General features: G+C 40.7%; 16 protein-coding genes across 17 annotated transcripts; 8 read left to right on the top strand and 8 right to left on the bottom strand.

Annotated features, from left to right (window-relative positions):
• The first annotated feature begins 12,111 nt into the window (after positions 1 to 12,111).
• Positions 12,112 to 14,997, top strand: LOC130135409 (probable trehalose-phosphate phosphatase F). Its single transcript, XM_056304566.1, has 12 exons — positions 12,112 to 12,270; positions 12,356 to 12,823; positions 12,929 to 13,069; positions 13,160 to 13,231; positions 13,363 to 13,488; positions 13,594 to 13,650; positions 13,748 to 13,849; positions 13,950 to 14,027; positions 14,134 to 14,203; positions 14,300 to 14,370; positions 14,463 to 14,555; positions 14,661 to 14,997. The coding sequence occupies exons 2-12, from the start codon at positions 12,560 to 12,562 to the stop codon at positions 14,712 to 14,714; spliced, it is 1,128 nt and encodes a 375-aa protein (XP_056160541.1). The 5' UTR covers positions 12,112 to 12,270; positions 12,356 to 12,559; the 3' UTR covers positions 14,715 to 14,997.
• A 7,101-nt stretch (positions 14,998 to 22,098) lies between these two features.
• Positions 22,099 to 26,764, top strand: LOC115686549 (monocopper oxidase-like protein SKU5). Its single transcript, XM_030611887.2, has 9 exons — positions 22,099 to 22,457; positions 22,721 to 22,830; positions 22,935 to 23,205; positions 23,288 to 23,426; positions 24,204 to 24,570; positions 24,945 to 25,310; positions 25,459 to 25,537; positions 25,918 to 26,117; positions 26,389 to 26,764. Exons 1-9 carry the CDS (start codon positions 22,308 to 22,310, stop codon positions 26,489 to 26,491), a joined length of 1,785 nt encoding a protein of 594 aa, XP_030467747.1. The 5' UTR covers positions 22,099 to 22,307; the 3' UTR covers positions 26,492 to 26,764.
• Positions 26,765 to 28,215: 1,451 nt separating this feature from the next.
• Positions 28,216 to 30,620, bottom strand: LOC130134370 (uncharacterized). 2 transcript variants are annotated; one of them, XM_056304547.1, is made up of 3 exons: positions 30,300 to 30,620; positions 29,444 to 29,527; positions 28,216 to 29,227 (listed from the first exon to the last, which is right to left on the bottom strand). In XM_056304547.1, exons 2-3 carry the CDS (start codon positions 29,501 to 29,503, stop codon positions 28,592 to 28,594), a joined length of 696 nt encoding a protein of 231 aa, XP_056160522.1. In that variant the 5' UTR covers positions 29,504 to 29,527; positions 30,300 to 30,620; the 3' UTR covers positions 28,216 to 28,591. The 2 variants fall into 2 exon arrangements, with proteins under 2 accessions (XP_056160522.1, XP_056160521.1); XM_056304546.1 differs by having other exon boundaries at positions 28,216 to 29,527.
• A 5,137-nt stretch (positions 30,621 to 35,757) lies between these two features.
• Positions 35,758 to 36,562, bottom strand: LOC115667426 (21 kDa protein-like). Its single transcript, XM_030589010.2, has one exon. The coding sequence runs from the start codon at positions 36,560 to 36,562 to the stop codon at positions 35,930 to 35,932; it is 633 nt and encodes a 210-aa protein (XP_030444870.1). The 3' UTR covers positions 35,758 to 35,929.
• Positions 36,563 to 43,796: 7,234 nt separating this feature from the next.
• Positions 43,797 to 44,527, bottom strand: LOC115667377 (21 kDa protein-like). The gene has a single exon (XM_030588965.2). The coding sequence runs from the start codon at positions 44,508 to 44,510 to the stop codon at positions 43,878 to 43,880; it is 633 nt and encodes a 210-aa protein (XP_030444825.1). The 5' UTR covers positions 44,511 to 44,527; the 3' UTR covers positions 43,797 to 43,877.
• A 3,876-nt stretch (positions 44,528 to 48,403) lies between these two features.
• Positions 48,404 to 49,274, bottom strand: LOC115686543 (21 kDa protein-like). Its single transcript, XM_030611879.2, has one exon. The coding sequence runs from the start codon at positions 49,241 to 49,243 to the stop codon at positions 48,608 to 48,610; it is 636 nt and encodes a 211-aa protein (XP_030467739.2). The 5' UTR covers positions 49,244 to 49,274; the 3' UTR covers positions 48,404 to 48,607.
• Positions 49,275 to 58,605: 9,331 nt separating this feature from the next.
• On the top strand, positions 58,606 to 60,634 carry LOC130135424 (non-specific lipid transfer protein GPI-anchored 7-like). The gene is made up of 3 exons (XM_056304637.1): positions 58,606 to 58,993; positions 59,283 to 59,321; positions 60,249 to 60,634. The coding sequence occupies exons 1-3, from the start codon at positions 58,657 to 58,659 to the stop codon at positions 60,338 to 60,340; spliced, it is 468 nt and encodes a 155-aa protein (XP_056160612.1). The 5' UTR covers positions 58,606 to 58,656; the 3' UTR covers positions 60,341 to 60,634.
• A 14,360-nt stretch (positions 60,635 to 74,994) lies between these two features.
• Positions 74,995 to 76,586, top strand: LOC115686476 (cytochrome P450 71AU50-like). The gene is made up of 2 exons (XM_056304635.1): positions 74,995 to 75,867; positions 75,954 to 76,586. The coding sequence occupies exons 1-2, from the start codon at positions 74,998 to 75,000 to the stop codon at positions 76,584 to 76,586; spliced, it is 1,503 nt and encodes a 500-aa protein (XP_056160610.1). The 5' UTR covers positions 74,995 to 74,997.
• Positions 76,587 to 80,422: 3,836 nt separating this feature from the next.
• LOC115668787 (labd-13Z-ene-9,15,16-triol synthase, chloroplastic-like) lies at positions 80,423 to 82,653 on the top strand. The gene is made up of 2 exons (XM_056304365.1): positions 80,423 to 81,472; positions 81,933 to 82,653. Exons 1-2 carry the CDS (start codon positions 80,423 to 80,425, stop codon positions 82,569 to 82,571), a joined length of 1,689 nt encoding a protein of 562 aa, XP_056160340.1. The 3' UTR covers positions 82,572 to 82,653.
• Positions 82,654 to 90,250: 7,597 nt separating this feature from the next.
• On the top strand, positions 90,251 to 92,317 carry LOC115686511 (UDP-glucuronate 4-epimerase 3-like). The gene has a single exon (XM_030611840.2). The coding sequence runs from the start codon at positions 90,637 to 90,639 to the stop codon at positions 91,945 to 91,947; it is 1,311 nt and encodes a 436-aa protein (XP_030467700.2). The 5' UTR covers positions 90,251 to 90,636; the 3' UTR covers positions 91,948 to 92,317.
• A 3,147-nt stretch (positions 92,318 to 95,464) lies between these two features.
• Positions 95,465 to 97,735, bottom strand: LOC115686542 (uncharacterized). Its single transcript, XM_056304408.1, has one exon. The coding sequence runs from the start codon at positions 97,008 to 97,010 to the stop codon at positions 95,862 to 95,864; it is 1,149 nt and encodes a 382-aa protein (XP_056160383.1). The 5' UTR covers positions 97,011 to 97,735; the 3' UTR covers positions 95,465 to 95,861.
• A 7,130-nt stretch (positions 97,736 to 104,865) lies between these two features.
• LOC130135426 (protein NSP-INTERACTING KINASE 2-like) lies at positions 104,866 to 108,070 on the top strand. Its single transcript, XM_056304643.1, has 4 exons — positions 104,866 to 105,371; positions 105,508 to 105,768; positions 105,909 to 106,766; positions 107,375 to 108,070. The coding sequence occupies exons 1-4, from the start codon at positions 104,942 to 104,944 to the stop codon at positions 107,854 to 107,856; spliced, it is 2,031 nt and encodes a 676-aa protein (XP_056160618.1). The 5' UTR covers positions 104,866 to 104,941; the 3' UTR covers positions 107,857 to 108,070.
• Positions 108,071 to 113,182: 5,112 nt separating this feature from the next.
• Positions 113,183 to 114,062, top strand: LOC130135385 (uncharacterized). The gene is made up of 2 exons (XM_056304383.1): positions 113,183 to 113,283; positions 113,369 to 114,062. The coding sequence occupies exons 1-2, from the start codon at positions 113,224 to 113,226 to the stop codon at positions 113,960 to 113,962; spliced, it is 654 nt and encodes a 217-aa protein (XP_056160358.1). The 5' UTR covers positions 113,183 to 113,223; the 3' UTR covers positions 113,963 to 114,062.
• Positions 114,063 to 114,150: 88 nt separating this feature from the next.
• LOC130135384 (uncharacterized) lies at positions 114,151 to 117,682 on the bottom strand. Its single transcript, XM_056304382.1, has 7 exons — positions 117,243 to 117,682; positions 115,798 to 115,857; positions 115,601 to 115,683; positions 115,168 to 115,232; positions 115,050 to 115,083; positions 114,753 to 114,823; positions 114,151 to 114,637 (listed from the first exon to the last, which is right to left on the bottom strand). The coding sequence occupies exons 1-7, from the start codon at positions 117,517 to 117,519 to the stop codon at positions 114,547 to 114,549; spliced, it is 681 nt and encodes a 226-aa protein (XP_056160357.1). The 5' UTR covers positions 117,520 to 117,682; the 3' UTR covers positions 114,151 to 114,546.
• A 1,840-nt stretch (positions 117,683 to 119,522) lies between these two features.
• On the bottom strand, positions 119,523 to 121,536 carry LOC115686523 (uncharacterized). Its single transcript, XM_030611855.2, has 6 exons — positions 121,107 to 121,536; positions 120,862 to 121,034; positions 120,702 to 120,782; positions 120,518 to 120,593; positions 120,334 to 120,426; positions 119,523 to 119,831 (listed from the first exon to the last, which is right to left on the bottom strand). The coding sequence occupies exons 1-6, from the start codon at positions 121,495 to 121,497 to the stop codon at positions 119,638 to 119,640; spliced, it is 1,008 nt and encodes a 335-aa protein (XP_030467715.2). The 5' UTR covers positions 121,498 to 121,536; the 3' UTR covers positions 119,523 to 119,637.
• A 4,989-nt stretch (positions 121,537 to 126,525) lies between these two features.
• On the bottom strand, positions 126,526 to 130,511 carry LOC115686452 (methylsterol monooxygenase 1-1-like). The gene is made up of 5 exons (XM_030611750.2): positions 130,112 to 130,511; positions 129,229 to 129,551; positions 127,378 to 127,525; positions 127,260 to 127,292; positions 126,526 to 126,984 (listed from the first exon to the last, which is right to left on the bottom strand). The coding sequence occupies exons 1-5, from the start codon at positions 130,439 to 130,441 to the stop codon at positions 126,901 to 126,903; spliced, it is 918 nt and encodes a 305-aa protein (XP_030467610.2). The 5' UTR covers positions 130,442 to 130,511; the 3' UTR covers positions 126,526 to 126,900.
• Positions 130,512 to 140,246: the final 9,735 nt, after the last annotated feature.

Here is a 140,246-nt window from a genome sequence, read left to right as displayed (position 1 = left end):
CGTACTTTATTGTTAGTTTGGGCTTGGGCTCATGAATAGCTACTGAGTAGCCTACGGCTTTAACGGCTTTAACGGCTCTTAGGATTTTCTGTGCCGCCTATATAAAAGCAATTTATCTAGTAATTTAAATTTGCAACAGAGAGGTGGGAAGTATTAATTATAGTGAAATCATCTATTAGATGTAGCCTTCGTTTAAAGATGAACCAAAATAAACCTTGTATCTCAATGTTTCTTTCTCGCATTTACTCTGTATTTCGTTATGTTTGTGCTCCTAATCCTAACATCTGGAAAAAGAGCCGGTGGTAAATTGGTGTGCCTTCAATCTGTTCTAGTGTTTGGTGATTATCTCAAAGAATGAATCCGATGACCAACGCGATTTTTCGGGTGGTGGACATTGTGGTGTAGCAATGCGGGTCCGATGGCAGACTTCATAGTTTAATATGGAGAAAGAGACCATGGATATAGGCATTGATGGAGATTCAAGTTGAGATATCTTTATGCCGAAGGATGCCTGGATTAAGGAAGAACAGACCTAACACTAAGCTCACGCGTAAAAATGAGATTATCAAGATGCATGTGTGATTTGTGTTGAAAACTCCCACATTGGAGAATTGGTATGGTGTGAAGCAATTAATATATCAATTGGCCCATAACTTATTAGCTTAAACTTTTGAATGAAGATGAGTCCAACTAAATATGTTGATAGACTCGGACTTGGGCTCTCTTGGTGATCTCCTGAGTGAAGGTTTCGAGCTTTTCCTTCACAATCCCAACAATTATAGAGGTCCAAAATGTTTGAGCTCATTGCGAAGGGCCACTAAAGATTCGGGCTCATTCTAATTCAATTCAGGCAGAAGGGCCACTGAGGATTTGGGCTCATTCTAATCCAATTCAAGCCCTCTCACTAGAATGCAGTCTTGTTAGCAGGGGAGGGAAAGGCACCCCCAAGCCCAATCTTCACGCAAATGGTGCTTATTATCAGATCAAACTTACTTCACATGATTCGTGTTCATATTATACAAAACCAAGGAGAGCAGTAAAGACCCATTATTCTACTGATCTGCTGGCTCGGTTTCAGGATTTCGACGACTGATCGATCGCTCTAGGGTTATAAACAATGTGAGATCAGGTGGAATCTTGATTATAATTAGCTCTCCAGGCTCTCATAGACCCCGACAACAACAAAATTAGGTCCGCTGGTCATATGTTCGGCCATGTGCTTTCTGAACTTTCTTACTAAACATGGGCAGTTCCCACCTGAACCAGTTACAAGACACACTTAAGGCATCGTTTGCTATCTTTATCTGCGTGGAACTCGTGCAAGATTTTGTAATCTAGTCACCTTGACATGTGTGGGAGAGAGTGTAACTAAAGCGGAAGCTCAATAAACAAGTTCCACCTGACATCGCAGATCTTCTTCTTTCGGTTCTTCTTATCCACAAAGGGATGTTTTTTTAAGAATAGAATGGCAGCTTTATCAAAAAGAATTTTTATTCCTCCCACTGGCAAATAATAATTTCATTTCCACGAGTTAATGTCACGCGATAAATTTTCCCCTGAGCAACAATTTGAAGTTTCGTCATAAGAAATTTAGGGTTTGTTGAGAGCGTCAGGCACGATAATTTCGAGTTGAGGAAAAACTCAACAGACCCATATCGGAAATCCGCTGAAAACCCTTTAGAACTTCCCCACCTCTGTCCCCAATCCACGCCAATCTGATGCCTTAACAAGAGCAAAAGCACACCGTATTATACCCATAGATTCAGACATGCAATGACAAATCGGGCACCGTGAATCCCAAGTCCACTGACCTATCCTCTCATTTCCAAGTCTATATTAGCTACATGACAGATATCTTTGTTGACTGAAACGAGGGAACTGCTGTTTTTTGTGTGTCATTATTATCTAATATCCCAATTGCAGGCTGTCTCATTTGATATTTAGCATGTATAATGCCAATGAGGAGACTGATTGACCACGTATTAGACCAGTGATGATTCCCTAACTATGCTAATTTTTTTTTGGGGGGGTCGAATAACTATGCTCCTTTAATAATGCACCAATGTGGTAGTTGATGGAATCACAACTTTTATTAAGCTCAATCCCACGTGAGCTTCTGGACAAAAGGAGAAATCATGAGTTCTTTCCATGACTGAAAGTCTATGATGAAACCCCTGACAGTTTCCTTGTCCGGCAAACATGTAAGCCAAAAGAAGGTGGAGACCAACAGGAAAATGTTCACATAATTGAATCGAGTTTGTCCTGCCTTAGTTTTGTTAGCTTGTTAGTAGAACTATCAAAATGGGTCTACGATGCATTTCTTAACTCATATTTGATGGGTTAAGTTTTATATTGATTAGTTGTATTCGGTAAATGGATTTAGAATGGTAAAGCTCTAAATAATATGGGTGTTAAGTGGGTTTACAACTTAGACTCAACTCACCTTTATGACTCTCTTGCTTTCACTTGATCTTGCACTCTCGCACTGCACGCTCTTACCTCGGTTTGGGTATGACTTTCTTAGATTTGGTTAAATATGTAAATGTTTTAGCAATATGGGTTGGGTTGGTATGTATTGGGTATGGATTTGATCGAGTATTAGACATTAAATTTGTATTGTATGGAAATAGGTTAAAACGAGTTAAATGCGTAAATTTGGATCAGACCATTTTCGACTCGACCCCACCCCCATCCACCGATTTGACCGGTATACTTATCATACTATCCCGAATGGGTATGCATGCATGGGCCCTACGACTGAGAATTGATGAGATTCTTGCTCATGTAGGCCAAACGGGACTCTTGGACTATAATGTTTGTGGCAAGTTGTACAATATTGTACATGCCTGTGGCTTTGGACGTTTGGGCAAATGCAAGACAACGAACATTAATAGATTTTCGCTATTCACAAGAGGGACAACAAACATTAATTGGCTCCATTATTCACTTTGGATGCATATATATGTAGCACTTGCAGATAAAATATCCACACATGCTCAAAAACGTCTCTTTTGGGAGAGAATTACTTAACCATTTTTTGCCATCAGTTGGCTGATCGTTTGGGAGAGCTGTATTTACCTAATCTTTTCCCCAATATGTATTCTTCCCTTGACCAAGGAGTGTCAAATGTGAGGTACAAGAAAAATCGAAATGTATAAGGGAAGATTGAGCATTTTGACTTGGTGCATGATTTCGCCATTTGCACTTTGATTTCAACACTTACTGTTGCTCCCCAATGTCAAACAATTTGGTTGTTTTGACGAAAAAACAAAGCGTTCACGGTAGCGAGATTTGACAATACTCATCGTGCCAAGAAACTTGGAGACGTTGCGTGCTTTCTTGAGCATCGTATGACAGACATTAGGAGGCAGCAACATAGGTGAGCCCTAGTTCTACCTCTGCATAGGAAAATACTAGAATAATTTTTAAGCTTACTTGTTGCAGAAAACGAAGTTATTCCATTTGATGTCACTGATGATGCTCTGCAAGAATTGATGGTCTTCCCCAGAGTTCGGAACTTAAAACCCTAATTTGTTACTTGTTCTATCTTTTGTCTGCACGCATCGAGATCAGAAGATTGACCCGAGAAAGCAAACATGCGCGTTTTGAGAGTTTAAGACGACCTCATGTTAATCCCAAATATATATGATCTTGTCTTAATGGGAGATGTCTGATTCTTCTTAGTAAGAGATTACATCGAGATTCGCATTTGAATATCGTAGATGGTAATCGAATGACGACTTATTCAATCGCATCTCCTGACCATTTTTTCGGTCATATGTTAATAAGAAACTTTACTTCTTATCCTGGACATGGATTTGGGGTAATTTTCATTTGAGCGAAATGCAGATCGAGCATAAATTAACGCTGGATTTCATAAATTGTAATGTTAGGTGATGTCTATTTTGTCTTTTTTTCCCCGGTGAATGTAGTTATTTGATATTCATTTCAACTACGAAGTTAGGGTTTTAGGAGTACAAGAATGCGTCTACCAAGCTAGTGAAATTCGACGGATGATATCATTGGCCACAGCGTCATTATCATCTGAAATTCTAAAATGGGGAAAGTCTTAGATTTATTCTTGAAGTAAGGCACAAATGTTTGACCATGGGGCGTAGAGTACCGGGTATAATACGCTTTTATCATGAACAATGACCCGGCGGTGACAGGTATCAACTTGCAAACGTACGCTTGAAAGATACATGCGCAAAGCGCATCGAGAGAAATTTCCCACAAAATTTCACAGCATGCGAATTTTCTACAATGGTATATGATTTGGCTGTACGCATGAATCAAATGCATATAAATCTAGATCATTTAAGGACCATCACAAATAAAAGTGAATCTTAACCGTTGATCGTGTGGAGATCGCACGTCGATGTCACGTCATTGATCGACATTGAGATCGCTCGATTCTAATTGACGGTGGATCGAATGGCGTGTTGCCTAGTCATGGGGGGGAGGGACGGTGATTAGGAGGTGGGTCCATCTGAATATTTTCTCTTGTCATAGACACCGAAGACAACATGTTACCCCCGTGGATCCGAGGTAGCTTCAACCAACCTTTTCTGTATTTTTAAAAGGTCAATTTCGACGGACCAAAATAATATTAGAAAATAACATAAAAAAATAAAAAATAAAAGGTCAATTTCTCTTGCAGTTTCATTTTGTGGTGAGGTGAGGGGTGAGGGCGATGTTTTAGGTCAGCTCATTCGAAGCTCGACTAATTCACCTCTCTAAAGATTAAACGGTCCACATTCAGCCATGACGTCTTGATCGCTGCACTTTTTCGAACCGGTAAAAAACTCGATAAGCCACGTTTAACGGGGATCGGATTAAGATAAGACAATTCGCCTTACATCGTACCCGGATCAGGGGATGACAAGCAATTCATGAGTCCTATGAGGATAAGAGAAATCTCGCGATTATTGTCCGATCCTAAATTTAAACTCACGTATGTACCGGTACCCATTTCGCAATTTACGTGCTGTTTTGAGAGGGAATTCACTTATTAGAGTGAGATTTTGACCTAAGAGAATTTACATGCTTTTACACATGTGTTTCCCCAAATGCTTTAAGCTTCTCCATTTAATCGTGTGTTGACTTTGCAAGGTGGGATAGTGGGAATGAGTCATAGGCTTGAAGGGAAAGAATATATGTAACTTTTACTTATTCATTGTACATTTAGGGTCCGTTTGTTTAAAAGAAAACTATTTTTCGATTTTCCGGTATTTTGGATGACAGAAAATATTAATCTATCTACGGAAAATATTTTCCATATGGACTGAAAACGACAAGTTTTGATTGAGGGAAAACGACTCCTCCTTCTAGTAAGAAGGAAAACAATTTTCTCTAAATCACCAAATAAGTGAAATTAAAATATTTCCTTGAAAATGATTCCTAAAAAAATATTTTTTTATCATGAAATATTCGGTGAAATAAACGCTAGGCTTTATTTGTTTCGCAGAAAATCTTTTTCTCGTTTTCCAGCGTTTGGTTAGCTTAGGAAAATAAGTCAATAGAAAATATATATTTAAATTCAGGAAAATGATTTCCTCTTTGAAAAATCAGACAATATTTTACAAAACATGACTAGATATTAGTCCTTGGACCTGAAACTCCATGCTTGGCCACGAAAATCCTAATATTGATTTCCGAGTCCTTGGCGTCCAGGCCCAGGTCTCCGGCATCCTCATACAAAAAACCAGTTGACATGAACAAACGAAAAGATGAAAACCAAATATGAGTTCACATGATAACGACGAGGGGTTGGCATGCAATGCAAGAAGTGAGTTGCAAAGAAGTTTGGTGTGCAGTCGAAGCAAACCTCGGAGGGCATCGTGGCAAACTGTCATGGATCAAAGCGGTTGCCCCCGACATTGGAGAGTTCCAAGCAAAGTGGACAGGACAGGGTGCAACTTCTCTTGAAGAACATGAGAGAGGCCGAGGCATCAGGCAGCGCTGTGTTGATGTAATTCCCATTTCAGTATAATTCATTTTATCTTGAACTTAGATTCGTAGAATTCGCGCTCTATTCGAATCCCTTTCGTGCGCTTTGTGCTCGAGTGAGAAATCATGGAACGATCCCAACTGCTCTCCAATTGTCTCTGAAGTTCGGATACTCTCGACACGATCACTGCTCGATATCGATCGCTCCCGACACTGATTTAATGGGGAATTGGCCAGCATATTCGGATGCTTCTTTTTGGCCAATTTTGTCAAATATAGTTCGCAGAAATTTCTTTTTTCCTCTACGTTAGCCAACATGCATTAGATGTATAAAGAAAGTCCAATGATCTTATTGTTGTAAAACTCATACATCATTTGTCTAAAGAGTAGCAAATTCCATCTAATAGTTTTTTGCTATTTTGATCAAAAGGGAGTGTACATAAGTCAATAAGCGGTGGAATGAAAACTTTAGGTTAGAAATGATAAGAGTATAAACACATTAATTAAAGAGTATGATAAAACAAAGTAATCAATACATGAAATTCTGATAAAGAGGGAAGATAATCTTTGTACTATCCAAATTCATCTTCCATAAAAATTCTCTTTTAATAAATAATAATCTGCTTGAAATATTATCTCACATCGCTTGACAATGGATCACATATGCTAACAGTTTAAGCTTTTGAGTTGATTTTTCTAACACAGTATGAGAGCCAGTGCTATCCATTTCATGTATGTGCATTCACCCTCGTAGGACAACTAATTGACAATGGGTTTTTAACAATCATCTCGGTATTATATTTTTGTTTTCTCTATTTGGAACAATAAACTGCAAATGGTCTTATGTTAATGTACTACAATATAGAAAATATGGCCACGAGTATATTCAGATCCCGTTTGTTTCGGAGAATTTGAATAATCTGGAAAACATTTTCCTTAAAAACAATCGTTCGTATCGCTTATAAAAACGAATGAACGACCACCAGTTTAGACATAAATTATCATCGGTTAATAAAAAAAAATCTCATTAATTAATCGCTTCAAACGAGCCAATTGATTATACTTTGGAAAATATTTTTAATCATTCACGTTCGAGCTTGACATCGATAGATCTCGGACTCTTGCTTAGTTTATAACCTTCGACATTTATGATGGTTGCTTCCAATGTGCCTGCATCATGCACCACCACCACACGAAAATCGAATCCCACCACCCGGATCATAGCATTTTGCACTTGTCGTGCGATCCCCATCTAACAAGTCCACATCAAAGAAAATCGAAGTTGTAGCTTTGGGCCAATTCGATTGGACCTAACATTTTTGCAATGTGTACAGGAGGAATTGGGCATGTTGGGTGCCGTCAACCGAATGTATTTTGGTTGGCCAGAAATGCCGACCTTTACCTAACTTATAATGCGTTAATATATTAGTGTGAAGCGAAACTTTTGAGAATGGCTTGTGAAAAGGAAGCAAAATGAAACTCTTTTGGGAAAACAAACCAGTTTTTTTCTCTTTTTTTTTAGTTTGGTGGGAGCCAATTGCCTTAACTTAAGGGGATGCATTAGAGAAGAGAAGGGCAGATCTTATGCTGTACCCTATGGTCCAAAAATAGAGATTTGTGTACCTAAGTTTGGGGAAGTGAAATTTTCCTTCCAAAAATATGAAAAAAAATTTGTGTACGGAATGAAGAGACGTGTTTACTTAATTGATTGTGAAGGATTTCGATCCAGAGATGCATTTTTAAATTGGGCCTTTTTTTTTCGGTCGAAAGAAAGATGCTATTTATATATCATAATAATACTGGAGAGGCACATGGAAGGATTTCAAACCTAACAAATCCTAAATAATTGTAGAACAAAGCAAAAGCTAGAAAGCAAATAACAAAACATAGTCTGTAGCTGGAAGCACACTCTCGTCTCTCAAGAAAATATTTGTCATCCTAAACATTTGGCTGCTGATAACCATATTCAGTGATGTCTTCCACTCCATATGCAACAACTTATGGTGTGAGTCTAATTCAACGTTCTTATCAATATCGCCGTATAGAGATACCAACATTAAAAAGTTGAAAGAACACAGATCAAATATCTGTAAGAAGCTCCCGTATCTATATATAGATCTAGTTCGAGAGAGTAAAACCCCCAAAACTTGACCTAAATCTAAATCGGGAGAGGAAAGCGATATAATTTTGGAGATGTTGTGGAGCCATGTTATGGATATCCTCCTCAATAATTGTCGACTGGATGAATGACCGAATTGGTCTCCACGTTCACTCAAGATCAGCTGTAGAAATTTATTCATACACATATACTCCCAAAATAAATCGGGAGAAAAAAAGATAGAGAGCTTTAAAAGAGGGAAGAGGGAGGGAGGGAGGGAGGGAGGGAGGGAGGGAGAGAGGTTGCTTAGGTACATTTCAGGTGCCACATTGGCATGACTTTGCTTAAGTACTAAGAAAAATGTGTACGTGTAAATCGAGTGACAGTTATTTTCTTAGATGAATGCTCAAGGTAAGGTCTTACCACAATCTTTCACGTTGATGGTGTCTTCATTTATAATCTAGTTAGTCGCTTGGTAGTGCTTTGTGTGCTTTCGATTTATTTTATTATATGAAGACACGAGATGGTTGATTATTCCTTATGATGTGTTTCGACATGGGATTTTTTATAGTTCTTGTGTGCATGGACTCGCAGCCCCAAATTTTTTTTTATTATTAGAATTTCTTATGGACGGAGTCAATGAGTATCTTTAGAGACTTAATTCAGCAATAACTTAAGGTTACAAGAACTCGGCCAAACTTATTAACGCGTTACAGCGAAACTGATTGGAACGAAGTTAGAAATTATAATACACATATAAGGAAACCCTAACAGGCGTCGGAACGCATGTTTCGACCATATTCGTCGGTAAATTAATCATGCATCGCATATTAATAAAAGTCCTAAAACGCTAATACAATAAATTGTTCACGTGTCCTGAAAACGAAACGGTGACGTCGTGCCAACACTATATCGAGAGACATCGTTGCCAATTAGGATCGTGGGAGGCCACGTGAAGAGAAAATATTAGGTGATCCAGCCCCTCCAAGTCACCATGAGGTTCAACTAATCAATGAACGACATGTGACGCCACTTGTCATTCTTTCTTCGTAAAATAGTTTGCATCCCATCTCTATTCATTGAAGACACATTCTCTCTCTACCATTTTTTTCAAAATTCACTCCCTCTCTTTGCGTCCTCCAAAGAACGAGGACTCAACTCTCTTTTTTTTTTTCATCCCGCACGTCGCCTTCACCTCCACCTCCGGAGCCATGGCGACGTGAAGGGGCCGAACCACCTAATATTTTCTCCCACACAAAGGTTCGTGTGATCAACAGCCGTGAAATCAAGAAAAAGCAACACGGTCTCGAACCAAACTCGATGGCCGCACGTGGACCTTCACAACCTTCCTTCTCACATAACGTCACGGCGCGTTGGCCACTTCAAAGTCGTCATTTATGTTTGGCCAAAGTATATAAATTTAATGTCTCTTTCACTTCGCCGACTCCCACTTAGAAATAACCCTCTCCAGCGGTCGAGCGGTATCCCGACCCGGTCCAGAAGCTCGCACGGGGCTCGGTCGAGCAGTATCCCGAGCCGGTCCAGAAGCTCGCCCGGGGCTGGAGACCCGGCACAACGAGCCGACGCCATCTCCTCATCAGTATGCATCAACGATAGACAGCCCATCTCCGCATGAATCGGGACCTCGTAACCAAGCTAAACCCCCCGCCGATTCAACGCTTCTCGAATCACGCCGTCCAACACTTCTTTTCCAAAAAAACAGTACAAGAAGCACAGTGATTCCTAGCTGCTGACCTTGGTGGTGGCTTGTCGCCCCGAAACGTGCTCAGCCCTTACAGTAGTCGATTACGTAAAGCTTTAATCCCGTTTGAATTAGCGACGCGATTGCATCATGGTTGACATTAGCGGTTCAGCCATCCTCTGCATCTTTGCCCAAAAGGGGAGAGTACGCGTACTCTGTTTTGATACTAAATAATGACTGCAGATTAATGTGTTTACACTTATAATAAGGTAAATTAATTTCGCTATATCATATAAAAATCACACACATATTATTTTTCCGGGATTATATGGGTCCTGTGTTGTGATGGGAAGGAGAAATCAAGAAAAGAGAAAAGAAAAGAAGGGAAAGAAAAGGCAAAAGAAATGGAGGATGGAAAGGCAAGAAAAGAGAGAACTTGTCTTCGAAATCCCACTCCTATAAAATGCCCAGAGTCCCAGACCACCTCGCCGTCTCTTCTCTTCTGCCTGTGTTTCGTTTCTCTCTGTCCTCTCTCTCTCTCTCTCTCTCTCTCTCTCCGTGTCTTTCTCTCTGTCTCTGTCTCTGTCTCTGTAAAGGGTCGAAAGCTTCGACCTTTTTGGCATTTTGGTGACAGAGACAGTCTTCTTCTTCTTCGAAGCTCCTTCGCCCATCAATTCCATTCACGACCGACCTCCTTCCTCCCGCAACTGCATTTTTTTCCCCAGGGTCGCTCGAGGGGTAAAAAAAAAGGTAAGGGCTGCGTTTTGACCGCTCGCGATTTGTTGCTGCATCATGCACGTCTCTTGACGACCGTATCGACTGAAAAAAGATTATTTCTTTACACTCGCGTTCCAGTGCGGAACGGAGTTCGTGGCTGGGATTTCGTTTGATGAACGTTCTTGATACGGCAAAATCGAATCTTTTGGTGGCCATCACGGTTTGTGGTGACGATACATGCATGGGAGTCTTTCTATCTCAACTCCCTGTGAGTTCCGGCGACAGTTTCTTCGACTTTCGATTTCAAGGTTTTTTTATTTTTTTCTACCTGCTCGGTTCGTCTAGGACCATATGATCTCGGGCCCATGTTTTTTAACGCCGTATAGTTTTTGACGACACGATTTTCTTGAATATTTTGGAGGACTAAACAGCTCGTCTGCTTGTTTCGGCTTTGAAAGAGCTGTACTTGCTGAGAAGATGGTGACTTTGAGGACCCCATTTGTTTATTTCGCTCATAAATCATAGGCTAATAATAAAGTTAATTGTTTGTCGGTTGCTGTAATCCTGGTGGATGATGTTGATGCCTGGAAACGTGTATCAATCACTTTCTTTCGAATGCCGAACCGTGAAACGTGTCTTAATCACTTTCTTTCGATGTGAACTGTTAAATGAAAGCTTTGATGTACTCTGGCTTACCTTATTTTTTGTTTCTTGATTGGCCCAGAAACTTCTGTAAGTAGTAGTTTACAATCTCGAGTTGTTTCAGCCTATATAGTTTGAACTGAAAGTGGGCAAGATTACATGTTTCAGGTGTGAACTATGAAGGTTGATGTTGTGTTCATTTTCTTGTTTATTTTCCCCCATTGTTATGCCTGGTGGCATCTCATGGTCGTTTTTTGTAGTTGCAGTGTCCTTTTCGCGGTAGCGAAATAAACCGTGTCAATTTCCTGATGGGTCATACTATTATGCATCTGTGAAAGTGATATATGAGATCTATACATGGGTATTGCATGCCTTTTTTATTTTTCGATCTAGGCCCCCACAGGACTATGTAGTACTACATGATGCTTGCATAGGAGACGATGTGAAAATGATTCCTTTATTTTTTTTTTTGTGGGATGTCTTTTTTCTTTGCATGTTATTTAAGAAGTTTGGCCTATGTTCCATGTGCATTGTCTCTGCAGGAATTGGTGACTGCACCATAATTGTCCCTTGTAGTCTTCTCAATAACAATTGTCACAAACTGAGTCCTTGAGATGACGCGAAGAAAAAGTTCTTTGAGAATTATAAAATCTCGGATTGTCTTGCTGATGATTACACGTATCGTCGATTACTCTCTGGAGAGCGCGAAGCCTGTATAAAGTAAATTTGGGATAGAATCATGGAGATTTTGTCTGTGTTTGTTTTTCACTTAATGCCACATGGTGCAAATACTGCATGCCATGTATTCTCTTTCTGCATTTTTGTCTTTTCAATTTGTCATATGAAAGTGTCATGTAAAAATTTCGGACTGATTGTTACATATGAGTATAGATATCCAGTACCAAAGTCATCGCTGTTTGCATATTCGGTTGCCTTTTTCCATGTCTACATTTGCAAAATGGGTTCTTTACCTCCTGCTTCTGAACAAGTTTTCAGGGCTAAAATATACCAGCAGGCTCAAACTTCAGATGCTAAATTAGTGGATTTTGTTTGCAGTGACCATCAGGGAGGTATTGAGCGCACAAGATCTGCAAGATTGTTGCTTTTCTCAAACATTCCGATGAATAATCCGCTATAAATGCAGCGCTTTGGAAATGAGAAGGTATTTTTGTCATAAAGGCGATCTGTCTCGTTTTGTGTTAATTATAGTTATCTTGCTGAACGTTTGTGTTTTATATCATGACCAGATCTCAGGAACTCAGCACTTAATGGACTGCACCCCCAATAGCAGTGATAAGAAAACTCTGAAGAGGTGGTTTTTCATCGACAAGAGGGTCGGATAAAGCATATTTGGTTATAGCTTATAAATCACTCTTAAAAGCGCCATTTCTGGAAACTAGCAGCACAATCAATACGATCTGTTGTCCTATAGTGCTTGTATTCTTGATTCAATGGAACTTAAGCCTACTCATTCATCTCCTGTTCTTGCCGACCCTGCACCCATTAACAAGACGAGACTAGGCATTCATTCCACCTTGTCCTCTAGCAAATGCATACCGATACTGAGGAGAAAGCCGGGAAAGCTCGATGAGGCTCTCTCTAATGGTTGGCTAGATGCAATGAAAGCCTCGTCTCCTCCTCGTAAAAAGCTTATAAAAGGTTATTGTGTTGAAGTTGCTTTAGATGATGCCGAGATTGCCTATTGCTCTTGGAAGGTATTCTATTCTATAATTTCTAGATTTAAATGATGTGCTAAGCACTATACTATGCCATTTGCTCTTATTCATTTTGTTTAATTGCAATTTCTCCGGATTGCACAGGTTAAGCATCCATCAGCCCTCAATTCATTTGAGCATTTCACGAAGCAGGCTAATAAGAAGAAGATAGCCATTTTTTTGGATTATGACGGGACTCTTTCGCCAATTGTAGACAACCCTGATGATGCACTGATGTCTAGTGAGGTAAGAATATTATTTTGTAAGCATGGAAGCACTTCGTTTCTCTGTATTCCATAGTTATTTATTTTATGACATTGTTCGACATATTTTCAGATGCGTTTGGCTGTGAAAAACGTTGCAGAGTTCTTCCCAACTACCATTATTAGCGGGAGGAGTCGCAACAAGGTATTTGGAGGACTCCACTTTAGGGGGTGTTCAGAACATTTCAAGCCTTTAATCCACCTTTCGACTTTCACTTCTCAATTGATACTCTGAAGATGCTATGCCTGATTTACATCGATTTAATTTCTTTTTAGGTACATGAGTTGGTGGGACTGACTGAACTGTATTACGCTGGAAGCCACGGGATGGATATTATGGGTCCTGTGGGCGTTACCGCGTCCATTGACCATCATGGCTGTGTCAAATTAACTGACAGACAGGTATTCAAAGATCTACTCGAGAATGTTTGTATTGATTCTCCGGGGGGGAATAAATTTCATGTTGATGGTTTAACTTTTTAGTGATGTCTGTTCTTATTATTATAGGGTGAAAAATTAGAACAGTTCCAGCCCGCTGGAGAATTTTTACCAATGATTGACGAGGTGTGCGACTGCTCTGCCTTCATTTTCTTTTTTATTTTATTGTATCTATATATGATAAGTGGCAATTAGAAGATTGATTCTTGACCCTGGCATGCAGGTTTTTAGAACCCTTGTCGAGAAGATGAAGGGAATTAAAGGCACAATAGTCGAGAACAACAAGTTCTGTGCCTCAGTACATTATCGAAATGTAGATGAAAAGGTCAGGACTGGTTGCAGTTTGTAGCTTACCAAGGGTTGCAGTGATGTTCAATCAGCTTAACTTCCAAGCCTCGTTTTAATTGCTTGTTCTCTGATTTCAGAATTGGCGCAGTATTGCTCAATTAGTCCACAATCTACTAAAAGCCTACCCGCGTTTGCAAATAACTCACGGACGGAAGGTACAACTCTTGTCTGGATTCCAGCATGTTCATCTATGCATCGTGACTTTCTATTGTTAAGTGGGTCTCGGTGATTTGTTGCACATACTTCTTTTTGGTTATCCAGGTTTTAGAAATCCGTCCTGTGGTGGACTGGAATAAGGGCAAAGCGGTGGAGTTTCTGCTCGATTCTCTCGGTATCTTTTCTTTCCACCGTTAACTCTCTCTTTTCTGGCACATAAGCGGACATGCACTGTGCTACAACAAATTAACTTGCTTTCATGTCGACACAGGTTTCACTAATCAAGCCGATGTGCTCCCAATCTATATTGGTGATGACAGAACTGATGAAGATGCATTTAAGGTACTACGCACATGCAATTTCAATTTTTTTCTTCTTTTTCTACCTTGAAGCAAGCACGCAAATGAGTTGGCCATTTCAATGATTTATATCAGATGCTGGGCGAAAAGAAATGTGGCATTGGGATTTTGGTATCTTCAGTCCCCAAAGAAACAAAGGCAATTTACTCTCTAAGGGACCCATCGGAGGTGCGAATCCTTGTTCATCTTTTCATACTTTTCGCCTCAAAACTTTTGCTCGCCTTTTCAGAAGCATATACTGATATATGACGGATGTGTTGGAATTGCATGTAGGTGATGGAATTTCTGAAATCTCTTGTCGCGTGGAAGAAGATGGAAGATGCATGAAGGATGTGAAATTGCAGTACTAGTACTAGTGTCATAAGGCTAGGGATTCAATGGGATTCTGTCTATGCTTCTAATAGATCACGGTCGGGCGGTCGAAATCTGAGTGAAATCTTTTTTGCTTTTGCATCTCGGCCACCGGTCCGTGTAGTTTCTAATGTTTATATGCTATGTGAAGGGTAAATGTGGTGTGTTCAGCTAGCTGATGAGATCCTGTAATTATGTTGGACTCTTCTGCGAAGTGATAATGAATAGCCACACTAAGTAATGACTATCAGTTCAAGAACTTCAAGGGATGGTTCTGGGTCATTAGCATTTCACATGTTGTGATCTTGTAAATACTCTTGGGAATCTGGGAATCATTATCTCTCTGCCTAACAAGAAAGTATTCTACTCACATTGCCTGTGCGGTATGCATATCGACTGACTTCCACGTTCGAATTTCGGAACTTTCTCCAATTCGACCGTTTTCTGTGCTTGTCATTATCACACGATATAACTCTTATCCTCGCTTGTCCGTGGATTATTTCGAGGATTTTTCTTTTTTGGGTGTAAGCTGAGGGTTCATTCTTCTCTTCCGAATGTCACGAAGTTTGTTTTTCATCCACAGGTTTATCCTTACGTTCTGCACAAACCAGGTCCTGGGCCTGGGCTCAGCATGCATGGGGCAAGTCCCGAGTCTTACGAATCTCTCTTATTTTCCTCGAAACAGGAATATGTTGTTGCTTCATGCTCCCATAATGATTGAAGAGGAATGGTGACATTCATAGTTGGGCAGCGGCTTTTGAATTTTTCTTCACGCGCCGACTATTCCGCCGTCGTGGTAATGTCGGCCGAGTTCTAGGACCATGAAGGCGAAAACGTTAGGGATGGTAATATGCTGCAAGGAGTCCTGAGCCTAATGAATTTTTTTCTTAGTTTCTACTCCATTCCTAGCCCTACATACAAAACACAGGGGAAGTGTCGTTTGTTACATATCACTTTGACATTATATGTGATGAACCTTTTCTTTTTTATGAAATTCCTATTCGGTCATTTGGAAAAACTTATGTCCAAAGCAAAAAAAGGAAAATATAAGGCCAAGAGATCATCATTTCAAGCGACACTATCGTTGGTTTTCACATATCGCATTAATTGATACACGGCGAGTCCTGCTCGTCCGATGATTTTATTAGTTTGGCATTTAATGATTTTATTAGTTTGGCATTTAGAAACATTCCACGTCGAGTTCGACCCAGACCCAGATGCCATAGAAAAGGATCTCTTTTTTGATATTTGAAAATCCTTCGCCAAAGATGACCTCTTTTTAGTGGTTCTAGAACTCGTATTCAAAGGGGTAATAGTGTCCCTAGCTATTTCATCTTTTTCTCTTTGGGCCAAATAATTTTGAATCCCCTAATTACCCCAAAGATGAAGTAGGAAATCCCACTTTATACAAGGCCGGCCCTAATGTTGCTGTCACGGTCCAACTTGACCAAAGCTCATGAGAAATTATTTAAATTAATTTGTGCAGATGACATTCAGCTACCCATTGTCCTTGGAAAAACGTACATGAATGTCTTTTTCAAATTTCAAATCGTTCCGACCTGCTCTAGCTAGCATGTCAATTAGGTGCAATTTTATAGGATGCCCACAAAAAATATCAATTACAAGGAGCGTGACTAAACCCCGTAGAGCTCGGGACCTAAGATTCCAAATTCGCATTATGATACCCTTAATCCGCAAACGATCGTGTAATCCAATGTTCATTAGTCGTGACCATCGCTACTATAGGAGATACGAAACAAACCAGAATAATCTTTTACCCCTTTATATATCAACACATAGTCAAGTTGTAAGCTCAAGTGTGGTATGGCACTCAAAAATACAATGAACTTAAGAATTTTTTAACCCCAATTTTTTTTTCGTTTGAAAAAAGTTTTCTAGCACTTAAATATTGGGATGTAACTTCAACGATTTAAATCGAGGGTTAGCAAACCCTTTACCCTAAGCTCTCTCTTTTTTAATTTTTCTTTGTTTTAGTTAACCCAACTTTTTGTAGTTAGGGTTTCTTGTGGAGGAGGAAAGGGAACCAAACTTATTGATTATAGCTCATGCAAGTTATGAACGTGGTGCAGACATAATTCAATAAAAGTCATATCTAACCACATTATTTATATTCCTGGCTTTTCCTTGTACGCAAGATCATCTCATCACATATACACACACTAAGAATAAAGTGAAATAATATATATATATATATATATATATATATATATATATATATATATGTCAAGAACTTGAAATGGACAATCTTTAATTGCATGGAAAGCAAAGCCGACACCACGAGGTTAGGACATTGATGAAAGGATGTCTAGGGTTTGATCATTTTCCACGCAAAGCACACCTTTTTCCTTTGTTCTTCTTTATTCGTTATCATCGAGAGTTTTTCGAAGGTGCGATCAATGTTAGGATCAATTTGGGGGTGGTTTCTTTATGGATGCAATTATGTAAGTTGGAGATTCCACATGATTCTAATCCATTCGCGGCTTTTTTTTCTTTTTCCTTTTCCTTTGCTCGCTCCTTAATTTTAGGAACGACCATGGTAATAATTTCTTTTTTTTCCACCTACCCTCGAAATTTAATTGGATTGGCTCTGACGGATCTAACGGGAGGTAATTACCGAAAAAGTCTTAGACCTATTATACGGATGTTTATTCAATCTTAAACCTTTTGATTTGGTTAATATAGTCTTAAACTTTTTAATTTGATTAATTCAATCTTAAACATTTTGTCGATTCACCAATATGGTCATTCCGACCAATGTTTGGTAGGAAATCATTGACGGGAACACCAACTGCCGTATGTGGCACAGCTGGCGTTGACGTGACAATTTTTGCAATTTTTTACAAAAAATTGTTGTTTTTTAGTTTTTCTTTATTTTTTTCATTGGGGCCGACAAAGAGCTTGCAACCATCGTTGGCCACAATAAAAAAAAAGAAAAATATATTAAAAAAATTAGAAAAACATTTAAAATTTTGTAAAAATTATCCACATTTGCATCGACCGTGTCACATAGGACGACTGACGTCCATGCTAGCGATTTCTAGCCAAAATTAGATGGAATGATTACATTGATAAATTATCAAAAGTTTTAATATTAAATTAGTCAAATCGAAAGGTTTATGACTGAATTGATATCCGTACAATAAGTTTATGATTGTTTTGGTAATTTTTTCAAATCCTATAGAATCAGTGATTGTGTACTCCACCCATTGAATTCGACTTGTGAACGATACTTGGATCTCTCTCGAGTGTCGTCATGATACTTTCGGATTCAAACTTATAAGGTTTGATTTATGTTTGTGTAATACTATTTTCATTTTTTTTTGGGTCAAAGCTGTAATAGTAGTAGTAGTAGGCTCGGCTACGTTGTAATAGACAGCTAAAATCTCACATTTTGGCGGCTTGAATCGTATGATAAAAGCCAAGATCGTCGCACCAGCTTCACAAACATATCCGCATATACCTATTATTCAGACAACATTATTAAATGGAATAATTAAATTCATCTTAATTCATTATTTATTTGTTGCTTGTTGTGGTTACTATTATTGATATTTGGCCCACTCTTGGGAAACCCATAATTATTAATTTTTGGGCTACAATGTTTGCCCCCAAGCAAAAGCAAAAAGCTAGTAAAGTCAATGTTTTCACGAATTCTTCAACCAAAAAAAAAAAAAAATTTGTTGTCACGAATTGATTAACAAAGCCGGTTTCTAGGCGTGAGATATGGAGGTTGATTGAGCCTATTGCTCTATTCTGTTTCAGTACATTAGTAGTTCCAAATGTATAATTTAGCTTTATCTCCATTTTATCAAGTATTTTCCGAGGAAAAAATAGTAGGAAGTATCGCCACATATAACTTAGTAGACCGTTATTTTGTGATTGTTCCGTAACTATCGTATGATGTTGTGGCGGCCGAACACCTCAGAGAATGAGCCGTCCGACTTGTTTGTCCTTTTTTTTTTACCCTAAAAGTTGTACTTCTCGATATTTTTGTTTAACTCTCCTTTTCACGCAATTAGTATTGATGTGTTAACCATGTTATTATATTCCAAATTTCGAGCGAAAGGGATGGTCAGTGACCTGAGCGGCGCTCCGTGAGCATGTATGGGTAGAGCTTGAGACTTGGAACCGGACCCGTGAACCTGAGAACCGAACCCACGGGAACCTGTTCGGTTCCAAGTTCCAAGGTATGCAGGATATGTTCCAAGTTCCAAAAATTGGGGAACTTATTTCAACAAGTAGGTTCCAAGTAGGTGGAACCTGGAACCTGTAACGGGTTTTTGTGTTTTTCTTGGTCTATATTTTCACGAAATCCTGTGGTATTTCATGGCATCCGAAGATGAGTATATAATCTGGAACCACTAATCTGAGCTTCTATTTTATGATTGAGACTTTTACTTTGTTAATTTTTTATATTTTTCGTATGTCTAAATATAAGTTGTGGTTAGTGGATTGTAGAAGCAAGTGGTGATCATTAAAAGCGATAATTCACTGTAATCATTCAATTAATAATACAAGTGGAACCTGAATAGATCCTGAAATCGACCTTGAAACCTGTAAATGGTCCATGCATGGCATGTTTGCTTTCCATCTCCGACAGGAGGTAGAGAGAGAGAGAGAGAGCGAGAGTAGGCGAGCTCGGGGCCGAGGTTCGAGGGAGACTAAGGGGGTTGGTTCACGAAAATACACAATTCTTCCTTTTCGATATTCAGTGCGAGCATGGTATCCTAAATTTTAGATGCGAAAGCTAAGTAATAATTGAGAAAAGGAGAATGCAAGATAATGCATATGGATGTGTTTTTCTCGTAATTCAATCTCCGAGTTTTATAAAAAAAATTGAAAAAAATTCTATTTCGATGAAAATTTTATGTGTCACAATCGGTACACCAAAAAATGGAGGAAAAGAAAAGGAAAAACAACACAGACCGTAAAAATGTTATCTTGGAAAATGGCAATTCTTTTTTCTATTTTGATTATGAAAAATTCTGGTGGAACAATTTCCGCTTTCGGCTTGCCATTTTCTTTGCCTCCGACCCCACGCCCCCACAAAAATTGGTCATCATGTTGTCACTTCCAATTTTCATTTTCTTTCCTTAGTAAAACCTCAGGACAAGTCTAACCATTCAAATTCAGACAAAAAAAAATGACATAATGATTCGTTAAATTTATTTAATGTCGTCCTAAACTTTGACCCAAAGTGTTGATGTAAATCAAGTCGGATCGCAATCGTTGGCAACGGAATTGTAACTGTCAGAATCGCGCAAGATGTCGCCAAATATTCCATTTGCTGAAAAACGTAAATAGCATTGTAAAATAAAAACGAAAGTTTTTAGTGGAAAACCCAATATGGGAAACATCACGAGACGTTGATCTAGGAACTGCTCCACTATAATTAAAGGATTACAACTAACATTCGAACAATGTTTATCTCACAATAAATCTTCACAATTGTCACAAAACATGTCCTCACTTGATTTCTCGTGTTTACACACATTATTGAAAACTCTTGTGATTTCTATGGAGTATTTTTTGGTGCACACGGAAACCTCCACCCAAGCCTTTCTGTTTATAGCAATATATTTCCACTCAAGTTAGGAATCCTCCCTAATTGATTGACAATCATCTCCCAATTAGAAATCTCCCCGATTGGAATTCCTTTAATTGGATGATATTATTTCTAAATAAAACTTCTTATTTGGATTTCTTCCTTTTCAACGTCCTACCATAATATGACTCCTTCCTATTAGGTATTCTTGACAAGCAATTTTAAGGATGTTTCAAATCGACTCCCAAATATGCTGGGTTGCTCTCAACAAATGCAATGTTATCCTCGAATTAATAAAATTTTGATACATGTTCAATTTAATCTTCGAATCATTCGTAGAATCATCCCTCTAAACTTCGACGGGTCCTTCTTTGTTAGGGTCAAAATTAAAACAATGAAGAGTAGGTAAACCTAACGATTTTACCAGTTGAAAAAAGGGTTAAAAAGCGAAGAGGGTATCTCGGTCACTCCTGACAGTCAAAAAAACACTGAAAAGCTGAGGACCGGAATCAAACGGTTCGGTTAGTGGGCGTTGTTACCTTAACCAACGCTGCTAATTGCCAATTTATTATTTGAATTCCTTTTATTTTTCCCAAAAAAAAACAAAACAAAACACAAAGAAAAGGACAAAAAAGGAAGGAAAAAAAAAGCGACAGAATCTATTAATTAATGGCCGCGGGGAGGGGGGGCCACGCGTGGGAATGGCGATGGGCTGGCAATCATGTGGCGCTTTCAGAGGAAGATCTGGGAGGCCGAAAAAAACTGTTCCTTTTCTATTGATTTCTCTCTGTTTTTGGTTCTTGCTTCTTGGGTTTTCTTCCCTTTCTTGTGTTGTTTAACCTTTGGAGACGAGACGACAGCGGTCAAACGTTAATCCCCTTCACGCGCTCTTCCGTCGTTGCTGCCGGGGGAGAGCTGTCTCTTCTGCAGCTGCTCCTGCTGCTTTTCATACGCACTCGTATAATGATGGTGTCTGGCTTGATGATGCCTGCCCCTGCCCTCCTCGGGCAAGCGTTAATTTAAGAAGGTAATCAAGAAAAATCGAGGCTTGAGATTTAGGATCCGAAGTTGCCATTCGTACCCGCGTCTCAAAGGAGGGGGCCAGTGTGGTCTCCGTGGCTGGATTTGTCATCCGTGAATAGGGAATGAAAACCACCCGGATGTCGCTTTTTAAATGGCGAGCTGGTGCGACCGATTTGCCTTGATTTCGTCTCTTTCTGAACTGGCGATAAGCTGTCACACATCACACCTCCTCTGTTTCTCTCTCTGTCTCTGGAAAGTTCACACCTTGCTCTGTTTCTCTCTCTCTCTCTCTCTTCGGCACCATGCACGGTCATGCTCAGCAACGCATGACCGACGAGTGGTGACCGACAAGACAGAAGCTTGGGATCGGAATCCGATCCTCGACCCCTCTTTCTCTCTCCCCCATTTGACGAATTTCCTCGATTGTTTTTTTACGACTACCCGTTAAAGTAAGAACATACATCTAAAAAGTTTCGAACAACAACAGATCGCGATGATTCTCGCTCCCAATCCGAACTGTCTTTGACCCACCACCGCGCAAAAGACTGAAAAGTGGGGTCATCTACATATTCTTGCAAAAAGGAAAACGTTAGCATAGACTTGCAAATTTCGCGGTGTTTTCTTTTTTCTTGGACAAATAGACGAAAAACATTCAAGGGTGTTGGTCCCCGTAATTGTTTCTTTCTTTTTGCGTATTTATTTTTTTTGGTTGCAGACTGTCCCCCGGAGCTAATGTGCTTATAAGAGCCCACGAGAGCAGATAAAGTAAAAAAGAGCCGTTCCCTCAGACACGCAGACTCTCTCTCTCTCTCTCTCTCTCTCTCTCTCTCTCACACACACGCAGAGAGGCTACTCTGTCTTCCCCATTTTTGCCTTTTCCCTACCAGATCATGCAAAGCCCATAAAAGCTTGGGAAAAATCGCCCCTGATTTTCGACACGAACAAGCTGAGAGAGGATAGAAAAGAAGGAGCTTTCTAGAATGGCTTTGAATGGCCTCGCCACCGCGGTGTTGCTGTTGCTCGTCCACATTGGCCTGCTCTTGGGCTCCTGTTATGCTGATGATCCATTCGTCTCCTACGATTTCAAAGTCTCCTACATCACTGCCTCTCCGCTCGGTGTTCCTCAACAGGTCCGTGCTCAGATCTCCTGCTCTGTTTTTCCTGTATCTATCTCCTTCGTGCTCCTTCTTTCAGTGTTGAGCTTAGCGTTTTGCCTGCTTATAGATGATGGGTTTGTGCTAAGTCCTCAAAAGTTTCCATTTTAGGTACGGATCTGTGCGAAATGAGGTTTCAGTAGTTGCTTCGAGCAGATACGTTTTGGTTAGACAATGTAGTGTCGACAGAGTGAATGTTCCACAGGGCTTATCGTTTGGGTTTCGATTTTGCTTTGCAGGTTATTGCAATTAATGATAAGTTTCCAGGGCCTACTATCAATGTCACTACTAACAACAATGTCGTCGTCAATGTTCGCAACAAGCTGGACGAGAGTCTTCTTATGCATTGGTATGATTTGCTTGACATTGTGAGACAAGAGGGGGAAAAAAAAGAGATTTGATTTTGCCGCTCTTTTGATCATGTGGAGTGTGTGATATGTTGCTTATGAGTAGGTCCGGGATACAGCAGCGGCGCAGTTCGTGGCAAGATGGTGTTCTGGGGACCAATTGCCCCATTCCTTCAAAGTGGAACTGGACTTACCAGTTTCAGGTCAAAGATCAAATTGGGAGCTTCTTCTACTTCCCCTCCACTAATTTCCAGAAAGCATCGGGCGGATTCGGTGGCTTTATTATCAATAACCGGCCTATAATCCCCATTCCCTTTGCGACTCCTGATGGCGATATTATTATTCTGATCGGTGATTGGTATACCAGGAATCATACGGTTGGTGATTGTTAGATGATTTGGGATTGTGGCATATGGTCGAAAGCTTATTTTTTAAGATAGATTATGCTTTTTGTTTTAGGCCTTGAGGAAGTCCCTCAACGGTGGAAAAGCTCTCGGGATGCCCGATGGTGTTCTTATTAATGGGAAAGGACCTTACCAATATAATACAACGCTGGTCCCGGATGGTATTGATTATGAAACCATTACAGTCCACCCAGGTAATATTAATTAAGGTTATATTATTAAACAAATTATCTGCAATTATTTAAATAGGCCAGATAAGCTCTGCTTCCAATTGATAATATTTTGCTGGAGTTTCCCCAAGACTCTCAGTTGTGTGCTAGAAAAAGAATTTGGCTGGCTATGGTAGGTGACAAAATTATCTGGTAGCTTTTAAACTATGAGTATGATTTACGCATTGCAGCCATGTAGTAAGAATTTCTGCATCACCGTGGCAACGTTAAGGGTGTATCTTATGTTTTCATGCTCTTTTCTGGTATTCTCTTCTTGTGTAAGCAGCATTATGGTTCTTGATTTTTGCTTCATCATCTCCAACATTTTGCCTTATCAGGAAACATATATATGGTCAATGTCATTAACAATCTCATAAATTGTAGTTATTTGATCATTTCATAATGCTGCTTGGTCTAATTAAAGTGAGCAAATACAATAATTTATCCTGTAACTAGTTCATGGGTTGTGGTGGATGCGGCTGGAACCGCACTACAAGTTCAAAAAATTGTCTGCGTCATTTGCATGAATGATTTGAAAGCTGTTCTTTTTTCCTAAAGTTGAATCGTTCTGTTTTCTTTCTTTCTTTTTTGTTTGGGGGTGCGGGGAGGTTTAGTAAGTCCTGCTCAAAAGAGTAGAAGTTAACAATACTAGAATTACTTCCTGTTTCAAAGAATTGATTTGTTTGAAGGGGAGGGTAAATCATCAATTTAGCTTGTAGGATTATAAACAACATGAGACTTACTGATGCCAATGATCAACAGGGAAAACATATCGCATCCGTGTGCACAATGTGGGAATATCAACAAGCTTGAATTTCAGGATTCAAAACCATAACCTCCTTTTAGCTGAGACTGAGGGATCATACACAGTGCAACAGAATTATACTAGTTTGGACATCCATGTTGGTCAATCATATTCATTCTTGGTGACAATGGATCAGAATGCTAGCTCTGATTATTACATTGTAGCAAGTGCCCGGTTCGTGAATGAATCTCTTTGGAAAAGAGTAACTGGCGTTGCCATATTGCATTACACAAATTCAAAAGGGAAGGCTGCTGGCCCTCTTCCGGATGCACCCAACGATGAATTTGACAAAACCTATTCTATGAACCAAGCTAGATCGATCAGGTATGCTTCCTGGAATTTTATGCGGAGAAACTTACATTTCTTTTACTGATTATGGCAAGAGTATGTTGAGTCTGCATCGCCTTGGATTCAACATCTGGACATCTTTTTTATCTGGAAAAACCGTCACTGCAATGAAAAGATAGAATGTCTTATATTAACATTCTGGGAGTGTGTCTGGTCCATGTTAGTTTCAAAAGTTGGTGAGAAGATCACTGCAGCAAATGTTTGAAAATAAATCACATGTGGCGTCAAAAGTGCCTTCCGTATTTGTTGCAACTTGATCTTTTAATCGCTGACACGGCATTTATGATTACTTTGTTAACTGAAACAATAGATAATTGAATCTCAATCTCTGATCTGACACTGGGATGCAGATGGAATGTGACTGCCAGTGGGGCTCGTCCCAATCCACAGGGGTCTTTCCGCTATGGCTCAATCAACGTGACTGATGTGTATGTATTGAGAAATGCTCCTCCAGTGACGATTGATGGAAAACGGCGCACAGCGCTAAGTGGAGTCTCGTTTGTGAATCCTGCCACCCCAATCAGGCTTGCTGACCAGTACAAAGTGAAAGGAGTATATAAGCTTGACTTCCCCAATAAACCACTGACTGGACCGCCAAAGATGGAAACATCTGTGATTAATGGAACTTATAGGGGATTTATGGAAGTAATATTGCAAAACAACGACACTAAGGTGCAGTCGTATCACATGAGTGGATATGCATTCTTTGTAGTGGGGTAACTTCTTCTGCATTGCCATGCCTACTTGCAACGTTGCATTTGCTTTCCATGGTTATACTAGTGCTATTTACTTTGTTAGTTGGAGTCGTAGGAATTCCCTTTTCTTTTTAATCAAGAAGTGGTGACAAATATCTTCTACGTACAGGATGGATTATGGCGAGTGGACAGAAAACAGCAGAGGTACATATAATAAGTGGGATGGCATTGCCCGCTCCACAATCCAGGTGCGTTTTCACGTGTCAAAAACTTTTATCAGATAAAATTTCAAATACCCTTATCTTCACCCTCAACTTTCTCACAGTGGTTGGGCTCATTTTCTGCATTCATCGAGGAAGACTGAGCATTTCATTGGTTGTAGTGTGCCTTCGCAGTGCTTTATAATTGAGTGTGAAAGATGCTTGTCGCAACTCGCAAATGATCCTGTAGTGGTGATGCTCTAAGGCATCTCCTGTTATACAAAAAGACAAACGCTTGAAAAACTTATTTTAGTTCCGAAGAAGCTGAAGTCCCTCATGTTTCTTGTTTCTTTAGTCAACGCTTGATTTTCTTCGAAGTAGATGGGAGACAGATGAAAGATTGCTTATACTGATTACTCTTTCTCTAGGTCTATCCTGGAGCATGGACAGCGATCCTCATATCCCTTGACAATGTTGGAGTTTGGAACTTGAGAACAGAAAACCTGGACTCATGGTACCTTGGCCAAGAGACTTACGTGAGGATCATCAATCCAGAAGAGAATAATAAGACTGAGATGCCGATACCTGATAATGCTCTGTACTGCGGTGCACTTAGCCATCTGCAGAAGTATGTAATCCAACTCTGCCTCTTAATTCTTTGTTTCGGTAGATAGAACTATCATCTGCCAATTAGGCAGGCTATTCCTTTTCAAATTTACACCTTTGACCCTGACAAAACGCATCTACTGCTCATTTTTTCTTTTAGTATGTTCATGGAAATGTGTTTAATCTAAAAACTGAAGCATAATAAAGAAACAAGGATTGTGAACCATCTTATTTTTTTGGTGTTTTGGTGAAAGCTTTCATGTCATACTAAAATTCTATGCCTTCAATTGCAGGCCTGAAGATATCTCTTCGGCAGTCACAATCACTGCCAGTATATCAACCGCGGCTGTCGCTCTGCTAACGATACTCTGTGCTCTCATATCCGTCTCCCGCTAGGCGCATCGTCGCCATCTCCTTCTAGTGTTTCCTACATGTTGCTTTGCCGGATTGTAGCTTTAGTGAGGTTGGTTTGTGAGTGTTTTAGGGTGTGCCATTCTAACCTGTCCATAATTCAGTGATTTTGACATGTATTCTTTTGATCCACAGTAGTCTAAGTATTCCGCTCGGGGTCCTTTCGTCTAATTTATCGCGATCTTACATTCTTTTACGTACCCTACAATTGTATGAATGACTTGTGAACAGTTTTCAGAAGCAGATCCATTTTTCCGCTCTCTGGTTTGGCTCTCTTAATTACTCATTAGTCTTGCCCGGTCTTTAGGAGGGACTAAGCACAGATTACATATAGGCTTTAAAGGTTGAATCTTTGTTGCCTAGCTTGTGTCATTTGCTATGGAACTGTAAAAAGAGTAGGTTTTCGTATGTGTATTTTCATCGTTTTTCATTGTCCACTGAAAATGTAAGTTTACTTTATATAAGACACTTAAAATGTCGAGACATCTGACAACAAGACCTAGTTCACGTAATCATTTCGATGCCAAAAATGATCATCGTATTCCTTTTCCAGGTTTCTTAAAGGCCATCTCTATTTGCAAACAAGAATCAAAATCCAATGTTAGAGTTTTGGCATACTCTAAGCAATGCCTTGGATAGTGACGCGACTCGGGCATCAAAAACTTGAAATCATTGACTGTTGTTGCACATCCAAAACTAGTTGAAAAAAGGATTTGTCAATGGTAACAATTATAACTTGTGTGCTTCCGACAAAAAATAACAGCCAAAGAATCGTCACGACATAGATCCCTTGCTCTCATGTCTTGTGCTTCATAAGCCCTTATTATCTCTGAGGAATTCTCAGTTTTCAGTAACTAAAGAATGAGAAGAGCCTCTGGCTTCAGGCTAGGAAGAAAGGTGGTGAAGATCTTCAAATTGATTACCCGGGCACGGAGCAGAACTTAACTGGACCCCGAAGTGAGGTCTTCTTGCTAAGAAAGATGCTCGTAACCCCATGAACAAAACCTACGATTGGCTCAGTACGATATATGCAGAGCGAGAAGGCACTCCCCTTTCACTTCAGCTGAAAGTTGCATTTTGTTGGGTCAAGAGATGGACGGAACCAAAGGAAAGGGAGTTACAAAGGGACAATTGGCGGTTTAGTGGGCGAGCCGGGAGCTGCCATGAGGAGAGTCATGGTGCCTGTGATGTACTTCAATCACCCGCTGTTCGGCAAGATGCTTGTGGGTATGATCATCCGGGAGGGATTGACACACCTTGCAGGATTTAGAAATTTGAGAAGGTGAACAAAGGTCAGGCTGGTGGTGGCATTGCTAATCCCACTGAGATTCAAAACGATTAACCTATAAATTTACAGATGATAGAATGAGCGACTGAAGGCAATGGTGATTTTAAGTCTGGTGGTTGTCAAGATTCATGACTGGTGTTCCACAAGTTGCAGATCCTCTCTGTTCTTCAGTTTCTTAATTCTCATCGATTTGGTTGTTTGATGCAAACCTCAAATTAATTTCAAAAGTTCTGCAAATTACGGAACTCATCCCTGATTTTCCCTGTCATGGGTGACACCGATCTTCTGCAGAGTATGCAAATAATGAACCACGCACAATTGTGCATTATAAAAGCAATTAAAATCACAGCATCAAAGCTTTCCCGGCCTAAAATCAAGGTGATTCTCCTTCAAAGGATGAGGATTGCAGAGAGAAAAAATATATGGTAAGAAGCTGCACTACTTTCAGTCTCAGATTGTTATAAGCCCAACAAAAGTACATGAGGAAGACATGCAATAAGGAAGTCTCTTAACTGTCCACAGCGGAGCCATTTATGAATTCTGCTCAACCCCAAGCTCGCTCAATAACCAATGCTGCTTGAGGATCAAGAAATTCACCACTGCCCCTCCTTAAAATGCAAAAAAGCACAACAGTCGTAGTCCAGCTCATTCGAGCATGGTGAAAATTAAAGTGAGAAGATGCTATTCACGGGAAAAAAAAAACACCTCTCACATGACCAGAAATTCAAACTTTTATCTGCTGCTGGTTGTGTAATCAGTTTCCTTGTATTATTCAACTCACAATGAATGACTATTCTCTAGTATCTACCCCTCCAGGAACTCCATTTGAGTTTCAGTTGGTACCACAAAGGCGAGATTCCTAGAACTCCTCGTGCTAGCCTTGAATCAAACACATCGAACTGCACCCGACTGAGGGTATCTAGCAGTACTTGCGCAGGCACAGCCGGAAGCAGCACTGGGATCGCCTCTGCAGGCACTGTTCCGGCTAACTCACGAGCCTTCTGCAAATGGATGTTAGCCACAGATGCCATCTCAAATACTGCATCACAAAGCTTCTCGCGGGAATCTAATCGAACTTCCGATTGACCTCCCAATTCAACCAGCAATCCATGCTTGGCCGCCACTTTTCTAGGTATATATAAAGAGTGGCGGCTCTTGCTAGCATGATATGGCAGCGACTTGAGCAGCAAAAGAAGGCCACTGGCCTTTCCAATATGAGATGCCGCGTGATCAGCGGCAGTGGACCTGATTCCACCAGATTGAAGTGTCGTGTACAGAATGGTCGATGCAGTGTCCTCGGCATATTTTTCCAATTCATCGGTGGTTTCCGGCATTTGAGTCACCTCTCTGCTAGCGTCATTAATACGAGCTTCAACAGATCGTTTCAACCATGCCTTGCTAAATTTGAACTCAGATACAACTGCAGATAAGGCCTGCGCAGTTGGGTGTTCGATTAGTTTATTGGAAAATATTTTGTCTATGGTTTCCTGCCACCAGACAAGTCGCATGAGGCCAATTCTTGGATCAGAAGCGACGTCCATGGCTCTGGATGTTTCAACATTGAAAGCGCGGAGGGCAAATGCAGCCTTACGCATGTTGGGTGGAAGTTCAAGAAGACAAAGGTAGTGATGGTAATCATAACTCCGAACCTGCTGCACACAATGGGAGAAAGCAGCGCGTAAGTTAGTAGATGCACCGGAGCCGCTCATCAGTTCAACGTCGGAAAAACCACCCTGCAGATACACAGAACTCGAATGAGAACGGGAAATCTCTAGAAAAGAAAGGAAGAAACTTCAGCATCGTTCAAGTCTCCGGGTAGTCTCTCAACTGAAAATGTTTAGCTTTCACATATGCATTTATGCTTCATCTTCTCTTTGTCAACGCAAACCTCTATCTATGCAAATTGATAGCCCCAACATCTTGCTATAAACGTAAGGCCAGGTCATTGAGTGAGATGGATAAGGAAATTCATACCAACCTTTGCGCATCACTGAAACTTCTTTGATAGTCCCTAATCAAAATTAAGCTAGATATATCGCTCTTTTCTGGTAGAGTTGCAGTTTTTCCTGCCCCACCTCGGGTCATATGGCCCCGGAGATACAGGGGCACAGGCGCATACATGAATTTGCCCAATTGTTACAGACCTTTTAACACCCAAGTATCGATCACCCAACGCTGCTATGTGTTCTACCAAATTATTTTCGCCAATGCCAGTCCATTTTAGTACGTGTACATTCACAACAGGACACAACACCAACTGTTCGGACAAATGCAGCAGCCAAAAAACCAAAAACCATCTGGCAAAGTTTACGAGGGTTAACAAGGTCCCAACTTTAGTAGATGGAAACGCGCACTGGCATGAAAAGCATGAATCGGACGACAGACACGATCGCGCTGAAGCACGCGCTCACGGAGGCATTTCATCAAACAGGTGACCCCCCAATGCAATTCCCAACGGTCGAATCCAAAAATAAACCGATGCAAACATGACTTTCGGGATCTTACCGGATCGTCACAAGCGAAGCGATGGTCGGCTTCGAACGGTGGCTCCAGGTGAATACCAAGAGGAGCGAATCGGGTCAAGAGCCCGAGGGAATGCGGGTTCGGAAGAGCGAGCTTGAAATGGGTAAGGTGTCGCGGGAGAGCGGCCGAGCTCTTCTGCACGTGGACACACGCGCGGTGGGGGATCTCCGGCGAGAGAGGTGTGGTGGGAGCGAGGGGGGTGGTGGTGGAGGGAGGAGAAACGCTGCGGTCGCGGGAGGTTCCCTCTGACGTTGGGCGGAGCTACATAAGCGCCAAAGATCTTCTGGATTTCGTTTGCTCCGAACTCGAAACGCTGACACGAACAGCTCCTGAACTTTAATTTATTATGCAATTTGATCTTTAAATTTTTAATTATTTAATATAATCCTAAAATTTTAGCTTAATATTTAATTTGATTCACGAACTTTTAATTTGTTCAATATAATTCCTGAAGTTTTTGCTGCATGTTCAATTTAACTCCATGAACATGTTCAAAATTGCCGTTCAGACTCCATAGAAACAATAATCAATTTTAGCTCGAATGAGTTTATAGAGGAACCCTACATTCTCTAATTCATTCGACACATGCAATTTCATTACCTTTATAAAAAGGGTAATATCTTTCTTTTGAGGAATAAGACTATTCCAATACTCATGGAGAAAGAAACGTGATAAATGCAAAGAAGGGGCATCTTTCGACTCTAGGGAAAGGGTAGAAGAATGAGACCTATTTTGGAACATATAATGCACTACGGATGTATGATCATTACACTTCAATTGGGTTATTCTGTCATTGAAATATGTACCAAAAAGTTCAAGGACCATGTTTAACAAATTAAAAGTTCTGGAACCAAATTGAAAATTTGGCTAAAATTGAGGGACTAAATTGAATAAATTAAAAGTTCAGGGACCAAATTGCACAATAAGCCAAAGTTTAGGGACCTTTTGTGTCATTTTTCTTTTAAAATAAAATTCATTTCAGGTCCTTATTTAAGAAAATAAGAATAATTTAGGCCTTTTATTTAAAATGTGATTAATTTCAGGCCCTTATTTGAGAAAATGAAGGCACTTTGTATCCTCATTTGAAATTTTTTAACCAGAAACTATAATTAAGCGTGGTAATTTGCATTAGCACGTCATAATGTCTTTATAATTCCTTAAATTATGTTTCCGCATGACCATCGTATTTTCTTTTCTCTATTATGTAAAGCGTAATAATTGAATTGCCACGAAATCCTGTTTATCGTTGTAGGAATCGCGCAACTTCTGATGTCAAGCGGAGAAATTAAAGGCGTTCAAATTTTCTAGTCAAATCGAAAATTGATCGCGGCGAGGCTATCACACGTGGCCACCTAAGGGTAGGATTCTGGGCTCTCCAAAGTCCAAAGTATTGGAATCTTGGCTCCCCAGCTTGATTATCTTTCTGGTGGTGCATTCGTTTCGCCAAAAAATAAATAATTTATAAAATATTTTCTTTAAAAATAATCTATTATATTTCTTATAAAAATAAATAAATAAAAAATAATATTTTCATCGTCCTCATTATTCATGAAAGTATTTAGAATGTATTTTATTAATTATTTTAAACAATATAAGTGATTATTTTTAAAAAATTATTTTCTAAATAGTTTATTTTTTACTAAATAAACGGAGCTTGTTTGATTGGCCATTAAAGAGGCGTCACCAACTCATGTGGCGTATGCGAGCCTAGTGAGCTCCACTTGAAAGGCTATACGTATGACATGGGTGAAAAAAAAATAAAAACCGAAAGCTTTCCATTTTGTGGAGCATTAAAGGCTAACATTTAAACTACCGCTTTGACCAAAAAAAAAACGTCCGCTTAAAACTCTCTCTCTCTCTTGTTTTTAATTTTCAAGGGCTTCTTAGGGTGCGCATGGAATGCATTCCGGAATAAAAATTCTGTTTCGGAATGCATTCCGGAATAGAATGGCGTTTGTTAAAAAATTTCCGGAATGCATTCTGGAGTGATTTTTGCATTCTGGAATAAAAATGCGTTTGTTAAAAATACTTGATTCCAGAATGCATTCTTGATTCCAGAATGCATTCTTGATTCCAGAAGGAGTTTTTGTCAAGAAAAAGAGAAGCTACTTTTTGTAGCTTCTTGATTCCGGAATGCATTCTCCCTATTTTCTCACAATTTTTTTTTTTTCAGAAAATGCATAAAAATTGAAAAATTCTAGAAAAATTCATAAAAATTTCCAGAAAATAAAAAAAAGTCAGATTTCGGGAAAATATGAAATTTGGTGAATTTTTTTTAAAAAATAAAATCAAAAATCAAAAATTTCAAAACTTCACAGAATAGCTTAAAACACATGTAGCCACCCACTTTGAGTGAAATTTAAATTTTTTGAGGTGCCCAAAAAAAATCAAAAATTTCAAAACTTCACAAAATGGCTTAAAATACCTGTGGCCACCTACTTTGAGTGAAATTTAAATTTTTTGAGGTGCAAAAAAAAAATAAAAATAAAAATAAAATAAAAATTTTCAAAACTTCACAAAATGGCTTAAAATACCTGTGGCCACCCACTTTGAGTGAAATTTAAATTTTTTGAGGTGCCCAAAAAAATAAAAAAAATAAAAAAATAAAAAACTTCACAGAATGGCTTAGAATATCTGTAGCCACCCACTTTGAATAAAATTTAAATTTTTTGAGGTGCCCAAAAAAATAAAAAAATAATAAAAAAATTCAAAACTTCACAAAATGGCTTAGAATACCAGTGGCCACCCACTTTGAGTGAAATTTAAATTTTTTTAGGTGCCCAAAAAAAATTAAAAAAAAATTAAAAATTTCAAAACTTTACAGAATGATTTATAATACATGTGGCCACCCACTTTGAGTAAAATTTAAATTTTTTTAGGTGCAAAAAAAATCAACAAATCAAAATAGATTGCCTTCAAATCAATTTCGGAAGCGAAATTAGTCATGTTTTACCAAACAGATTTTCCTCCAAAATCAATTTCACAAGAATTCCGTAAATTAATTTCTAGCAAGAATTTGATTTTTGGAGCAGAATGGTTACCATTCGCACCCTTACGTGCTCTCTCTCTCCTCTTTTACATTTCTAAAACTCTCTCTCCTCTTTTCTTTTCCAAAGGCTTCTTCGCCTGCTCTCTCTCCTCTCGTGCGTTTCTATTTTGCCTTTGGAAGATGCAGAGGTGCTCCTTTACGTTTTTTGGCTCCTTCAACGAAACTCGTTAGTCTTGCTGGAGCTACCGAGCCGTGAGTGGATAATGAGTGGTCCTCGATGCAATATCGCACCCAAGTCATGAGGTTGCAGCCTTGTTCCAGGGGTTGCATCGGCGTCCTTCCCGTCAGCAACCCCAACAAGACGACTCCATAGCTTCAGCAAGATTAACGAGTTTCGTTGAAGAAGTAGTCAAAGAGCGGGAAGGAACACCTCTGCATCTTCCAAAGGTAAAATAGAAACGCACATTAGGAGGGAGAGAGAGCAGGTGAAGAAGCCCTTGAAAAGAAAAGAGGAGAGTGAGAGCAAGTAATGCCCTTGAAAATTGAAAAGAGGGAGAGTGATGCTATGTCCCTTTTCAACTAATTGCCATAGAATATAAAGCTTCCGGTTTTAATTTTTTAGTTTTCACTCATGTCACACATGTCGCCTTTTAAATAAGCTGAGAAACTTCGACCAAAAAAAAAAAAAAAAAGCTGAGAAAATATTAGGTGCATTCAACATTTCACGTAGGATATATATTGAACCATCCACTGACGGACACGTGGCCATAATGGACCCACTTTTCAGGCATTTTCTCTCTCTCCTCTCACCATTTTCTTCATTTTCCTTTTGCCTTTTGAGGCGCCATGGACGACGTTTCGTGGATTGAGCGTCACCGGCCAACCATGGACGACCCGCTCACTAGCACGCCGACGCGGTGGCGACCGCCATCAAGGCGGCCGACGCTGAGCTTTAGTTGGCCTAGAGCCCGTACAACAGCGAGGAGATTCAGTAGGCGGACCAAGCCATCGTCGCCGAGCTGAAGCAGATTTCGGAGCACGAGGTGGAGATGGAGGACCTACGAGATCACGGTGAAAAAGATGGAGGCTGAGGTGGAGCGCAAGGAGTCGAAGATCTCCACGTGGAGAAGGAAGCTCGACGAGCTCGTCTCCGAGAATAGGTCATCGGAAAAGAATCTCTACGCGAGCGAATAGCATTGAAGGAGCTCATCTCCATGAACAGGTCATCGGCATGCTGGTGAGTGGGTCGTCCATGGCTGGTCGGTGACGCTGCAATCTACGAAGCGTCGTCCATGGCCTCGAAAGGCAAAAAGAAAAGGAAGAAATGGTGAGAGGAGAGAGAGCAACGAAGGAGAGAGGAATAACCGAGTATAGAGAAAAGGTCTAAAAAATGGGTCCATTATGGTCACGTGTCCATCAGTGGATGGTTCAATGCATATCCTACGTGAAGTGTTGAATGCACCTAATATTTTCTCGCCTAGGCTCACGCATAATGGTTACAAACCACTTAGGGCGCGTTTGTCAAGTTGCCAAATAGTAACTATTTTTGTTCTTTTATTCTCAGAATCAGTTTTGAAACAGAAATCCGTTTGGTAAATTTTTTGTTCTCGGGCACAAATTTGCAAAAAATTTGTTTCCAGAATCAGTTTTGAAACAGAATCAAAAAGCAAAAAAAAGTAGTTTCTTGATTCTGGGAACAAGAATCAGAAATGGAAAAGAAATTTTTTCTTCTTCTTGGTTTTCTTCTTTCTCCTTGGTCTATTCTTCTTCTTCATTCCTGGCCTGCCGCCAGCCGCCGGATCTAGCGTGGACGACCCTTGCCGCCACCCTTGCCGGATCCGACGAGAGCGGCCCTCGCCCAGGCTGCTAGCCGCCCTCGCCCAGGCAAGGGCGGCGGCTAGGGTCCAGTTTGCCATCGGCCGGCAAGTGCTGTGACGCTCTCGCCGACCATGGCCAAGGAAGGGGAAGGGAAAGAAAAAAAAACAAGAAAAAAAAGAAAGAAATATAAAAAAATTCAAAATATTATTAATAAAAAGAAATTTTGGGCAGTTACTAAATGCCTTCAAATGTTTAGAAATTGTTCTCGGGTACGGAATAAAAAAGAATTATTTCTGAGTAGAATCAGCTTTCGAGAACAGAATGATTGTCAAACGCGTCCTTTTAACACTTTTTCGTTGACTAGAGATAACGTAATATACGGGGTCAGATATCAGGCTTGAAATTTTACATTAACGTGAACCAGACTAAGTGGGCCTAACCGGGTCATAATCGGGTCTAATACCTGCCTCAGTTTGTTGTTAGAGCTTAGTGGGCCTGACCGGGTCACGATCGGGTCTAAACAGTCCCACACACAGCCAAGCTGCCAATACTAGGGTTTCGCGGGGAGTCTTCTTCCCCAAAAGAGAGAAACACAGAGCGAGAGGAACCGTCACTTTTTCTTACATTCACATATTTCACAGAACTTCTTAACATTCGAAAAGCTTAACATGCGACAGCAGAACTCAAGTTCCTACATATGTTATACATCTACCAACCACCTTCCTTTCTCATCGCCATTTACACCAACTAACGTGTTCTTTCAGCCTCAACCCTGACCTTGACTTCCTGCCGTGATGACCCGGAGCTACGGCTGTGCTTTGGCCCCGCGGCGCCTCGACCCGAACCTGTCCACCAGGGCCAGCGCGTTGCTCACCACCTGCCCCAGCTCCTCCACCTGCCCCCTCACCGAATTCTTCACGCTCCCATCCATGTCCGGCCTCGAGAACCCATCGAGGCACATGTTCTCGTCGGTAAGGGCCCCGCTCACCCACGTCTGCACGTTGCTCATGTGCCATTCGAACGCGTCCCCCGCGGCCGCCTGGCCTCCCATCTGGCCGAGCTCGTTGATGGACTGGCTCAACCGGTTCACGCTGTCGCCCACGTTCTGCATGCAGTCCCGCACGGCCTGGGACTCCCGGGGCGTGATGCCCTGGAACTGGGACAGCCGTGCAACGTAGGACGAGACGTCGTGGGCCCGGTCGAGGCTGACCTGGAGCGCGGCCCGGGCGAGCAGGCGGGGGTCCTGCTGGACGGAGGAGGCGTAGCCGGAGAGGCACTGGACGCAGAGCGCCTGGTAGTGCGTGGACTTGCATGAGGACTCGATGAAGTCCGTGTTCGCATCAGTCGCAGGCTGTGAGTTCGACGGTTTGAGGAGCGTCGTGAAGAAGAGGGCGTGGAGGACGAAGAGGAAGGAGAGAGATAATAGTGCTTTGGCCATGTTTATGTTTGTGTGTGTGTGTGTGTGTGTGTGTGTGTGTGAGCTGGTTCAGACCGTGTGCATGTGAAGGTGAAAGGCATCGTGGAGTGCATGGTTTATATAAGGAAAGATTAGAGAGAGAGAGGACCTTCCTAGGAAGCTCCACTCCAAGTCAATGTTTATCTTTGTCGTACTTTTCATTTTAACTTATTTAGTAATAGAAAAATGCAGTCACGTGACTGCCTGCCTCCCCTATTGAGCTCCCTTCATTTATGGTTGCATTTGTTTATGTTCTTAAGTCGGTACCATTTTATTGACCACTTTCGACTTCATTTCTCTATATGATATCATGCTTAGATTATCTCGCAATCGTATGAGGCCAACCCTCGCCCTGGTGATGCCCGGCAAGGTGGCATTAGCCTAGGCAAGGGTTGGCCTCGCCGGAGCTCGCCTTACCTATGTGAGGCCGACCGTCGCTCAGGTGAGCCAGCCCTTGTCGGCCATGGCTTGTGCTGACGCCGGGGAAGAAGAGAAAGGACAAAAAAGAGGAAAAAAAAAGGAAAAAGTAAAAAAAATAAAAAAAAATAATATTAAAAATTTATAAAATATGTTCACGTCAGCGCTAACAGTGCCATGTAGGACGATCGGAGTCCACATCGGTAATTTTTAGCCTAAATTGATCAAATAGACTCAATTGGTACCAATGCGAAAATGCTTGAGATTAATTTAATTCAATTGAAAAGTTTAGAACTGAATTAATACCAATACAATAGGTTTAGGACTTTTTTAGTACTTTTCCCATCAAGTCGATGAACTGGTGTAATATTATGAGGGGTTAGCTAAACTGGCATCTTGATTGCGATTTTGGGTCTTAAAAGGTGTGGAAATTTTAGGGTTGTATTCGGATTGGGCATAATCTCTTGAGTTTGTGGGAAGTCCTTAAATTCCCAATCTTGGAGGCTTTGTAGTTTTACAATCGGCACATAATTCGTCATGAGGCGATTTACCTCTGACAGAACGCTAATGAACTTCAAATACAAATCACGCAACAGCCTAATGTCGGTGGAGAAATTAATGTCCTAAATGTGCAAATGGAGTTGACTATACATCTAAGCAAGGGCATACATACAAGGTTTAACTCAAATTTCATACCAAAAGAGAGCCAAAGAAAAAGGGTCATAGAGACACGAATGCCAAAATAGTAGCATGGATTTCTCGAATTTTAGCTTGGTCATGTCTATTCAAGAGCTAGATATTTGAAACGGAACATATAATTAAGTTTCTTAAACATTAACGTATCTTTATTGATGAAGAAAACATCTTCTGCTGACTAACTTTTTCAATCGATGCGAACAATCAATTTGAAGTAAACGTTTAACATTCGTTCTCGACGAAACAAACAAATCCTAAGCGGAATAACAACTAATTATAAGTCTGTGTTCCAGGACAGTTGGACACAGGATGGCCGACACCGGAGGAACAACCCTTGAGTGATAAATTTTACAATAATCCTATGAATGAACTGGCGACGCCAACCAGCTGAGTACAAGCTTGCATCCCAAGATGGTTCTCTTCTTTCTGAGCGCTTCTTCCTAGTCACTCAGTTTCGAGCGACTACCGTCATAGATTATTTATATGCGATTCGTGTACAAACACAGCATTAAACAATCAAAAGTCCACCTTTCTCGTTTCTCAAGAACCGCAGACCACACGGCCAGCCAGTTGCGCAACACAATGTCAACCCATCAATTCAAACTTGTTTCTCGTGTCAGGAAGTCACCCAGCACTTGCCTCAGAGCAAATATAATAAGAACCAGCCAGTTATCAGAAGCTGTTCATTGGGTCTAGGTTCCATTTCCTTCTGTCCTCGTGGGTCTGTTGTGCATTAAAAGATTTCGTCTCAGAAGTATAGCTTAACCAGCACCTTAACCAGCAATGCCGGTGCTGATTCTAGTCCGTCCCTTGTTTCTGTAAAGAAAAAGTGGGATTACACAACTTGAGCTAAGGCGTGGCTTATCATCCAACCCTTGTTCAAACCTAGAATTGCCTTGAATTTTAAGTTTCTCTAAGGTTATCCAAAGCTGCCTACTTTCGTATACACACGTATGAAAATGACTGTCGAGATTAATTCGTACCCACAAGTCATTAATAAATCATGGAATTATATGATCAAGGTCAACTTAGCTTCTCATCAATGTTACGTTTTTTTTTTTTGGTAAGGAAACAATGAAAATGTTACGTTTGAAGGTTCTTTCGACACTTTTCGCGTGTAAGTCGATCCATTTACGTACGACGAGATATCCAAAGAACAAAAAAATAAAAAATACGGAAAATGACAAGCACGATAAGGATCGACTCTAGGGAAAGGGTAGAAGAATGGGACCTATTTTGGAATATATAATGCATTACAGACGTATGATCATTACACTTCAATTGGGTTATTCAGTCATTGAAATATGTACCAAAAAGTTCAAGGACCATGTTTAACAAATTAAAAGTTCGGGAACTGAATTGAAAATTTGGCTAAAATTTAGGAACTAAATTGAATAAATTAAAAGTTCATGGACCAAATTGCACAATAAGCCAAAGTTTAGGGACCGTTTGTGTCATTTTTCTTTTAAAATAAAATTCATTTCAGGTCCTTATTTGAGAAAATGAGAACAATTTAGGCTTTTTATTTAAAATGTGATTAATTTCAGGCCCTTATTTGAGAAAATGAAGGCACTTCGTAACCTCATTTGAAATTTTTAAACCAGAAACTATAATTAAGCTTGGTAATTTGCATTAGCGCGATCATAATGTCTTTATAATTCCTTAAATTATGTTTCCGCATAACCATCGTATTTTCTTTTCTCTATTATGTAAAGCGTAATAATTGAATTGCCACGAAATCCTATTTATCGTTGTAGGAATCGCGCAACTTCTGATGTCAAGCGAAGAAATTAAAGGCGTTCGAATTTTCTAGTCAAATCGAAAATCGATCGCGGCAAGGCTATCACACGTGGCCACCTAAGGGTAGGATTCTGGGCTCTCCAAAGTCCAAAGTATTGGAATCTTGGCGCCCCAACTTGATTATCTTTGTGGCGGTGTGTTCATTTCGTCGAAAAATAAATAATTTAAAAAATATTTTCTTTAAAAATAATTTATTATATTTCTTATAAAAATAAATAAACAAAAAATAATATTTTCATCGTCCTCATCATTCATGAAAGTATTTAGAATGTATTTTATTAATTAATTTAAACAATACAAGTGATTATTTTTAAAAAATTATTTTCTAAACAGTTTATTTTTCACTAAATAAACGTAGCTTGTTTGATTGGCCATTAAAGAGGCGTCACCAACCCATGTGGCGTATGCGAGCCTAGTCAGCTCCACTTGAAAGGCGATACGTGTGACATGGGTGAAAAAAAAATAAAAACCGAAAGCTTTCCATTTTGTGGAGCATTAAAGGCTAACATTTAAACTCCCGCTTCGACCAAAAAAAAACTTCCGCTTAAAACTCTCTTTCTCTCTCTCTTGTTTTTAATTTTCAAGGGCTTCTTAGGGTGCGAATGGTAACCATTCTGCTCCAGAAATCAAATTCTTGCCAGAAATTGATTTCTGGAATTCTTGCCAGAAATTGATTTCTGGAGGAGAAATCTGTTTGGTAAAACATGACTAATTCTGCTCCAGAAATTGATTTCTGGAACAGAAATCTATTTTGATTTGTTGATTTTTTTGCACCTAAAAAAATTTGAATTTTACTCAAAGTGGGTGGCCACATGTATTATAAGCCATTCTGTAAAGTTTTGAAATTTTTGATTTTTTTTAAATTTTTTTTGGACACCTAAAAAAATTTAAATCTCACTCAAAGTGGGTGGCCACAGGTATTCTAAGCCATTTTGTGAAATTTTGAATTTTTTTATTTTTTGGACACCTCAAAAAATTTAAATTTTACTCAAAGTGGGTGGCTACAGATATTCTAAGCCATTCTGTGAAGTTTTGAAATTATTTATTTATTTTTTTATTTTTTGGGCACCTCAAAAAATTTAAATTTCACTCAAAGTGGATGGCCACAGGTATTTTAAGCCATTTTGTGAAGTTTTGAAAATTTTTATTTTTTTATTATTTTTATTTTTTTTGGGCACCTCAAAAAATTTAAATTTCACTCAAAGTAGGTGGCCATAGGTATTTTAAGCAATTTTGTGAAGTTTTGAAATTTTTGATTTTTTTTGGGCACCTCAAAAAATTTAAATTTCACTCAAAGTGGGTGGCCACATGTGTTTTAAGCTATTCTGTGAAGTTTTGAAATTTTTGATTTTTTTTATTTTTTAAAAAAAATTCACCAAATTTCATATTTTCCCGAAATCTGACTTTTTTTTATTTTCTGGAAATTTTTATGAATTTTTCTAGAATTTTTCAATTTTTATGCATTTTCTGAAAAAAAAAAATTGTGAGAAAATAGGGAGAATGCATTCCGGAATCAAGAAGCTACAAAAAGTAGCTTCTCTTTTTCTTGCCAAAAACTCATTCCGGAATCAAAAATGCATGGAATCATTTCTGGAATCAAGAATGCATTCTGGAATCAAGTATTTTTAACAAACGCATTTTTATTCCAGAATGCAAAAATCGCTCCAGAATGCATTCCGGAAATTTTTTAACAAACGCCATTTTGTTCCGGAATGCGTTCCGGAACAGAATTTTTATTCCGGAATGCATTCCATGCGCACCAGAATGCATTCCAAAATTATTTTAACAAACGCATTTCTGTTCCGGAATGCATTCTGGAGCAGAATTTCTACTCCAGAATAGATTCCATGCGCGCCCTTACGTGCTCTCTCTCTCCTCTTTTACATTTCTAAAACTCTCTCTCCTCTTTTCTTTTGCAAAGGCTTCTTCACCTGCTCTCTCTCCTCTTGTGCGTTTCTATTTTACCTTTGGAAGATGCAGAGGTGCTCATACACGTTTTTTGGCTCCTTCAACGAAACTCGTTAGTCTTGCTGGAGCTACCGAGTCGTGAGTGGATAACGAGTGGTCCTCGATGCAATATCGCACCCAAGTCATGATGTCGCCGCCTTGTTCCAGGGGTTGCTTCGACGTCCTTCCGGTCAGCAACCCCAGCAAGACGACTTCATAGCTTCAGCAAGATTAACGAGTTTCGTTGAAGAAGTCAAAGAGCGGGAAGGAACACCTCTGCATCTTCCAAAGGTAAAATAGAAACGCACATTAGGAGGGAGAGAGAGCAGGTGAAAGAAGCCCTTGAAAAGAAAAGAGGAGAGTGAGAGCAAGTAATGCCCTTGAAAATTGAAAAGAGGAAGAGTGATACTATGTCCCTTTTCAACTAATTGCCATAGAATAGAAAGCTTCCGGTTTTAATTTAATATTTTTCACTCATGTCACACTTGTCGCCTTTTAAATAAGCTGAGAAAAATTAGGTGCATTCAACACTCCCTGTAGGATATGTATTGAGCCATCCACTGACGGACACGTGGCCATAATGGACCCACTTTTCAGACCTTTTCTCTTTCCTTCGATACTCTCTCTCCTCTCACCATTTTCTTCATTTTCATTTTGCCTTTTGAGGCGCCATGGACGACGTTTCGTGGATTGAGCGTCACCGGCCAACCATGGACGACCCGCTCACTAGCACGCCGACGCGGTGGCGACCGCCATCAAGGCGGCCGACGCTGAGCTTTAGTTGGCCCAGAGCCCGTACAACAGCGAGGAGATTCAGTAGGCGGACCAAGCCATCGCCGCTGAGCTGAAGCAGATTTCGGAGCACGAGGTGGAGATGGAGGACCTACGAGATCACGGTGAAAAAGATGGAGGCTGAGGTGGAGCGCAAGGAGTCGAAGATCTCCACGTGGAGAAGGAAGCTCGACGAGCTCGTCTCCGAGAACAGGTCATCGGAAAAGAATCTCTACGTGAGCGAATAGCAATGAAGGAGCTCATCTCCAAGAACAGGTCATCGGCATGCTGGTGAGTGGGTCGTCCATGGCTGGCCGGTGACGCTGCAATCTACGAAGCGTCGTCCATGGCCTTGAAAGGCAAAAAGAAAAGGAAGAAATGGTGAGAGGAGAGAGAGCAACGAAGGAGAGAGGAATAACCGAGGAGAGAGAAAAGGTTTGAAAAATGGGCCCATTATGGCCACGTGTCCATCAGTGGATGGTTCAATGCATATCATACGTGAAGTGTTGAATGCACCTAATATTTTCTCGCCTAGGCTCACGCATAGTGGTTACAAACCACTTAGGGCAAGTTTGTCAATTTACCAAATAGTAACTATTTCTGTTTTTTTATTCTCAGAATCAGTTTTGAAACAGAAATCCGTTTGGTAAATTTTTTGTTCTCGGGCATAAATTTGTAAAAAATTTGTTTCCAGAATCAGTTTTGAAACAGAATCAAAAAGTAAAAAAAAGTAGTTTCTTGATTCTGGGAACAAGAATCAGAAATGGAAAAGAAATTTTTCTACATCTTGGTTTTCTTCTTTCTCCTTGGTTTATTCTTCTTCTTCATTCCTGGCCTGCTGCCAGCCGCCGGATCTAGCGTGGACGACCCTTGCCGCCACCCTCGCCGGATCCGACGAGAGCGGCCCTCGCCCAGGCTGCTAGCCGCCCTCGCCCAGGCAAGGGCAGCGGCTAGGGTCCAGTTTGCCGTTGGTCGGCAAGGGCTGTGATGCTCTCGCCAACCATGGCCAAGGAAGGGGAAGGGAAAGAAAAAAAAATAAGAAAAAAAAGAAAGAAATATAAAAAAATTCAAAATATTATTAATAAAAAGAAATTTTGGGCAATTACCAAACGTCTTAGAAATTGTTCTCGGATACGAAATAAAAAAAATTATTTTTGAGCAGAATCAGCTTTTGGGAACAGAATGATTGTCTAACGCGCTCATTAACACTTTTTCGTTGACTAGAGATAACGTAATATACGGGGTCAGATATCAGGCTTGAAATTTTACATTGACGTGAACCAGACTAAGTGGGCCTAACCGGGTCATAATCGGGTCTAATACCTGCCTCAGTTTGTTGTTAGAGCTTAGTGGGCCTGACCGGGTCACGATCGGGTCTAAACAGTCCCACACACAGCCAAGCTGCCAATACTAGGGTTTCGCGGGGAGTCTTCTTCCCCAAAAGAGAGAAACACAGAGCGAGAGGAACCGTCACTTTTTCTTACATTCACATATTTCACAGAACTTCTTAACATTCGAAAAGCTTAACATGCGACAGCAGAACTCAAGTTCCTACATATGTTATACATCTAGTAACCACCTTCCTTTCTCATCGCCATTTACAACAAACCAACGTGTTCTTTCAGCCTCAACCCTGACCTTGGCTTCCTGCCGTGATGACCCGGAGCTACGGCTGTGCTTTGGCCCCGCGGCGCCTCGACCCGAACCTGTCCACCAGGGCCAGCGCGTTGCTCACCACCTGCCCCAGCTCCTCCACCTGCCCCCTCACCGAAGTCTTCACGCTCCCATCCATGTCCGGCCTCGAGAACCCATCGAGGCACATGTTCTCGTCGGTAAGGGCCCCGCTCACCCACGTCTGCACGTTGCTCATGTGCCATTCGAACGCGTCCCCCGTGGCCGCCTGGCCTCCCATCTGGCCGAGCTCGTCGATGGACTGGCTCAACCGGCTCACGCTGTCGCCCACGTTCTGCACGCAGTCCCGCACGGCCTGGGACTCCCGGGGCGTGATGCCCTGGAACTGGGACAGCCGTGCAACGTAGGACGAGGCGTCGCGGGCCCGGTCGAGGCTGACCTGGAGCGCGGCCCGGGCGAGCAGGCGGGGGTCCTGCTGGACGGAGGAGGCGTAGCCGGAGAGGCACTGGATGCAGAGCGCCTGGTAGTGCGTGGACTTGCATGAGGACTCGATGAAGTCCGTGTTCGCATCAGTCGCAGGCTGTGAGTTCGACGGTTTGAGGAGCGTCGTGAAGAAGAGGGCGTGGAGGAGGATGAGGAAGGAGAGAGATAATAGTGCTTTGGCCATGTTTATGTTTGTGTGTGTGTGTGTGAGAGAGAGAGAGCTGGTTCAGACCGTGTGCATGTGAAGGTGAAAAGCATCGTGGAGTGCATGGTTTATATAAGGAAGTTTGCAGAGAGAGAAAGAGAGAGGACCTTCCTCGGAAGCTCCACTCAAAGTCAATGTTTATCTCTGTCGTACTTTTCATTTTAACTTATTTAGTAATAAAAAATTCAGTCACGTGAATGCCTGCCTGCCCTATTGAGCTCCCTTCATTTATGGCTGCATTTGTTTATGTTCTCAAGTCGGCACCATGTTATTGACCCCTTTCGACTTCATTTCTCTCTAAGATATCATGCGTAGATTATCTCGCCCTCGCATGAGGCCAACCCTCACCCAGGCGATGCCCAGCGAGGCAGCGTTGGCCTGGGTGAGGGTTGGCCTCGCTATATCTAGCAAGGGCGATCTCATTGGTGCTCACCTTGCTTGTGGTGGTGAGGGCGACCCTCGCTTAGGGGAGCCAGCCTTTACCGGCCATGGCCTGTGTCAGCACCATGGAAGAAGAGAAAGGAAAAAAAAAAAATTATAAAATATGTCTACGTTAATGCCAACAATGCCATGTAGGATAGTCAGCGTTCATGATTTCTAGTCTAAATTTGCCTGATGGACTCGATTGATACTAATGTAAAAAGGTCTAAGACTAAATTGATCAAATTGAAAAGTTTATGACTGAATTGATACCAATGCAATAGGTTTAAGATTTTTTTGGTACTTTTCCCAACAAGTCGATGAATTGGTTTAATATCATGAGGGGTTAGCTAAATTGGCATCTTGACTGCGATTTTGGGTCTTAAGAAGTGTGGAAATTTTTAGGGTTTAATTCGGATTGGGCATTATCTCTTGAGTTTGTGTTAAGTCCTTAAATCCCCAATCTTGGAGGCTTTGTTGTTTTACAATCGCCACAGAATCCGTCATGAGGCGATTTACTTTTGGCAGAACACTAATGGTCTTCAAATACAAATCACGCAAGAGCCTAATGTCGGTCGAGAAATTAATGTCCTAAATGTGCAAATAGAGTTGACTATACATCTAAGCAGGGACATACATACAAGGTTTAATTCAAATTTCATACCAAAAGAGAGCCAAAGAAAAAGTGGGTCTAGAGACACGAATGCCAAAATAGTAGCGTGGGTTTCTCGAATTTTAGCTTGGTCATGACCCCGAGCATAGAGACTATAGAGAGCTATATATTCGAAACAGTACATATGATTAAGTCTTTTAAACATCAATATATCGTTATTGATAAAGAACATATCTTTCGCTAACTAATTTTTTCAACCGATATCCAAGTTGAACCCACCTCACTCAAAAGCTTAAGTTAGTGAATTATACGTCAATTGGGGTATATTAACTGTTCTTCATCACATTAATTATCTGATGAGAGATTTTTTTAACATAACTCACATGTACATCCTAACAATTTGACATTCGTTCTCAAAGAAACAAACAAATCCTAAGCGGAATAACAACTAATTATAAGTCTGTGTTCTAGGACAGTTGGATACAGGAGGGCCGACACCGGAGGAACAACCCTAGAATGATAAATTTTACAATAATCATATGAATGGACTGGCGACGCCAACCAGCTGAGTACAAGCCTGCCTCCCGAGATGGTTCTCTTCTTTCTGGACGCTTCTTCCTTGTCACTCACTTTCGTGCCACTACCGCCATAGATTATTTATAAGCGATTCGTGTACAAACACAGCATTAAACAATCACAAGTCCACCTTTCTCGTTTCTCAAGAACCGCAGACCACACGGCCAGCCAGTTGCGCAACACAATGTCAACCCATCAATTCAAACTTGTTTCTCGTGTCAGGAAGTCACCCAGCACTTGCCTCAGAGCAAATATAATAAGAACCAGCCAGTTATCAGAAGCTGTTCATTGGGTCTAGGGTTCCATTTCCTTCTGTCCTCGTGGGTCTGTTGTGCATTAAAAGATTTCGTCTCAGAAGTATAGCTTAACCAGCACCTTAACCAGCAATGCCGGTGCTGATTCTAGTCCGTCCCTTGTTTCTGTAAAGAAAAAGTGGGATTACACAACTTGAGCTAAGGCGTGGCATATCATCCAACCCTTGTTCAAACCTAGAATTGCCTTGAATTTTAAGTTTCTCTAAGGTTATCCAAAACTGCCTACTTTCGTATACACACGTATGAAGATGACTGTCGAGATTAATTCGTACCCACAAGTCATTAATAAATCATGGAATTATATGATCAAGGTCAACTTAGCTTCTCATCAATGTTACGTTTTTTTTTTTGGTAAGGAAACAATGAAAATGTTACGTTTGAAGGTTCTTTCGACACTTTTCGCGTGTAAGTCGATCCATTTACGTACGACGAGATATCCAAAGAACGAACAAATAAAAAGGACGGAAAATGACAGGCACAATAAGGATCGATGGAAGAGACTGTTAGGGTTCGGGCTGATGGTATCATGTTAGATAAATCACTTTTCTCAAAATATTTAAACTGTTCATAAACAGGGTTATAATGTGCGAATAGCATGTTTTTGTCGATCACCAAAGAAAAAGGATGTTTGAAATTAACTCGCAAGACCCGACAGCCATTTTTACATGACAACGAGGACGGGGTGGTGAATCCTATTGATATAGTGTCATGGCTAAATATTTTGATTTTATAAGCTCATATTAGCTAACTTAAAATTTGAAAAACTAGCTAAGTGATCTATATTAAAATTAGGGCTACGTCTTCCTAGGGACATGCTATCGGTCCATTGACTAAACATAATATCGTTGATGATTTTTGTTGGGTCGATTGCATTAACGGGGAGACAAGGTTGCCGGTTGACTCCATTTTATTAGAATTTATAAAAAGAAAAAGAAAAGAAAAGAAATCAAAACACAATTAAGAAAAAAATCCACCATTAGCGATCGTATCTCCCACATAAGCCAAGTCTAGTCAAACTCTTAGCTGCGCCTCTAGAAGTCTGAAGTCCTGCATTGGGCGGGGGGGTGGTGGGGTGGGTTGCGGGGCGCTGATTTTTATTCAAAAGACAATGGGGAAATTAAAATCTTTTGTTACTTCAGCATCACCCATGTTCTACCAATGATTCAGGCATGCGTTCATTATGACTTGCTACATTGATTTGATTTCGATTTTGAAGCAAGGTTAAATTTACCTTTTTGTTTGATAAATTTGAGAAAATCTCGAACATCAAGTACTCCTAGATGAAGATTATGGCGGAATTGAAGGATTAGGGTCTAGGTCTCGGCAATCACTTGTATCCATCACAGATCTAGAGGAAGGGGTCGTCGAAGTCGAATGGCAATGGCTTGACCCAAATTGATAGGAACTTTGGTTCCTCCTTGACATATATGCACATAGATCAAAGGCTGAATTATGTAGCGACAGAGCCAGAAATCTGGCTTAGGAGGGGCGGGATTTCTAGCACAACTCGCTTTAATTTTCAATCCCGACTTTTGGTAAGTGTTCAGTGATACCACCTTAATCAATTTACAATAACGCAACAAAACCTAATTATTGAAAATGCAACATCCGGTCGAAATGTGACTAACCGCACGTATGTAGAAAAAGAAAATTGTTTGAAGTTTACATCTTAAGTTAATCGTATTCATGAAGGAAGTGAATCGATTTTAGAAGCTGAGTTACAATGTTTAGTCGACATGGTCATTTGGATTTATTTCATAAAAACTTGTGTTTTTAAGTACATGGAAAACTAGATTTATGTTGGTATGGCATTAACATAGAAACTCAAACTTGCTGGAGATTTAATTCATCATTCCTGCTAATTATGGTGTATGTTTGGGTGAATTTTAGTCACATTGCTTTGTGACGGGAGTGTTCTTCCTTAGAGAGAAACAGGCGTGAGAGCAAACATCATTTTTCTTGCATTCACATATTTCACAAAACTTTCTTACATCCAGAAACTTAAACATTGGACAGCAACAGCAGAACTCACGTTCCTACATATGTTTTCATATCTAAACACTGTCTTTCTCATCACCATTTACACCCTATCTCAGAACTATCATTCTTTCAGTCTCGACCCTGACCATGGCTTCCCACCGTGATTCCCAGATCTAGGGCTGCCCTTTGGCCCCACGGTGCCTCGACCCGAACCTGTTCACGAGGGCCAGGGCGTTGCTCAGCACCTGCCCCAGCTCCACCACCTGCCCCCTCACCGAGCTCTTCACCCTCCCGTCCATGCCAGGCCTTGCAAACCCATCGAGGCACATGTTCTCGTCGGTGAGGGCGCCGCTCACCCACGTCTGCACGTTGCTCATGTGCCAGTCGAACGCCTCTGCCGCCGTGGCTGCCTGGCGTCCCATCTGGCCAAGCTCGTCGATCGACTGGCTCAACCAACTCACACTGTCGCCGACGTTCTGCATGCAGTCCCGCACTGCCTGGGACTCCCGGGGCGTGATGCCCTGGAACCGGGACAGCCGCCCCACATAGGATGAGGCGGCACGGGCCCGGTCGAGGCTGACCTGGAGCGCAGCCCGGGCGAGCTGGTGGGGGTCCTGCTGGACGGAGGCGGCGTAGCCGGAGAGGCACTGGACGCAGAGCGCCTGGTAGCGGGTGGACCTGCAGGAGGACTTGATGAAGTCCGTGTTTGGAGCTGCCGCCGGCTGCGAGCTCGACGGTTCGAGGAGGGTCGTGAAGAAGAGGGCATGGAGGAGGAAGAGGAAGGAGAGAGATGGTTTTGCATTGGCCATGTTTACGTTTGTTTGTGTGCGTGAGCTGGTTTTAGACTCTGTGCATGTGAAAGGTGAAAGGCATCGTGGAGTTGCATGGTTTATATAAGCAATTTTAGAGAGAGAGAGAGAGAGAGAGAGAGAGAGAGAGAGAGAGAGAGAGAGAGAGAGGGAGGGAGGACCTTCCTTGGAAGCTCCATGCAAAGTCAACGTTTATTTCTGTCGTACTTTTAATTTTTAATTTCTTCATTTGGCGGCAAGATGTCGGAAAAAAATTTAAAAAAAATGCAGTCACGTGACTGCCTTCCTGCCCTTTTGACCGACCTCCCCTCATTTATGGTCGCATTAGTTTATGCTCTTATTAAGTCGGTAACGTTTTGCTCGACCCATTTAGCCTTCATTTCTAGATGGTGTCATGCTTATGGATTACTTCATCAAGAACAGAAATTGCGAGTTCGATTTGTCTTGATAGACAAATGAGAGTCTCGTCTAACACTTGAGTAAGCGATATCAGACGATGCTACTTGACTTATCAAGTCATAGGATCGAGAGGTTATTGTGTCAATAAACTAAACCAATCACATAGTAAGAAATAATGACACCCATAGGGGTCTGATAAAAAAAACTGCAAGTTCTCGGACGGTCTTCGGATTCCATCAAATCTATCGTCCTAACTTTGTTTGTGGAATCAAATTTTGCGACATTAACTTATCAAGTTAAAATCTAGAAGCTAATGTGAGTCAATAAATTGGCGCAATATCTCTAGGGTTTAGCTCAATTGGCATCTAGATTGCGATTATGGGTCTCTAAGAAGTGTGGAAATGTAGGTTTAATTTGGATTCGCAAAATCTCTCGAGTGTGTCGGAAGTCCTTGAATCCCCTATCTTGGGGTAATCTCTAAGATGGACAAGGTTTGCTGTTCTGTAGTTGCCACAAAATCCGTCATGGGGCGATTTTGACTCCTGACACCACACTTGTGAACTTCAGAAAACAAATCACGTAGCAGTCTAATGTCTCCAAATGGCTTTTGACTGTTTCATTTATTAATCTATCATTCTTATAAGTTATTAACATGTATCGGTTGGGTGCATTAGCATTTTCCTTTGGATCTTGAGCACTGCATACATCAACAAGGAACTAAAGGTGCACAGATCAGCTAAAGAAAGAATACACGACATCCAAGCAAGGACATAATCAAGGTTTAATTCAAGCATCAAACCAAAGAGAGAAGCAAAACAAACAGGGTGTGTATCTATGGCCTTACTCGAGCATTTCCATTTCAATCATCTTCCATATTTGAAGTAGTAGCATGATTTCTTTTATGTTAGCTTGGTCTCTACCTCGAGCATAGAGAAAATAGAGATCTAGAACTTTGAAAGGGTGTGTAATTATTATTATGTTGACTAATATATATAAGTGATGCAAGCAATCATTTCGGTAAATATACTTCAAATCATTCATTTTTATCAAAAACAAACCAATCCCCGTGAAATGGAAGCTAATTATAAATCATGCTTCGGGGCAGTTAGGGCACAGGTGGGCTGACACCTGAGGAACAACTCTACAATGATGGAAAGTTGCAATGATCCCATAAAATGAACTGAGGACGCCAACATCCAGCTGAGTACATGCCTCCCAAGATGGTTCTCTTCTTTTCTGGATGCTTCTTTCGTGTCCCGCAATTTTATGCAACTACTGTATTAGATTACGTATAATTCGTGTACAAACACAGCATTAAACAAATCAAAGTCTACGTTTCTCGTATCTCGAGAATCGCAGACGATGGCCAATTGCACAATATCAACCCATCAACTCAATCTCCTTTCACGTGTCCGGAAGTCACCTAGCACTTGCCTCAGATCATTACAATAATGGGTTGCGATTAAAAATATAAAACCAGCCAGTCATTAGAAGCTGTTCATTAGGTCTAGGGTTCCATTTCTTTTTGTCCTTCTTGGGTCGGTCTGTGCATTAAAGATTTCTCCGAGAAATAGCTTAACCGGTAATGCTGGTGCTGATTCTCATCTCTCCCTCATCTCTGTCTGCAGCTGGACATAGATTTCTGACTATTATTTGAGGAAAAACTAAGGCGTGGCACATGTTGCAGTCCTTGTTCAAACTAAAACTTGCTTGAACTTTAAGTTTATCTACGTTTATCCCCAGCCTGCCTCCTTTCGCGTACACGCACGAAGTTGACTGTCGAGATCAATTCGTATGCTAGACAAACAGTTCTTCTTATTTAAGTTTAAACGGTCTCTTTTACACTTTTCTCATGTATAAGCCGATTCGTCTACATCTGAAAGACGCGGGAATGCATGACGAGATATCCAAAGAACGGAAAGATAAGTAAAGCATAAGAAATAAAGGGCATGATAAAGATCGACGGAAGGGAAGGTTATAAGGTTCAAGTAGATGACATCGAGTTGAATAAATCATAGTCTCAACGGCTAATTTAAACGAGAATCTCGATGATAATGTTGTCATGCATGGCCATACATTTTTATTTTATAAACTCATATCAGCTAACTCAGAATTTGAGAAACTAGCTTGTGATCTATATCAAAATTGGGGCTACCTGCACACGCTATCGGTCCATTGACTAAACATCGACAATATTATGTCGATGATTTTGTTGGGTCGACTGCATTGATGGGGAGACAGCGTTGCCGGTTGACTCCATTTCATTAGTAATTACAGAAGAAAACAAAAGAAGACAAGACATGATAAGAGAAACCCTCCACCATTATCGATCGCATCTCTCCCACATAAGCCTGGTCAAACCTTTAGCTATGCCTCTAGAAGTCTGAAGTCGTGCGCTGCATGGGAAAAAAAATTATCTTTTGAGCTCACGTGTTGATTTTTCTTTCCCTTCTCCATATTCACAAGACAAAGGGAAAATAAAAAATATTGGGTTGCTTTAGCATCACCCTTGTTCTACCAATGATTTAAGCATGCGTGTCTTATGACTTGTTAAATTGATTTTGCTTTCGATTTTGGACAAAGATGAATGTTTTTTCTTTTTATTTCGAGATTGAGTGTACAGTGACTCGCGTTTGATAAATTTAAGAAACTCTGGAAAATAATTCTAGATGAAGATCATGGTGGAAGAGAAAGGCTAGAGTCGAGGTATCGACGGTCGGGACTCAACCCATCATAGATTTAGAGGACGGGTTGCCAAATGGCTAAGGCTCGACCCAAATACATAGGAACTTTGGTTCCTCCTCGACATAAATAGATAGATTTAGAGGCTGAATTACACGGCGATGGAGCCAGAAATCTAGCTCGGAGGAGGGTGAGATTTGTAGCACAACTGACTTTAATTCAATCCCAAATTTCTGTAATTTAATATAAACTTTTTTTCCGCAAAACATACGGAGCCTTAGGTAACTTAGAAATATCTAAAATTCTTGAGAGAATAGAGTAAGTGCAATTCTTCAACATCAAATGCCCCTCCTTGGCTCCGTGGCCGGAATTACATATTTATGTTGAATTTTAATTAATGTGTCCAAGATGATACGTCGATGAGAAATCTCTAAATAAACTTCCCGATAACTAGAATGTTTCATTTAGGTTATTCGTGATTAGTCTCGTCACAAATAGAAGTATTTCAATAAGAGGAAATCTAATGTAACAATGCATGGCCCCGCTTGCCTCATCGGTCCCCTTATCTGGAGCAAATTACTACCTAAGACCAACATCCATCACGACCGGGCGAATCTCCGTGGCCGATGTTATGTCAGTCGAAATTCACTCGATCCATGACGGGACGTGTCCAAATTAAGTGTTAACTGCTTTCGATTACTGTATACCTACATATAAAAGCTACTAAACATACCCGCGTATCCACACTTATTCAGACAAGGGATTCAAAGACATTCTGGGTGCATTTGTTTTATCGAAAATTTCATGATAAAGGAAAATTTCTTTTATGAGAATCATTTTTTAGGAAAATGATTAGTTTTCATTTATATGGCGGTATAGGGAAAGTCATTGTTCTTCTTGTCAAAGGGGAAGCCGTTTTCCCCTTTTCAAACTTGTTGTTTTCAGTTTATGAAAAACTTTTTTCGTAGATCAATTAGTTTTCCATCATTCAAATACCTAAAAGTCGGGAAAGCAATTTCCTAAAAACAGTTTTCCTTCGGACAAACCAACCCTTGATTTTATTGTGCGCCTAAATAGAAGCAACTAATCACAAGAGTCCACGTAATCGAAGTGGAATCTAAAAGACAACCAAGGTTGGGCCAGCCCATTTTAGTACGTATACACCGTATATGATTAAGGCTGTCTGGTCTAGTCCTTGAGACCCTATCTTGGGCTTTCCCATTCTACCCAATACACAATGCCTCAGTCCAATTCGATGGGGCCTGAAGTTTTCTCCGAGCCCGCCTCTCTCGATAGGGAGGCATTTCCGATTATCGCTGCACCGCTCGCCGTCGACGGAGCGAGGAAGTCTCCCGAACTTTCATTTGCCTAGGTGATGACTTCTTTCGCACTCCCGGTGAACATTCCCTCCACGTCGAAACCCTAGCCCTCGTCGAAGCTCTCTTTCTCTCCTCGCGGCCAGAAGAAGCGAAGCACTCGAAGTGGTGTCGGACTGTTCAGAGTTGGCAGAAGCGGTGTCTAACTCTCTTCAAGCACAGTGGGAAGTACAATCACCGATATTAGAGGCCTGGTGGTCCATGGGCTCCTTTGCAAATTTAGAGCTAGCCCACTGCAAACGAGAGGCAAATTGAGTAGTAGACTGGGTAGTCAAGGCCCATAGATTTTTTTTTTGTTTTCTCCTATTCTAACTCTTAACTCACTCTCGGACTTTTGCCCTACCTCTTTATAGAGCGTGAGAGTCGAATTCCATACTTGAAACTAAACGTCCCCGTCCCCATCCCCATCCCCAATCCCCCCTGAGAAGGTGGGGATTCGAACTCCCCACCTTCCCCATGTGGCCACTGGGGTTGCCCATAAATTTCATACTCTACCTTGTAATTGGTGAGCACTTTCATTTGACTACTTTTCATTCAATAAATTCGTTATTTTAGTCGGGTAATTTTGGTCGCATTGCTTGTGAGTTCGGGACTGAGAATGAACAAAAACTTGTTTCGCCTAACACTACTTCGCAATCTTCGTTAAGGTGTGAAAGGAGGACTTTTCAGGACCGCCACGAATGACGGACCTTTTGTCCTTTCGGGCCACCGCGTGAAGACTCCGCAACGAGGTTTTCGGTTGTTTTCCATCGGCGTGGGATGTCGCGTGATTTCCACCTGCCACATATCAATATCAAATGCTAATGATGACCTTCAAATTGTTTACTTAGTCGTTTTTTCCTCTGGTAATGTTTAAACGCGATTGCTCTCTGTTCTTGGCCCTTTCTCGCGGGGTCAAATTTCGGACAAGAAAAGTTTAGATGCCGCTAAAGGGGCGGAGTCCAAAACTTCCTGTCGGCTTGAAGAAGACCCCATCCTGTTGCAGTCAATCGCCGTTCAACACGCAAAGTATACGAAGATAGAAAATTCGTAGTGTGCTTTCGTTGACCATGAAACCTCAATTCTACACCTTGTGTTTTCCTCATTTGTTTAGTAACATTGCCGCCTCGAATGCGCATGATTAGTTTCTTAATTACATCTTAGCCAATCATAGTCCGATAATGTTTTTTTTTTCTTTCTTTCGAGATGTGTAGGTCGTGGAATGCACAACGTTCGGTAGGGTCCGAGAAGTTACGAGACGTCCATAAAATTTTACTGCTGGAAAGTAGAGGGTTTCGTGAATAGATGGAGGAGATGCGCAACTTCTAAAAGTAGAGGTGCACATTGAATTTCATTGTGTACGAAGGGTGTTGAATTCTCCGATGTGTGTGCGTCCGTATTCCTAAGAGAGGAAAGTGGAATTAGAGAGAGCCGGAGGTATCTCGTGGAAAGTAGGAGGGTACGAGAAGAATTCGATATCGGGAAAAGAAACAACGTCGTATTCTATATTCAAAATCCATGAAATTAAAATTTCCATTTTAGTTTTGTTTTGTTTGTGTAAATATGGGAAAGGAGACTTCATTGGGAAAATTGTTCAAAAAGTCTTAAATATATTGTATTGAGATCAATTTAATCATATACATTTCAATTGTGCCAATTTAGTCATAAACCTTTTGATAATTTGTCAATATAGTCATAAAACTTTCAATTGTGCCACTTTGGTCATAAATCTTTTGATGATTTACCAATTTAGTCATAAACCTTTTTACAACTTGACAATGTAGTCTTTTCAGCCAAATATCTAATTAATTGGTTTATGATTAAATTGGCAAATTTTCATAAGATTTATGACTAAATTGATACAAAGAAATGTTTAGGACTAAATTGACACAGTTGAAAGAATTTTGACTGAATTGACTGCCGTACAATAAGTTTAGGACTTATTGGACAATTATTCTGAAATTCATTCGCTAGGAGCTTGGGCAATCCCTCCTCATCAAACAAGAAAAGAAATTAAAAAGAAGAAAAACTTGACGGTTGGGTGGATGAAGATGTGCAATTCACCAGTCGATGCCTTATAATTCAATAATTAGCCAACTAATTAAAAAAAAAAATAAGAACAAGGTACTCGATGTCGTTGGTGGGTCGAACATCTGAAGATAATTTTATTCCCGACACAATTATAGGGAGGCGCTTTGGAATTTGGACAGCTAATCCCTCTTGAAAACGACGTCAAAAATCAAATCCGAGGGCCATCCCGTTTCAAAATTTTCAAATCTCGACTCGATGGCATTACATCGCCACGAGTCAAGGGGGCCAACGGGACCCAATCCTAGGTTTGATTTGTTCAAAATTTGAACTTATCGTACCTTTTCATGTTGCGTCACATGATTAACAAAATGCAATTTGTTGGTTGATAATTATTAGGGTCGTATTCCGGTTTTACGCGGTTTTCCCCGGTTGCGTTCTTGCATTTTATAATTATCCGATTAAAGTCCTCGGATTAATCTGAGCTTTCTAATCAATGTTCATCTTGCTCCAAGCGTGACTGATTTGGGATAACTTGTTAAAAGCCTACTAGAGTTTTGATGTTAACAACACGAGCGCTGTGTCTTGGAGATTGTTATGCTAAATGTCTAGTTGCATATGGCCAAAAAGATATGTTTAAAATTGTGGTCTTTACCGTCGATATGGACATGGCTGCTAAAGATTTTCTAGAGCGTTTGAACAAGTAGAAATCCGAAAGATTAGCTTGGGACAAGAATTAGCACGGCATTTGGCCCTAGCTAATGATGTGGGAGGAGGGAATTGCCAATTCGAAGAGCATGTTTAGAATGGTATTTTCCCGATAAACCCTAATCCCTCTATCGGCAGCCCTCTCTCTTCCAAAAAAATCCTCCCTCGAAGAAACTTCAAATGTAAGCTCTCCGCTTCAATTTTTGAAGTTGAGAGCCTGCTTTGCTCAGGGTTTTCTTTTCTAGGCCCCGTTTTCGTGTTTCTTTTCTCTTCCGTCTTGATCTGGGAGTATTTTTTCGCCTCCTTTGGCATCTTCTTTCGCTCATCTCTGTTGCTTTTCTTCACTATTCATGATTAATAAATCTGCTTGCAGTTGAAAATTTTGTGAGAATGTTCTCACTAGTCCAACCGGCAGGATGCCTGAAACATGGTTCTATGACTCCTCCGAGATTTGATGGAAGCTCTACTCTCCCGATTTAGGTGTAGATCTAAATTTAGGAGCTTTTCTCTCATGATTTATATTTAGATCTAGGAATTTCTTAGAGGTGTTCAATTTGCGACGGTTAAACATGTTGTTGTTGTTGTTGTTGCTGCTGTTTTTGTCTCCGTATGGTGATGACATTGAGTTGCAAGCTGTAGTTTATGGACAGGAAGATCTCGGCATGTGCTCATCACCGACGCTCTCGTTGATGGGCCACCAATTTTTTTTTTTTTATGCTCCGATGGATTTGGTCTTTGGAATGAAAACTTGCTTATAGCTACTGTGCTCTTTTATTAAATGGGTTTTGTTTTGTTTTGTAACTCTTTTAGGATTTGCTTTGTTTGGAAGATTGCTACGTTCCTCTCATGTTTAATCACGACAAATGAATGAAATTTTCTTTCGACCAAAACAAATATTTTCGAATATTTTTTAGCATTACTTTTTGCCCTTTTTTAATTTCTAGGTTATTTCTTCAATTTTTTATTATTATTTAGTATTTAATTTATAAATCATTTAGTAATTCCTAGATTAGGGTTGCAACAACATTTACTTGCTCTGTTCTATCAAAACATTCACGTGCATCGTTTTAGAAATACAGAAAATTGAGAAATTCTCTACATGCTATATATGTGTTGGCGAGTTCCGACTCGTGTTTATCATTTCCACGGCGTAAATCGTCGAGAGCAAAAACTTCTTCCACGCCATGCCTGATTAATTGGATTTGAAGCCGAAGGGATTAATCAGAAAAGGGTGTTTGGGACTCACCATGGAAGCCCCATGTCTTCACTTGTGTAATCATCCCCTTATGCCCTGGGCTACCCACGTGCTACAATGGCTAGGACAAAGGGTCGCGATCCCGCAAGGCCGAGCTATAGTGGAAACTCAATTCCGAAACCGTCAAGATATTAAGTTGATGAGTTATAGGTACACTTGTCAAACAGGTGGGTTGAGTTTGGGCAAAAATGGTCCAAACCCAAATTGACCCATTTAATCCGTTTTGACCCACTTTCATGTAATATAAATGTAATGAATCATATCCGACCTCACCAATACCCGACTCTACTCATATTGCTACAACATTTCTATATTTAACCTAATCTACGAAAGTTCATAATTTGATTAAGGTGAAAGCACGAAGTGAACGAGCACGAAATCAGAAGAGAGCAAAAAAAGAGTTATAACGGCGGGTTGGGTTTCAATAAGCTGTGAACCCGTTTAACATCCATATTAAACCCATTTATAACCCAAAGAGCAGGATCAAAACGAAATCGCTTTAGCCACGTATAATAGAGAAAAGAAGAAGAAGAAGAAGAAGAAGCCACATCAGTATTTTGCGTCAGCTAATTTCGGACGGAGTTAACGGAAGGGTTTGATTACATCAATTTGATAAGTTTGAAGACTTGATCGTATTTTTTATAAGTTGTAGGACTCGATTATATTTTCGTGACGAGTTTTAAGACTAGGGTCACGGGAGGATTGGGAAAAATAAGGAGAGCGTGAAGGTACGGTGAGCCAGCAAACGCGTGGCGACATGGCGCTCCCATGAGTTTCAGAAGTTTCACACTTTTTCACACACAAAAAGGAAGAACAAGAAGAAGAAGAAGAAGAAACGCAACTCGGTCGTCACACGCACCCGCACTGAGTCGCAACCATATATACCGAGTCGACTCCGTCAGAAACGCATCACCAACCCAAACACCTAACTCCTTTCATCCCCAACGCACAGAGAGAGAGAGAGAGAGAGAGAGAGAGAGAGAAACATGGCCTCCACTTCTCGCCGGACGCCTGTCCTCCTCCTGGTCGCGGCGGCGGCGCTGCTGGTCGCCGCCGGGTCCGCCGTCCTCGCGGGGGCCCAGACGCCGGCGACGCAGACGTGCGCGTCGAAGCTCGTGCCCTGCGCCAACTACCTGAACTCGACGAGCCCCCCGCCGGACACCTGCTGCAACCCCATCCGGGAGACGGTGAAGAACGACCGCGCCTGCCTCTGCACCCTCTACACCACCCCCGGCCTGCTCGCCTCCCTCGGGATCAACGTCACCCAGGCTCTCCAGCTCACCAAGGAATGCGGCGTCCCCACCGACACCAGCTCCTGCAACGGTAAGCGATCGCCCTACTCGCTCTCTCTCTCTCTCTCTCTCTCTCTCGTGAAATCTTTGCAGGGGGAAGGGAGGAGCGAATTCGTCTGCGATTCGGAAGAGCGTTCTCTTTGACGAGATCGAATGGCGATTTCCATGAGCCGATCTTTAACATTCGGAACTGGGATTTGGCCCGTTTTGGAAACTGAATCGAACTTTGCTTTTCTGCGACCCGTTCTTCCTTTTGAGTTCCAGTAACAAAAATTGATGTCGAACAAGGTTTTCTAACACGAGAATCTCTTGATTGGCAGCGACCGCTACGCCTCCGTCGTCATCGACAACGCCACCAGGTAAGAAATTCGATTCCGTTTTCGTTTCTGGGTCGTTGAAAAGCAGCAATTTTGGTGCTGCAGTACTGTTCTTCTTTTCAACTTTGGTTTCCAATTCGGAACCTGAACTGCCGTGCCTCTATGCATTGAATGTTTGATCCGCCATTGTTGAACCTCCAGATAGAGTAGTTCCAGAGCTGGTTCAGGGAATCAAATCTAAGTGAGGAAGATAGTTTTGTCTAGAACCCGATAAGGCTGGAAATTTCCTTAAAAAATGCGGGTGTCCGATGCTCTCGGGACCACCGATGTCGACTTGCTTTGATTGTGGAAATCTTACTTTAGTGGGGAAATAATTGGAGTCATGGCCTTTGTCCAAGCCTGTCTCATACCATAACTTTCCTTGGCAAAGCTGTCCACGTGAATGAGATCTATGAGGATGATCGAATATGCAATAGCAGATTCATGACAAGCAGAAAAATTTAAACAGGGTTGTTTATGGTTATCTTCGGTTAGTCTACACATTAAATTTTGGGTTGTCTCTGGGATTGATGTCTTGTTACTTCTATATGTAGATAGTTTATCGTATCCTAAGTTTGTCTTTAGGTTAAGACGGACAGACAGTGGAATTGGGACAAAATTCATGAAAGTTGATCAGAAGAATCGCTTATATTCCTTGAAGCTAGCAGTATTGCTTGCTAACCTTCGAGCGTCGTCTTCTGCCTCAAAGACAAGTTAACTATTGGGTATATCTTGTGACTGCGTTCGAGGAGAAAAACCAACCATAGGGCTAAGCGTCACTGATGTTGTAGAGACTCGGGAAACAAGAGAGACTTGCATTTTGCATCCCCCCTTTTGCGGAACTCTGTGTTTCCTTTCAATCGAGACATCTCGATCGTTATTGTAAGTGTTTCGGTTTCTAATAGCAGAACGTTGAATGAATGTTTACAGCGACGCCTGGAGGCGACAGCGACGCCGGCAGAATAGCTTGGAGCGGGATCTCGAGCTTATTCCTGATTCTGGCATCGATGATGTTTTATTGAGGTCCATGGGTTACCCACGTTGCATACCATCTGATTGACGAGGAGACACTTCACACGGATTGTTATGATTATCGGAGAGGTGAATCCTGGCATTTGGAGATTTTGGTCGTTTCAGTTGCTTTCGGCTTTCTCGATACGTGGGTGGTGAATTTGATTTCATTGCGGTGGTGGTTCTAGCTAGCTATGTTACTATAATTATACCCTGATTATTGTGTACTTGATTTATCCGGATCTTGACCTTGGGACACTTGATGGAGGTCATTTCTCAGGTGCATCATAATGAAATTGTTTCAACACTTCTCTTTCAGGGGTCACTCGCACCATATTCCATCGCTGAATCGCATGTCATATGCGTCCTGTTTTTTTTTTTTTGGTCCCATTCCTCTCTACTATGTACATGTGTATGCTGTTTCACGGGATCGAACCTCGAACCTGATAGTCTCCGGTCCCATCCCTCAATCTCTTTATCAGCAGGGCTGCATGCCTAGTTGGTATATCGGTCCTTGAAAATAAGTGGTATAAACTAGTAGAGCATATTCATGATTTGTGCAGGGCTCCGGCTCGGGCATGACTTGATAATTTAACTCGTCTTGGAGTTTGATTCATGCCTTTTTCTTTGCTCAAGGAGCTTGATTAGCTCCTGGAGCTGAGCTTCAGCTCGCTGTGCTTGCTCTGAAAAGCAATAGTGGGGTTGTCTGTTCCCTCGAATTGTCCTCTTTCACAGGCTAAAATGTATATTCTAATTATTCGATATTTTACGGAAAAAAGTATATGTTATTTTACTTGTCCATATACGTATATTTCGAAAGGGTTTGGATACTTCCCATTACACGAAAGTGTTAGATTACGAAACTCTTAAGATTTACAAAAAAAAAAATTGTGAAAATTTTAGTGGCCCAAGACTTCTGTTAGTAAAATACTCGTACGTATGAACTTGACTTTCAATAATGCTGCCAAACTGTATTGAGGATAACATACTCCTTGCTTCTGACTTGATTCATAACTTCCACCTCCCTTCACTCATGCTAAACAGAAGAAGTATAATTATAGGCTTTTTTAAATATCTCAATTTGACAATACTTCTAGACTAGTCACACGGTACTGGTACGTGTTTAGAAAAAAAATCTCCCGTCGAGGATAAAACATAATCCCTCGGATTTCATTTCGTTTGGAAATTATGTTTAGGGGAGAGACGCCATCCTCAACTAAAGCGGCTTCCACTCTCTTTTCTATCAAGAGTTGGGCATTGATCATGCGATCTATTGATTCGATGGGTAGGTTTTTACCGATCAGAGGAACGAGCGAGAGCCTATAAATTCTTTTCTTCGCTCTAAATCAGATAAGTGAAGACCCACCTCAAAGGGGGCGGGCCCTGGGCCTTCTTTCATTGAGTCACTCGCTCCGGGGATATCTTCTTTTCTTTGGTAGGGATCAGACTAAAGATACTCATTTTTGTTTGAACTTAGGGAAAAATACTCATTCTTTTATAGTATAATGTACGATATACATTGAGAATACCCGATATATTCTTAACATAGATATAGTACATTTATTTTTTTAATTATCATTAGGTAGCACGAGAAAATGACAAAATTCAATTATCTAACATGAACATTTCATAAGAAATTGCAATAAAAATAGGTACATTATTATATGCAAATTTGGTGAAATTAATGTCGTAAACTTGTGATAACAATGTTCTTAAATTTTCTTGTAGTAGGGCTGAATTTTTTCACGTAAATCAGGTGACGACAGTACCCGACCTTAAATTATTAACAGAGCCCTAGACTCGAGGGCCTCGGCCCATTTTATGTTGTCCGGTCAATGTGGAGTCGTCGAGTCTTCTCATGTTGGGCCAGTATCTTAACCCGACATGAATTATCCGATCGAAATCCAAATTCGACGAGCCTCGACTTAGCTCGAAACTAACGAGAATCGACATATTGTCAACCATTTTTGATGAAAAATACTTTGTAATCACGTTTGAACGATTTTGTAACGACCCGAACTGACATAACCAAAAAAACAAATGATATTGACCCAGCAAACTATTTAGTTCACAAAAGTATACTTGTTAGCGAAAGTTTCTTTTTGGTTTTTGTGAGTCGAAGTTACATTAGGATATTGCTAGACATATTAAGATATGTCTATTAAGTTAGTATATTAAGTGATACGACGGACTTTTATTAGATATTGGTTATGGCCCTGTAGTTTAAAGAAACATTACAATCTGTTATGTTATTCGGCATAGCAATTTATTGGTTTAGTTTTCATATACTTAACATTACTCTTTACATTTGCGTATAAGCTAGGTGATTCTTTCAAAAGCATTGGACAATATGGTCAATTTAAGGTGATAAGGGGTATCAGGAGTCAATAAGTGCAGAACAACAAGAGCTTATTCATAATATGCACCCATCTTTATAAAGTCTAAATAAAAGAAATGGGAGTGAGACCAAAACGAGCTAAAGGATGGCCAATTTGGAGGCATAATGATAAACAAAACAAGACCATAGCCTTAATCTTGTTCCTTTTTATTTATTAGATTACATTTTATTTGCTTTAGCGGTCGGGCGGTGTTTGGGCTAGTTATTTGCGTACCTCGAGTAGTACATCCATGCATGCGATCTGAAGGGTTCACTCTCCCACATTGATTTGGTGTATTCAGGTATGACTCTTGATCGAGAAGCTCTCAACAAGAAGTAAAATCTTGCACAAGCTAATCTAATTATAGTAGCAGTTATACAAAACCTCTCTAAATTTTTGGGGTAGTACACATTTTTCCCTGTACTTTTAATTGCCACATAATACCACCGAACTTTCCTTAAAAATATGAGACGAAAATACATTTTTACCTTTAACAGTCATGTGCATTGCACATGCTAACGAAAAATGTAACGGATGATTAATGGTTGCCGTAACAAAAATGAAAGTTGAAAGGGATACCAAAGTTTGGATGAGTTTTGTGTGATTCCTTCTTATAATCATACATAGACAATATTATGTTAACGGGATATCTGGCAAAACATATACGGTGAAGATATACTTGTTCTAATACATCATGTGATCAATCTATTCACATCTTGTTTTATTAGCGAAATGACGTATATCGAACAGATTAATAAAGATATACTTAGGCCGGTGTATAGATTGCGACCGGTTCTTTAAACAAATGTGTCATGTTCAAGAACCGATAATAGCTCGACGTGTCACCTTTGTAAACCAATTATATACCGATCTCCGAAGGTCTAGTATTTTTCCTATTGTGGTAATATCCCGTCGAGATATTTCGTGTATTGTGAATGTATGTAGAAATAATATCTTCCCAAAGTCGAAGTGTATGGGCAATTGCCAACCTGTAAATTACTTGTCTAACTGGCATATCTCCCCACTCATCAGCAACAAAATGACATTGGACATGCGGCTAGTTGTATTTCTGCGATTATGACAAAAGATATGTGGTCCTATTTAGCTACAATCGATGTGGTCCCTCTATATCTCAAATAATGGATACATCAGATATTAAAAAAAAGTATGGAGTTAGCAGCCCCATAACGAAGAGATATGTGGTCCTATTTTGATGCAATCAATGTATCAAAAAAAAATTTCATTCATTTGTCATAATCAACATGAGAGAAACATAGAAAGTTTCCAAATAAAGAAAATCCTAAAAGAGGTGCAAAACAAAAGAAAACCCATAAAGCAAAATAGTACAGCTTGCAGCTATAAGCATGTTCTCATTCCAAAAGACTAGATCTATCACAACATCAAAAAACAAGCAGCAACCGATCACCGGAACCTTCAATGATGATTGGTACAAGCCGTGATCTTCCCCTTTATAAACTTCGGCTTGTAGTTTGTGCCTAGGTTTGGCATCCTCAACATAATTGCCATACAAAGACGATAAAAACAACAGCATGTTGAACAAGCACAGATCGAACGCCTCTAAAAACCTCCCAAATCTAAATTTAGATCAGAGAGAAAAGCTTCCATATTTAGATCTAGATTTTGATGGATGTTGATTTGCTTCTTTTGTAGAAAATTTTTGTAGATAGATAGATAGCAACCTCCACCATCTCCGTATATAAGACAACCAACACTTTTTCCTTAAGATAGCAGATGAATGCCAACTCTTTCAGAGACTTTTTTTTCTACACCTCTATGTTTAGATTGAATAATGCCTTTTGAGCTTGAGACAACATTCTCACTAAAAGCATTCACTAAAAGCATTTGTATATTCTCTCTCTTTAAGATAGCAGATAAGTGCTAACTCTTTCGGCCTACGAATCGGCTACTCTTATACAGGATTCTTGTAAGCAAGATAATAAGCAACCTCGATCAGCCACACAACGAAAAACAGTGAAACTCCGCGCATTGCACGAGACGGGTCACAAGTTTCACTTGAGTAACATGCATGCACTCAGGTGCTACATGAGACAACTAGAGCAGATAAGTACCACTCTTTCAGAGACCTTTTTTTATTCACCTCTATGTTTATATTGTATACTATATAAGACAACTAGCAGTCTTTGGATCAACATGCTTTTTAATGGTGTTTTGAGTCTTCTACATAGTATACACACGTAGTCGGTGTCCTCTCCAAGTCTAAGCTTGTTAATCTGACACATGTTGAATACGATTCATCATGTCTCTAGGCGATGGCCAAGCTTTAGAGAGGAACATTTACCATCGATTGTCCTCTATGATGTAACTAGCAAGGATCATTTAGAGGGGAGGTAAATAGGTGATTTTAAACAATTTTGATCAATTTATAGCGGAAATGATTGATCACAGTAGAGTCTGAATAAAATTCAGATTCAAAACAGTTTATATAGACAATGCTCTTGGTGTGCAGTATGTAAAGCAAGAAATGAGAGATAGAAAAACTGCACACAAGTTTATAGTAGTTCGGCTTATAGCAAGCCTGCGTCCACTCTCCCACGCTGACAGCCTACTGGCTGGATTTCACTATGTAATCAAGAGGAATTACAAATTCTGAGTAACATCACTCTTGTGTCTAATCGGACTCTCTATCTCACACAATCACTCTTATAAACTATCCCTCAAGATCTTAGTGTTTTGCTCAAGAAAAACAAGAGAAAGGATCGGAGTGTGCTCAAACTTTGGACTTGTTGATTCTCGATTTCGTTCTTGTTCATTCTGCTCCTCGTTGATATCCTTTTATACTCCTCCACTTCCAAACTAGCCGTTGGATAGTCTTCAGAGGGTCATCTTCCAATCTTCATCTTGGACAGATTTGTATAAAATAGATTGAGTAGCCGTTTGCTGACAAAATCTGAATCCCGCTGATTCTGGTTACCCATACAATCAGAATCTTAGTTTCCATAAGTAGAGCTTTATCCGTTGTAATGCATACTTGTCATAATGTTTGATTGTCAATCAATTATAACTTTAGATTGAGACAATCAAAAGTTTCCTTTTGTGAAATCCATGCCAGATCACTAGCTGTTGTGTTTCGTTCTGAATGAGTTTTACTTCTGTGTCTGAAAAACTTCTGCGTCTGTGTTTGCATAATTTCTGCGTCTGCGTCTGCATAACTTCTGCGTCTGCGTCTCTTTCAGAACTTAGATTAGTGGGGTTCTTTTAATAAGATATGAAACCTATTTCTCATAGGGTCTAAAGTTCTTTGAAGACAAAAAAAAAAATCTGAATGACTTTTTATGGTTAAGTCTGAACTTCTCATTCTGAATCTGAACTTCTCGTTCTGAGAACTTGTAAAGTCTGATATTTCTTTCTGAACTTCCTGAAATATATTCACCTAGAATGGAATGTATGTCAAATACACAAGATAAACATAGAAAGTTTTGTCAGCTTCAAAATTCATTAGGAGTTTTCCTCAACAATCTCCCCCTGTTTTATGGTGACAAAACTTCCATGTAGATTCAATCAATGAAAAATAAATTTGAAGAAAATAATCATATTCAGCGCATGAAACACAAATAAAAAATAAATGTACAAACTCTTAAGATCTGTGTATTTCTCTTCCTTTGAGTATAACTTGCATATTGGAATGTTAGTACGGCAATATCTGCATAATCTCTCTCCCCCTTTTTGTCATCAGCAAAAAGAATAAATCAATAATAAGCAGAATAATGCATGATATAAACCATTCAAACAGTCTAACAAATGCAAAATGGTTTAAAAAAGAGGGTGAAAAACAGGCTATTTCTTTGATGGGGTTCGAATAAGCGGAAAGTTTTCCAGGATAGAAATAGCTTCCTCAATCTTTGTGGAACAATGGCCCATAACTTTCTCCATATTTGTTGAACATAGAGCAATAGCTTCCCCAATCTCTGCCTTATCTTTTTCTGCCTGAAGACGTTTAGTCTGATTGTTTTCCTCAACAATTTTCTGTAGATTCTTCACGTCTTCTTCAAGTGCAGCTTATTTCTCTTTTATTTCTAGCAGAAGGGTCAAAATGGTCATATTGTCTGAGGTCTGTCCTTGAACATTATCCGGTGCATTCTGTTCGAACTCATCCCCCGTCTCTGTTGGAATCTCCCCCTGAAAATCTGCTTGTCCTGCAGTAGTATTTTCATTTAAAGTCTCTTCAAGATTAAGTGGAGATTGACTTACATCTGTCCTCTGTGGAACATCATCATGTTGCTACAGATGTGAGCCCCCAGATACTGGTTCTGAAACCTTCTCAGCAGGTGCTGAAGTATGTTCTGGACCAACATTCTGTCCTGTTTCAAGGTGTTTTGATTCATCATCTTCATGTCTGAGAAGAATTTTTCTTTTCTTGTTGTACACCCTTAATGGACTCGGAGACACAGTCTGCTTTCTTGCTTTTTCTTTTCCTGCTCTTTTTCCTTCTTCTTTGTCTTGGTCAGTTTTCCTGCCAACAGATTTTGCTTCTGACTGCTGAACACCCTTTCCTTTGTCTGTACTTGCTCTTTCCTTTCTATCATCGAATTGCTTAAGATTCATCTTGGTAAGCATCTTTTCTTCAACAAACATCAAAGTAACAGAGATTTTGCACAAATCATCAGGAATAGTAATGTTTAAAAAGGTAAAAATTCTAGTGATGAGTGCACCATAAGGAAGTTGTCCCTTGTCCTTCTGGAGAGTTCTGTACATGTGAAAAATGATGATGTGAGGAAGAGAGAAAAGCTTTCCATTCAGAATAGCCCAGATAAGCTTGATTTCAGACTTAGACAAGTCAGTCTTGGAAACAGCTTTAGGTCTTAAGCAATTTATAATGATCTTATGCAAGATCACGGTCCTTCTGGTCAGATCAGAATATGAGATATGACATTTAGAGCCTCTAGCAAAATTTTGATTTTCTGAAGCTGCTTTGGAAGCATCTTCTAAGCTCACTTCAAATGGAATGAACTTGTAATTTTTCACTCCAATAATCAGAGCCAGATCTTCCACTTTCAGATCATACTTTTTATCACCAATAGTAAATTGAAGCCAATTTGGGGACAGAATGGATAGATTTGAGTAAAAGTAAGCAGTCAGTTCTGCATATACATGTGCAGATTGCAGACAGAATTCATAAATGCCCAATCTTTCGAAAAGATGTTTCACAGAAATGCCAGCCTTATCCAGATAGTTGAAATCCACACTACGATGATTCATAATCCCTCTAGCAAGTAGCAACTGATAATATACATTGTGCTCTGTATTTCTAAATAAACTGCCATTACCTTGAACACCAAACGCAATTCCAACCTTCATCTCAAAGTTATGAAATAGTCTAGCATTATCATCAGGAATCGTAAATTTAGACCCACTTGTAGATTTAGGGCTTATACGAACAGATTTCGTTTCAGAGGGAGTTGATGGTTTCCCTTCTTTCTCTTTTCCCTTCCTGGAAATAGTTTCCTTTTGAGTAGTACTAGCCTGATCATGACCAGTTCTTGAGAAAAATTTAGAATAACTTTGCACAAGACTTTCTTCAGTGTGAAAGTCGTTGTCTTTCAGACACTGACGAAGAACCGATGCAGAAGCATTGCTGCGTTTCAACCTTTCGTATGCTTTCCACACAAGTTTGATATTACTGAAACGAAAATCAGTTTTACCCGTAGTTTTTGGTGGAGACGATGGTTGTGGCTCTTGTGGTGTCGCTTCTTAAGGATCTTGGTGGTGGTCCGATTCTGTGTTTGATGAATCAGAAATCTCCATGAACTCTGATTTCTTTGACGTCTTTGTGTCTCCGTTAAGGATTCTTGTCGATCTTATCTTGTAAAGGCATTGTGATTTACAGAGGCAAAAAGATTTGTTCTTGGAGAAGGAGGAGAAGCAGACTCTGAAGGTCGTGATGATCGGGAGTGAATGGGTCGGTACTATTAGGGTTTTATAAAAAGAAGAAGACGGTTTTTAGAAATAAAAACCTCTTTTAGAAGTTATAAAATGTGATCCTATTATTTAGGAATTTTGGAAATAGAGAAAAATATTTCAAGCACACTTAATCAATCAGATAAATTAGAATACATACCTGGTTTGCTTCCAAAAAATAACATGTACCAAAATATCCTGCCAGAAATGCAAAAAATATATCCGCCAAAATTTGAATTAAGGACGTACCTTTCATTTGAGTCTAAAATGGACATTCAGACGGAGATTATTTGAGTCTGAAAAATTACTGTCTAACAAATACTTCAAGAAAATGGGTAAGTAATGCATAGTTTATTTCTAATATATTCAAATGAAGACTTATCAAGAGGTTTTGTGAATATATCAGCTAATTGATTCTTAGAATCAATAAATTGAATATTCACATCACCATTATAAACATGATCTCTAATAAAGTGATGCTTGATTTCAATGTACTTGGCTCGTGAATGAAGAATTGGGTTCTTGGTCAAATTGATAGCACTTGTGTTGTCACATTTGATTGCAACACTTGAATCTTCAATAGCAAAGTCTCGCAACTGTTGTTTCATCCACAGAATCTATGCACAACAACTTCCCAATGCTACATATTCTGCTTCTGCTGTAGAAAGTGCAACTGTGCTTTTTTTCTTTGAGTACCAGGACACCAACATATTTCCAAGTAATTGACATGTTCCTGTAGTACTTTTCTTGTCCACTTTACAGTCAGCTAAATCAGCATCAGAATAACCAGTAAGAGTAAAATCTGATTCTTTGGAATACCAAAGACCTAACATTGGATAAGTTCCAATGTATTTGATTATCCTTTTAACTGCAGAGAGATGTGATTCATTTGGGTCAGATTGAAATCTTGCATACGTACAGACACTAAACAATATGTCAGGTCGAGACGCAATAAGATATAACAATGATCCTATCATGCTTCTATACACCTTCTGATCAACCTTTTTACCATTTTCATCTTTGTCCAGTTTGGGTGAATGAGACATAGGAATGTCTGTTTTCTTGCAGTTCTGCAATCCAAACATCTTGACAATCTCCTTTGCATATTTTTCTTGGCAAATGAAGGTTCCATCCTTGGTTTGTTTTGCTTGTAGTCCAAGAAAGAATGTCAATTCACCCATCATACTCATCTCGAACTCATTCTGCATATTATTAGAGAATTCTTTACAAAACAGTTCGTTAGAGGATCCAAAAATAATATCATCAACATAAATTTGAACAAGTGAAAAATCCTTACCTTTTCTCTTAATGAACAAAGTTGTATCAACCTTACCTTTTGTGAAGTCATTTTGCAGAAGGAAGTTACTTAACCTCTCATACCAAGCACGAGGTGCTTGTTTTAGACCATAAAGGGCATTTTTGAGTTTGTAAACATGATAAGTCTTCCTTGGTTCTTCAAAACCAGGTGGTTGTTCCACATATACTTCTTCTTTGATATAGCCATTCAAGAAAGCACTTTTCACGTCAATCTGAAATAATTTAAAGTTATGGAAACAAGCATAAGCTAAAAGTAGCCTAATGGCTTCTAACCTGGCAACCGATACATAGGTTTCATCATAATCTATGCCTTCTTCTTGTGAGTAGCCTTTTGCTACAAGCCTTGCTTTGTTTCTTATGACTTTCCCTTTGTCATCCAATTTGTTTCTGAATACCCATCTTGTTCCAATTACAGGATGATTTTTGGGTCTTGACACAAGTTCCCATATTTTATTGATTCTGAACTGCTGAAGTTCCTCCTGCATAGCTTCGATCCAGCTTTCATCTGATAATGCTTCATCAATTCCTTTTGGTTCTATCTCTGATATCAATGCCAAGTTGCTGATGTTTTCCTTGTGTTTAGATCTAGTCTTGATGCCATCTTCTATTTCTCCAATGATGAGGTTCTTTGGATGACTGGATTAATGTTTTCAGTTTCTGTTGAATCTATCCTTCTGAGTATTATCAGATTCTGATGATTCTGGTTATGTGATGAATGAATCTTCCTTTATTTCTTCATCTGTTTCACTGGTCTTTGAGGATTCTTGTTGAACTTTAGACATCTCTTGAATATTGTGAGATAGTTCAGATTCATCTTTTTGAGTCTGAACATTTTCATCAAATCTCACGTTCATTATTTCTTCCACAGTCTGAGAGTTTCTGTTAAAAACTCTATATGCTTTGCTTGTATTGGAGTATCCAAGGAAAAATACTTCATCTGCTTTCTCATCAAACTTTCTAGAGCGATCATTTGGATTTTTGAGTATAAAGCATTTACAACCAAATACACGAAAATATGAAATACTGGGTTTTCTACCTTTGCAAAGCTCATAAGGGGTTTTGTCAAGAATGGACCTAAGAAAAAATTTGTTAATAATATAACAAGCTGTAAAAACTGCTTCTGCCCAAAAATGAAAAGGAATCTTGCTTTCAATCAAAAGAGTTCTTGCCATTTCTTGTAAAGAACGATTTTTCCTTTCCACAACACCATTTTGTTCTAGTGTATAAGGAGTAGAAAAATTGTGTTGAAAGCCATTTTCTTCATAGAAATTTGAAAAACTTTGATTTTCAATTTCTCCCCCATGATTAGTTTTAATGCTGGAAATAGTATAACCCTTTTCATTCTGAACTCTTTTTGCAAATCTTGAAAAATATGGAAATGCTTCATTTTTATGAGCAAAAAAGAACACCCATGTAAATCTTGTGAAGTCATCAACAATAACTAAACAATATTTCTTACCACCAATACTTTGTGTTCTGGTTGGTCCAAATAGATCCATATGTAGAAGCTGCAAAGCACGATTAGTGGAAACATGATGTATAGACTTAAAAGAGCTTCTTACTTGTTTTCCTAGAGTGCAGGCATTGCATAACTCTGTTTTCTTGTACTTCAAATCTGGCAGACCTCGAACCAATTTCTTGTTTAAGATTTTTGAGATTTCTTTCATACCAATATGCCATAATCTTCTGTGCCATAGATCTTCATCCTCTTTGATTGAGATTAAGCAATGTGTGGAGTTAGGATTGACATCTAGAAGATAAATATTGCTATGTCTTTTTCCTGTGAATGTTTGAGAAGAATCTTTGCTTTTTCCTGAGCATGTATTTTCTTGAAAGTTGATTCTAAAGCCTGTGTCGGATAGTTGGCTTATGCTTATCAAGTTCTAGTTAAGTCCTTTTACCAATGACACATCATTGATTGTGAGTCCTCCAATTTCAACTGTTCCTTTACCAACTATCTTTCCTTTGTTATTTCCTCCAAAGGAAACTTTTTCACTATTTAGGCTTTGTAGTTTAACGAACATGCTTGGATCTCCTGTCATGTGTCTGGAACATCCACTGTCCAGGTACCACTTCCTTTTTCTCTTTGTGATAACTTGCAAAAAATCACAAGCACTCAAGTTTTTTTTGGTACCCAAATTTGTTTGGGTCCTTGAGAATTAGTATAGGTTATCTTAACAAAGTCTCTTCGAATTGGTCTATAAACCTTAGGACATTCATTCTCAAAGTGCTGTAGATCTCCATATTTTGAGCACTTGAGTGCACTTCGGCCAACAGGTTTGACAAAGTTCCTTTTGAAATGATTTTTATAAACTTGTCTCGGAGGTCTTTGCCTTAATCTCTCCTTGACTTTTGGAAAATCAATTAAATTGTCACTTTCCTTCATAAATCCGAGACAAGATTTGTTATAGTAAGGAATTTATATAGAAAGAATATGCTTCAACGTTTCTGAACCTTTTGAAAATTTGGAAGTAATTTCTGAAAATTCCTTTTTCAAAATAGCATTTTCTTTGGAAAGTAAATCTCGATTTTCTTTGACTTGATGGAATTCTTTTTGAAGGAAATCGATTTTATCTTTTTGTGAAACATCATGTTGCCTCAGTAATGAATTTTCCTTTTTTAATTGAGAGATTCTTTTAAGAGCAGCCTTCAATTCAAAGCATAATTCATCAATGTAATTTGACACTTCAATTGGAATTTCAGGATACTTTACCTCAATTTCGACTCCAGCATCAGAATCTGAATCTGAGTCTGAGTCTGACTTGGCCATCAGACAAAAGTTTGAGATATCTTCATTACTGTCTTCACACTCTGTATCACTCCAGGTTTATGCTTTTAAGGCTTTCTTTGCTTTCTCAAATTTGCTCTTTTTCTTTTTCAGAAGTGGACAATTTGGCTTGATATGTCCACGTTTCCTGCACTGGAAACAGATTACTTCCTTTGACTTTTCTGTTTCAACGAGAGTCTTCTTTTTCTCAAAAGGCTTCTTCCCTTTGAAGTTTCTTCCTTTCTTTTTCATCTTCTTGTACTTCTTTATAAAGAGAGCCAGTTCTTCATCGTCAACATCTTCATCTTCAGAATCTGCATCATCAGAATCAATATTAGATTTTAACGCAATTGACTTTTTATCTTTGGATTCATTCTCCTCATTCAGTTGTTCAATCTCATATAATTGAAGAGTTCCGATTAGCTCATTCACTGATAGAGGCATGATCCTTTGAGTCTCTCGAAGTGATGTTTTGATATTGTCCCACTGCTTTGACAGTCCTCTCAAATGTTTGTTGACTTTCATCGCATCTGAGACTGGTTGTCTTTGATATGCAATACCGTTTACTATGTCAGCAAATCTGTCATACATATCAGCAACTGATTCTCTAGACTTCATTATGAAGGATTCATATTGACCAAGCAATAGATTGATCTGAGTTTCCTTGGCTCCATCTGTTCCTTCATATGTAGTGTAAAGAGTATCCCAGATATCCTTAGCTGATTCACAAGAAGCAATTTTCTTATATTCAATAGGTACTAAAGCACAATAGAACGAATAAATTGCTTTTGAATCTAACGCTTCTCTTTTTTTATATCTCAGTTTGAGATAATGGAGGATCTGCTGGTGCGCTTCCTGCTATCTTTTCTTTTGAATCAGATTTTGGTGCACAGGATTTTGGTTTGACTCCTCTGATGATATGATCCCATTGCATGTGATCAATTGACTTGATGAATGCTTTCATCTTGTTCTTCCGGACACTATATTTCTTGCCATCGAAATATGGTGATCTGTTGTTGTTTTGTCCTTCAATGAGACCTGGAGCACTCAAGCTAGCCATATAGATCGTTAGCTAAAAAATAATACACTTCAATAAACGAGCAACCTAGCTCTGATACCAATTGATGTAGCTAGCAAGGATCACCTAGAGGGGGATGAATAGGTGATTTTAAACAATTTTGATCAATTTATAGCGGAAATGATTGATCACAGTAGAGTCTGAATAAAATTCATATTCAAAATAGTTTATATAGACAGTGCTATTGGTGTGCAGTATGTAAAGCAAGAAATAAGGGATAGAAAAACTGCACGCAAGTTTATAGTGATTCGGCTTATAGCAAGCATACGTCCACTCTCCCACGCTGACAACTTACTGGTTGGATTTCACTATGTAATCAAGAGGAATTACAGATTCTGAGTAACAGTACTCTTATGTATGATAGGACTCTCTATCTCACACAATCACTCTTATAAAGTATCCCTCAAGATCTTAGTGTTTTGCTCAAGAAAAACAAGAGAAATGATCGGAGTGTGCTCAAACTTTGGACTTGTTGATTCTCGATTTCGTTCTTGTTCATTTTGGTCCTCGTTGATCTCCTTTTATACTCCTCCACTTCCAAACTAGCCGTTGGACAGTCTTCAGAGGATCATCTTCCAATTTTCATCTTGGATAGATTTGTATAAAATGGATTGAGTAGCCGTTTGCTGACAAAATCTAAATCCCGCTGATTCTGGTCACCCATACAATCAGAATCTTGGTTTCCATAAGTAGAGCTTTATCCGTTGTAATGCATACTTGTTATAATGTTTGATTGTCAATCAATTATAACTTTAGATTGAGACAATCAAAACTTTCCTTTTGTGAAATCCATGCCAGATCACTAGCTGTTGTGTTTCGTTCTGAATGAGTTTTACTTCTGCGTCTGCGTTTGCATAATTTCTGCATCTGCGTCTGCATAACTTCTGCGTCTGCGTATCTTTCAGAACTTAGATTAGTGGGGTTCTTTTAATAAGATATGAAACCTATTTCTCATAGGGTCTGAAGTTCTTTGAAGACAAAAAAAAATCTGAATGACTTTTTATGATTAAGTCTGAGCTTCTCATTCTGAATCTGAACTCCTCATTCTGAGAACTTGTAAAGTCTGATATTTCCTTCTGAACTTCCAGAATATATTCACCTGGAATGGAATGCATGTCAGATTCACAAAATAAACATAGAAAATTTTGTCAGTTTCAAAATTCATTAGGATTTTCCTCAACACTCTATTCGATGCTAACCTTATCATGCCTATTTTGGCTCCAAAGGTTACTCGCAATCTTCCAGAAAGGCAAGTCCCGCCTACCGCCCGGTCCGAGAGGTCTCCCGGTCGTTGGTTACCTCCCATTTCTAGGGCACAACCTCCACAAGTTCTTCATGGAACTTGCCCAAGAGTACGGCCCGATTTGTAAGCTCTCGATCGGCACCAAACTCTATGTTATTGTAAGCTCTCCAATCTTAGTCAAAGAGATACTACGTGACCACGACATCGTGTTCGCCAACCGCAATCCTAGCAAGGCCTCGTTGGTCTTCTCCTATGGAGGGAAGGATATCGCCTTCGCGCCTCATGGTCCCCAGTGGCAAATGATGTGGCAGTTGTTCGTGTGTGAGATGCAAAGCACGGCAAATCTCGATGCCTTTCGCTTGCACAGAAGGAGAGAAGTCGTGAAGAGCGCAAGAGATTTGTGCGTTAGGGTGGGACTGCCGGTTAAAGTCAGGGAAGTGGGGTTCCGGACAGTGATCAACATGATAACATGCATGTTCTGGGGCGGGACACTCGGGGAGGAGCAGGCGGCGCGCATCGGGGAGGAGTTTCGGGAGGCGGTGGCACAGCTTACCGCTCTATTGGGGAAGCCTAATGTTTCGGATTTCTTTCCGATGATTGCTAGGTTTGACGTGCAAGGAGTGGAGAGAGAGATGAAGGAGGTGGGGGCTTGGATTGAGAGGATCTTCAACTTTGTCATACGTCAACGCATGAGTTCGGAAGAATTAGGAGGAGGCAAAGGATGCGAGAGGAGGGACTTCTTGCAATTTCTTTTGGAGTATAAAGAAGAAGAAACTGGGAGATCAATAACGCCAGAACAAATCAAGGCTTTGCTTATGGTAATTTTCTATCCATTTTCTCAGTTCAAAATTTCCCCAAGAACTAGCACTCATGCTAATTTCTTTTACCATGTCATTTTTACTAGGACATCGTTATTGGAGGTGCCGATACCACGTCGACCATGTTCGAATGGACAATGTCCGAGCTGCTACTACACCCACAGGTCCTTCTCAACGTCCAGAAAGAGCTCCACGACATTGTCGGGCTGAACAACATGGTCGAGGAGTCCCATATCCACAAGTTACCATACTTGCATTTGGTAGTGAAAGAAGCTCTGAGACTGCACCCTGCAGCTCCGCTTCTGTTGCCGTGCAGCCCGAGCCGAACCTGCACAGTGGGCAGATACACCATACCCCAAGGCACTAAAGTCTTCTTGAACGTGTGGGCCATGCATCGAGACCCGCGGTTCTGGTCCAACCCGTCCGAGTTCAGGCCTGAGAGGTTCTCCGTGGGGGGAGACGCTTCTGAGTCGCAATACTCGGGAGGGGATTTGCGCTACATACCGTTCGGGTCGGGGCGGCACGTGTGTGTGGGGCTCCAACTGGGGGAGAGGATGCTAATGTATGTATTGGCTACGTTCCTGCATTTGTTCGAGTGGAGATTGCCACCGGCGGTATGGAGTTGGATTGCGACGAGAAGTTTGGGATGGTTCTTGAGAAGGCCACTCCACTCATTGCTATTGCCACTCAAAGGGTACCTAACTTGCATCTCATTGTAAAGGAATAATTTGGTAGGATTAGGATCCAAATTTATGTGATTATTCTAGTTACAAAACCAGGAATCACGTGGAGTGATGATGTCTTCTGTAAAATTAGTTGGTTAATATACGAATATCATATGTTGTCTCCTTATATAAGTTCAGACATTGTTCATGTGACATTGCGGGGAAAACATCGAAAGGGATTCCCCACATCGACATAAAAAATCGTGCTGTCGGGTGGCACATGATCAAGTTGGTACTTAAAAATTCTAATGATGCCCGTGATGGTTCATCACTTGATGCGTAATCGATTCATGATATTATTCACATATGACGTCTTAAATGATTTGACTATACGATATGCAATAGCCAATCTCTTGAAAGGAACTATAGGCAGTCGGTCACTGAAATGAATGAATAAGTTAAAATCACCTTTTATATCCTTGTAGAATTACTTCTATGTTAGTTGCACATTTGATGCATGAAATTACACATGACATCTCAAATGATTTCTTAAATTCAACATGATCGAGTTGGTATATAAAAATTCCAATGATGCCATGATGGTTCACCTAGTAATAAATGCATTATTCACACATGATGTCATAATAATTTGACTATACAATCTGCAATTTTCAATTCTTTTAGAAGGAACTATTGGCGATCAATGAATCATAAAATTAATCACCTATATCCTTCTATAATCATTTCTATAAAGTTGTATATTCGATGCATTATATTCACACATGACATCTTAAATGATATTTTAAATTAACAAGACATATATCATGTATTCAATACGTACCTACACATGATTTGGCCATCAAAGGAAAACAATCCAGCATATACGAGTAAGCACCCTAAGGCTTTGTTTGATAATTTGGACATTTTCATCGTGCCCCCTATCATCACAAAGTCTGATAGCACCTCTATCCTGTCTAGATTATTAACATTGAATCCCCAGCGGCCTTGCGATCACCTCAAATGGTGTCCTCAACCATGGGCAGCACCAAATGATCTTTGAACCTCGTGTTGTGGTCTAGGATCTCCATTAGGGGTGAGCAAAAGAACCGGACTGGATTGGAAATTGCCCGAACCAAACCGAACCGGCCAATGCAGGCGCTTCCTTGCCCAAGTGTGGACTTGTTCACTCGAACCACTCGAACCTTTATATAATATTTATTTGGGTTAATACCACGAAAAACCCTAAACTGGTACACTTGTGACACATTTACCCAAAACTATTTTTTTGACCATAAAAAACCCCAAACTGGTACACCTGTGACAATTTTACCCTAAATTATTGTTTTGACCACCAAAAACCCTAAACTGGTACACCTGTGACAATTTTACCCTGAACTTACCACAAAAAATCCCAAACTGGTACATATGTGATAATTTTACCCTAAATTAAAATTTTAATATTATTTTTTGTATTTTTTTCGAATTTTTTTTATTTTTATTCTTTTCTTTTCTTTTTTCATTTTCAAACTCGGCCGGTCACCGGACCAGGCAGGCCGGCGAGGGCAGCCCTCGTCGGCGTCGGCGAGGGCGGCCCTCGCTGGATCTGGCGAGGGCGACCCTCGCCTGCGTCGGGCGAGGGCCACCTCGCCGGCATCGGGCGAGGACCGTCCTCGCCCGCCCAGGGCAAGGGAGACCCTCGCCCGATGCAGCGAAGGTCGCCCTCGCTAGATCCGGCGAGGGCGACCTCGCGGTAGTATCGGGCGAGGCCGCCCGCCGGCGTCCGGGCCACCCTCGCCCGAGGCCGGATCTGGGCGAGGGCGACCCTCGCCGTCGGGCGAGGCCGCCCTCGCCCGAGTAGGGCGAGGACAGCCTCGCCCTGGGCAAGCGAGGACGACCCTCGCTCGACGCAGGCGAGGGCAGCCCGACGCCGGCGAGGGCGGCCCTCGCCGGTCAGAGGTTGAAGGTGAAGGAAAAGAAAAGAAAAGAAAAAAGAAAAATTCAAAAAATTAAAAAAAATAATATTAAAAATTAGTTCGGGGTAAAATTGTCACATGTATACCAGTTTGGGGTTTTTTGTGGTATGTTCAGGGTAAAATTGTCACAGGTGTACCAGTTTGGGGTTTTTTATAGTCAAAAAAATAGTTTGGGGTAAATGTGTCACAAGTGTACCAGTTTAGGGTTTTTCGTGGTATTAACCCTATTTATTTTATGTTTAGAGGCTCTTACCTTGAATAAGTATGCTGGGTGCGCCAGTTCTTCGGAGGCAATTACCTAAGATATACATATGATTTTAGCTCAACGAGAACTGTCGTGCTTCTTTGAGATCAATCCATTGAACCCTGCTCTTCTCTTCCAATATCAGAGTCGATCGATGATATGTTAAGAGTTGTGATGGTCTTTTTGTCGAACAGAAAAGATATTTGTCTGTTTTAACTATTCAAGTTGGGTAATGTATCAATTGCCCACTGAATCAACCCTTAGCTCTCTCATTTTCATTTTCCCTGACTTAGTCAAATCGTGGCACTCTAAATCATAGACCACTTTCACATTTTTAAGATGATCAGAGATTTGTGAATTTGGGCTTCGCATTAAACACACCCAAAGTCATGTACAATACGTGAATGCGATCGACATCTATATCTCCGACAAATAACCTGTCAAGCCACTCGTGCCAAAGTGTTGAAAAAGGTAATGGAAACAACAATCCGAGAACTTTGAATATTGAGACAACTCAGGACACAGCCGGTTCTATGGACCCACTTGATAGCCGGACCGAATCAGTGGTCCAATTCTCAAGTGGGTCCAGTAACCAATGGACGATTCTCGGTTCCTAGTTTGTGGAACCGGCCCTTCATGGGCGATTCTTGGAACCGATTACTCCTAATCTCCACTAGCTCGTTCAAGCATCACTCGAGTTGGTGTAGTTGGTGGTGAACATGTTGAGGGAAACTGTAAAGTAGCGAATTGCGTTGAGCAACTTGGGCTTGATGAAAATCATGGTTTCCACTTTGTCATTGTCCTGGAAATAGTAGATCCCTAGCGCATGGAAGAGTTCGGCCGCAAAGGTCTTCCTTATGTCCTCGTGTTTGAAGCTCGCGGACATGTCATACTTCCGTTGATGAATCGAAGTAGAAGAAAGAATGTGTCGCTCGTTATCTTCAATTCCCACTAGGATAATGCATAATTGAGTGAGAGACTACGAAAAAGGTCGACCTTAACTTTTTTATTTGACTAATATAGTCTTAAATTTTTTTTATGATTTTTCAATATAGTCTTAGGCAAGAAATTTCTGACATGACGGTCTAGTCAGCGCCGGCCGTCCTACGTGGCAGGGATGGTGGCTAACGTGAACTATCTCAAATGAAAGTTTTGTAGTTTTTTGTTTTAATTTTCTTTCTTCTTTCTTTTTTTTCCTTTACTTTTCTTTTTCCTTTTTTTTTCTATTTTCTCTCCTCTCTACTGTTCATCTTCTTCCCTCCGACAGTCACCGGGGCCTTGGCGGTGGCTGGCGACAAGCGAGGATTGCGGTCCTTGAGATACATAAACTTCGGTTCTAGCACTCTTTGTATATTCTCTCTCTTTGAGATAGTAGATAAGTACCAACTCTTTCAGGGACTTTTTTTATACACCTGTATGTTTAAGTAAGAGTGGAAAAAAAAATAAGATAAAAGTAATAGATCCACAAAAATGCTTTTATAATTTGTTTGTAATAACGACAAAAAATTGACAAGCAATTCTTGTGAGCATTATTTGACCAACATACATACACTACTATACAGGACAGCTAGCACTCTTTTGTATAATCAATAACAGCAGATAAGTACCAACAAGTAAGGCAACAGACATACACTTTGGTACTATATAAGAACAATGGCACTCTTTGCATACACATGCTGTTTAGTAGTGCTTTCGAGGCTTCTACGCATTACGCACACGTAGTCGGTGTCCTCTCCAAGTCCAAGCTTCTAACACGGGTCGGATACGAATTCATCATGACTTTGATTTGTCATGTCTCTATGCTATTGCCAAACCCTAGAGAGGAACATTTATCATCAGTTTTCCTCTATTCTATACTGACCTTATCATGCCTATTTTGGCTCCAAAAATTACTCACAATCTTCCGGAAAGGCAAGTCCCGCCTTCCGCCCGGTCCAAGAGGTCTCCCCGTGGTCGGTTACCTCCCATTTCTTGGGCGCAACCTCCACAAGTTCTTCATGGAACTCGCCCGAGAGTATGGCCCGATATATAAGCTCTCGTTGGGTGCCAAACTCTTTGTTATTGTAAGCTCTCCAACCATAGCCAAAGAGATAGTACGCGACCTCGATGTCGTGTTCGCCAACCGCAACCCTAGAAAGGCCTCGTTGGCCTTCTCCTATGGAGGGAAAGACATCGCCTTTGCACCTCTCGGGCCCCAGTGGCGGATGCTTCGCCGGTTGTTCGTGCACGAGATGCAAAGTGCAGCAAATCTCAACGCCTTTTGCTCACACAGAAGGAGAGAAGTCATGAAGAGCGCAAGAGATTTGTGCTGTAGGACGGGACTGCCGGTTAAAATCGGGGAAGTGGCGTTCCATACGGTGTTCAACATGATAACATGCATGTTCTGGGGTGGGACACTCGGGGAGGAGGAGGCGGCGCGCATCGGGGCAGAGTTCCGGGAGGCGGTGGCACGGTTCACCGTTCTAATGGCGAAGCCTAACGTGTCGGATTTCTTTCCGCTGATTGCGAGGTTTGATGTGCAAGGAGTGGAGAGAGAGATAAAGGAGGTGGTGGCTTGGATTGGGAGGATATTTGACTTTGTCATCAATCAACACATGAGTTTGGAAGAAGTAAGAGCAGATAAAGGATGTGAGAAGAGGGACTTCTTGCAGATTCTTTTGGAGTATAAAAATGAAGAAACTGGGAGCTCAATTTCCCCAGAACAAATGAAGGCTTTGCTTATGGTAATTTTCTCTCCATTTCCTCAAAATCAACATTTTTCCTTTGAGTAAAATATATATGAATACCAAAGGCATCTTTACTATAGGTACGATACATGGACCTAAAATATTCAAAATCATTGGAGGCAAAGTTTAGTTTAGTTATTTGGTCCCATTACGAGGGAAATTGTTAAAAAACGATATGCATTAGGACAAGTTTTTTGTTAAACAATCTAGGAGAGTAGCTGGCTCACCTCCGGAAGTTCCCTTGGAAGTACAAACATTTGATGCGATTGAGAAAAAAAGATGTGTCATAAGAACAGTCATTGTCCTAGAGTGTCCATATATGAGGAGAACCGAATGATTTTACCCAAGAGAAAGGGGAGATCCATGCCTTCAATTTGCCTTTTGATGTGTCCTCTCTATCCATGCAAAGATATTTAGAAATAGCTCTCATGCTAACTTTTTCATGATTTTTTACTAGGACATCTTTTTGGGTGGTACCGACACCACATATACCATGGTGGAATGGACAATGACCGAGCTGCTACTACACCCGGAAGTCCTTCTCAAAGTCCAGAAAGAGCTCGACGACATTGTCGGGCCGAACAACATGGTCGAGGAGTCCCACATCCACAAGTTAAATTACCTGCATGTGGTAGTGAAGGAAACTCTGAGACTGCACCCCGCAGGTCCCCTGCTGTTGCCGCGCAGCCCGAGCCAAACCTGCACGGTGGGCGGATACACCATACCCGAAGGCACTACAGTCTTCTTGAACGTGTGGGCCATGCATCGGGACCCGCAATTCTGGCCCGACCCGTCCAAGTTCCGGCCCGAGAGGTTCTCCGTGGGAGGAGAGGCCTTCGAGTTAGAATACTCAGGACGGAATTTGCACTACATGCCGTTCGGGTCGGGTCGGCGGGTGTGTGCCGGGCTCCAACTGGGGGAGAGGATGCTGATGTATGTATTGGCTACGTTCCTGCATTTGTTCGAGTGGAGATTGCCACCGGGTATGGAGTTGGATTGCGAAGAGAAGTTTGGGATGGTTCTTGAGAAGGCCACTCCACTCATTGCTATTGCCACTCAAAGGGTACCTAACTTGCATCTCATTGTAAAGGAATAATTTGGTAGGATTAGGATCCAAATTTATGTGATTATTCTAGTTACAAAACCAGGAATCACGTGGAGTGATGCCTTCTTCTGTAAAATTGGTTGGTTAACGTATGAATATCATATGTTGTCTTCTCATATAAGGTCGTACAGTGTGCATGTGACATTTGTGGGGAAAACGTGGAAAGGGATTCCTCCAAATTGACATAAAAATCGTACTGTCAGTGGAATTTCTAATAAATTGACCAATGCAAATAGTGCATAGCATTGGCATTTCTAATAAATTAATTCAGTTAAAATTTATGTTTGAGATAAGTATACGGAAAGTCTTAAAATTTATTACAAAGTGCAATTGAGTCCTAAAAATTTTCAAAAAGTGCAATCAAGTCCTAAAACTTATCACAAAAGTGCAGTTGCATCCTAAAACTTTTAAAAAAGTATAATGAAGTCCTAAACTTGTCGAGTTGATGCTATCAATTCCTAAAACCCATAAACATTAATTAATTGAAGGACTTGATTATATCAATTTGACAAGTTTTAGGACTTGATTGCACTTTTTGAAGTTTTAAGACTTCATTGTACTTTCATGATAAATGTTATGTCTTCCATTATACTTATCTTTTTATGTTTTAGTAAGTTCTTAGTGCGCTAGCATTATTCAAACATATTGTCACGCGCTATTCATAGCTTTGCACGAGAGTGTATCATTCAAATTATTAGCGTTATGGCGGAATTAGTGTGAAATCTATAAAATTACTATCTATATTGTTATTACTGGCTCTCCCCTCAACTATATTAACAGATGCTATAGCGCCGATGTGGTAATAAAGATGTTGTGTCTCCATTTGGAACATCTGTTTCTAATGTATAATAAAGAGACTAGTGATGAAAAAGTATGTTGATGGAAAAACACATTTATATAGAGTGATAGGGCATTCGTGCGTGCAGGGAGAAAAACGGTCCTTTTCTTTCATGGGAATATAATAAAAAAAATCATTAACCTATTGCATTTTTACCAATTCAGTCATAAACCTTTTTAATTATGCCAATTGAATCTTAAACATTTTCACGTTTTGCCAATTGAGTCCATATGGTCAATTTTGGCTGAAAATTGCTGATGTGGATGTTAAGTGTTTTACGTGGTACGGCCGGCACTGACATTAACATTTTTAATAACATTTTAATAATTTTTTGAATTTTATGATTTTTTCCTTTTTTTACTTTATTTTTGTTTTTTGGAGTGAGGGCCAGCGACCCTCACCCATGCCAACAACGACTGCCAAGCCCCGGCCTGGACCAAATCTGGAGAGGGCTCGCATGCCCTCACTTTGGCCAGCGTGGGCGTTGTGGCTCTCGCCCAAGCCCTCGTCGTGGCTCTTTTCCAAGCCTCAACGTTGTGGCTGACAAGGGCATCAAGCCCTCGCCTAGTGGCCAGCAAGGGAGTGGCTGCCCTCGCCCAGAGCTAGTGAGGGCTACGACACCCTATCAACCCTCATTCTAAAGAAAATAAATAGGAAAGAAAAGGAATTATAAAAATTTCAAAAAATTATTAAACTATTATTAACAATGTCCACATCAATATTAGCCGTCTATTCTGGCCATGCCATGTAGGTCGGACAGCATCAATGTCAGCAATTTTCGTTCAAAATTGACCGGATGGGCTCAATTGGCATAACGTGAAAAGGTTTATGACTCAATTGGGACAATTAAAGGATTTAAGACTAAATTAACAAAAATGCAATAGGTTTAGGATTTTTTTAGTAAATTTTCCCATTCTTTCACACAGGACAACAATTAAGATTCCATCACGTTCCTTAGAAAAATACCAATTTGTTTGCTATCGACTGCCGAGTAATTAACTCCATGGTGTTATAATATGCAATGGCTATTCAACATGTCATCGCTAAGCATGATCAAGTTGGTATTTGTAAAATTACAATGACACCTTGATGTTTCACCAATTGATGCGTATGCGATGCATGCTTATTCACAGGGACTCTTAAATATTTTGACTATACATTCCGCAATATTCAATCTTTTTATAGGGAGCTATAGGTGATCAATCCGCGAATTGGATTACGAAATTAATCACCTTATAAATTCCTATGATCACGCCAACTAAGATGTGTACACTCAATGCATGACATTCACACATGACGTCTTAAATGATTTTTCTAATTAAACATGTCATCGCATGATCAAGTTGGTACTTAAAAATTCTAGTGATGCCATGATGTTTCACCACTTGATGCGTAGTCAATGCATGATTTTTACATATAACGTCTTAAATGATTTGACTACACAATCTGCAATATCCAATCTCTTGGAAGGAACTATAGGCACTCGATCATCGAAATGAATGATGAAGTTAATCACGTCATATACTTGTAGAATTATATCTATGAAATAGTATATTCGATGCATGATATTAACACGCGACGTCTCAAATGATTTTTTAAATTCAACACGATTGAGTTAGTATTTAAAAGTTTCAATGATGCCATGATGATTCACCCATGATATTGTCGGATGACATCGTAATGATTTGACTATACAATCTGCAGTATTCAACTTTTTAAGAAGGAAGTATAGCGACCAATGAATGACGAAATTACTTCTATGACATCTTAAATGATTTTTTAGACCAACATGACATATACCTTGTATTCAATACATAATTATTTTTTAATCCAAACATGATTTCTCCTTTCTAAGATTAATGTACCAAAACCTGACCCTATAGATGATTTGGCCAGCAAAAGGGAAACGAGTCAGCATATGCGAGTAGCCACCTTAAGGCCGTGTTTGATGGTATGGACTTCTTCGTTGTGTCCCCTATCATCGCACAGTCAAGTCCCGTCTCGATCCTCGACATTGCGACCCTTGCGGTCTTGTGATCGCCTTTGATGGTGTCTTCGGCCTTGGGCGGCACAAAATGATCTCTGAACCTCCCATTGTGGTCCAGGATCTCCACCAGCACATTCAAGCATCACCGCAAGTCAGCGTAGTTGGCGGTGAACACGTCTAGGGAAACCGTAGAGTAGCGAATCGCATCAAGCAACTTTCGACTCAATGAAAATCTTGGCCTCCATTTTGTCATTGTCCTGGAAATAGTAGATCCCTAGCACATGGAAAAAGTCGACTACAAATGTCTTTTTTATGTCCTCACCTCTGAAGCTCACGGACATTTCGTACTTCCATTGGTGGATCGAAGCAAAAGATGGAATGCGTCGCTCGATTTCTTCGATTCCCATGAGGACGATGCGCAATCGAGTGAGAGACTGTGAAAAAGTTGAAACTATTCCTCGCAGGTGAAGTGAATATGTAACAAAGAACGCACAAGTTGTGAAAAAAAAAAAAGGGACGATGAATGAAAGCTCCACCATCACACTAGATTTGGACGAAAGGTGGAGATGCCAATTGAGAAGCTCCGATTGGGAAACATGATCGGTTGGCCAGCAATGACAACCAGTGGTGGTCGGAGGTGAGTAGAGCTACGCATTGGTCAAAGACGATGATGATAAGCTATTGGGGGGTGGTATTCACGTGGCGACCAGCTATTCTATAGCTTTGATACCATGAACATGTAAACTCATATTCAGCTTTATTATACCCCCACTGTTATTTTTTTAATCCAGATTGTATCTCATTTTCATTCAGCCTTATCCTGTCTTGGATAGTAGTAATCAAACACCAAATATAGTAAAATTTATCGAATCCTGTTTTTTATCATGATCGATCACCAAATGTAGCATAAGGGAGCAATAAATTACTCCGAAAGAAAAGTCTCAATCTTGCATCCGCTACAAACAAGAAAATAAAATATAAAAACAGGCATTTCGACAGTACGAGAATGTCAAGAAAGAAAACTCATGAAGCAGCTTTAATTTCCAAGTGGCCCAAACAAACATGGTGTAAATGTAAATGGACTCATCCAAAAGCCGAGCTTTGTATACCAAAGTTTGGACATTCTTGCAGAGCCCAATCATTGGCCTGTTAATTATGTCTTCTTCAATTATTTAGCCCATATGGCCCAAGGAAATTCTTCAGCCTAAAGATGAAATTGGACCTATGTAGGCAAAATCACATTGGACCAAAAGATGATATTTGGCCAACAACGTCACCATCAATGTAACCCCATGACCGGAAAAAGTTCCAAAAAAATCTTAAATATATTGTAATTGTGCAAATTCAGTCCTAAACTTTTTTTTTTCAATTGAGTCCTAAACCCAATTCAGTCCATCCGGCCAATTTTGGCCAGAAATCACTAACATGGATGTCAACTGTCTTACGTGGCGTAACTGGCGCTAATGTAGACATTTTATGATAATATTTTAATAAATTTTTTAATTGAATTTATAATTTTATTTTATTTTTCTTTTCATTTCTATAGTTTTTGTTATTTTCCCTCCACTTGGGACCAACGAGGGTTGCTGGCTAGGGAGTCCCGGTCCTCACTTGTGGCTAGTAAGGGTCGGCTGGCGAGGGACCGGTGACCCCGAGTTTGGGGAAGAAAAGAAAAAGAGAAGAAAAGAAAAGAAAAAAAGAACTAAAAGAATTCGGAAATAATTTAAAATACTAAAAATTATCCACGTTAGCACCGGTCGTGCCACGTAGGACGGCTAGTGCCCATGTCAGTAATTTCCGGTCAAATTTGATCGGATAGACTGAATTGGCACAAATAAAAAGGTTTAGGACTCAATTAGCCAAAAAAAAAAGGTTTATGACTAAATTGGCACAATTATAATATGTTCAAAACTTTTTGGTAATTTTCCCCCATGACCATGTTAATACGATGAAGAGATCAATGTTGGGAACTTGACGGAGTCAACCTAAATAGCAAGTCATTGGGGGCGAGTGAGGTGCTTGACTAAGAGCACACGAGCCAAGCGAACACCAAAGCCTCTGTTAATCCAGTCAAGTGGAGCCTAAACAAACACATTCTTTGTATAGTATTCATTAACTTTCTAACTCTTATTTAAATCTCAATTTGATATGTAGTTGTATTCGTTAATTTGACATGAATTTAGTTGAGTATATATGGAGCATGACTAAGATACGAGCAACACACAATTGTATCAAACTGTTTTTCGGTTCAACTTTTGTGATGTATAAATGAATAGACCAAAAGACTATATATTAACCTTCGAGGTTGGCGTAATTGATTGGGGGCATTGGAGGATTTTCAACTCAAGAATTCTAGGTCGTACATTCAAATCTCACAAATTACCTGCAAAATGTCTTAGGTTAAGGTCGTATGCAAAGGTCAAAAACCCGAACTTATTTAGTTCATGGGCCTTGAAAGGTGACCTACTAGTCTCTAGGCAACCGGGTCGATGAGCTCGTGTCCCCGGATATATAAAAAGACTGCAATTGAAAGTAATGCCCTTCACTAAGTACTATCAATGAAGGACAAAGTAAGGAAACATCTCTTGAATGCATTCATTGGACCCAAGAACATGTTACTTAGCCATATAGAATGCACACATTTCTTCAGCTCTAATTCTCATGATGGCTTTTTGGAAAATGGCATTTGGTGGGGCTTGGTTTGGTGAGTGCTAATGTGAAGTCAACGTGAATGTGGTGAGTGTGGCTTAAGTTAGAACGAGGTTACTTTCGCTTGGCGAGCTTTTAGCTTTGTTAAATATTCTTGCCTTCATCACAAAGTCTATCTTTCACACATCTTGCCATCATCGCAAGTTTCTCTTTCACAGCTCAACCTTTCTTGCTTCTGTCTCTTGAAAGACTTGGTTCTTCATCACTACTTTTGCTGTCATGGTCATCTGCATAGCCTTTTTTTTTCTTTTCTGTTCGAAATATAATCATACATATGTGATGCGTACAAATCAAAAAAGTCGTAATTTAATGATCTGGAGTCAACCATTACGTTACATGATTCTGTTCCCGATGCATATTTGGAAATTGTTAACGAATAGCTTCACTTATGCAAAACATAGCATCAATACGCCGTCTGATATACCTTTCACGCGGTATAATTTTTCGCACATGTGACAGTATTTGCATACATGCTGTACAAAATAACAGGTAAGAGTATTAAAAAAGTCATAAACCTATTGTATTAGTGCCAATTTAGCTTTAAACCTTTTTTTGTGCTAAGTCAATTCTAAACCTTTTGTTTTTATATCAATTCAGTCATTCCGACTAATTTTGGCCAGGTATTATTGACGTAGACATCGGTCGGCCTACGTGGCACCGCCGATGATAACGTAGATAACTTTTAATAATATTTTAATATTTTTAGAATTTATTTATTTATTTTTAGATTTTTTTTTTTTGCTTTTCCTTTCTTCTTCCTCCCGCCAGTCCCCGGCCTCTGGCGAGGCTCACCCTCTCCAGTGACTGGGCAAGGCACAACCTCGCCGAATCTGGCGAGGTCGAGCCTCACCCATGGCCGGCGACACTCGACCCTTGCCAGCCCACCGCGAGGCCATGAGGTCGAAGGCTGCAATCTCCCAGCCACTGGCGAGGGCAAGGCTCGACTTTGCCATCGCCAGCGGCCGGGCTCAGCTCGACTTCGCCTCGCCGATGGCCAGCCCTAGCCTCCAGCCAGTTGCCGAAGGAAGCAAAAAAAAAAATTAAAAAAATCTTAAAATATTATTAAAGGTTGTCCACATTATCGCCAGCAGTACCACGTTGGTCGGTCGGTGTCCACATCAGCAATATCCGGCCAAATTTAGTCGGAATGACTGAATTGACACAAAAACAAAAGGTTTACGACTAAATTGGCACCATGCAATAAGTTTAGGATTTTTTGACGCTTTTTCCCAAAATGACATGTTGTAAAATCTCGGAAGTAACCGATTTTTCATTTCGTCAGAGTTCTCTACTAAATACGGAAAAAGCCGTGTAGATCAAAAACATGTTTTTCATCTTATTTCCGGGACCACATTGAAATCCGTAGCCCTCAACTAGCAACAGGTGAATTTCCACCGCAAGGTCCCAGGCTTTACATCTGTAGAGCAGAGTATTGGACCTACAAGAAAGTTCATAAAAAAAAATAAAAAAAAATTGCAATTATCTAGCATGAGCTGTAGCTAGTTGGATGCAACTGCTCAGAATAGGAATATAGGATCATTTTTCAGCCTGGATTGGATTCTTTTAACTATCCGGTCAAGCAACAGTGAGAGAGAATCAAGAAGACCATATCCTAGATCATATTATGAATATCAGATCGATCATTTTCATTTGACCCAATATTCAGCAAACTCCAATGCTTCGTTTAAATAATAATGTCTATTTAACTAGAGCCGTGTGAGATGGGTAGAATTGTGCATGCCACCATCCGTATTTTTATAATCGGAGAAAGCGTAGAGAAACGAATTTTGTTAACGCGTGTCCATCGATGAATTAGGTAAAAAAAAATTCGGGACTTTTCAGCAATTGGACTTTCTCGTATAATGTGTTAAAAAAATAGCTTGACGATAAAAATTATCTTATTATTATTATTTTTGAAATGGCAGCACAGAATTAAAAACGAGATCTTAGAAAGGAAACTCATTTAAAATGAGATCAACCCGAAATCTACTTCTCCGGTGTCAAACACCAGATCAGAAATTTCCAAACACTTGCAAGAATTTCTCAAAATCTCTCTCTTCTTTCTCTGTGTACTGTGCTGCTGTTTGTGGGGTGTTTTTTAGTTTCCTTTTTTCCTCAGCGTGTTCTTGGTATTCTACTTTCATTCTCTCTCCTCTCTCTCTCTCTCTCTCTCTCTCTCTCTCTCTCTCTTCCCAAGATTTGTTTTTTTGGTCACAGACTTTCCTCCTGCTCATCAAACCCGTGGATTTTGATCGCAGACCCACCATATAGAACCCTAGGAAGTCCTCAGAAAAACGATCCAGGTGTGAACAGGAGCGCCTTTTCTTCACACCCTTTTGCCAGGAATCGCCGGAGCAACCGGAAAAATCCATGCTTTTCTCACCGGCGGTAAGTGGGTTTCTTCGCCATCAAGATCGCCACCAAACCCTAACCGTAGATTTTGCCCCCTACAACGGAGATCGGTTTGTTCTTGATTGATTTGTGAATTTTTTTCCTTCTGGGTGGGGGCAAGCATCCGTGAAATGTCACAGTTGAAGACGAACTCGCTCTCCCACCTGGACAATGTACCATCCTCCCCGGGTAAGTTCAAGTCCGACAAGCCGTTGACCTACATCCACCGTCTGAGGTTCCACTCCTCCGTGTCCAAACTCACGCTCTGGCTGGCCCTCTTCCTGGCCCTCCTCGTGTTCTTCTTCTTCCTCTCCCCTCCCTCCTCGTCCCCGCCGCCGAGGCGGTCCCTCGGCTCGTGGGGCGGGTCGCGCTGGGAGAAGCGGATCCGGACGTCGGCCCGGGTCAGGTCGCGGTCCGGCTTCACGGTCTTGGTTACCGGGGCGGCGGGGTTCGTGGGCACCCACGTCTCGCTCGCCCTCAAGCGACGCGGGGACGGTGTCATCGGGCTTGATAATTTCAATGAATACTACGACACCAGGCTCAAGAGGGCCAGGCAGGAGATGCTGGATCAAGCAGGGGTTTTCGTCGTCGAAGGAGATATCAATGATAGGGAGCTTCTGAATAAGTTGTTCGATGTGGTGCCGTTCACTCATGTAATGCATCTTGCGGCGCAGGCCGGGGTGCGCTATGCGATGCAGAACCCCGCATCCTATGTGCATAGCAACATCGCGGGGTTTGTGAACCTTCTGGAGGTGTGCAAATCTGCGAATCCGCAGCCGGCAATCGTGTGGGCTTCGTCGAGTTCAGTCTACGGGCTCAATTCCAAGGTGCCCTTTTCGGAGAAGGACCGGACGGATCAGCCTGCGAGTCTGTATGCTGCCACAAAGAAGGCTGGCGAGGAAATCGCGCACACTTATAATCATATTCATGGGTTATCTATCACTGGATTGCGGTTTTTCACCGTGTATGGACCGTGGGGTAGGCCGGACATGGCATACTTCTTTTTCTCAGAGGATATCTTGAAAGGGAAGGAGATTACAATATATGAAGGGCCTCATCATGTATCTGTTGCTAGGGATTTTACCTACATTGATGATATTGTGAAGGGTTGTGTATCTGCCCTGGATACTGCCAAGAAAAGTACCGGGAGCGGTGGGAAGAAGAAGGGGTCCGCGCAGTTCCGCATTTTCAATTTGGGGAATACATCTCCGGTGCCTGTGACGAAGCTCGTGAGCATACTGGAAAAGCTTTTGAAGGTTAAGGCTAAGAAGAAGTTCCTGCCTTTGCCGAGGAACGGGGATGTGAAATATACACATGCAAACATAAGTTTGGCTCAGCGTGAGCTTGGATATAAGCCTACCACTGACTTGGAGACAGGTTTGAAGAAGTTTGTGAAGTGGTATGTTAATTACTATAAAGGGTCGAAAAGGAGTTCCTGGTGAATTCTATATGCCAATGCTAGTTTGCAAAACTGATAATTGATCTCGACATTGACTTTGCGTCCCCGTGATCCTTAAATTCGATTGTATCTACGCTCATTCAATTGGTATCATCATAGAAAAGGAACTGAGTCCTGTACCGTCCAGAATTCAGCAGGATGGAGCATTCTTTTGCAGGGCATTCTGAACTGTATGTGCTGGTAATTGGGAGCATTGCATCAATTTTTCCCAAGTATAGGTTCCTTATGCACTCTATGATTATTTTAGATCTGAAATATTGTACAGTCCATGACTGTAGAGATTACAATCATATGTTGATCGTCGGACCTTTTTCTTTTCAGATGGATGGGAATAAGATTTCAATTTGCTGCAATGATTTTTTTCATTGTCTTAAGTCCTGGAGTGTTTAATAATGAGGTTGCCTCTATTACTTCTTTGTCTCATTTCACAAGGTCACTTACTTCTGTCTAGAGTAGTTTCAGTTCTTCCAGCTGAAGTTGATATTGTTGCGTGTTTGCCTTTGCTCATGTTTTTCCTGTGGCCGTTTTGAGGATTGTCAATCACCTTTTGTTGCCATTAATTGATTTTATTGTTCAGAGGTTCTCAGGAAATTGTTGTTGTTCAATGAGTATGACTTAAAGGTTCGTTATGCAGCAGTGAATCTGATCAAGTTTAGGAGCTTTTTATTCAGATTTTGCGGTTTGTTAACAATCAATGCTTGTCCATTGCGCTTTGTTAACAATTTGCACATAATTTACAAAGGTTGACAAGTCCCCTCAAGTTTTCAGAGTTACATGGAGATTATAGTTGTAATTGTGATGGTTATATATCCATTTTAAGGTTTATTTTGATTGTATTCATGTTCTGCTAGGTATACAAAATGAAAGTTGGCTTGTAGGGTTATGCTCCGGAGTTGGGACAAGAATGTGGCTGTTTTGCGCCAGTATAATGTAGGTGCTTACTCCATGATGCTGATTATGATACATATTGATGAGTTGACGAGATTTTTTGTGGATACTATGTAATTAGTTAGTTTTTATGGGGTGATTAGGCTCGAACTGGCGATTGAATGTTCAGGCAGAGGAGCATAAAGGTGGCCTTCATATATTTTGTCCTGAATGATGAGAATTGATAACAGGTGACATTGATGAAGTTTCTTTAAACCATGTGGTCGCCTTTAAATGAAGTATGCTTTGAAGTTGTAGGCGGAAGTCAATTTCATAGATAACAGATTACTCTCCTTCAATTCTATAAAACCTTCACACTCGGCATAAGTCCAAGACGTTCTTAAACAAATCATCGAATTGAGGGAACGCAAATGTTCTTTCGACAAATGCCAGTACCATCGTTAAAATCTTGGGAAAACGCGAGAGCTTTTACAAAGAATTTGTAGTACCAGAAGCATAGCATTACAGGGCGTAGGGGCAACTCCAATTAGACAGAAAAGTAGCACCTCATGAAAAATTCAGAATCTCCTCAAACTTTTGGTCATCGAAGCAGTTCTCTTTCTAACCGCTTTGTGGAAGAAGCCTGATGATCGGCAAAGTGATGTTGAAATGGAAAATTTGAGCTTTCGAAGACCCTGCAACATCATAAATTTCCTGCAAGCTTCTGATCCTGCCGGATTATGACTTCTCTTCGTCTGATCCTACACAAGTACACATAGCAATCGAATCATGATTCGATCCAAATCATTTGGTTCGATTCAGAGTCACCATGGGACATCTTAAACTACGAATGACAATCATTCTATTTCAAAAATCAATTTCTGGTCATTTTTATTTCTGTTCATAGACGAGTTTCTAAGCAAAAAACACATTTGATAACGATACAATATTTTTGTTCCCGAAACAAAAATTTATTTGATAACGGCACAAAAATTCTCCCTCTCGAGTGATCGGCAAGTGGACGGTGGGCGGACGGCGGCGACGGACGGCAAGCAGCAGACGGTGGCAGCGATTGGTGGGCGACGGATGGCAGGGGGAGGCGGCGCCAAATGGCGATGCAGCCAATGCGGAAGACAGCGACTCAAGGCGGCCAACGTCAGGCGGCGGCTGGAGGCTACCGACGTCAGGCGGCGGCGAAAGGCAAGTGACGGTTGGCGGCGGGAGGGGGGCGGCAGCGGGAGGGGGACGGTGGCGGGAGGAGGGCGGACAGTGGCAGCGAACAGCGAATGGTGGGGGGAGGCGGCGGCGGACGGCAACGCGGTCAGTGCGGAGGATGGCAACTGGAGGCGGCCGGCGTCGGGCAGCAGCAGGAGACGGGCAATGACCGACGGCGGGAGGCGATCAGCGACGGGAGGAGGGCGACCGACAGCGGGAGACGGTGATCGACAGACGGCGGCCCACGGCAACCGTCGGCAGAAGACGGCGAACGGTGGGAGGCGGCGGCTGGCAAGTGGATAGCGGTGGGTGGGCGATTGGCTAGTAGCGAGGGCGAGCGATAAGAAGAATTTCTCATTTTTGTTCTAGAAATAGAAAAGTAGAAAATTTTTACTTCTCATTTCTGTTCCAAACCTATTTCTAAAATCAAAATCTGTTCCAGAAATTGAAAAATGAAATTTGCGTTACCAAACGGATTTCTACTCCAAACTTATTTCTAGAAAAGAAAAATAAAAATAAAATGGTTATCATTCGCAGCCTTATAAACCACGATATTTTAGTTTTAGTCTTGTTTGTTAGTCGGTATAGGTCCTCTTCTGTTTAGTCAAAGTACCAAATGGATCCTGAAATCAACCGCATTCACGGGATGCCTTATTCTAATTGAATTTTGGTTTTGGTATTATACTGAGAAGCATCTGGTCTGATCCTGATCAGACCGCTCCCTGATGGAACTGGATCACAATACTATTCTGCCCAGCACTTCACCAATTCGCCACTGAAAATACAGGACAGACAATCTCAATTAATATCATAAACTGATTTGTGAATGTCTTCCAGATAGATAGCTGAACTTCAGATCCATAATATTAACATCCACACCAATTTACACAAGATAATTATATCCTAAGCAATCATAAGTCCAGTTAATGTAATATTGAATATTCTTTTTGTATTTAATCAGTAAAGATCAATATTAGAAAAACTAGAGTGTGAAGCCATATAATGAAAGAGCTCAAAATCCCAAAAGAAAAGCTTCAACAGAGAGAATGCGGAATGCCTTAAGATCTACAATTCTCAGGATTCAGATTCAATTAAAACACTTGAATCTTAATTTCGAGCATTCTAAGGCTATTGACGTAACCATGACAGATCGTGCAAGAGAAAAACCATTGATAGTTCAACCCAAACTTATTGATCATTTGCCACCACATGGAAAAGTACCAGATCTGGAACAAGGAGCAACTGTTACCAGAATCAGGTTTTAAGGCACGCGATGGCAATCAAACCCTGAACTCAAATGCTTTCAACCAATACAGCAAAAAACTATGTCATTTTAATAAAAGGGTCAGCTGACTGTGCTAAATAAGAACAGCCTAAAGGTAGAAGTCCTTAAAGTCACCACTCACCACTTTCAAGTGTAGAGAACAAACCGAGCATATTATAACATTGATAAGTAGGATCAAAATGCAGAAGTAGCTGGTGCGCAACTGACCAATTTCAAGAGTCATGTCAAAAGCATCACCAAGGATGACAGGCAGATTTTATGCTTATGTTTGAACATGAACAATAATACTTGGGAAAAGTTATCACAAGTATGTCAAATAATTCTCCTTCATTCTGATTAGTACGGTAGGAGTTCAACTTAAGCCTTTAAGCTTGACCACATTTCTGCATCATCATCCACAGATTAGCCAGCAAGCCGACAGAACAGAGAGACAGAAAGTTCTGCCTGAGGGATGCAGTGTCAAACATTGATTACTCATTTGATTATGCATCTACTGATATATGTGCCAAATCAATTCAGTTCATCAACGATCATGAAGATGAATGAGATGCCTGAGAAGAAGCAACATCATCATCTGAGTCCAGATCCCACCAAGCTCTCCTATCATCTTTTTCTATAAATTCACCATCTACTCCGCTATCACTGTCTTCAAAATCCTGGCCTTCACTCTCATCATAATAATCATAAATTTTCCTATCCACTTCTGGGTTGTAAGTCCACTCCAGCCTATTCAAAATGTCACGGTCTTTCCAACGGCCCACAACCGATACAGCTTCTTTCTTAGCCTTCCCCATCAGAATATCCCTCCACGAGAACCCAACATCTGCTGTTCTCTTCAAAGGTCCGTCGTTTATATGTCCCACGACAACAGTCTTAAGACACCTCAGTTTCGCTTCCTTAAAAACATCCACAAAGTCCGAATCATCCGAGACCAGGACCAAACAGTCAGCCTTCCTCTTATCCATCACATCAACCATGTTATTCCTCAACGCAACATCTGCTGCTTGAGGCCTATCCGAGACCATATTCACGAAAAACCCTGCTCGTTTCAACTCATCGGCTAAACCGTACCCGACTTTGGGGGTCAAAACATCCCTTGCAGCATTCTTGTACTTCTCCATTTTCATTGAGTACTTGGCAACCAAGTTCACCCTCCTCTTCCCCCTCGCGGACTCTATTTGACTCACCCTCTTCATATGTTCGCGCTCGTGGATTTGCTTGAAATGATTAACAAATTTTTCGTTCGTATAGAATTTCCTCCCACAGACACGACACAAGTACGGCTCCACCTGCCTGAGCACACCCTTATCTTCCAACTTGTTCAACACCTTCCTTTCCTTCCTCTGCTCCCTAACAACTGGAGGGACGTGACTGAACGCATGATGATTAGCATAAGCCACCATGTAATGGACTACACCGAACGAAGATGCTGAAGCTTTTAGCTTGATAGCAGCATCGAATGGAGGGAAGGAATTAGGGGGCTTGTTGTCTAAATCCCAAAAGATGGCCACACTATTCTTGTTACTTGATGAAGGTGATGGTTCCAAATAAGTAGCAGTGACACCGAGTGGTTCGGAGTGACAATATCTAGCAAAGGCAGTGTACGTGTACTTGAGGGCATTGAGTTTTCCGAGATGAGCAAAACACCAAATGCTTTGAATCTTCATACGAACAACCATGACAAATAACAAGCTAAAAGACACCAACTTATGTTTCACAAATGAAAATCTCCAATCTGGACAAAACCGAATCTTTGAAGCTTAATCGCACACAACCCTGTACATATGGATTCGTACCTTCGCGATTCCTGAAGCAGAGACCGGGACGTTGTTTGGTTCAAGGACGGGGATCTAGAAACGGGGTCCTATTCGATCGGTTGGTAGGCTTAGTTATACGTGAACCACGAATACACTACTTCCACACAATCATCTCCCGACTACCATCCTCCAATCAATAGTCATAACCGTACCGCCACCTCCTATGCTCCACTGGAGCATTTCATCAAACAGACGTTACGCAATCCTGAAATCACCCAAGTGTGGCTCGACACGACTGCCAACTAACGACTTGATGCAACCACACGGTACATGTACTAGCCATCACCTTTGCTTCTTCTTTCAGAAGCACGGCGGTGGATAATGTCAACGTTAAGGTCATTGAGCAGAAAGTAAGACTTCTTTTCCCACTTTGCCTCCTATACTGGCCCAACAACGAGCGTATAGCTACCTGGCTCTGTTTCTTACCGGACGACAGGACGCTCGTACGAGGTTTGCTTTCTGGGTTCTCTTCAAACAAGCCTTCCACTGCATCATCGCGATCGACAGCGATCTTCCGTGCGCGTACGTTCGTGTCTCTGGGAGCGAGAGAGAGAGAGAGAGAGAGAGAGAGAGATGAAGGTGTTTCCATGGCGATGGAGAGAGCGTCCAGGCCATTTCGAAGAGTCCATCTGACAAGCTTACTACTGACTCTGGGCCCAACAGAACAGAGGGTCCATAATAACTTAGAATCCATCCTAAAAATCTCGTCTTTATGTTCTTAACTTGGACAAAATCATTCGGTAATATCATTTCATGGATGGGTTTTTCTTTGGTTAATAGATTTTTCAAAAATAATTTTACTTCCATTTGTCAATTTTTTGAAGAAATCATGAGTGATGCTCATGTTGAGCAACGATTTCTTCATTAAAGTCCCAAATTTCATGCCGCGTCGAATTGGATTTCCGAGTTCCACGAGTCCTAATGTACCTAACTGAGATAGACTTTTTCGATCGTAAAACAAGAAATCGTTGCGAAATGACATTTTGGTCGACTCTCTCTCTCTCTTTATTGAATTGTCTTAATTTTTAGGTTATTGAAAAACGAAGATGGGAAATGAAAACAAAAGTTTCGAAATGGACACTCTATGACTTGGTTTCCTATAACGATTTTTTCCTGCCCTAGTACTTTTATAGGAGTGGCTAAGGATGACATTAATTGTGTTACAAGGTTATTTGGTATAACTTGTCTGCAACAATTTCAATTAATAAAAAAAATGATGTTTTTCAGGCATTTTATAACTATACTATTTAAATAAAAAAAAACAGCAACGTATTACAGCTTTCAGGAAATTGACTTACAATTTTAAGGCACTACAGTTTTTAAACGTGAAATATCAAATTATGCACAACTGTAGTACAACAAGGTAACAACGATTAGTTACAACTATACCAAAATCAGCTCGCTCAGTTTAAAGAGAGATTAATTATATTGTAATTCTTTTTAGATAACCCATGTACAAAATAAAGTGATTTGAACCTTTTACCCGTTGGAACACCATTGGTGTCCCATTGGGTACGAGGTTTTTGTGTACGACTAATCCCTCTTTGTAAGTGGTGCGTTCAAAAGTTAATATACATCTTACCTTACCAAAAATAAAATAAAATAAAATAAAGTGATTTGAAGATTCGGAGAAGATGAGGGAAATTGGCCACCTATACTAAGCTTTACAAAGCGATAATTGAAACAAGTGGGCATGTTGTTTCTTCAATTTTTCTGACACTTGCCATAGAGGAATCTACTCTCACGAATAAAGACAAAAAAATACTCAAATTTAAAATTTCAAAGTGAAAACATCCAATTCAAATGGAACAATAACTGATTAACCATTTAAACTAGCATAATGACAACTTAACGAATTGCATGTTAATATCCGAGATAAGAAGATTTTTATTTAAACAAAGCACTCAATGAAGTGTTGATCTATGAAATAAAAACTAAAATCGGCTAAAATGAGGATTTCGCACGTATTACAAAGTATCGTGTAGATAAGGGCTAAACGGAAAATACAAAATGAGAGAAAAATCACCTTTGACCTATATATATATATATATATATATAGACACACACGATTACAAGGACATAAAAGGTATCAACAGCCGAATTGAAGTTGAGATGATCCAAGCAAGACGTCAAAGCCAGGAAAGGAAAACATTTTGATCGAGCAAATGGGCCACCTTGAAAAAGCAAAGAGCAATTTGAATAAAGCACCACGGAAGTGGCACAAGAAAGATCATCACGACATCGAAGAACCCTAAGTAAAAGCAGAAGACTTTTGGAGGATAAAGATTTCGAGTTTCCCCTTTTTAACTTTGCTCAAGCAAGCACGATCGTGTGAAAGTTAAACCAATTTACAGATCTTTAGATCCAACTTTTCTCCTCGCCTTTTGACCATTGCTAAACCGAATACACACTTCTCGTAAACGAAACGTCGCAAATTTGACAAACTAGCTTAGTTCGACGCGTCAATATGAATTTTTGTGGGTCTAACTAAAACGGTCTTTCCTCTTTACTAAGAAAAACGGTACACGTTCATATTCGCCATCTCCTGCTCTTAAATTTTCCTCCATTTTAGGTCGGTCTTCCATGCTCTCCCCGTATGGAAACTTGGTGCAATTTGAATTGGCGACAGCGGCAAGTGCCGACTTTTCCATCTCGAATCCTTTTCTCCTTTGAAAAGTACAGCATGAGTTCTCCCCCCCTTTTTTTTTCCTGCTCAATCATGACGAGAATGGTGGAGAGATTGCGCATTCCCATCACCCCCATGATGTCTCAATCAAAATCAAAATCACATCACTTTCCGTCATGGTGACGACAATTCTCCCTCTCTTTTCATCGCCATTACTTCCTCTTCTTCGTACCTTGATATGAATAGAGGAATAAATACACTATATGCTACGTCGCTAGGGAGTAGAGGATGGTTAGTTGGCAATCGACCCCTTTTTTAATGTTTGTGCATTGAAAAGGATAGCCACGCAAATGTGGTCCATGGACCACCCCCTTATGCTATACATACTAAAAAATTTAAAAGTGGGCAAACCTACTTCTATGATCCACTTTCCAGGTAGAAATCATTAGACAAGGAAAACCTTCCCCAAAAAAATAATTCATCCAATTCAAATGATAGAAATTAGTACGGAACTTCATATAGTTCACAAACCAACAACTAATAAGACTAATTCCACGTAAAAACCCGATAGTTTCGAAGATTTCTTGTGATGTCGGCGTGTTCGGCACTAATCAAATCTCGGTCTTAACAAACATAAAAAATTTCCTTCTACCAAATAATTACAAGACTAGAGATTTGGGATTCTCTATCCTAAAGCTTGGGGACAAGATAGACAAGAAGAGAGGATGTCCGTATGTGTTCTGCCCCCACCAGTTTGTGGTTTTTTCATGCATCTCCTAGATTAATCAGTCGCTTTTGTCACCATTATGCGCAATGTATGCAGCTTCTGCATGGAATCTCAAGGAACAAAAAACATTATAGAACAAAACAGAATATATGAAGAGAAGACGACAAAAGACGATCGATGTTAATGTTTGCCACCGTGTTTCAGATCCAAAGCATTCTTAAAAGAAGTGATTTAGCTGTATATCATTCGACATGCTTAAAAAAATGAGGCTGCATCAGTTGAATTTCGTCCTCGAGCCATTGTCAAAGCACACACTACTTACTTAAGCAGAAAGCTGTGCCGTAGCAGGCGGTATGATAGTTGAAGCCACCCAAGAAAAAAGTACCACCAACCACACTTTTAAATCGGCAAAAAAGACTGATGTTTCCTTCAATACTATATTGATTATCATTTTGGGTTTTCTAAATGCAAATAGTTGAGAGGGACATAGAATCCAAGGCTGCTGAAGAATCGTAAGTCTGTCCACGTTCACGAGTTTGGAAACTAGAAGATAAACGCAGAGGCGCCCTTCGCGCGTCAAGGGTCGCGTACGTGAAAGTCAGCTTTCGGGCAGTTTTGTCTTGCTTGTCTGGGGAAGAACATGTGCGATCGAGAGATGCGTCTAGCTTTTGGATAGCATTCGAAATCGTCGTATTACACGTCCGTTCTATGTCGGAAGCAGAATCGGGTAATCTCCTTGGGGACCAGTTAAGCATTCCCAAAACCCTAATCCAACTTCAATAAGTAATGGAAATAGCCGAAATATAATTTCCATTCTAATCTATTCTCTCGCTCGTTGTGGTCTAGCTTCTTGGCCATGGAGCAGAGGTCGTGCCATGCACAGCTCACGACCCTTGTTTGCTAGAAAAAGACATAATGTGTATGAACTTCATTAGGGTTGTTGATCGGTTCATTTCCCGACTCTGAATCGACGACGATTACTTATTTTTTCGAATGGCATCTTAGAATTTCAAATTCTATGTCAGCAAAAAGTTTCCAGAAATGTCCCGTGATTGGCATAACATAAAATGGACTATATAGTCAACACATGCCATGTGGGGTTGCCATGCCACTGCCCATCGAGACCGCCAAAGTTAGGTCTCCCCAACAATCAAACACTCTGACTTTTCCACCAGAGGAAAAATAAAAGAACAACAAGTATTAGGAATTTCGTCGAAGAGTCAAGATTGAAGGATGGATATAAACTAATAATAATAATAATAATAATAATATAAAAGTAATCTCCTCTTTGTGAACCGTTGGTGCAAAAAATAGTATTAAAAAGGATGAAGACGAATGTGGAGAGCTTCCCACCTAATTTGAAAATGCAGCCCCGCCTCAGTTCTTTATTTTTTCATACCACTGCGCCGAAAGTGAATTAACCCTCATGAATGACGATATAATACTCGATTAGATGCGATCGATTGATGTTAGGGAGGTAGTTATAGGTGGAAGGGGAACACTTAATTAAAGCCCTTCGAGGCATACGTCTTGAAAGCAAACTTGATTGAATGAGCAGACGAATGGGATCGAGGGTGGTTCGGTTTAACTTTGTTAATCAAGCTCCTTCATAAATAAAATTAGAGAAAATCTTAGAGTTGGTTTCGAATCAAACAATTTGGTCGATTTTTTCATAAGGCCAATTCCCCCAGTCTACCTATTAGCCATTCGGGCCGATCATACTAAATAATTCAAATATGATATCACGCATTTATTTTAATGGTTCTTTTTGAATTATTGACAGAAATCCTATACAATTCTACTTTGATAAAATCGACTGCTTAGACACGGGGGGGCCTTATGTTATGGCCTATGAATACAGATTAGGAGTTAAGCCTTATTACTTTGCCCCCAAAAACATAAAAGGTTCTAATCACCTTTTGCATAAAAAGGAGTGTCTCATCAATTTTTATCTTTTTTTTATTCCTATGTTTATTTTTTTGTAAGGTTTATAAAAGAAAAGTTGTGATCAAAAGTAAATTTTTGCATTAGATACTACTATAGTAATTAATTTAGGTGTCTTTTAAAAACAGGAAACTTTAGAAAGTAGGTTCAAGAATTCCCAATGACTAGCTTTTAACCGTACCTTTTCATCTGCTTGTGATTTTGTTCTTCACTTCTACAAATTACACTCCTCACTCTTTAACCCTCGTGAACCAATTAAGGTATGCTCAGTACTACACTTACTAATTCTAGATGATTTTTTTTAATCTATTTTGAGCAATTCGTGTACTCTTTTTGCAATATTTACATTGTAATTTGTCATCTTTTAGAGGAAGATTATTTTATATCAATAAACTTGATGTTTAATTGATTATGGGACGAAGTGAGACTACAAATTCCTTCTTCAAGAATTGGACTCTCAAAGTTTAGAAGCTAATAAATCAAACTCAATTTCCTTTTGGTGAATTTTTTTTATAATTTTTATGTGTGTTCTACCAATTTATTGAGTCGATTTCATTTGACATATCCTTTAGAAACGAAAATTAACTAAAAAAATAGTTGCATCATTGTTAAAATTTTTGCCCTTCGGTCAAAATCATGACCCGTCACTGAATATCCTATCATGATATATCTCTAGTTTCCATTGCGCAACAATTATATAACAAATTCTTATAATCTCGATGCCTTCTTATAAATGATCACGATGCTACAGGTGTAAGAGCTTATTTTATAGTTGGTGATGCCAGAAAATCAAATATTTAGCAAGTGAAAATTTGGGGTTTTATTATAATATGGGTATCCAAACCTTTCGATTCAACTAATCCTCACAGATATATGCAGACGGTCCACTCCACGTATATCGAGTAAGGCTTAATCCACAAAGCAATGGATGCGGTTTCCAAGGTACCTATGAGTGGACGACGCTGTGATTTGAATACAAGATCATTTTCTTTTTTATCGTAATAGAATGCTTAATCGCTCAACCAATCATTTGGGGTTAAAATTAAGTTGCATACACCGAGATTCGACTCAACCTTTAACGTGAGAGACATGACACAACCACTTCGCCTAATGCGATATTCATTACCAAATAAAAACCATAGTAGTTTCGATGTCTTCCTCCATTTACAGGAGTTTCGTTTGTGGCGTGAAGAGGAATCACATTACCTAACTATGAATTGGCGTTGCTTTTAAACCATACTTGCCGCGAGTACGGAGAAATTCTGCTTCATTTACTACTTTTGTGACACAATAAATTAAGATATTAACGCATGATTAACAAAATTTTTGACAGTGCATTAGTTTGGAAATCAGCATTGGATTTCTCTCATATCATTTTCAAAGAGAATTTGCAAAAAACCAATTAATATTTTTTTTAGAAATTAAATTCTACCGCAGCCAACTTCATCATAAATTAATGGGTTAATATCACGAAAAATCATAAACCAGTACATCTGTGACAAATTTACCTAAAACTAATTTATTGACCAACAAAAACCCCAAATTTGTACACCTGTGATAAATTTACCCCAAACTAATTTTTTGACCATCCAAAACCTCAAACTGGTACATTTATAACAAATTTACCCTCCATTAATTTCCGTTAAATTGAATTAATATCACAAACCGATACATATGTGACAAACGGATGGTAAAACCGTAAACTGGTATACCCGTCAATTGACACGTGTCATCCAACTCAGCAATTTGACGGGAAAATTTAACAAAAACTAACAGAGGGTAAATTTATCACGAATGTACCAGTTTGAGATTTTTCATGATATCAATCTTATTTAATACTTTCTTTTTCATCTTTTGACCAAACCAAATACTTTTCATTTTTATGGGAGTAGAAAAAGGCAAAAAGATAAAATCTTTGCGAGAGAATGAGCTAATTACTGCAAAAAATCTGACAATTCCTTTTCCCGAAAAGATCTCTTTTTTTTTTAACTTCAAAAGTTAGCAAATTTAGGACCACCGTATCTCATCATCCTCCCGCAGGAATTTAAACTCAAATCAAAATCGAAATCCGAAGTTGCTGTAATAACTTAGAATTCTCTCGCAGAATCTAATCCCGAGCCCAGGCCAGGTGTGAATCCTGTCAGAAGGTGACAGAGCAAAGAAAAGCGGTCCCCATTCGATTCAATGCCCACCACCATCTCCTCCACCTCTTCCTCCTCCTCCGTTTGAAGTTACTACACGTACCCTCTTCTTCTTCTTTCTTTTTGCTCTCCCTTCCTCACCTTCGCTGGATCCCAGAAGCCAACAAAAGGACCCGAGATCCAGACAAAGGGGAGCTGTTTCAGACTCCCAGTTCATTTATTCCACACACCCAGAAAGCAAGGGAGCGAGAAAACATCAAGGTCATGGCCTTTTGCAGTTCCTGATTCTGTCCGAAAACGAGACGCGTTTGAGCGAAAACCGGATCTTTTTGGTGTTTGGAGGACGGGCAGTGTAATGGGGTTCGCTCATTTGATCCTGATTGGCTTGGTCCTGCTGGCGCTTGATTCTAGAGGGCTCGTCCGTGGGAATGCGGAGCTGGGGGCTCTCATGGAGATCAAGGCCTCCTTGGACCCGGAGAACAAGATTTTGACCTCGTGGACCAGTAATGGCGACCCCTGCGGCGGTTCGTTTGCCGGGGTGGCTTGCAACGAGCATCTGAAGGTGGCTAACATTTCACTGCAAGGGAAGGGCCTCTCGGGCAAGGTCTCTCCTGCAGTGGCTCAGCTCCAGTGCTTATCGGGCTTGTACTTGCACTACAACTCCTTGACTGGGGAGATTCCTAGAGAAATCTCTAATCTCACTGAGCTGACAGATCTTTACCTGAACGTGAATAATTTAACTGGGAGTATACCTTCTGAAATTGGAAATATGGCTAGCCTTCAAGGTGAGTTTTGTTTTGCTTGAAGTGCTTTGAACACGAGTGCTTTGTTTTTTAGCAGATGAGATGGTCACGACACTTTTCTTTGGCATCTGATCTTTTAATAATCTGGCTTTTGATTTCTTGTTATTTTCTCTTTCAGTGCTACAGCTATGTTGTAATCAGCTCAATGGTACTATTCCCCAGCAAATGGGATCCTTGAAGAAGCTGAGCGTTCTTGCCTTGCGGTATAACAAATTATCCGGTGATATTCCTGCTAGCTTGGGCAATTTGCAGACCTTAAAGAGGCTTTACTTGAGCTTTAATCGGTTTACCGGTACAATCCCGGTGAAAATAGCTAACATTCCAGAACTGCTGGCTCTTGATGTACAAAACAATTCTCTTTCTGGATTTGTCCCTCCGGGTGAGTTCAGTTCCCCAGTCTCTGCTTTTCGTTCAGTGTTTTTTTCCTCTTTCAAACAATTGCTGTGACCTTTAATGATGAATTTTCCTCATTTAGCTTGTTTTCTAGTATTAACTGAAGTTTGTTCACGTATGTTGAAGCTCTGAAGAAATTGGAGGAAGAATTTCAATATCAGAATAACCCAGGTCTATGCGGAATCGGATTTCCATCTCTTAGAAATTGCAACAATCTCGATAACACGAATGTCAATGATTTACAGCCCATTGGCGTGAACACAAACAGCACTGTTCCAATCCCACAGACAGCAAATATGAAGACGCATTGCAACCAAAGCCATTGCTCAAATCCATCGAAACTCCCCCAAGCAGCTCTTGTAGCTGGGATTGTCTCTGTCACAGTCACATTGGTCGGTGCAGGTCTTTTAACATTCTATCGATATCGTAGAGGGAAACAAAAGATTGGTAGTACAGCTGATGCTTCTGATAGCAGGCTTAGTACCGACCAGTCAAAAGACTTATACAGCAGAAGTGCATCTCCCCTCGTCTGCCTCGAGTATTCTAGTGGATGGGATCCTCTGGATGATGGCCGCTATGGAAATGGACTATCCCTGCAGGCGCCTAGGTACACGTTGGAAGAAGTTGAGTCAGCGGCCCAGTACTTTTCGGAGGTTAATTTGTTGGGAAGGAGCACTTTTTCATCTGTCTACAAAGGCATACTAAGGGATGGGACTCTCGTGGCTATCAGGAGCATCAATGTGACGAGCTGCAAATCGGAGGAAGTTGACTTTGTGAATGGACTAAATTTGGTAACTTCGCTAAGACATGAAAACCTCATTAGATTGAGAGGTGTTTGTTGCTCCAAGGGCAGAGGCGAATGCTTTCTTGTGTATGATTTCGCTCCCAAGGGTACCCTATCGCAATATCTTGATTTAGAAGATGGAAGCATCCAGGTTCTTGATTGGCCCACAAGGGTTAATATCATCAAAGGAATTGCTGAGGGTAAGTCTTACTTTCTTTTCAGATCTTAAGGAGAGCTTTCTGGTTTTCCCTTACTTTCTGATTTAGTTGTTGGAACTTTTTTCTCTAGCTCAATGCTTCTAAGTCTTTAAATTTGAGAAGTACCAACTACCAAGTGCATTTACCCAGTTCATTAAGTACTCTTGGAAGTTTTCAACATTTAGATCTGGCCTTCTAGCTTCATGGGTGGCTTAAGTTCTTCTGAAGCCTAAAATTCTTGCACTTAGTTTTTTATTCTACAACTCATCAGCAAAAGTGCTTGAAACATCAGTGGGATGAAATGATTGGTCATTTCTGGGAAAAGAGCTCTCTTCTTGAATTCGTTTCCTGTGTTCATTTTCCAATTGCTTGTGCTTTACGGTTTCAACTTCCTTTGAGTTGATGCTGAATACAGTTAGGTTCCTCCAGATTCATTTTCATAGAGCCAGCTAGTTTTGCTGGCATTTGCATAGTATATTGCTCGAACATCATTGTTTTGTGCTTGTGAGTGTACCCTTCCTCAAAAAGTAACTTGTATGATGAAACAAGAATTCCCTTTTTGATTAATTCTGTCTACTCTAATTAGTGTTGTTTGTTTTTCATCTGAGTAGGTATCGGATACTTACACAACAGTGAAGCCAACAAGCCTGCAGTTGTTCACCAAAACATATCTGTCGAGAAGATTCTCATTGACCAGCAGCTCAACCCACTCATAATGGATTCCGGGCTTCCTAAGCTTCTTGCCGATGATGTCATATACTCAGCTCTCAAGATTAGTGCTGCCATGGGTTATATGGCACCAGAGTACATTACAACAGGTCGTTTTACAGAGAAAAGTGATGTTTTTGCATTTGGAGTCATCATCTTTCAGATCCTCTCGGGTAAGCGACAACTTTCCAGCTCAATGCGGTCAGCGGCAGAGTCTTGCAGTTTCGAGAACTTTATCGATTGCAATCTAAAGGGAAATTTCACTGAACCTGAGGCGGCTATTCTTGGGAAGATCGCATTAGGTTGCACCAGTGAATTGCCCGATAGTAGGCCCACTATTTTCAGAGTGATTGAGGAACTAAATGATTGGCACGATAAATATTGACGATTGTACATAGCGAATTGTCCAAAGTTGCATCCATGGAGGCACCAATTTAACTCGATGAGTTATCAAGATCAGCGGTGACAGTGCAATGATGTATGATCCCTGAAGAGTTAACAGCGTAATCTTGTCCTGATGTATAACAGATTAGCTTTAATTTATATGTACCTTGTCTGTTCACCTGAGTCATAATCATTTTCGTTTTCCATTTGTGCTATCATGATATGATTTGCTTGTAAGTCGTTACTATTTGAGTTGGTATCCTGATTTCAAACCTATCAGAGCAGAACTATACTGTTCTCTGCAATATCCGTACACGGCGGAGACAGTTCTGCTCTCGAACTATAACTGCCGATAACAAAAGTTCCGTCACCGGAAGTATCCATATCGAAGAAGTTTCACATCCTAGCTTTTTCTTGAAGGTATTTCCAGGAGTGTCCTCTGGCACTGCAGAAGTCCTGTCCTGGAAAGTCACATCTGTGGACAGCGATTCAATCAGGTCCATATAGTCCTCCCGAATCACGGGTTTCGCAACCATCTCGGGCTGAAGTACACTCAAAATTGGGATTTGCAAATTTAAGTAAGGTCTGATGAACGTCATGTTTGAGATTGTGAGATCTTCATGTAGTTCTTGCATCGATTATACTGCCATGTTGGCAACTCTTTTACTCTCCTAAGCCGATGCGAGCTACCGCTCTCGATCACAACGATTACTACTGCTGCAACAAGCATTGCGTTTTGTTAATTCGCGAGTGAAATGCCGAAGTGAGCAAACGGGCAATTGCTCTTGCTCTTCTTTCCTTTCCCCTGTTTCATGAAATTGGTTGAAAGGGGCCAGGGACTCGGAGGATTGGGCTGCGCAGAATGAAAGAGATAGAGATGATATATTCTCATATGTTGTTCTTTACATGGTAACATATAGTGAGATCCCTATTAGGTCTCACCCATAAACGAAAGTTCCAAAATGCCTTGCATAGACATAACCTTTTGTATTGTGATTGATTTTTGTCCACTACATTGTACATAGCTGCAGGTTTTCATGCAAATTTTATATTATGATTGATTCTATTTATCAGTTATCACGTCGCCAATAAAGAGCTTATTTGGTTATGCATTTTCCTTAAATCCATTCTTGTTCGTCAACCAAATTTTTTAAACTCGGTTTCGATCTCTGGTAGTGTCCGAGGTGCATCGTGTTTGATCCACAGCACCAAACCCTAAGGCAGGCCCGCCACCCTCGGCCGCTAGGTGCTCGTTGCATATTTTTTATAATTATACACGTGTATATCCTGTATAAAATTTCATGTATAATATTTTGATCTAGTCCCCGAAGATTAAGATCTAGCAATTCTTTTTAACCATGCTCCCTCAATCTAACTTTCATTTTTTCACTCATCATGCTGCTTCATGAGCAAGGGGTTGCTTACATTAAGTGACAAAATGTTAAAAGCACGTTCTAATACATACATTAGTCCTCTTATAATGACCAGTCGACCATCACTGCGTACATGCATATGTGTGCAATACGTATGTATACACGTATTATTTTAATAAAATGCATGACGCAACACAAAAATAGAAAAAGGAAAGAAGTAGTGCCTTCCGGCCAGTGCAGACTAATGTTTTCGAGGAAAAATATAAGACAATTGGTCCAGCTTGTTTTCGACGCGAGGCACGAAAGACAATGTTTGCTGATGTCTGCATCATCACCACTTGTGGTATAAGTTTATCGTCAGTTTAGTGCAAATCTCAATACTTATAATAAGCAAAGTCAAACCCTTCTCAAATAAATTAAGCAGCTGACTATGGTGTGCCTTGAGTGTCCTCCTGAAATCCCCAGAAAAAGAAAGAAAAAAAGAAAAACATTATTAGCTCATCAATGTTAACGTTTCCAAGTTGTGGTATTCGGGCCAAGTTCACCGAATTTGACCATATAATTTGGTCTAGAGAAATGTTTATCTCTCTTTATTTGTGCGGTCGTCGCCTTCTCTTTCTCAGTTTCATTCTTGTGCAAGCATACGCACGTCATCGTCGAGGAAACTGCAATGCGAAAATTTGCAGCAGTTTCAGAAGTTCATGCAGTTGATAGTCCCAAGCTTTCGAAGAGAACCACAGAGGCAAGGTAAATCATCAAATGGACAGGACAACGAATAGCGAGTGAACTAGTAAGTAGATGGAAACATGTATATATATAAAATAAGTGAGGCGAGCATTCGAAATGAAAGAGACATGAGTAAGATGAAATATTGGTAATAAATCAAATTGAACAAGTTGCCCTAGTTGTGAGGGAAACAATGCCTTAATTCAAGGTATAAGAAGGAATAGGGATAATGACACAATTAATTCATAAACTTTAGCCAATGTGTATTGTGGTCCCTTAATTTTTAATTTGTTTAATGTGGTCTCTGAATTTTAGACTAATGGGCAATGTGATCTACGAACTTTCAATTTGTTCAATGTAGTCTTTAAACTTTTGGTATATGTTCAATCTAATTCCCAAACTATATGAAAATGTTTAATATTGTCCTTCCACCAATTGAAGCTCGAAAACAACATTGAACATTTTCATATAGTTCATGAATTAAATTGAATATATACCAAAAGTCCATAAAATATATTGAACAAATTAAAAGTTCAAGGACCGCATTACATATGGGGCTAAAATTTAATCATTTATGTCATTTTCTTCGAAAAATGCTTAGGGTCTCGTCTAGGTGATTCCGCACTGTACGGGCCATCACATGAGGTTGAAGACAAGTGAACATTCCCAACAAGATTCATGTGAAAATCTCACAAGTTGCTGCACGTAACTCGAAAGAGGAGGGTTTTATGAACTTGGACGGTCAACCCTTATATTATCCCTCATATGTCTATAAACAAAAGGAAAACCCCTTCAGAGTTTCAATTCTAACATTGATGAAAACACAATTAATATGTTATACCGCCTTATACGTACCGAATATTTCTCTCTGTTTCTTTGTTCTCGATTTGAGTTTTTCCCCTCATTCTCCAAAGGGACAGAAGAGGGAAAAGAAAAAAAGATGGAATAGTATACAAACCTGTATCGTCAGCGATTAGGTGGATGTTGTGTGGCAATCTTAGAGGTCAACCAAAGTGGGGGCCAACTCTCACTCGGACTAAAGTACAATTATTAGCAGAAAAAGAAAGCAAAACCAAACATTATTCTTGTTTTCGTACCGCGGCTGGGATCTCCCAATACGGACGCGACCACATCATTTTCCATCTGAAAACTCTGGTCTCTCCCCACCATTTGTTTGACCTCTTCACCTTCTGGACCTTCCCATGCCGTGTTGCTTCAGTTCTCCTTCATTTTCCTTCGCTGAAATAGCCCTGGTTTCCTCATGGAATCTCGGTGGAGCCACTGCTCATTGCGTAGCAACAGTTTTCCACATGGGAATCATCAGAATCATCCCATTTAAAATAATAGAAAAGATAAGAGCAATCGAAATCGGTTGGCTTGATAACGCAGAAAAAACCAGCATCTCAGCATGCACTGAACCCACCAAAGATCTCGAGGATAAGTCAAGATTTGGTGCTTCCGGCGGTGGCGGCACTTGGTTCCCATTATGCTCGCTCTTTGGTATAGAAAAGGTTGCTCTAAGATAAGAATACCCTTAAGCCTCAAACTCTCCAAAGGGACTTTGCGGCATATCTTGCCGTATTCATTTTCTTCGTACGACCAAAAGAGCACACGCTTTATGTTGGAAAAAGGATGGTAAGAACAGAAAATGGGTTGTTGAAGATTTGGTCTATTTAGGGAGAAAATTCAGATTTTCAGGAGATAAGAAAGATTCAACTTAACGAAGATGAGAAAATTTACATTTTAAGTTTGGAAAGAGGTAGAGAGATTTAAGGAATCGTCATCCGAAGAGTTAGAGATTCTGATTTTTTTTTAATTACGGTTTTTGTCCATCGTTTATACTTATACCTTTATAATTTTACAGTGGAGTTTTCCATGGAATTTGATGGGAAAAGGGTACGGTTGAAATCATCTTTTGGGTTTGTTTTATTATACATAGAGATAGAGATTATAAGAAAATGGAAAGACGAAATCCTCTAGATAGATTTGATGAAATGGTACAAAAATCAGGGAAGGCGGCGACGCCACTTTTCTATTTATCTTATCGCAACAAAGATAAAATTCCACTAAATAATCTTTGATCAAGCGATAGAAAACCTTGGATAGTGGACACTTTATGATCCAAATTTTTCATACAAACTTAGTCTGTGTACCCATCATTTCCACACCTGAAAACAATTGAATGAGGTCAATAAAAGCTTTGACCTTTGCTTATCAGCAATCATGTATGTAGCCCTACTTCTTTTACGGTTAAGTAGGTGTTTGTGGAAACAGGAGAAGGTGCAAGGAAAGAACGATAAAGAGATTAGACACTATGGTTTGCAAAGAGATATATTGGAAAATCTTAGCACTCTGAGCTCAATTAGTCTACCTTTCAAGCAACACCCTTCAGTTTGGGGTTTGTTCATTATGAGAGCCTTCTTCGCTACAACTACTGGCCCCTCAAGACCAAAGATTTTTAGAAAGTTTGATTTTCTTGAAAGAAATGATGTTAGATTGTGTTTGAGAATGTTTCTTTTTCCAATATGAATCTGGGGTTTGTTTAAAAATGCTATCAACAAGGGACGAGCAGTGTTTGCTTGTATGAACTTCCAAAATATTAAATGCTCTTGTTGCTGCCATAACACAATGATAGAGATAACAAAGTTGCAAAGATCAGTGCACAAAATCTTGCATGGACTTCAACCTTTTTTTTTCGAGCTCAAGGCTAGCTTGTATTTTTCAATACTGTATTTGAAGATCGAACCATGTATTGAGAATTCGATGGTTACCCGATTGTTAGCAAGATAAATTAGGTCATAGACGTTGATGATTGGCCGGATGATGCAAACTACGCAAGCACAAAACCATTCAGTGGAATGACATTCTAGTGATAATTTCGTAAGAAGGGGGGGCATTTTGTTCGCGTAGATTTTGCCTGCCGTTGGTCCACAATTGTAGGGAAATTTTTAATGAAGTTTTTAAAACCAAGTTGTGCAGTGTAACCCTGCAAAAAACAAAAACAAAAAATACAACAGCAATTAATGTAATAGTAATCCACACGTTGATATTGACATATTGTAGTAACAATGTCAACGGTCCACAAAAAACCCTTTCTGGGACTCTTCCTGTCTGAAATATAAAGCCAAAACTGGCATTGCCTTTCCCATTACCACTCGTTTTTGCTTGTTCCTGAAGCAAACCACGAACTCAAAATTTATTCCAAGAAGAAGAAGAAGAGGAAGGAGGAGGAGGAGGAGGAGGAGAAGAAGAGAGGAGAGGAGGAAGAGATGAAGCTAACCTGGTCTCCGGAGACGGCATCGAAGGCTTACATCGAGACCGTCACATCTGTAAGTATTTCTCTCTTGCAACTTATTGTAAAGAGTTTGTGTTATCTCTTTCGTCGATTTGTTTTCTGATCTTGTGTTTTGACAGTGCAAAAAGCTACAGAAAGAATCGGGTGTCGCTGAGCTAGTTTCAGCCATGGCCGCAGGCTGGAATGCACGTCTTATAGTAGAGACGTGGTCGAGCGGTGGAGCCACCGCCACGAGCATCGGCCTTGCAGTGGCAAGCCACCACACAGGGGGAAGACATGTGTGCATAGTTCCCGATCAGAAATCAAAGTCTGAATACATGGAAGCCCTGGGAGAAACCGACGAGAACGTGGAAGTGGTGGTCGGAGAACCGGAGGAGGTGGTGGAGGTGTTAACGGGCATCGATTTCATGGTAGTAGACTGCCAGAGCAAGGATTTCGAGAAGATCCTGAGATCGGCTAAGTTGTCAACTCGAGGGGCAGTTTTAGTGTGCAAGAACGCAAGCTCGAGACTGAGTTTGAGCTTCCGATGGCGGAGCGTTCTTGATGCAGGGTCACGCCGTCTCGTGCGGTCGGCGTTTCTTCCCGTGGGCAGAGGGCTGGATATTGCCTATGTTGCAAGCATCAGTGGGAGCTCGAGCGCTGGCAAGGGCAAGAGCCGGTGGATCAAGCATGTTGATCAGCAATCCGGGGAGGAGATTGTCATAAGGAAATGAATTTCACATCAGCAGTGGTTTTGATTTTTGTCCTTGGCTTTTTTGTGTCTGTACAGTCTAACTAGTTATAGAATTTGCTGGGACACTTTATTGTTCAGAAGATTATTGAAACCTGTACAGAAATGTTCTCCACATATAAACAAATGAGAAGGGATGCTTTTGCCCACTGTCTAGCTACAGCATCATACTGACAAAAAAGAAAGATCCAGACTGAATCATTCATTGATCACCCGAACAGAAGAAAAGTTTTAACAATACAGTCTCGAAAAATCTCTACTGACTCTGTATATGAAGTTGCCCGCTCGAAATTTCACAAGCAACAACGAAGAAACATATATGTCTATTAAAGGTTGGACTTCTTCCAGCAGCTTAATCATTGAGGGTGTCAGCGCGACCGAGTTGAATGATCTGTAGCTCTGATTCTTTATCTTCACGAACTTACCGCAAATGGTACTTGCTAATCAATGCTACATGAAACATATCCATTGCTACTATTCTCAGATGGTCAATGACAACGGTTGACGAATCAAAAGGGGATTCGGTCCATCAATTTTAGACTAACAGCTACAGAACCCCTTTCTGTGTCAATCCCAGCCGTCTCTACTTCTGCGAAATGCCTTCTTATCTGAGAGCGCCTTTTTACTCTTCAAGCGTTTCTGCTCTCCAATAGCAGCCCTTCAATGCAGAACAACTTCATCAATTTGGAACAGAATTGGGACAAATTTAAGTGAGAAACCATACTAGTGAAATGACTCACATCTTTTGACCACAGAAAAAAAAAATGACTCACATCTTGGCAATCTTCTTCTTCTGCTCTTCTGAAGGAGGTGGTGGGATGTAAGAAGCAGCATCAATAATTGCCTGCTCGCAACACCCCAATATAAAACAAAATTAAACCAAAAGGTGATCTAAGAATCCAACGATTGAATATATTTAAGAGGAAAAACAAATAACAGCTGACTGCACACCCAGACCCAGTGTTTTCACGTGTGAAAAATGTGGATTAAATGTCCCAATCAGAAGACGAAACACCGAGTAGTGTATCATCACTGCACATGAATATGAAATTAGCTTCAATTTTTTGTACCTGTAGCTTTCCTAGAGCGTCGTCAATGTTCCCCCTGCACAGAAATAGAATTGTCAACCGGCTGCTGCACTAGGCAGCAAAACCAACAAATTGTAGACAAAAGAGGGAAGAAAGTGACTTCTGAGTTCTAGTTTTCGTTGAAGAGATCACAATTTCACCATCCTTATTGATTCGATTCTTTTCCTGTTCAGCAGACAATATGCAGAAAGAAGAAAGAGCAATTAGGAAGAATAGCTTTCAATTAAATATCAGAGAAAAATTACACATTTCCAAGTGTTGGTCATTCAAAAGACTGAAAATGCAAAATGCAGCAATATTGTTATATACATCCTGCACAAAATCACCTAACCAAAAACAAGAGCTCCTATGCAATCACAGAAACAGACACCGCAGGGACAACTCCTTACTCCACCAGATAAGAGGAAAATCTATGCACATAAATATCTTGCTCGTGATATCCCCTTAGCCCCTGTATCGGGAGGGATTATAGTTCAACATGTGTGATTCCTAAGGAAGATCTGTTACATAAAGCTCAAGTTAAAGCAACAAACCGTTTGCATTATCCTCTCCCTGATCCTGTCACTTAGCCAATATGCATTTTTCACATTGAAGCGCATGTCAACCTTAGTATTCACTGTAAATTGCATCAAGAAAACAGATGTTAGTAGAAGGTATCATCTGAGAGAGTGGTACAAGGAAATGACCATGACAGAGAAGGGAGGAAAGAAAAGGAAGGAAAAGATCCGACCTTTGTTCACATTTTGACCTCCTGGACCACCACTTCTTGCAAAACTCACAGTGACATGGTCTGGCAAGAAATGAGAAAGAAACTAATAGATTTAAGGTTCTTTGATCGATTTAGGATCTAATATTAGTTAATCACAAAAAAATTTCATATCTAGCAATGGCTTCGTCAAGATGCTACTTTCTACAACTTAAGTGAGCAATTATTCTTATATGTTTACACTTCTGTAGCAGTATGTGAAAAGCAAACGACATATGTAAGTGCAGTGTTTCTTATGTATTTCTTCGCTTCAGTGACAGGAGAAATGGCTGCAGGGAAGCCAGAGAACAAGCACAAGCCCACTATGGAATCCAAGAAATCACAATCAGGCAAAGAAAAAAAAATCAAAACTATTTCACGAGAAGGCTCCTTGACAACACAACATAAACTGCTGGATAAGGTGCTCCCCTCTTTAATTCTGACCAAAGAAAACCTGCCCACTGGTTGAATGTGCACTGGGAGCTGAAAGCCCAACTCACTGTCTAAATGACGAGTCGTATAACTTTCTGAAAACAGCTAAACCATCATTCATAGATAACACGAAATTAAATTAGCACAGGATATTGTATGAATGCTGTCTGCACGCACTCCTTTTATAGCTGACCCAAGAAAGAAGGCCAATGAAGCAAGCTTAAAAAGCATTTGCACACCCATAACATTTGCATAAGACTTTTTGAGAAAGATTACAGATAAAAAGGGCTAAAAATCCATCATCAGTTCTTTCCCAAGCAAACAGGGGAAATCATAGATCAATTCCATAAGCCATATCAACTCTCAAAACCATGCACCAACATAAAATTAACAATGAACAAACACACAACTTTGTGAGGACACGACGGATTAAAGGCAGAGGCAATATTGGTCCGCATCAAGGTAGGGAATATGCGAGAGATTCACTCATCTAGCTGTGATGCATCGATGTTAACGAATTGCTGGCGACACCAACTATAATCAACACACGTATGCTCTATATGCCTCTGTGCAGCTGATACAGGCAGTAAGCTGAAAACGAAGCAAAAGGCGACAGGCAATGTATCCTCTTATTAGGAGCATTCGAAGAACGCAAAATGAACTTAAAACACCTGTCAGCTATCAGCCGCACGGGCATGTAAACTCTTCGGCAGTCTTTGCTGATATAAAGAGACTAAGAGGCAAAGGAAAACACTCCATTCAGTGATCATTCAATGCAGAACTTTTGACATTCCCGCGTGGAACAAGAAAGAGAAACTGTCGCCGAAGTTGCACAATCGCACGAACACAAAGCGAACACCCACTAAATTGAAGAACTCGTCGAGCTGCTAAAAAGCCAGCCAATGCCTGCCTCGACGCTCCCAAACCATTCATCAGCAATCACAACAAAACAGGAGCTAAAATAAACCGGAAGAAGCAGCAGAGACGCGGCCACCCACCGAGCGTTATCTTCGGGGTCGGCTCGTCGCCGGCGCAGAGAGCTCGCTCCTCGGCCTCCTGCAGGAGCTGCTGGACCTGTGCGAGCCGAGAGGGTGCCCTCTTCTCTCCGGCGCCCCCCGACGCGGCGCAGCGTATCCGGGTGAACCCGATCCCTCGCCGCGCGGTGCCGAGGCACGGCAACGGAGGGCGAATCCTTCCGACGGCCGGCGACGGGAAGAGGGGCCGAGCGAACATTTCCCGGAGGACCATGGCCGTCGTCGTCCTGATGGCCGCCATCTCCGGCTCCGGCGAAGCCCCTGATCGGAGCGAGCAAGTGCAGGTGAGGTGGGTATGGGATTCGTGCTTTCGGTGATACCGGGCGTCGGGAGATGGAGGGAAGAGAAGCGTCGCTCGGCGGTGTGGCCGTGAGCGGCTCCGGTACTTCGTTCTGTGGCCAGAAAAAATTTGAACTTTCAGAAGGATTCGAACCCAAGACTGCAAAACTATAGCCCCGTCAAGTGATAAGGATGAGCAAGACGAATCGATCGAATTGGGAATCGACTGGACTGGACCTAACTAGCCAATTCGGTCCGGTTCTCGAGAGTGCCGGTCCGGTTTCTGGTTCCAAAGGGAAACCGGACCGACTATATATATATATGTTTAATTTTTTTTAATTTCTTCAAAAAATTAAGTAAGGTAAGGTGAAACCCTAAATGAATTCCGATTTTCCTTCCTCGAAACTTTCCAAAATTGCATCGTCTTCGGTTGTAACACAAACATATTTAACTCATCTAGGAGCTATTCTCCACTAGAACAAATACTACAAATTACAAAATTTTCGAATTGATTTCAAAAGAGGAAAATGCAAATACCTAGCGAAGAAACAAATTGCGAACACAAATTGCAACGATTATTACAAGTTACGTATAATAAGTGACCGGTTCCATTAGACTTGACCGGATCGGTCCCAGGGTGGTCTGGTCCGATCCCTGGTTACTGGGTGGAAGTGGACCGAAAATCGATCACCCCTATCAAACGAGAACTTAGTGTTGTGCGAGTCGTGAACTTTTTGCAGTTGTCCGCTTCGGCCCGTCTCGTTATAAAAAACATGGTGACACCTTATAAGATTAGATTGAGCTCATTTATTTGGCCCGAAATCTACACTGGCAAGCCCGATCCGAGTCATAGGAGGTTATCTTGCGCTTTGGCCGACGAGATAATTAGCGGTGTTTATGTTGTTTGGGGCGTCTCGCTTGAGTCCAGCTTACTTATGTGCAACACTTATTCCGCTATTCACGTCCATGATTCGATTCATTTTCTCCGACAGATCTTTTATAGAGAGCAAAAAACGCACTCAAAGCCTCTGACCGCGAAGATAAAACTGAGTAAGATGTGTCGGATCGGTTCACACGTCGTGCCCATGTACAATTAAGAGCTCCGCATGCACGCGATAAGGAGAAACGATTGGTCTGAGAAATCAAGAAGCTATTTGATGTAGTAACGTTTGATTGTAAAGAGATGGCGCTCGCAACAAATATGCTGAAACAGATTAATTCATCTCCAGCCGAACGAAGTTTATATCACACCCAAAATCATATGTGACCATTTTTTCTTGACATCGTTCGGAAGCGCCATCTCTTCAGACAGAGGGAGAGATTCTCTACACAGCAAAACTGGGAGGAGCAGAAGAGAGATCATTCGGAAGCGCCATCTCTTCAGACAGAGAGAGAGAGAAAGCGCCATCTCTTCAGACACAGAGAGAGAGATTCTCTACACAGCAAAACTGGTAGGAGCAGAAACAGCTAATGCTATCCCTGGGCTCGCAAAGGAAAACTCATGCTTCTATTCCCCTTTCGGATATACAACTCCTCCCCTCTTGTCGCTCTGTCACAATCCGTGATTTATTGCTCCAATTCCAAACCCGCCAACAGTGACTAGGCTGATGAACTGCAGGCATACATTAAACCCAAAAGCCTCCATCAATAAGCACCCACACATTCAAATCGTGTATGCGGAACTCAAGATGCCTGGTCTACAAAACTCCCTGGTCCTGAGTCAGAGCCGGAGACAAGACCAAAAGCTATTCTTTATATTTAGGCCAACTGCTGACCAATTAATCCTAATCCAAGAAAGTCACCTGTCACTCACATCCTGCTTTTGCGGACAATCATCCAATCTTAATACAAAGGCAAACTGATTGATTTAACTCTTAACATCCAAAAAAAGAGCATTCACAACATTGGGGGCATTACAACCATGCCCATCAGATCATACATGCATTGCCATCAGGCATTATGAAATAAAGGTAAAGGTATCCCTGTATTATGCAAATTTCTATCCAGCTAGTCCAACATATGCAAATCTACGTGGCAAGGGAACAGGAGGGCCGCAACACGCAAGAACGATTCAATCTCCTTATCCTCTTGCTTTACCATGGGAGAGGCCGGCCTTATCGCTGGCATTTGCTTTCATTCTTCCGGCATTTTGCTTCTGAGAAGACTGTGCTCGTTCCCTCATATCAGATGTCACCCTCTGCACGGGCACTGATTGTTGAGTGGACGGAAGCGCCCATCCGCCATGACTTGAGTGTCCACTCTGACCAACTCCACCTAAAATACATTTGGTTTTACAGATATACAACTTAAAACCGTATTTGCAGGAAACACAAGGTCTGAATCAGGAGTCAAGACTTAAAAAGTCACAACGCATCATCAAGTGCCTAAGTATAATGAAAAACAACAGTAACACCTATGGCAATCAAAAGCAACTGCACCATCATGCACGGAAATGAACATCAGCGACTTGAATTTGCATTAAAACCTGCCACACAGTCAATTTCTGATGCTTGCAGAACAAAGAGAACATACAAAGAAGCTTCTTAAAAATGCTTATTGTCATATTCAGCTAGATGATTGATGCGCTTAGACAATGGGAACCTGTCTGATGCCCCATAAGCAAACTCACCAACCGAAAAAAAAATGACAATAGGTAAAAAGAATCATGTAACCTTAGTCCACCACATAAGTAGTAAGAATTGAAACATTAATTCTTTGCCTGTCATTAACACAAAAGATGCAGCCGAAAAAAAAAAAATCTCACAGCAATACTCACCCCGTCCACCATGGCCATCAAAATGCTCGCTCCAACCAGGCAAATGATTTCTAGCATTTCCCTTCCAGGCTTGTTCAAATTGAGGCAGCTCATCTAGATAGTCATGACGTTACATATATGAGCTATATGAATGAACCTTTTCTTAGGAATCCAGCATCCAACAAACAAGAAAATGTTTCAATACCTTCATTTAGGTTGTGCAGAGTCTGCATGGCATCCACCTTACCATCAGGGTTAAGCTTCCTAGTAACAGAATGGCCCTGCAGTAAAATCATAATATTAAGACAGTCGATTAAAATCATAATATGTGACATCTTAGCTTATGTCACACAAGGTAACGAGACCAACACTAAAGCATTCGGTGATACCTTATTATGAAGTCCCCTAGAAACTCTATGAGTGGCTTGCATAGTTGCACTATCAGCTTCTTTCCTATCCTCAAATGTTACCTGTTTTGTAACAAGGCAACCACTGAATCAGACCATTCCATAAGTTCAGTTTGTCACTATAACAGGCACTAGTACGTACCCCATCACCGCCCGTCCTCCTTGTCATGGATGATGTATAATATGCACCATTTGCACCACCACGAGTCACAGTAGAGCTCTGAAAGGTGAAACTGCGATTCTGTGGCTGCATCTGTCTCTCAGATGGCCTCTCTCTGGAGCCATTCCAATAATGTACCTGCTTGCTTCTCCTCTCTGCCATAACAAACAGGGCAATCAGTTAGAGCATATAACAATTTCAGACACGCGATTTAGAGATGGACATACCTTCGACTTCATCATTAGGACCCTCAACAAGAGGCATCTCACTTGACCTCCCATGCTTTCTTGGGTTGTCCTTCTTCTCGTTGTCCGCTTCTTCCTTCTCATCATCAGAGTTCACTTCTTCAATAATGGGTCCTCTCGAAATTCTCGGTTCTGGAGGATGATGCTCTATCATAGTAGATGGATGCATATTCATGAAAGGACTTGCAGTTGGACGAAAGACACTCGAGTCAAAGAGGCCCCCAAATGGTTGTGTAAAGAAAGGGTCATCAAATGGGTCTCTTCCTCCAAAGAAGCTAGAAACTAAATTTCTATGGCCACCAAAGCTTCCAAAACCAGCAAAAGGGTCACCAAATCCGAAAAAAGGATTTCTACCACCTCCGTTGCCCTGCATTTTGCTAGTGCTAGACCCCTGCAAGGAACAAGTAGAATCCAGAATTTGGCAAACGTTTCAAGCACAAAATCCTATAATGACGAAACATATACGCCACCTAACTTAAAGAGCTTTTGCAAAATAGAAAAAGGTAAAAGATAACCAAAGAAACAAAGAAAACAGAACCACTCATTAGTCAGGACACATTCCTGGAGTAAAGAATTTGATACTGCATTATTGAAGTGTTTATGATGAAGGAGAACAGCGAACAACTGATAAACTCTCTGCACATCTCAAAAAGGTGCAGTTGATCTTCCAAATACTACCCATGGGCACCAACAATCCCCAACAAGGTAAAAAGTATAACCACAAACACAGATCCCCAATAGGAACGAAGCCACGAGGGAAGAACAACTACTATATCATAGCTTGAACGCAGGTTACAGTGATGATACGAGCAAGGGTGGCTCTCGGGCATCTTGCCGAAACCTCACCGACTCGTCTGGGAACCACTAACTCAGCAAGGCAAGCGAGGTATGGTCAGCATCAGCGGCGCCTACGACCGCAACAGAAACTACAAACGTATTTTGAAATTGGACACGGCGCCGACATGTTCAACCGTCCCACTCGTCCGATACGAACAACGCATCCAGGCAGAACCAAAATGAACACCACGATCAACACAAAAAAAAAAGGAGCCGCGTAAAATCTCAACAACAACACGGTCTCACTATCAACAGCATCAGAACGATCTTCGGCACTTGAAAGCTACACATAACTAGCAGTACAACCAAAAACCTCTCTCTCTCTCTCTCTCTCCTACAAGCAAGGCACAAGGCAAGGCTTGTAAATAACGCTAATCCAGAAGAACCGCCAAGAGCGCAGCCCTGCACTTCGCAAAAACACATCCAATCTCCAAAGCAACACACACACGCAGAACGAAATCGTCCGCAAACAAAGGATCGACGACCGATGAGCGGCGCGTCATCAGCAGAGCGAATCGCGCGAAAGAGAGACCTAAGGAATTCACACAAAACCAACCGCTCGAGAGGAGGAGGAGGCGGCGGCGGCGAGCGATCGTCGGTTGCCGAGACCTTCACCTGGCGAATTCGAACCGGCGCGCGCAGAGAGAGATTCACCTGTGCAGCGGCGGTGGATTGGAAACCCCTATCGGAAGCCGCGGCGTGAATCGGAAGCTGCGGCGTGGAATTCGCCGACCCGGAAATTTTTCCGGCGAGAGAGGGAGGGAGGGAGGGAGGAGGGGAGGGAGATGGTCGCCGTCGTGTTGAGAAAGATCGAGATGCTCAAGCGAGGTACTCGTAGGACTCGTGGGAAAGCGAGGACACGTGTCGTGTCGTCACGGGGTTGGTGATTTTGCTTTCCTCTCCCCTTTTTGGTGAAATGCAATTTTCGCACCCCCCTATTTTGGGAAAATTTCAATTTGAGCCCCTATTTGAGACTGACTGGACACTTCATGCCCTTATTTGACACTTTGTCCACTTTGGACCCCTTTCTGAGAAAATGACTCTACTTTGGGTACCAAATTGAAATTTTCCCCCGTATTTTTGTGATTTTCTAGGTCGGCTCCGGGAAATCAATTTGTGAAGCTTTTGACCACCCTTTTTTGTCTAGATTGGGAAAATGGATTATTCAAACGTGTAATATGATCTTTTAATTTGTTCAATATGATCTCTGAATTTTAGTCTGATATGCAATGTGGTCCCTGAAATTTTAATCTGTTCAAGTGGCCATTGGACTATATGGAAATGTTCAATATAATCCATAAATTTGAATTAATGAAAGAGCTACATTGAACATTTCCATATAGTTCAGGAACTACATTGAACATATACCAAAAGTCGAAAGATCACATTGAACAAATTAAAAATTCAGGGACCACATTGAACATTAAGCTAAAGTTTAAGGACTACATTGCACATTGGATTAAAGTTCAAGGACTATTTGTGTCATTATCTCAAACACATTTCATTTAGCATCTAATTCACAAACCCAGCAAGTGCATTTCCTGAATCTTCAGCATTTCACGAACACTTCCCGCATCTTATCAGACACTTTCCATCAAACGTGCTCGGTATCCTCTAATTCTCACCACGCATCAAGTTGCAAATACATCACGATCTTTTGTTCATTGTGAGAAAGTTTCTGCTCCCATATATTACCAACAAAAGATACAACTTTACGATTATGAGCACGCTGGTCCTCTTCTCTTCATTTCGCAAGAATAATAAGCTATTGTTTGACAGTCTGAAAATGCATTTTCAAAGGCTTGCAAGGTTCATAGCGTTTTGGGGAACAATCTCAGCAAGATGATTACAAGAATATCGATTGGGAATGGCCCCATCTAGCAACGTTCATGCCGTGTGTCGACATAACGATGTATTATACTTCACTCGGCCACACTCGGAAGAGGAGATCCGACATCTTCGCACGATAGCCGCTCACTTGTTCTCGGTGAACAGGTACCACTCGAAATCTAACTCTATAGCTTTGAACCTGGGCCTAAACCCCGTAGCTCATCGGACAGCTGTTCCCCAGGAAGTCGGCGGCATACTGGATGTAGGTCGCGCATTCCGATGCCGTGATCCCCACCTAACACGTCGCGTGGCCGTAGCACACCTGATCGCCAGGGCTAGACGACCTCAACTGGGCGGAGCAGTCGTAAACGGAATCCGTCGTGGAATCGGCTAAAGCCTTTATGACAGTAGACACCGCATCTCCGTACGACGCTCCCGCACCATACATGTCACTACTACATTGATAGCTCAATGCAATGAGGCCGGTGTCGTCGGCTCCAACGGAAACAACAGCGACGAGAGACAGTACAATGAAAACCATAAGCTTATAAACAAGTGCTATCTTCAGATCTTTATAATCTTTTTGCACAAACTTTGGTGATATATGTATAACGGGGAAAGCTCTCTTATATAGGCTTATCAAGCCTAAGCTTTACTTGATTAATTGCGTAAAAAGGAGAAAAAAGTGTCAAAAAAGTCATAAACCTTTTGCATTAGTGCCAATGTAATTCTAAACTTTTTTTGTGACAATTCAGTGCTAAACCTTTTGCATTGGTGCTAATTCAATCCTAAACCTTTTTTTAATGCCAATTCAATCCTAAACCTTTTGCATTGGTGTCAATTCAGTCCTAAACCTTTTTTTTCTTTATGCCAATTCAATCCTTCCGGTCAATTTTGGTCGGATTTTGCTAACATGGACGCCGGCGGGTCACCGGCACTGACGTTGACAACTTTTAATAATATTTTAATATTTTATGAAATTTTATTTATTCTTTTCTTTTTCTTTTTTTTTCCTGCCTCTTTCCTCCAGCCGATCGCCGGACCGGCGACCGGCCAGAGGCCGGCGAGGTCCTCGCTGACCACTGGCACGACCTCGCCGGCCACTAACGAGGCTCGCCCTCGCCCTCGCTAGTGACGGCGAAGGCGAGCCTCGCCATGGCTGAGCGAGGCTGGACCTCGCCGACCCCTAGCCAGCGACGATGAAGGCGAGCCTACCATGGCTAGGCGAGGCTGGACCTCACCGAATCTAGCGAGGTCGTACCTCGCCCAGCGGCCGGTGAGGCTCGGGCCCTCGCCGGCTTCTGGCCGATCGCGGCCCAAAGGTGACCACTGGAGGAAGAGGGAGGGGAGGGAAAAATAAAAAATCAAAATCAAAAATCAAAAAATTCAATAAAATATTAAAATATTATTAAAAGTTGTTCACGTCAGCGCCGGTGATTGGCCGCCGGTGTCCACGTCAGCAAAATCCAGCCAAAATTGGCCAGAAGGATTGAATTGGCACAAAGACAAAAAGGTTTAGGACTGAATTGGCACCAATACAAAAGGCTTATGACTGAATTGACACCAAAAAAAGGTTTAGGATTAAATTAGCACCAATGCAAAAGGTTTAAGACTTTTTTGGCACTTTTCCCATAAAAAGGGTTTAGGCAATCTTGCCGGCACTAGATGTCCTTGTACATGTACATGTGTTTACATGTATATGTTTTAGATGCTGCCGCTAAATATGTATCGTTGTTGCAAGGAAAACCGATCGAAGTCCAGCCACAGGATTAGAAGCTGCGACATGAACGAGGTTTGATGGAGAAGAAGACGAGTACGATGAATGCGTTGTTTCAATCGAGAATCATGTTTTGAGCTCACCGATTGACATAAATCGAATGCTCTTCATAGGCGATTTTGCTGCTTCATATGAATCGATAGTGATTAGTGACATACGTAGTTGACCGTCTGCTGGTTGTTTTCTACTAGTAGTAGATATCTCACCATTGACCATAATACGGGAAAGTCACCGAAAAAGTACTAATCATATTGTAATTATATCAATTTAGTTCTAAAAAAAATTTAATGCGTGGCATGGCTAGCGCTGACGTGGATAATTTTTTATTTAAAAAAATCGATGTTTTTATTATTTTTTTATTTTTTTCTTCATTGAGCCGGCAGGCCAGCAACCTCTGTCAGCCTCTGGACAAGGGCCAATGACCCCCACCAGCCCCTGGGCTAGGGCCACGAAGCCCTCGCTGTTCAACTGTCTTTTTAGCTTTCGGGAGGCTGTTCTTGTTGATGAACGAGTATCGTGTCTTGAGCTCTCTGTGCGAATTTCTCCACGTACTTGGTCACATAATCATATGTTCTTCACAGGCTTTCTCCTGCTTTATTGCAATCGACGGTGACATACCGTTTGTTAGCGCGGGGCATATACATATACGCTAGCTCCTGCACGCGAGCATAGCAGCTGCCTGATTCAAGATGGATTCGGATGATTTTCGCCACGAAACATAGATATGAACTTTAATGGTTAGGGTAATGGGCTCGTAAGGACAGGAGATTCGTAAGGTAACCCACCTGGAGATGTCGAATTAAGAAAGATTAAACGACTCTAATTCAACGTCAAAACCCAGCCCAGATGTTTCCACTTCATGCGATTTCCAGCAATTGGCTCGGGGACGAGCTGACGAACATATCAGCGTTCCAGGACTATGAAAAAGAAGGCGAGACGAAGAGCCACTCAAACAAGGAAGCTTCAAACTGTTAACCGCTGAACATTTTAGCAGCAAGTTCCACAGTACAAAATCTAACGCATGAACTGAATGGTTGTACAAATGGTTGTTGACTTGAGGCAAATGATATTAGGAGCATTCTACTTTCAGCAGCAAAGAGAGACTCCCAAACAAACGTCATAAGAACAGCACTCTACATTGACAATTACCACAATCTAATGCCATAACTCAGAAACCCTCTGCAGCCCCATCTCCTAGCCCTTCATCTATAATTACTAGAAATACTACTACCACACTCTAGAGCGGCGATGTCAACTTAGAGTCAAAAGGCTTCCGGGAGCTGTCGCTAGCAATGGTATGACTATCTGGAGAAGTCCCGTGCACAGCCACGGCTAATCATTCTTCACTTCGTCGCTAGAGCAATCAAATTTTCCCCCGTTTAGCCCAGTGCCACTGTCTCCGTTCATGCCTTTCAACTGAAGATTGAAAAAGACCAGTTAGATGGATGAAAGAGCAAAGAAAGTGGGAAGATAATCATTAAAAACCCTCAACTTTTTGCTGAAAGGAATGGGAAAAAGTTCGTGTTGACTAGGGAGTGGGTAAGTGAGACATGAGTTCCTGTGAAAAAAACGATATGGACTTCAAGAATGCCTCATGGTCTCAGCTATAAAATTTGTTGATGCCTTAGATCTTCCTTTTGGTTTAATTTTCTAGGGTCTTAATAATACAAACCGAGATGCTAAAACCTTACCTTACCAAGAACCTTCTTATGATACTGATACCCCTGGTAACAAGAGCAAAATTAGTTAGTGATATTCAAACAAATGGAACCTCAAAAAGTGTGGAGCGCTGATAAAAGGCATGCTCACCTTGTCAGTTCCATAGATGAAGTCACAATAAGTAAAGACAGATGCAAAGTTGCTCTGGCTTTGTCCTCCGACATAATGATGGTAATCATGGTACTCTGCACCCCCATAAAATGGAATGTACTTGGTTGGACTCCATGGTAAGTCATACCTGCACCGAAAGAGCAAGTCATGCCACAAGGATCACCCACTAAAACATAAATGAGAGGTTTGATCAAGGTTATGCATCTAGAAAGCATCACTCTAAAGAGAAATTTTCACTTCTCTTAGAAACAAGCAGAGCATCAGCATACAAGGGAAAATTGTTTAATCTACACGCATGGGAGATGAAGAGTATCCAAAATTGGTGACAGATTCACTGTACAACAAATTTAAATAATGTCATACAAGAAGCTGCTTTAAGATCATTCATGAGATTTGCAAGTGCACTGACGTGGCTAATTAAGGGGGCCGAGATATAATCTTTTGGAAATGGGTCCATATCTTGATGCAGATTTTGGCAGGTTCCAAATCAGTAGAGAAATTTGGACGTCATCAACAGACAAGAGTATGGAAGTTATGCGCAGTTTCAGTCTGACCGGGCTTACAAAGTTTTTGGGGGAAAGAAGAGTAGAGTCACAAGAGTTTCAGGATTCTTAATGATATCTCGGATGAGAAACATTAAGGATCAATTTGCTAGTTGAAATCCCTAGACTCCAGAACAGAACCGCAAGTATCAAGCGGCTGTTCGTTCACTTGCTTCAGGGTAAACTGTCTCATGTCAGCTTTCGTAAATTCCAGCCCAAAAATGAAGTCTGGGGATAAACACAAGGCAACAACATAAAAGTGGGTTATGTACGGAATTGAAATATCACTTGTCCAACTAATTGAAATATCACTTCTTTCCAGGTGAGGTATGAGGCAGCAAATACTTCGAGAGTGATATCTTAATATCACTTGTCTAAAATTTGAAACTTCAAAAAGCTGTTCTTACAATCTATCATGAAGGTCGCCATACTTTGAAGCTTCTTCAAGTTAGTCATTCTGTGAATCCAACTTCAGCATCCTCACTATTTTCCCTTTTCCCCAATTAATAGTGGCCCCTTACACTATTTCTACGTGCTATAAAAATTCCGAACAATTGTTAGCAGCAAATACACCTTGGATACCGAAAGAGTGTTAAAGCCTGTCTTGGTTGTGCTTTTTTTCTTTTTTACCAACAATTTATGCAATTTGTAATCAAATTATAAAATAAGCAAGCCAACAACAGTTCTGAGAGATTTGACTCTCAAGATAAGGTCATGAAAGATATAATATATAATTCAGCAAATCATGCTTGGCAAGAATTTGAGAAGCTATGAAGTGAAGACATACAGCCCCCAAACCCCCTCATAAAGAAATGAACAATTTTCATGATTTTTAAAAGGCAATAAACTCATGAAACAGCAATACTCCACCAGCATGAGGAAAGCCACTTGATTGCGACACGTGTCAGGAATCTTCCCTTTAACAAAGAGTAACACATATGCATACCTATGCATGCACATATAGGTTAAATACCTGTGCACAGGTTTCATAATATACTCACATAAAACCAAGGAAACCCGGTCTTTATGCTTGTTTGCATTCACGAAAGGTGAGAAAAAGTATTATTAAGTGCAAAGATCCAACAAAATCTGTACTTTACATGTAATGGGTTCCAAGATCAGCCATAAAAAATGTAAATCAGCCACCATGATAGCATCATTTCGTCACTACCAACTTCGAAAAAGAAAGTGCTCAGCCAAAACAGACAATTAGAAAAGAAAAGCAAGTGACTAAAGGTGAAAAGCATGAAGATTAAAGCAAATATAGTAGATTATTGAGCATGCGTACCCGCTGTGAGTCTCAATGGCCTCTATCTGCCGTAAAGCTATCCACAGCCAAAAGGTGACCATGTGCCCCGGAGCCAAAGCTGGCCCGAGAAAAGACGGGATCCCCAGGATCAAAACCTCCCCCCAGTGAGCATAAGGCGCAGCATAGCCGATCGGAGCCGTGAATTCGTGGTGAACGGAATGGATCTTCTCGTAGCCCCATTTCCCGTGCAGGAATCTGTGGATCCAGTAATTCATATAATCCTCCACGAGGAAATACACCACCAACTGTGACAGAATTTCCCATCTCGAGGGCAATGGCAATCCTGTCCGAATACCAATCATCTGTAGATTAAGGAAAAGCCCTTAAATTATGACCCAAGTGGTTTCAGAAAGAAGATTCACGTCCACAAAAAGCAAGACATAACAGTGCGACATCACCCTTTTCATCACGAAAAGAAAGAGAGCAATGCAACATCATTCAGGCTCTCCGCATAAAACGAGCTGAAGAGAAGAGATCATGAACGGCACCATCCAACCGTGAATGGCACAGTCCAACCATATGCACAATAACGAGACAAATTGCTCAGAGAACCACAAACATAATGCGATGGACGGGAACGCGGTCAATCAGAAACCGAGAACACGTTTCGACCTGTTTTGTCAAAATTCTTGTAGCATCGCTTGGTATTCATCGTTCAAAAAGAACGAAAATGCTAAATCGACACGACACGAATCGCCGCTCCCCATCAACCGAAACAGCGTCAGCACGTTGGAGGGAACGCCGAAACGCTAAACATCGCCATAACCACCCCTCAACAACAGCAGAACTTCAAAGAAACCTACAAAGTCTTCACCTTTCCACACATTCACACCAAAAAAAAAAAAAAGAGAGGAGTCTTTACCTTGATGGAAGGATAGGAGACGAGTTGCAAGGGGCCGACGACGAGGAAGAACATGCGATTGACGTCCTTGTAGCACTTCCACATCTCGGCGAACGAGAGCCTGACCTTGGGCTGGATCTTGTGCTGGTCGATGCCGAGGGATCGCGTGAGCTCCGCGAAGGCCAGGGGGATCGGGACGAGGTTGAAGGCGAGGAAGAGGAAGAGGATGTTGTGGCAGTAGAGGAAGTAGTCCGACTTCGCCGCCGAGTACCGGAACCACAGCGTCTCCGCCAGCGTCAGGCCCCGCCCGACGGCGGACTCCGCCTCCTCGATCGTCGCGTACGGCAGCATTGGTCGCCGGCGGCGGGGGGGTTAGTGGAGAGGGAGAGCGAGTGTGCTGTGGACTATGCAGTGAAGCGAAGTGAAGTGAAAATTGCAGGGACGACGAATTGAATATAGACAGAGTGACAGGTTCCCCCTGATTTATAAGGCTCCGGTTCGTATTTCCCGCAATGGAAAATCACGCAAATGGTTTTCGATCTTTAGTTTAATATATAATGTAGGCTCTGTTCGTTTCGCGAAAAATATTTTTAAAATTTTCTGGTGTTCAGGAAAAGAAAATAAATTAACCGCGAAAAACATTTTTCCTTGATAGACAAAACACCTTCAAAAGTGAGGAAAATATTTTCCACTTTTTGAAAAGAGGAAAACATTTTTCCCCTCCTTCTTTCATCATTCATTATAATTATTTTAATTTTCTATTTTTAAAATTCTATTTTTTGTTTTCTTTTTATTTTTTCTCTTTTCTATCTTCTTCTTCGGTTGGTCGCTAGCCGCAGGCGAGCTCGAGCCTCTCCACAGGCCGGCAACACTCGAGCCCGTCAGATTCCGACAAGGTCGAGCCTCATCCGTCTGTGGCGAGGCCCAAGCTCTCCTGATTGGCCTCGCCACAGGTCGGTCATCACCATGGCTAGCAATCGACCGGAGAAGAAGAAGAAGAAGAAAAAATAAAAAAGTATTAAAAGTATTGCCAAGAGGAAAATCTTTTCCATATCAAACAATGGAAAATATTTTCCGAAACTTTTTCAGATTTCAGCCAACACCGGAAAATTATGCAATTTTGCAGGAAAATGGCTTTCTGGAAAACATTTTCCAAAAACGTAACATTTTCCACGAAACGAACGGAGCCGTAGTCCCTGAATTTTTAATTTATTTAACACAATCCCGAAATTATATGATAATGTTCGATGTTATCTTGAACTTGTATTAATGAAGGGTAACATTGAACATTCTCATATAATCCAGGAACTAAGTTGAACATACCAAAATCTAGGACCACATTGAACAAATTAAAAGTTCATGAATTACATTGCATATTGGGCTAAAGTTTATGAACCATACTGAATAAATTAAAATTTTATGGACCAAATTACACATTGGGCCAAAATTCATAGACTATTTATGTCATTATCCCTTTCCACAATGGATTTAATCCATCGTTCGATTACAATTTAAATTGGTGGTATTGCTTCCCTTTTATTTTTAGCTTTTTTATATCTATGTAGGATTTATTTAGTTGAAACCCACATCTGAAGCTAAACGTTCCCACTCCTAGATTCTCATGAGAAAATGGGGAATCGAACTTCCCACTTTCCCCTTTCAAAGTAAGAAGGGTGGTCACTGGGGCAAACTCCAGTGGTTTAATTAAGAACTTCATGTGGATAATTTTTGTTTATTGTAGATTTTCCATGTACATTAAATGTATTATGTTTTGTTTTATTGTTAGATATAACTTCCATAAAAATTTATGTCGACGGATGGATAAATTTCTAAGAAACTAATTCTTTTCAACGTTGTCGATAAAATTTATGGATAAATTGTTAAGTAGATGAAATTTAATTAAATCAAAACATTACAAAAAGTAAGAAATTTATTTTTTTGAAAATGCTAATGAAATATCATTATTCCATATTGTACCATCCATCAACTCTCTACAAAAAAAATCAAGATGCATTATTATGCATTTTTTTTAGCGTATTCCTCGATATTCCTCTAATGTCTTGCATGCTTCATATAAAAGCGTCTCGCCAATATAGTAAGGAAAAAATATAAATTCTTTAATATAGTAAATAAAAAGAATTGATATATATTTAAGAATAATGAAATTAATAAAAAGTTCACCAAGAAAGTAATGTTTTGAGATGAGAGAGACAAACAATAGATAAGTTTTTATAAGATCAATGATAAAGAGGAGACTTTTCACTTTTATACTTTATCAAATGATGTCTTTTTTCCTTACTATTTGTGAGATAATTTACACTAATTATGTAAAATGTTAAAGGAATATTTGATAATGCGCTTTTCTTTAATACATTAGAAAACAAAACGTATGAAATGCTTAATTATGATAATTATAATAAAAAAGTGGAGCCATCGCTTTATATTACAATTGAAATATTAAGGGCAGATTTGTCTTTTTAATGTGAATGACATGGATTTAGTCATTTAGAGGATGGAAATAGCGCCACCTAATTATTAATATCTCAACAAAATTTTTAGCTTTTCGATATTTTGAAACCTCAGTATAAAAATCTCGATAATCGCACGGATTTTTATTAAGAAAAAATTCCAGTTCCCGACCGTCGACTCGGATTAGGAGAGACCGAGCAAGACATGGCAAAAGTAAAAATAGCTCTTAGTCAGTAAATATAGACGATTGACGAGACGACTAATAATTGCCGACAGCAAAAACAAAGGGAAATTACTAAATCCCGAGATGTGAGTGTCGATGAATGAAGTTCGGTTTGATCAACAAGAGGGCCACAATTAACACAAATCATGACAAGAGGTAACTGGCTAAGTAATAGGTCAGATAATTTCGGACGCAATTCGTTCAGACAAACCGATATGGTCGTGGAGAAATAAGACCGACATGATTGTGTTGTGGTGGAGCTGTAGACCGTGAAGGTCAAAAAACATAGGTTGTTGCAACGTTGGGAAATGAAGCTACAAGAGAAGTAACTGTCGATGTTGGCCACGAAAGGGCGGAGAAGTAATGGCTATCGAAGTAGTGGGTTTTGCTTGGTAACTATTTGTTAATACATGTTGCTGAATTTTAGGAGCCACGTAGAATGTGTTCGTTTTTGTTCTAAACATTTTTAATTGTCAGGCAGTATAAATAGTTGAGTTGTAGTTTATAGCAAGTACTATCAATCAATGAATACCAATTGTGCAATTTTATCTTCGTGTTATCTTTACATTTCAATACTCTTTTACATGGCTGGCCGTCCGTGATTGCCTCCGGTCCAGTACTTTTAATTTTCTCGTCAATTTGCGTTTCCTATCGAAGAGTCAAGAAGGGACCCTTTGCATCTTTTCTCGATTTTCACATCGATTTATATTTTGAAAGTTTTTCCGCCGGTAACTTTTCGGCAAAACGGATAGTTTCAACATCAAGGCTCCGTTCGTTTGGCGGAAAATATTCTCCTTTTAGAAAATATTTTTCCGGAAGTCATTTTCCTGAAAAATATTTTTCTGGAACACAATTTTCTAGTGTTCGGCTAAAATCTGAAAAAGTTTCGGAAAATATTTTCTGGTGTTCGGCGACCGCCGATCCGGCGGCGTCAACCGACAAACGGCAATCGGAATCGGCGACGTGCCGACGGCGGCGACGGCGGCGGACGGCATCAGCAACCGACGGCGGCTTTCAAGGGCAAGAGCGAAGCGGCGATCGGCGGTGGATCGACAACCGACGGCTGTCGTGGCAACGACGATCAACTGGTGACTCGGCGATGACGCACCGATGAAGGGAAGGGCCGGGACCTAAGCAGGACGGTGGATCGGCGCGGTTAACCGGATGCCGGTAAGGGACCGTGCGACGGGCGGCGGCCGACGACCGACGGTGGACCGGCGATCGACGATCGGAGGCGGCGACCGGCGGCGGCCCGGCGATCAACGATCGACGGTGACCGGCGACCGACGATCGGTGGCGGCGATTGGCGGCTGCGGCGACCGGCGACCAGCGGCGGCGACCGGCGATCAACTTCCTCTCCCATAGAAAAAATTTTCCCTCCCATGGGCAATTTTGTCTTCACTTTGTGAAAAGAGGAAATCATTTTCCCCCAAAGCGAAGGCAAAATTGCCCATGGGAGGGAAAATATTTTCCGTGGGAAATTATTTTCCGCCCCCCGAATACTGAAAAATTCGAAAAATATTTTTCTGAAAAATATTTTTCGTCAAACGAACGGAGCCTCAAGAGAAATGGAAACTTATTTGGTAAAAGCCTATACCTATACGTTAATTTTCAAAAAACTAGCTCACCTAAACTTAGGTGATGGGATTTAAAAATATGTATTATAAAAAAAAAGTCACAGCAATTCACGCTAGGGTCATATTAGGGTAAGACCACACTTCAAAATGTAGCTATACTATGTGGGCTCCACAGATGACAACGAGTTTTGGATGGGAATTGATCTCAAAAGGACCACAAAATTGTCTCCGAACGATGGGTTCTTTTTTTTGAGAGATGGGTAGCTAATATAAGTTTAAAGATTGTTGAGAAATTTTTATCGTTCGAATTTGTGCTAATTTAGTCCTAAATATTTTAATATAGAGCCAATTCATTCCTTCCAACTAATTTTGGCTGGGTATTGTTAACGTGAACGTCGGCCATGCTACGTAGGGCGATTGGCGTTGAAGTGTATAATTTTTAATAATATTTAAATATTTTTTTTGAAATTTTTTTTATTTTTCTTTTCTTTTCTTTCTTTTTTTTTTCCCTCCCTTCCTTCTTCCTCTCGCCGATCGCAGGTCGCCGGCCAAAGGCGAGGCACGACCTCGCTTTTGGCTGGTCGCTAGACCTCCACGACCGGCCGGAGACCTAAGCAACTGGCTGGAGGAAGAAGGAAGGAAAGAAAAAAAAATAAAATAGTCAAAAAAGTAATAAAATATAATTAGAAGTTGTTCACGTCATCATCAGTCATGCCATGTGGGCCAGCCGGCATCCACATCAGTAATATTTAACCAAAATTGATTGGAATGACTGAATTAGCAGATCGAAATATTTAGGGCTAAATTGACATAATTAAAAACTTTAAAAATAAATTGACATAAATGTAATAAATTAAAAAAAAAATTCCGACACTTTTCCCGATAAACAGCCTTTAGCATGGCTAGGCTCGCAAAACTTACAGAGGACAAGCAATTATATCTTTCTCCACCGACTGAAATTAGACAATTCTAGTTGACTTTTTGGAGCCCTCTTTCTCTTTTGACTGCACTTTTTATCCACCAAAAAAAAAAATCATTGTTCTTTTGATAATGAAAGCTGTAGAACGATCGATCCCATGTAAGACATGGCTGGGAGAGTCTTGTCCCAATCCGAACGATGCTTATTTAGAATATTTCTTCTTCTTCTTCTTTCATTCATAGGCTGGAGTAAGTCCGAGATCATTTAGAAAACCCGAGTTCTTAAAAAAAAAAAATTAGCACATTAAAATGAGTAGTAAACGTTAATAAGTAATCCATGATAGAACCTTGCAAACACAAGTTAGTGTATAGTAAATTAAGGGTGGACGGTTTTATAATCTGGAACCCATCCTCTCAGAATTAGTTTTCGGTTTTTGAAATCTAGAATCTATCATGTAGACTCTAGGACGATTTATGTCTTATCGGTCCACCTTTAGGATCTACTCGGAAACCGACAAATTCCCTTTTTTTTTGTTTCCTTTTTTCATACTTCAGAGAATTACTTGAGACTTCGAATCTTCAGTTACATAACCCAAATGTCTTCGAAAAACCTTTGTATGTGATGGAATTGGAGAAATGGAGCTTGAGCATCTTTTGTTCTTCTTATACAGCCGAGCCACCGATCTACAGGAGGCTCGAGAGCTTTGAACAATTGATTCGTGTCGATGAAATGTGAAGAAGTGGGCGAAGCTTAGTAGAGAGCGAGAGAGAGGAACCAGAGATAGAGGCAGTAACAACAAAAATACAAGATACAAGATAAAACTAAAAAGAGAGAGAATTAAGAATTCTCTGTTTGATTCCGCACCCAAAATCGAGAATCAAACCGGTAATAGCCGGTTCCAAAAATTTGGAACTAGGAGTTGGACCAGAACCAGCTAAGTAGGGTCGGTCCGGTCTGATTTCGAGGTCTACACGAAACAGGTGCTCACCTCTACTAACGATCATCCCTCCCAAGAGGAGAATAATCGAGTTTTGTGTCGAGTGTATTGGCAACAAGTGAAAGCATAGGTTAAAGCGTGTGATATCTATACTGAATAATTCATCTTTAAGAAGAGGTTGTCGGTATTTATTGGCTATCGGTGAAGATAGATATTGGACCATCAAATCATACTCATGCGCGTTCAAAAAATCTCTACTACTTTTTCACATATGATTTCGGATTTCCAATTTGGTCAAGAATTGGATGCTTGAGGTGGGGACTCTTGTACCAAAAGCAATCACTAAGATAGACTGGCATGTGGGCGGTAGCTATTCATATAGGATGCCATTATTCATCCTTTCTTTTGGCCTTTGCAATTTTTTCCTTAATCTCTGAAAAATCAGTTTGTCATTTCATCCTTATCGCTCCCATTTTGAGCCTATACTTAGCCTTTGAATGATTGACGCAACCTAGCTAATTAGGCCCACATTTCACAAATTTGATTTAGGCCAAGTACAAGGACATGCTCCTTTTTATTTATGTAAAATGTTGGATATGAGGTCATGTTCGAGGGAGGTCGAAAAATTATCTCTCGAGTGTAGTGCGGCCTAAAATCGATCAGTCGAAAAACCCATCATTATTTTGGTTATCGTGGCTCTTTTAAACATGATTGTTGCCCACAATTTCGATTTGGTCAATACCAAATCCACATTATATTACTAAACTAAACATTGAACTAGCCAATTAAAGAAGTTAAACGTGGAACTACATTCAAAACTCACTACGAGAGCATGATTTTCCTCTTACCTTAACCAGGGGCTTCCATGGATCTTAGGTGTTGGTTAAGGGGGTAACCGCGTCATGGAAGTAGAGCAAGCTCTCTACGAGAGCCCCCCACGGCCTGTCTGTTTGTATTGCAGAGACAGCGGGCTCCACGGATGCGTTTCTTATTTTAACGTATCGGTGCTTGCACACTTCGCACCCCTAATTTTTCCTGTATCGTTGTCTTCCCTAAGAGAAGGGAATGCCCTCTAATCGCTTAACATCTTCGTCTTCCCCCGGGAGGAGGAAATATCCTCTAATTGCTTAACGTCCGAAGAGAGCCGAGGTTCGCTTGAGGTCTCGGACGAAGCAGTCTAACCTCATGCTCGGGAGGACATTTCGAAATTCATCGCGAGACCCTGATTTTCCCCCTAATCTTCTCGGAGAAATTGATGAGGAAAAGCGAGCATGGAAAAAGAGGGGGGGAGAGATTCGGTGAGTGGGGAACCTTTCGATCAATCTTTTACTAAATCGGTTTTGACTAAGGAAAAGGCCAAAGGTGAAATTAAAGGGGATTACGGGATCAAGATCCAATCATGAGGTTCGGGGGGCCCCCTCCCCGAACTCGTGGTTGATGATTGGCCCCCACCTGCGAACTCATGATTCTGTGCGTGGACCGCGCCTCACTGAAAAAAGCTCTCTCTCTCTCTCTCTCTCTCTCTCTCTCTCTACTTGCGATGTTGGACTGTAGAAAGATTGGAACAGATGCAAGCAAGGCATGCTTTGGTTGAAGCCCCACAAGATGCAATGGCATCATTTGTCATTCTGTATCCGATACACGCGCTGTGGTTCGATCTATCGTTCTAGGTCCCGTGGATAACATCTTTTTCCCCGCTCTCGCTCGGTCGTATCTGTGCGACGATCGTGTCACGGGATGCTTGTCGTGGCCCTCGATGATTGGCGACCGTTAAATACGGACCCCGATGACGGCTGCTGACTCTCTCCTCTAATAGTGGATCGAAAGCTCATCGTGATTGGAACTGAATTAGCAACCATCGTGTCAGCCCGACTGGGGATTGTTGATCCTAGGGCTGATGAAAACGCCTAGCACTAGCAGGCACTATCTCCTCCTCATCATCATCATCATCTTCATCATCATGCATGTCCTCGAAAGAGGACAAGATTGTTTGGTGTATAGGTGCCTCGCAAAGTCGTTCATTCGCTGTAAATATGGTAATGAAAGAAAGGTTTTCAATTGCGAGTAAAATGTAAAATTTAGTGCATTGAGTCAGTGGACCTGCGCCTATCTAAGGGTAGAAAAAAGCCGTGGAAATCATTACTTAGAGTTTGGTGGAGCCTTAGTGAACAACATGCCAAAAGAAACCCCTCCTCTTTTTTCTCGATAGACGAGAGATTTGAACAAAAACTTGATTATCCAAATTCTCGAAAGTATTAATGACGTATGAAAGTAGGTAATAAGAACTTAAGTTGAGATTGGGGAGTCGTTTTCTTATAAATAGCTCCATATATAAGATATTTCATTCATATGACGCATTACGTAATTATCTTATCGTACGAATATATCAACTCTCGCACTCCTTTTTATGATTGCACTAGATGTCGGATTGCATTATATTCTCATTTTCTCATTCGGGTCGTGTCATGTGCGTGCCAAAGACGTCTGGATCTGTCCCCGCATCGGATAATCTCGATCCTAATCAACTTTAATTCCCATGCACTTCAAGAAGCTATCTTGACTTTGACCATGATTCTGTCGGTGATCGCTGAGGTTTTGGACACTGTTAAGGGTCATGCTTCATGAGGGATTAAGCTAGCAGCGAGGCTAATCATAATCTGCTCTCTAACATGCTTTATTTACCCTATAAAAAACCTCCTTCCTTGTCATGATTAACCTCAGTGCTGATCATCCACCATAGAAGCAGCTCAAATAGCCAAAAAAACAAAGGAAAATGACTCAGTTAGTCTTCGAACTTTGGTCCAATGTGCAATGTGGTCCCTAAACTCTTAATTTATTCAATGTGGTCCCTAACTTTAACCCAATATGCAATGTGGTCTCTGAACTTTTAATTTGTTCAATGTCGTTCATAAGCTTTTGGTATACATTCAATTTAGTTCTTGAATTATATGAAAATATTTAATGTAGTCCTTTCACTAATTCAAATTCAATGAATTACATAGAACATGTTCATATAGTTAGGGACTACATTGAATATGTACCAAAACTTCATGGACCACATTGAATATTAGGTTAAAGTTCAAGGATTATATTGAACAAATTAAAAGTTTATGGACCACATTATATATTAGGTCAAAGTTCAGAAGTTATTTTTGTCATTATCCCAAAAATAATAGGAGAGAGAGAGAGAGGATATCAGAGCATGTCATTGGGTCAGTGAGTAAGATTTTGACAGATTCATGCACAAAAAGAGTGATTGATTTAATCCTTATCCCATGCTTAATTATGATTAATCACCTGTTCAGTGGTGGCAACAAGCTGCAACTTCTCGAGGCATGCCGAGGTTAAAAAGAGGTGGGGGGGAAAAAGTTGCCTAATGGAAGGGAGACACTGTTGTTGGATTCTCCTTGCTCGTCCCACATAATAATTGTACCACTTCATCATGTGGGAAGGCCAACTAACAAAAGGTCATGGTGAATGTGAAAGGACACATTCATACACGAAATCAGATGATAATGGCGATGTGATCATCTCGCCACAGTAACAACTCTCAAGGATAGAACAGTCGGCGAGTTGAGTTTACATTGCTTCGTGCCTGTAGAAACACGAGGTCTTACCTGGGTCCCATGCCCGGCATTATCTCTGAATATGAGCCAAAGTTTTGCTAGCTTTTCATTTATGGTAAAAGGGTGTGTCGATATTGCATTATTTACAATCTTCATAGCAATTTGTAGCCTTTCAACCTTACCCTTACTTATGACCAAAAACAAAAAAAAAACCTTTCCCTTACTTTTCTAGAAGGCACTCGATGTGCAACCTCGAATTGGGCCAGAGAAACTCCTAGCTAGGTCCATGGGCCTAGCCAACCGGCGTCCAACCTCGAGTTCATTTAGCATTGTTCAAACTAGGCCTCCTGAGCAATCCACCATTCGCGAGCCTACCCGACCCTATCGGCCAAAATTTCATGCCCAAACCCACCCAATAATCGATGTCCTATTGATCGATAAGTCGATACTTTCACATGATCCATT

Source organism: Syzygium oleosum, unplaced genomic scaffold (assembly GCF_021117445.2).
Source record: "Syzygium oleosum isolate NSW1041296 unplaced genomic scaffold, Sole_v2.1 Sole_v2.32, whole genome shotgun sequence".
NCBI lineage: Eukaryota > Viridiplantae > Streptophyta > Magnoliopsida > Myrtales > Myrtaceae > Syzygium > Syzygium oleosum.
This window is presented reverse-complemented; position numbering and strand designations above follow the sequence as displayed.

Bases quoted from the DNA above. Each gene is read 5' to 3' on its own strand.
- LOC115686523 (XM_030611855.2), bottom strand. From the start codon at position 121,497: ATGCAGGGCAACGGAGGTGGTAGAAATCCTTTTTTCGGATTTGGTGAC. The intron at 120,783-120,861 runs GTACGTACTAGT...GTTACAAAACAG, and splicing joins GGAGGACGGGCGGTGATGGG to GTAACATTTGAGGATAGGAA. The intron at 120,594-120,701 runs GTATCACCGAAT...ATTTTACTGCAG, and splicing joins CTAGGGGACTTCATAATAAG to GGCCATTCTGTTACTAGGAA.
- LOC115667377 (XM_030588965.2), bottom strand. From the start codon at position 44,510: ATGGCCAAAGCACTATTATCTCTCTCCTTCCTCATCCTCCTCCACGCC.
- LOC130135384 (XM_056304382.1), bottom strand. From the start codon at position 117,519: ATGGCGGCCATCAGGACGACGACGGCCATGGTCCTCCGGGAAATGTTC. The intron at 115,233-115,600 runs GTTTGTTGCTTT...TCTGCTGAACAG, and splicing joins GGGAGAGGATAATGCAAACG to GAAAAGAATCGAATCAATAA. The intron at 114,638-114,752 runs GTGAGTCATTTT...TCTGCATTGAAG, and splicing joins AAGAAGAAGATTGCCAAGAT to GGCTGCTATTGGAGAGCAGA.
- LOC130135424 (XM_056304637.1), top strand. From the start codon at position 58,657: ATGGCCTCCACTTCTCGCCGGACGCCTGTCCTCCTCCTGGTCGCGGCG. The intron at 58,994-59,282 runs GTAAGCGATCGC...CTTGATTGGCAG, and splicing joins CGACACCAGCTCCTGCAACG to CGACCGCTACGCCTCCGTCG. The intron at 59,322-60,248 runs GTAAGAAATTCG...GAATGTTTACAG, and splicing joins GTCATCGACAACGCCACCAG to CGACGCCTGGAGGCGACAGC.
- LOC115668787 (XM_056304365.1), top strand. From the start codon at position 80,423: ATGCTGTTTAGTAGTGCTTTCGAGGCTTCTACGCATTACGCACACGTA. The intron at 81,473-81,932 runs GTAATTTTCTCT...ATTTTTTACTAG, and splicing joins AAATGAAGGCTTTGCTTATG to GACATCTTTTTGGGTGGTAC.
- LOC115686476 (XM_056304635.1), top strand. From the start codon at position 74,998: ATGCTAACCTTATCATGCCTATTTTGGCTCCAAAGGTTACTCGCAATC. The intron at 75,868-75,953 runs GTAATTTTCTAT...CATTTTTACTAG, and splicing joins AAATCAAGGCTTTGCTTATG to GACATCGTTATTGGAGGTGC.
- LOC115686511 (XM_030611840.2), top strand. From the start codon at position 90,637: ATGTCACAGTTGAAGACGAACTCGCTCTCCCACCTGGACAATGTACCA.
- LOC115686549 (XM_030611887.2), top strand. From the start codon at position 22,308: ATGGCTTTGAATGGCCTCGCCACCGCGGTGTTGCTGTTGCTCGTCCAC. The intron at 24,571-24,944 runs GTATGCTTCCTG...ACTGGGATGCAG, and splicing joins AACCAAGCTAGATCGATCAG to ATGGAATGTGACTGCCAGTG. The intron at 25,538-25,917 runs GTGCGTTTTCAC...CTCTTTCTCTAG, and splicing joins TTGCCCGCTCCACAATCCAG to GTCTATCCTGGAGCATGGAC.
- LOC130134370 (XM_056304546.1), bottom strand. From the start codon at position 29,503: ATGAGCGGCTCCGGTGCATCTACTAACTTACGCGCTGCTTTCTCCCAT.
- LOC130135385 (XM_056304383.1), top strand. From the start codon at position 113,224: ATGAAGCTAACCTGGTCTCCGGAGACGGCATCGAAGGCTTACATCGAG. The intron at 113,284-113,368 runs GTAAGTATTTCT...GTGTTTTGACAG, and splicing joins ACATCGAGACCGTCACATCT to TGCAAAAAGCTACAGAAAGA.
- LOC115686452 (XM_030611750.2), bottom strand. From the start codon at position 130,441: ATGCTGCCGTACGCGACGATCGAGGAGGCGGAGTCCGCCGTCGGGCGG. The intron at 127,293-127,377 runs GTGAGCATGCCT...TCTTGTTACCAG, and splicing joins TCATCTATGGAACTGACAAG to GGGTATCAGTATCATAAGAA. The intron at 126,985-127,259 runs GTAAGGTTTTAG...TTCAATCTTCAG, and splicing joins ATAAGAAGGTTCTTGGTAAG to TTGAAAGGCATGAACGGAGA.
- LOC115686542 (XM_056304408.1), bottom strand. From the start codon at position 97,010: ATGGTTGTTCGTATGAAGATTCAAAGCATTTGGTGTTTTGCTCATCTC.
- LOC130135426 (XM_056304643.1), top strand. From the start codon at position 104,942: ATGGGGTTCGCTCATTTGATCCTGATTGGCTTGGTCCTGCTGGCGCTT. The intron at 105,372-105,507 runs GTGAGTTTTGTT...TTTCTCTTTCAG, and splicing joins AAATATGGCTAGCCTTCAAG to TGCTACAGCTATGTTGTAAT. The intron at 106,767-107,374 runs GTAAGTCTTACT...TCATCTGAGTAG, and splicing joins CATCAAAGGAATTGCTGAGG to GTATCGGATACTTACACAAC.
- LOC130135409 (XM_056304566.1), top strand. From the start codon at position 12,560: ATGGAACTTAAGCCTACTCATTCATCTCCTGTTCTTGCCGACCCTGCA. The intron at 13,232-13,362 runs GTATTTGGAGGA...ATTTCTTTTTAG, and splicing joins GCGGGAGGAGTCGCAACAAG to GTACATGAGTTGGTGGGACT. The intron at 13,489-13,593 runs GTATTCAAAGAT...TTATTATTATAG, and splicing joins TCAAATTAACTGACAGACAG to GGTGAAAAATTAGAACAGTT.
- LOC115667426 (XM_030589010.2), bottom strand. From the start codon at position 36,562: ATGGCCAAAGCACTATTATCTCTCTCCTTCCTCTTCGTCCTCCACGCC.
- LOC115686543 (XM_030611879.2), bottom strand. From the start codon at position 49,243: ATGGCCAATGCAAAACCATCTCTCTCCTTCCTCTTCCTCCTCCATGCC.